At 37.0% G+C, this 144,179-nt stretch overlaps 2 protein-coding genes, 2 long non-coding RNA genes and 2 pseudogenes across 14 annotated transcripts in view; 4 read left to right on the forward strand and 2 right to left on the reverse strand.

Moving 5' to 3' along the window:
• The first annotated feature begins 10,766 nt into the window (after window positions 1-10,766).
• Window positions 10,767-18,455, forward strand: LOC148852590 (uncharacterized). Its single transcript, XR_016099989.1, has 3 exons — window positions 10,767-10,898; window positions 18,067-18,179; window positions 18,402-18,455. It is a non-coding gene; the product is annotated as an uncharacterized LOC148852590 (long non-coding RNA).
• Window positions 12,203-13,681, reverse strand: LOC148852591 (protein C2-DOMAIN ABA-RELATED 7 pseudogene; annotated as a pseudogene). The gene is made up of 2 exons (XR_016099080.1): window positions 13,571-13,681; window positions 12,203-12,682 (listed from the first exon to the last, which is right to left on the reverse strand). The product of XR_016099080.1 is annotated as a protein C2-DOMAIN ABA-RELATED 7 pseudogene (transcript).
• On the reverse strand, window positions 17,335-37,042 carry LOC148852592 (uncharacterized). 2 transcript variants are annotated; one of them, XR_016099988.1, is made up of 6 exons: window positions 36,805-37,042; window positions 36,646-36,716; window positions 26,504-26,668; window positions 19,190-19,298; window positions 18,995-19,116; window positions 17,335-17,426 (listed from the first exon to the last, which is right to left on the reverse strand). It is a non-coding gene; the product is annotated as an uncharacterized LOC148852592 (long non-coding RNA). The 2 variants fall into 2 exon arrangements; XR_016099987.1 differs by having other exon boundaries at window positions 19,190-19,326.
• A 16,331-nt stretch (window positions 37,043-53,373) lies between these two features.
• On the forward strand, window positions 53,374-94,788 carry LOC148852593 (uncharacterized). Of its 8 annotated transcripts, none has more exons than XR_016099669.1 (5): window positions 53,374-53,885; window positions 61,255-61,326; window positions 85,716-87,878; window positions 88,856-88,993; window positions 89,066-90,278. XR_016099669.1 is itself a non-coding variant. In XM_088946963.1 (5 exons), exons 2-4 carry the CDS (start codon window positions 61,300-61,302, stop codon window positions 87,869-87,871), a joined length of 2,289 nt encoding a protein of 762 aa, XP_088803089.1. In that variant the 5' UTR covers window positions 53,374-53,885; window positions 61,255-61,299; the 3' UTR covers window positions 87,872-87,878; window positions 94,772-94,788. The 8 variants fall into 8 exon arrangements, 7 of the variants coding, with proteins under 7 accessions (XP_088803089.1, XP_088803086.1, XP_088803087.1 ...); XM_088946963.1 differs by lacking the exons at window positions 88,856-88,993; window positions 89,066-90,278 and adding exons at window positions 62,663-62,768; window positions 94,772-94,788; XM_088946960.1 differs by adding an exon at window positions 62,663-62,768 and having other exon boundaries at window positions 88,856-90,278.
• LOC148852594 (putative serine/threonine-protein phosphatase 2A regulatory subunit B'' subunit TON2 pseudogene) lies at window positions 63,164-72,717 on the forward strand (annotated as a pseudogene).
• Window positions 94,789-129,347: 34,559 nt separating the features above from the next.
• A/N-INVF (Plant neutral invertase family protein) overlaps window positions 129,348-144,179 on the forward strand; it is a 16,278-nt gene continuing 1,446 nt past the window's right edge. Inside the window, exons 1-4 of one of the 2 annotated variants that reach the window (XM_088947227.1) lie at window positions 129,348-129,617; window positions 130,119-130,577; window positions 130,663-131,094; window positions 141,906-142,464. In XM_088947227.1, the coding sequence (XP_088803353.1) occupies window positions 130,191-130,577; window positions 130,663-131,094; window positions 141,906-142,464 (1,378 nt within the window). In that variant the 5' untranslated portion in view covers window positions 129,348-129,617; window positions 130,119-130,190. Of the gene's footprint in view, window positions 129,618-130,118; window positions 130,578-130,662; window positions 131,095-141,905; window positions 142,470-144,179 lie in introns of those variants that run through there. The other variant, XM_088947228.1, reaches the window with a different exon arrangement.

Here is a 144,179-nt window from a genome sequence, read left to right on the forward strand (position 1 = left end):
CGTCAAAACCCAATTCTCATATGAATTAATACAAGACTTGCATTCTGTTTTTTAAATTTTGCGTAAGTTTAACATGAGATTAAATCCAAACAAATGTGTGTTCGGCGTGACCTCAGGTAAATTCCTGGGATACATCGTTAACCGGCGTGGCATTGAAGACAACCCGGATAAGGTTAAGGCCATCTTAGACATGAGACCACCCTGTAAGTTGAAGGAGGTTCAGAGGCTGAATGGCCACATAGCCACCCTGAGCCGCTTCATGTCCAAATCGGTGGACTACTGTCTGTCGTTCTTTAAGGTAATCAAGAGCAAAGGGATCGAGTGGACCCAAGACTATCAGCTCGCGTTTGACGAGCTCAAGAATTACCTCTCTAGTGTGCTGACCTTAACCCGACCCGAGGAGGGCAACATTTTAGAACTGTACCTCTCGGCGAGCAACAAAGTGGTCAGTTCGGTACTAATAAAGAAAGTAGATCGGGTCCAATGACCCATCTATTACGTTAGTAAGGTATTGCAGGGAGCAAAAATGAGATACCCAGAGATGGAGAAGCTAGCATACGCATTGATAATTATAGCTCGGAAGCTCCGCTCGTACTTTCAAGCTCATACAGTTATCGTCCTTACCGACAAACCTCTGAGACAAGTCTTGCTTAAGTCCGAGGTCTCAGGCCGATTGACAAAGTGGGCCACTAAGCTCAGCGAGTACGAACTCCAGTACAAGCCTCGAACTGCCATTAAGGCCCAAGCCTTGGTAGATTTCATAGCCGAATGCACATTTAGCTCTGAAGTTCCCAGTCCGGTCGAGTGCGAGGCTCCCCCCTCGGGTGAGCCCGGAGCTCCCGGATTGGTCTAGTATGAACCCCATGTAATAGTAGCCAGTGTGGCACCTCTCTTGGCTCGGCCAACCATGAGCTGGGATGAGGAGCCTTGGATCCTTCACGTAGATGGCTCCTCGAACCAACAGGGCAGCGGTGCTGGAATAGTGTTGCACGGCCCAAGCGGCATAAAACTAGAGTACGCGCTACGCTTCAAGTTTGAGGCATCCAACAATGAAGCGGAATAGGAAGCGTTGATAGTTGGACTAACCCTAGCCAGAGAAGTAAAAGCCAAGCACATCGTTATTTGCAACGACTCCCAGCTTGTGATCAACCAAGTCACCGGCGAGTACAAAGCTCGCGAGCCAACCATGATCGCCTACTTAGCCAAAGTCAGAGAGGTCCTGCCCAACTTCCAGTCACACTTCATCAGACAGATCCCTAGGTCGGAGAACGCTAAGGCTGACGCCCTATCCAAGTTAGCCAGCACTAGCGACATCACCATGAGGATCGTGTACATAGAGGACCTGTCTCGGCCTAGCATTCTCAAGGGGCAGAGGAGGTCGCTTCCGTCGTTCAAGCAGAGCCGAGCTGGGTCGACCCGCTCGCGAGCTTCTTGCTGCACGGGAACCTCCCTGCAGAACGCAATGCAGCCAGAAGGGTGCAGCACCAGGCAACCAAATACGTCATGATAGACGAGCGGCTGTACAGGAGATCTTACACGCTCCCTTATCTGTGTTGCTTGCGACCTACTGAAGCCAAGCTCATACTCCGTGACATCCATGAGGGTCTATGCGGCGGACACTTGGGGGGCAGGGCCCTTGCCCAGAAAGCGCTTCGGCAAGGGTATTATTCGCCAACAATGAACGTAGACGCCATTGAACTCGTTCAAAAATGCGACAAATGTCAGCGACATGCCAATATTCACCACCAATCTGCTACCGACCTCAAGTATCTCACCAGCCCGTGCCCCGTCGTGCAGTGGGGAATCGACCTACTCGGGCCATTCCCGCCAGCTGGGAAGAAGAAAGTTCTTAGTAGTGGTGGTGGACTATTTTACCAAGTGGGTAGAAGTCGAGCCCCTCGTAACGATCACAACCCGAAATGTCCAAAACTTCTTTTGGAAGAGCACCGTATGCTATTTCGGACAACCTCGGGTATTGATTTCTGACAATGGCAAACAGTTCGAAGACATCAAATTTCAAGATTGGTGCAGAGACATGGGGATCCAACAGAACTTCACTTCAGTCGCACGCCCTCAAGCAAACAGTTAGGCAGAAGTCACGAACAGAGCCATCCTCCGCAGACTAAAAGCACGGCTGGATCGAGCTAAAGAATTGTGGGCAAACGAACTACCCAGTGTCTTATGGGCCTACCAAACCACAGAGAAGACTGCCACGGGAGAAACACCCTTCAATCTCACCTACGGTACTGAAACAGTGATTCCCGTAGAGATCGAAGTACCCACGTTGCGCCTGGAAGCATACAGCGATCAAACAAACGAAGATGAGCTACGCACCAACCTCAACCTACTCGACGAAGTGAGGGACCTCGCGTACATTAGGACCGTAGCCTACCAGCAGAGAGTAGCTCAGTACTATAACGCCAGGGTCAAGAGGCGAAACCTTCGTGTTGGCGACTTGGCCCTTCAAAAAGTTATGGTGCCTGAGCCCAGTGCTGGCAAGCTCGAGTCCAACTGGGAAGGTCCTTATCGACTGAAACAAGTGCTCGGGGAAGGAACATATGAACTCGAGACCCTCAAAGGGAAACAAGTACCTCGGGCATGGAATATTGTCAACTTGAGGCAATATTACCTGTAAAAATCCAAGAGCAGACTACGGTCCCTCCCAAAGCCTAAGGGCCAGAATACCGAGCTAACATGACCTCGGCACAAGAAGACCCCAGTCGCCACTTCAGCCTGGGAGAAATCCAAGAGCGGACTACGGTCCCTCCCAAAGCCTAAGGGCCAGAATACCGAGCTAACATGACCTCGGCACAAGAAGACCCCAGTTGCCACTTCAGCTTGGGAGAAATTCAGGAGTGGACTGTGGTCCCTCCCAAAGCCTAAGGGCCAGAACACCGAGCTGACAAAGACCTCGGCGTGAAACGACAATGGCAAAGGCATGAAAACATTAAAAGCGTAAGTAGTTCGGGTATAAACCCCGTGAAACATAGTTCATCCCGATATGTTGGTCGAACTGAGAAAAAGCCAATTGATGCTTAGTTTGGGCATACGTTGCAATCACTCCGTGATACAACACGCAGGCCTTAAACGTGACAAATCGGGATAACACCTACCAAAGAGCCCTACTTCAGGTATGTAACTTCAACAGTTCAAGTGATGAGATTGCTTTAGTAAAAGTAAAGTCCATCATACTCAGAAGGAAGAAACTTTCATTCATTCATTCAAAAAAAATGATGATGAAAAATGAATGACAAGTGCAATAACTGAGCTAAACAAGCTCAGGCAAAGTTCCATCACCATAGGGCACAACCGCCCAACTGAAAAACTTGTGAAAGACTGGGTTTATGGCACCCGGAAGCCATAGAAGCCCAGAGAAACACCACCTCAAGAACCTGCCTCCTCTTCCTCCGGAGAATCGGGCTCCTCTTCATCCGCCTGGTCCACTGTCTCAGGAGACAGACCATAGTAATGCCGTCGAGGTTGAGCCCAGAAAACATCTTCCGAACCAGCCACTGGCAGAGCTTAAACCCCGAGTGGTATGAACCCGAACCATACTCCGCTTCGAGGTCATGAAATTCCTGGGAGTCTTTAAAATCCTAGACCGCTTTCTCTCGTTCAGCCTCCACCATCTGATCGAAGTTTTGGGTCCGGTTCAGAAGAGTGGACTCCAATTCCCGCACCTGTTGCCTGAGAAGCTCCCTCTCCCCCGCCATCCTCGACGACTCCTCCCTATAGCGTGCACTCTCTTCAGTAAGCCGAGCGATTTGAACTTCCTAGTCATGGACAAGCAGCTCCTGAGGCTCGCTCCCCTTGCAGGTGTGCTGGAGCTCTCCCCGGACCCGGTCGAGCTCGCCTTGGAGCCTCTAGTTGGTGGCACGCTAGTCGAGAGCGTCGATGCGATGGATGTGCGTCTGGAGAGCCATGGCATGAATGGCAGAATTCACTTGTCGACAAGAAAGAAAGATTAGAAGACAGCGAGAAAGGGTAAAACAAGAGAAGAGGAAAGGTCACTTGCCACCATACAGTGAGTAGAGGCGAACGCAGATAAATCCCCGGGCACCATGTTCCCCCACTGAGCGATTTCCTCATTGGTAACCGCTTTCTGGTTTCTCCGACGGGCCACCAGATAGTCATTTACCCCTTCCCAATTCCCCACTGGGAATCGGGGGTAAGGACGGGGCTGAAGGGGGTTGCAGGATGCCTCCCCCGACTGAGGGAGTTCGCTCCCCCCAGGGTTAGCCCCACTAGTCCTCTCAGGGGGGGCATCGGAACCTCGGGCGAAGGAGAGAGAAGGACTAATTCGGCGGACCTAAACTTGGTGCTCCCCGAAGGCGGGGTTCGGTTAGGGCGCGTTCTCTTCGCTTGGCGTCTCTGGCTACTTGAGAGAAGGCGGCACGAATCAGCACTAGACATGATGGCTACCACAAGACCACAAGGTATTAGTTGGATAATAGACAATGCATCTGTACACAAGTTGCAAGGCACTATGCGACCTAAAAGACTGACCTACCCGGGCTCAAGCCTGCCTGCACGAGCTTCTCCTCGACTAAGTAGTCTAAGCAATGGAAGCCTACCGACGCCTAGGACATCATCGTTTTTCGAGTCTCAGGGTCCAGCTCGGCCCCGGCATCCTGGACAGCGCCCCTCCAAGCAGTAGGAAAGGGTCACCCCTCGAGGTTACAGACCATAAAATAGTCCCGCTTCCAAGCGAGAATCTTAATTGGCAGCTCGTATAAGAGCTTATAGCCGGGATGGGGGGAGAGGTAATAAAAACGCCTCTCCGGAGGAACCCCATGAGCAGCATTTTTTATACAGAGGATAGATGCAAAAATATCAAGATCTAAAGGGAGACAGTACTCGTAACACAAAGATATAGTCAATACCATGTTTCGAATGGCATTGGGATGAAGTTGGTCAATAGTGACGTTAAAGTGATTTAGCACCTCCACTATCAAGGGGTGCAGAAGGAGACGCAAACCGGCCTCAAGCTGTTCCTAAAAAATTACTATGGCATTGGGACCATGCTCCCAAGGGAAGTTGCCAATAGGAAGGCTATAAACCAGGTCCCCAGGGAGACAAAAATAGCGGATCAGAGACCTGAGTCTCTCCGCCGTCATTAAGGAAGGGCCAAAGGTATCAGGCTCCTTTTCCCTAGAAGTAGATGCAGTATCGCCAGAGGCTTCCCGAGCCTCCGGAATACGCTCCCAGGCTCCCCCCGAGCTCGAGGGAGTGTCGTCATCCTGGCTATCACCCCTGCGATAAGCATGACGTGGATACCCAGACATGGCCGACGGCGATTGGGACTCAACAGAGTAAGATGGAATGGAGCTAACTGAAGAACTCGAGAAAGCTAGGCGAAGTATGCGACCTCAAAATCCAAAGGACGGCGTGGAAGAAGGTAGGGCCTAAGGGGGACCCCTATTTATAGCCCTCGCCCTTTCAAACTAATGGCCCGGATCAAAGCAGATCCAACAGTCCGCGGATTTCCTGACTGCACGCCTCCTGAAAACCGACGGCGATTGGCGGCACATCTTCCACGATCGAGGTAGTCGCAGTCGCACAACGTTCGGAATTAAAGGCCACCTCAACACGTTTTTGAAATCCGAAAAGTCAGGGAAGACAGAAGATCTCTTGATTCCCGTGAACGCATTTAATGGGGGTAGTCAATCAAGTTTGAATTTTGGTCAAATCAGCCCATCATGCTTCATCAACTCCCCGTGCTAAGGTGATACTCTTAGCTTGAGGAGTGGGGGCAATTGATGAAGAGTGATTTGACCCGATCTATGAAAAAATGACATGTGGACACTGACCCGACGTAAGTGACAGCTTAGCATCATGGTCCGGTATAGCTAAGTAACAGGCCCCTAAAGCAGCTCGCCACGATGCGAGCTCCCGGTTCCCCGAGCTACCCCCAAAGGAATATTCCGAGGCAACTTCAGCTCGCAAGCTAAGAAAACCAACTCGCCCGAACTCCCGAGAAGGCAAGAAGTCCCGAAGAATAGTTTACTAATGGCACTCCTAAAACATTCCTAACTCACTACAAAGTAGCTCGCGAATGGATCACACGTGCATTCCGCGGGAAACTTCTATCTGACAAGTCGTACTAGTCAGACTGCACCATATCACCCACTGACGGCGTAGTCCCTATCCTTTCGGCAGTCTGCACCCACATCTCTCAGTAGGTGGAGGCGTGCTTGTCACCTTGGAGATGTGTCACTCACCCAGGTAAGGAGTACGCCCCAACGGCCACCTGCGTAGCCCTAGCAGATAACGGCTGTGGCAGGAGATCCGGTGGCGGTTACGCCCAGTCCCCCAAGGAGCGCCCCTATAAAATCCCTCAAAGCAGAGGAGAAACTCCTTCTGAAAGAATAGACTAAAAAATCTCTTGAGTACAAGAACACTGCATGACCTACATTCTTAGCCCTCGTTTTTCCTTTCATTTCCCCTACACAGTACTAACTTAAGCATCGGAGTATTCCCACCAGAAAAACCCCCGGGAATCCTTCCTTTCCTCTTCTCAGGTCTCACCCGTTGCCAGCAAGGAGCCAGTTAGCGTCACCTAGGAGTGCCCGGATCGCGCTACATCAGAAACAAAGCAAAAATTAAACTAGATAAAAATAAATTGCATAAAGGAAAAATCAGAACTAGAAATTAAAGAATGAAAATTAAATCTAAAACTAAAGTAAACTGGTTGGGATTCAAATCCAGAGGTGGCAGTAGTGCCTTAGGCAAATTGCAAGCAGGAACCCCCTCCTCTTGCCTAAGCGTTCTCCTCTTCCTCTACCCTTGAACTTCTCAAGATCAGCCTTCCGTCTTACCTGGGGGCAGAATCCAACCCCTTCTCAGGACCCCTTGGGTCCTTTTTATAGAGAATGGTGGATACAAGTAGGATTAGAGAGAAAGAGGGGGACAACAGCTGGGTTTTAGCAATGATCTAGGTGCCCTAAGATTTCTAATGAAGGGTTAGGATGGTTCTAAGGTGATCCTAAGGCTAAGAAGAGAATGAGAGGGTGCCCAATATTATGTAAGGTTGAGATTTGGGCGCCCAGAAATGGATGTTGGAGATTGAGGCGCCTAGGGTTGAAAGGTGGAGATTAAAAGGAGTGGGTGGTGCCCTAGAGTGGACAGCTGAGATAGAGAATGGAATAGAGGGCTGAGATCTAGTGGCTAGGGGCTGAATGGTGAGGATTAGAAGTTAGGTGGCACCCTAGGGTTAAAAAGCTGAAAGGAGTGTGCCCTAGAATGAATGGTGGAGATTAGAAGGGATGAAAGGTGGAGAATAAGCAGCTAGGGGCGGCTAGGGTTTGCCAACGATGAAAAGGAGTGGAAAGGCACCCTAGGGTTTGCTAAGGAGAGGGGAGTATGCTAATAAACTAGGAGGTGTGCCATTCCAGTTTTAGCAACCCTCTTATGCTTAGTTTTTTCACAAAAAACACCCCCTCTCTCAGCTGGCCTTCACACCAGCTTCCCTAGTTTTCCATAGGATTTGCATAGAGACCCTTAGAGGTCACAGAATTCAATTTAACTGGGAAAATGGGACAGTTTAACTATTCTAAGGCCTAAAATTCCCCTGAAATGATGCCTTTAAGGCATCAAACTACAGAGTTATCACACCCCCAACTTAACCATTGCTAGTCCCTTACCAATGCAGCCTTAAAATTACACTGAGTGACAACTTGTTCAATGGCAACATTGGAAGTTTGGTGAGCCCAACTTTGGATACAAAGGAGGTTGAAGACAAAGAAATTGCCATTGATGCAGGAGCAGGTAGAATCAAAGCTTTGGATTCTCTCGAGGCAAATGCATTTGGACGGGGTGAGGAATGCTTGGATCTTGGAGAGATCAAGTGATGATTGACTGATGATTTGTAGATATGACTTGAAGATGGTGTCGGAGAGTTCATTATGTCGAAGTTTGTCTACTCCCCCAGTGTTGTTGTCGAAATCCACATCAAAGTCTAATGACATAGAAAGATGCTAGCTCATTCAAGCCATGTTGAGAATGAAGAGTGCATTCTGAGCAAAACCAAGGAGATCTTTGGTGGTACCAGTGTGGGGAAGGCTCTTGGAAGCACTCCTAGAGCCAGTAATCGCAAAACCAAGGAGAAGTCAGGACTAGCTCCCACCATTGGTCAGAAAAATCTTTTGCCGTCCGATAAACACATGGAACGAACAATGGAGTGTTTGGATTCAAGGAAGACGTGGTTCACCGCGACATTATATCCATTACTGCTCAGAAAATAGCCATCGTCGACTAAAAAGCAAAATTCGATGATCTCTTTTACCTTTACTTTAGCAACAAAAGGATAAGATGATTGAGGAGGAAGGGGATGAGTATGTTTAGAATAGCATCAGTGAATGGATGCATTGCAAATTATAGGTAAGGATGGGGGCATTGTTGGTTTGGTTAGACAATGGACCCAAAAGCTCTGAATCTACTACTGGTTTTGTAGCCAAGAAGTGACGGGGCACCTAGTTTTCTTTCCCCTCTTTCTAGTGCCCACATCTCTCTCTCTCTCTCTCTCTCTCTCACATCCAGAGTCATTACCGTTGGGAGAACACGCGGTATCGGGTATTCGCCCTCACCCGCCTATTCCCAAAATGGTGGTACCAGTGTGGTTGTATAAAGCAAAATAGTCTCCAGTGAAGAACAGAGAAAGAACGGAGGTCTCCAGTGAAGAACCGTCTGTATTCTCAGAGAATGAACAGCAAAATAGTCTTCGATGAACAATGACAATTGTCTTTGGTGAAGAAAGTTCTGGATTCTCATAGTGAAAAATGGTTTGGGTTCTCAAAGAATGAATAGAATAATAGTCTTCGGTGAAGTACAGTCGTCGGAAAAATGGATGGCGGAATATATTGAGTAATATCGCCGTGTAACTGGTAGGGTTATTAAGGGCAAATTCAGAATTTTGCAAATTGATCTAATGATGCCTAAGGGTAAAAATGTAATTATACACATTTTCTGTCTTGATCATTGATGGAAAGGAGGTATCTGTCAATTTTTTTTAAAATAAAATGGAGGTTTTTGCTAAAATGAGACAATAGGGAAAGTTTTTATGATTGTCAGAAATTTCAAGGGAGATTTTTGTATTTTACCCTTAAATCTATAACGCTTACCAATAGCATATGCGATATCAGGCCTAGTACAAAGCATAGCATACATTGAACTTCCTATAGCAATATCATATTCAAGTTATGCAATTGATCTCTCAAAATTTTCCACTAATTTTATACTAAAATCACATGGTGTGCCATATTGCTTAAATCCTAAATACTTGAACTTATCAAGCATCTTTTCAATATAATGTGATTGACTTAATGCATAATCCCCATTCTATTTCTTAACTTTGATTCCTAAAATGGTATATACTTCTCCTAGATCTTTCATGTTGAAAGCAAAAGATAGATGCTTTTTAGTTTTAATGAAGGATAATTTGGCCTGACCAATTATGAGACGACACGTGGAGCGACAGAGTGATATGGAGACACTTCAACAATTTCGGACACCTTAGTAGTGCTAGTCACCTCAGGCACCTCAGGTCACTCTGTCAAGACTGGGGTGCCACCGACCTGCCGAAGTGCCACGTAGCCTCCTTCTAATAGCAAGCCAGTTATCTCCAATCTCCATGGAATTACAATGCATGTCAACAGATCTTATCTTCACCTTGCCCGATTTGGACAGACTTGGATAAACCTTATCAGCTCTCTCAAACCTCCATCGCTAACTTAATTTCTAATGTTTTATTATTCTTTTCATTTTATAGATTTGTGATTGGGACTTGGTTCTTAGGTTATCTCAGTATTTCCTTGACTTGTTGATTCTTACTAAATTGTTCATCAATTTTTTTAGTGTCATATTCACTCATATTCCATTTTCTAATAAAAAAATATGAGAACGAAATCTATTTACCCTTGATAGAGTTCATAATCTCAGTTCTTTGTCTAAGTTGATATAAGTAAATTTCTCTATTGCGATCTCTCTCTCAGTCGCACATTGGCAACATTTCATTCACAGGTATATCTCTCTCTCTTTCTCTCTATTTCATGTTCACACAATGTACCTAATTCTATTGGGCTTTGATTATTGTTGGAGAAATTGGGCGTTAAGATGATATAATTCTCATGAATATTCTAATCGGATTTTTCTATAGATTATTTCTTGTTTTTTTTTTCTTGTGTTGAACAGTCTAATCACATGCACATCCCGCAAGAATCCAGGTATTTCTCTCTAATGGCCCAATTTTACCATGATTTTCTATTATTTTAAATTTTCCCAAGGTATTTCTCTCTAATGGCCCAAAATTAGAAGAATCCAGGAACCTTGGAAATTAAAATAACAATGCTATAGCTTTATCTTTTTTAGCGTATATTTCTGGGGTTGATCTTGAATCACTAAAAGGGGTTCAACAGTATGTTCTTAATTAGTTTCATCATTCATGCTGCAAGAAATATATTTCAAGTTCATCTAAGATAGAAGGGTGACTTGAAATTCTCTTTTGCTTAATGATCAGCGGCTAGCTTTGAAAAAGGCTGATAGATGTGAGTATGGAGGTTTTAACCCCTCTTTCAGAGCAACTAACAAGCCATTGCATATTGCCATGGTCCTAGTAAATCTCAAGGAACTATCAACTGGGACTTACAAGCTTTTGGTAGAAGTTGCCAATTTGGATTTTTTCAGAAACTTGTTAATTGAATTACACATTTTAATTCTGCAATTCCTATCATTGCTTGTTTCATTTTAAACCCTTATTTCTCAGGAACACGCTTGGCCATTTTTGTCTGTGGGGATGAACCCTATGAGGAGTTGGACATTCTCAAAGATGTTGATGCTACAATGCTTCTACATAATCTACCATCTACGGAAGAAAGTGTCAATAGAGTACATGCAGCAAGGAGGTAATGTTGTTAGTTTCTCCATACTTTGGAATTAATGGTAAATATTATGATAAGTGTGTTAGATCTAATTAGATTGGGTTAAATTCTTTGCATATCTTGATTCATTTTGAATCTGATCATGATGGGGTTTTGCACATATTCAATGGTCTTGAATGCTTGTAGAGTGGAAAATGCAACAAGTAGGAATATAATTATATATATAGCCAGTTCAGACCTTTATTGATTTGCAATAATCAAAACTTATCCTGACCCAATTATATACGAGAACATAATGCAGCCCCAAACCCTATATAATTCGGTTGGTTAAGTTTGGGTCCGTCAGGTCTGCCCTACCCATTGACAGCCCTAGATCGACACCATCCTTCTGAATTAACGAATGATTTTGATTGCAAAATAATCATCCATTGTATGAAGAGACACGATCTTCTCATTAACTTGAACTTGCAATACAATGTGCATAACTTGAATCTGGATTTACTCCTTACAGCACTTGCTGCTGCATATTAGAAACATCTCTTGTACTTAGAAATATTCTCAATGCACGGCTGCAACGTGCTGTAAGGTTGGTTCCAAGCCATGCAGGTGAAATCTGTTCATACACACTTTCCATGCATGGGTATTTTGGGTATTATCAATTAGGGTTTCAAGAGGAAAACATTACTACTCACCAGGGACTAGCATGAGGAAGCAACCTTGGATTATCATGCTCATACCAGTAAAGATAATGGGATTTCGTGGGTGTTTCATTCATGGAAATAGGCACACATTGCCTAATCACATATACCTTGGTCTTCTCTACATGTTTCTCTGGTTTTGATTTTTCATTGTGTGTATTTAGATCTTTATACATGAGCATCTTTAGCATGTAGCAGAGGTAAAAGGCCATTACCCAAAGACTAATACGGAAATCTGTCTAGAATACATTGTTGAAAAATCAAACCAATCAGAGGGAGGCATATTTGCAGAGCTATTTTGGTTGTGGGATCTTGGAATTGCAAATGCCCTCCCACCCCACGATCTGACTGAAATACCTTTTGCAAGAGTTTCAAAATATCTCGAAGAGGGTGGAGTCCGAAATAACTTTGTTTAGGTAATAAAGCTCAGCAGATAATGGACTATTTCTATTAGAATGGTAAAATAAGAAAATATTAGAAGACCTTATGAAAGTTATGATCTGCAAGCAGCCCAGAAGAAACAGAATGTCTAATCTGCATGTTCAAATCATGAAAACTGCAAACAAGGAATGAGAATTGCACATCAAAGTAGTAATTATTATAAAGATGCAACCCAAGGAAACAGTTTCATTCTACATAATAAGCTATTTGATTATAACAATATATATATATATATATATATATATATGAGCTTATTTTTAAACGTGAATGTGACATACGCGTCTATGAAAAACAAACAAATGTAGGCAACTTTGTTGGTGCTGATAATGAAGTGACAACCACATATATGCTACAGAAGCCCAGAACAAGCCAATCATGCATGACTTCTATATACCTCTGGAACCAGGGATATCAATCCACTGCAGCTGAAGTTCCACTTCACCGCTTTCCACATTTTTCAGTCTCAGATACATATCCTGGACAATCTTGCCATATGAAACAACTTTCCTCAGCAAGGCAGTTTTGCCTATTAGGTTGTACTCTCTGTATTATGGTACCACTTGGAAGATTCACCAAATGCATCTTTACAACTTCTAGAAATGGTTTAATGTCAATATCTGCATCTCCCATTCTGTCATCTAGGCTGAATTTGTCCTTATCATATACTATCTGCAACAACAAAAGATGATGATTGTTATGATGACTAGCAAATTTTGTGTAGGATTTTCTGGATGCAAATAAAACTGTCTTTTAGCAATCAGCATCAAAAATATCTCTAGACATTTTCAATAAGCATGAAATTCTGCATTAAAATTTCTCTTGAAATAGCATTCCTTCATGTATAAAGTTAAGAGAATCCCAATGGCATGAAAGAAAACCCATCAGGAGCCAAAATCATCTAAAGTAAAACAGAAACACTATTCTTGACCCACAATAAAGCAAAGGAGAGGCGATATTCTGCTTTTGACTTTTTGTACAGATTATATATAATAGACTACACAGATAAACAACTATCTACATTATATGGACTGTACTGTGTTACACAGATACTGCAAGAAGATGATTGGATGCATTGTTGGATATGAAATTTACATTAAATTGAAGTGTTCAACATGATATAGCACCTTGGTACAGGTATCCAGGTGTTACAGGCACTGAATAAGTTTAATAGAAAGTTTTAGCTTCATAGCTTTTCTGTTCATGGAAGACTGCGGACACCTGCAGTTTAATATAACTATATATTCAAAACCTTGACCTCTAATATATCAACATCGGTTCTTTATTATTTTTTCTATATGCATTTACACCAAAAGGACATCCAATAAATTTAGGCTACATTTAATAATTTGATGTTTATACCACAAATAAATAAATTATATAATGTATGTCCATAAGTGACTATCATCATGTACAAATTAGCTCAACTTCTACTTGGTATAGATAGAATTGTTGTTGTATTTTATGCCCTTATATGTTTCCTCCCATATGGGAGAAGACAAGAATCCAAAAGTAGGGAAAAGTAATTATGATCTACCAATCAAAAAAATAAATACTTACAAGTTTGATTGGAAGCTTAGGATCTGCCACAAAAAGGGTTAAATCTTCATTCCACTCAGGATTGATATTCTTTTTCATTACATGAGTCTTCAATTTCTGCATTGGATTCATAACTTCAGCATTGACAAATATCACCGATTAAACAATTCAGTTTCAAGTAAGAACATGAATCTTAATATCAGATTATCAGTACAAGCTAACTGCATAGAAACCATGTCAAGATTAAATATTACCACCACTAAAGTTTGACTTACTAGTGAAGGATATAAAAATTCAAATCAAGCAGATGTCTTTTATAAAAGCAAATGAATAAAAAAATCATTAAGTATTGAATTTGGAAAGCAAAAAAAATTAAAATACCCTTGATATGCCATGCCCAGAGAGAGAGAGAGAGAGTGAGTAAGAACTAATTCCTTCCATTTTGAACCATATGGCATGTCTTGTGTCTATGCACCCATATGCATGAACTTGTTAAAATGAAAACCTGTGGTTTTTCTCAAATTTTGCTGCAAGTTTATTTGGATCATGTGGTTCCATTTCACTTTCAAGGTCAATGAATTCCAGTCATTTTGGTGGTCTCATTGGAAAATGCAAACCTGATCTCAACAGGACAACTTTAGAAAATATGGCTAAATCAGGATCTCTCCATGAGAAAGAAGAGCTTAAATATTGCAATGTGAACATTGAGGGATGACCTTCAGTTGTGGATGATCTTCTGAAATTTAGAGAGATGAATTTGAAACAAAAGGATCAAGGGGAAAAGAGTTAATTCAAATAACAAAGATGTATTTGTGAAGGGAACAAGCAGGCATGATGAGGCATGATTTGAAAAACTCTCAAAATGGCATTGTGAAGAGAACATTTCTTGTACAAATCAATTGTTTATCAAATTGAAATTAATATTTATTTGTGAGTCAAATGTTTTGAATGATGAATGGTTTTTTAAATTTTATTTGATATTTTCTTTTTACTTTTGTATTTCATTTCAATTTAAATGAATATAGAGAAAATAGGTTATTTGAAGCAAATTAGATAAAATAAAAAAGGGTATATGAAAAAAAAGGTATGGCTTTGACTGCCGCTAAAGATATACTTGACTACCGTTACAAAAAATATGCATGGACTTTAGCGGCAGTCATGTCAATAATAGTGACAGTCGCGACTGCCACTAAAAATACTTTTAGCGGCAGGTGTATACTTGTGCCATCAGCCATGAAAACTGCCGCTAGAACATTTAGTGACAAATCTTTTAGCGACAATTTGGTGGCTGTTGGTAAAATCTCTAGTGGCAATTTTGGGGACCTTTAGCGGCTGCCACTAAAAGTCATTTTTCTTGTAGTGAGCTTCTTTCCAAAAGGTAGCATCTCTAGAGGTTATGGCCTCATTATAGGTTTCATGATCACTTTCAATGTTTAATATGGTGTGTGTCTTCTTTAGCACCTTTTCTCTATTAGCCTCAACTAGGAATACAATTAATTAGACAAAAATAAAATCAGAACCTAGATGCTTCTATTCTCTTTGTATCTAACTTCTTCTAGGTTTCATTATAGGTGCTATAAGAACTCCATTTCCTTGTTCTGTTTCATTATTACAAATAGGTTTTGGAGTTTGAATTTCTCTTTTAGGTTTTCTATCATAATTCTCTGTGGATTTAGAACATAGTTTATTTAATTCCAAATCCAAATGCATATAGGCCTTGCTATATCCTACATATCTAACAAACATACTTTTCTTAACTCTAAGCCCTAATTTAGTTCTTTTACAGTCTAGAATTCTATAATAAGCTAAACACCATGGCACTTTTAGGTATGCTAAGTTATGTTTCCTCCCTTTCCATAATTCATATAGACATTTATTATTAATTTTAGAAACAATTATGTTTTGTAAATGACAGGTAAATTGGAGTGCTTCCCCCCATAGATTGAAGAATGCATTAGCATTGACTAAAAGCAGAACATTGATATATTATTCTAAATTCCACATAAAAGGAATCAAAATCATTCTTGAAATACTCAACACCCCTATTACTTCTGGGGGGCTTCATGCTTAGTTTTCATAAGGTTGGCATTAGTGTATCTTAAGAAATAATTAATAAGAGTTATGACATATTTTTATCTCTCATAATTAACACACTATCGGACTCACAAATGTCATAATGAATTAATTCTTGGGTTTGAGAATTTTTCTCAACAATTGGGAAATGTTTCTTAGCCATTTTAGATTTTATACTTCACATTTATCATTTATTTCATTGTATATTTTATAAGACCAAGTTTACTCATGTTCTTTATAGATTTAAAATTCGGGTTTGCTAATCTACCATGCCATATAAAAAATGAATCAATAATACAAATAGAATTCTTATCTTCATTAGTATTTCATTTGAATATCCCATTACAGTCATATCCCTGTCCAATGAACATCATATTCTTGAATAGGATCAATTTATTGGATTCAAATACTACCTTCCCCTCTTGCAGACAAGATTCATTGAGACCAAGTTCTTTCTTATATCAGGAACATGTATTCAAAAGAGTTAATGTCTTCCTAGATGTGAAGTTTTATTTTACACTACTTTTTCCAACAACTTCAGTACATATTTGGTTTCCAATTTATACCTCCTAGCATCAATTACTTATGTGTTTTGAACTATAACTTATCCTTGCAAACATGGACTATGGCACCTAAATCAAACCATCATTTACAAAACAATTCTACTATGTTTACTTCAGTAACCATGGCCACTAGTTGGTCTTCTACCATATTTTCGAACTTGTTTCCACCTTTTCAATGTCAACAGACTCAAGCATAGTCGCCATTGTTTTCATAAACATAGAAAACTCGCTTTTTCTTGTTGTTACTCTTCTTAAAGTTTATATCCTTCTTCTTCACTTGTAGTGTAGGGATAGTCTTTTTTGATTTATTTTCTATGAAGTTTATTTTGGAGTTTACCTTTCCAATCAAGGTTTTATTCATGTTTTCTTTAATACGAAGGTGTTGCTGAATTTGTTCCAAAGTAAACTCTTTTGTCTTGTATAGATGCTTCTTCCCATAATCCTTACAAGAGGATGAAAGTTTGGCAATATTGATTGTACACACTTGAAAAGACTCAGGAATGGTGATGTTAAGAGACCAAATTTTGTTAACTATCACTTGTTGGGCTTATGGTTGTTTATGGCAAAGTTGAAGTATTCTACGATGAGATACTTGTTTGTACTTCTTCTTACACCTTGTACTTGAATTCCAAAACCTTCCAGATTTCTGTAAGAGATGCAAGTTCCTTGTAAAATTGTAAAGCCGATCAAATCTAATAGATAATTGAACCTTCCTGTCATTTTACACTTTCTTTCTTTAGTTTTTCTATTTATCCACTGGTCTTAGGAAGAGGTTGCAGATTCAAATCTAATAGATAATTGAATTTTGATGTAGTAAAAAAGAAGATCTTCTTGTCTTGTCATCGACTAAAATTAGCTCCATCGAATTGATTAAGTTGGACAAGATCTTGGTTCATCATCTTGATTGAAGTTATACTTGCTTCTGCCTCTATTATAAACAAATAACATTCCAAAAGACTGAGTTGGTTGTTAGGTTGTAAACAAATTCATTACTAGGATATAATAGAGCCTTAGGAAAGAAACTACAACCAACAAAGTGAAGAGTGTACAAAGAAATATTCTGTGAGATAGGAAAAATTCAAACTAAGAGAGGCAAGATATTTATGTTGTGAGTTTGAATGAAAACTTGTGTCCAAAATCGATTTAACTTACACCCTTTTATAGATTCTTGAGGGCCACTAGGAAAAGGAGCACCTTTATTTGAAGAGGCTCTTTATATAGTCATGAATATAATTCAAATTCTGTTCACAATAATTAACAGTTGATGAGTGTTAACGTATGAATAGTATTTCTTGTTCAATTTATGATTAGCAAATTGTGGTTTGTGATCTTACATACATTTATTTCTACACATTTCATTGCATCAAGTGTCATCTTAATGTCTCATTGCACATCAACTATGACTTCAATGCACCACTATATTATTAAAAATATAGTTATCTTATGTAGAACCATACGAAGTGTGAGCATAATGTACCTTTAAAGTACCTCATTGCACCATGTATACACATGTGCACATTCCAAGTAGCAAGTCTCTATACTCTCATATTTCTAAGAAGTGTAAGTAAGCTTTTACTTAAAACCCAAAGCAAGTTTTGTAATTTTCCAATGTGGGACAAGACCTAAAAGAGAGAAAACAAGGCAAAACAACGGTTTTGGTGGAAACTTTGGAGATATTTGGCATTGATTCCGATTTCCCAAGAATGATGTCATGTCCAATCCACGTTAGCAATTTAGAAATCAGTGATTTTTTTTTTCTATTTGGTTAGCTGATTATGCAAATTTCTGGGAAATTGATAAAAAATCGATCCCTGAAATCGGACTTGAGTGAGGGATCACCACTTTTTGTGATTTCTCAATTTTTGATTCTAATTTTTTAAGGTGATGTGACATCCTATGTGGCAAAGGGTAGAGGTGATTTAATGCTTCTCACCCCTACTTCGCAAGCTCACAAGAACAGTCAAAGGTTGGAGAGTGGAGACGCCACTACCTAGGTATGTCTGCAAATCTTCAAATACACCACCCACCCATGCAAATAAATGCCGACAGGTGGTTATAATTGTTCTTCACATTTAATTTTTTTCATCTTTAAATGGGGTGAGCCATCCACTACTACGATGGATGGTCACCGGTGTATATATATATATATATATATATATATATATATATATATATATATATATATATATAGTTTTAACATATTCTATTATTTTCAGGTTTTGGTTTTTCTTTTTATATGTGATTACTTTGGACAATCTTCCACCACCTGTAAGTTCCAAATCTTTAATCCTTTGCAATTTTCTGTTCTTTTACTCTTCAAATCATTCAGCCCATCTATTTAGAATTGACTACATGGTAATTTCCCTTAGTTAACATGAGAGCCTTCATTATATAATGCCGATACAAGTTAAAGTCAAAGTAATTACTGTAAAAGGTAAATTAATTATTCATATATTACATGAGTTAAAATGAAAATAATGAGGTTTCACTAACAAATGAACAAAAAAAATTAGAATAACAAATCATTTAGCAAAAAATTGATCTATATTTCAATAATTTCAATCTAATTCTGAAATAAGGAATAGTGCAACTCGGTTGTAATTTACAGCATAGAACAAGGATATCAACTAGAGTTTAAATGAGGGTATTCTATTGTGATGTAGAATAGATAGCTAAGGAGCTAACTCATGCTTGGAATGAAGAACAAAAAACAGCCACTAAAAATACTTCTAGCGGCAGACCAAAATGTCTTTAGCGGCAATCGCGACTGCCAATAATTCAATAGTCTGAAACATTTAATCAAACTTACCGGTCATCACATACTCGGGGGCTGAATATCCAAAGGTTCCCATCACTCTAGTAGAAACACGAGTCTTACCACCCTTCAGACCATCTTTGGCAAGTCCAAAGTCTGAGATTTGCATTATATTCCTGGAACAGCATTTCATTAGAAGAGCAATAATTTTTTGGAAAAGAGTTTAGACTTGTACTTTTAGTCACTTACCGCATCTAACAGGATATTGGATGTTTTGAAGTCCGTATATATGACTGGCCTTTCAGCTTCTTCATGAAGAAAGGCAAGGCCTTTTGCAGCACCAAATGCAATTTTCATCCTGATGGACCAGGGAAGAGGGAAGGACCCTTCAACGTATAAAGTGGTTGTTACCAGAAGACATTAAACATCAATAATGTAAAAACCAAGTATTAAACAGCAAATTGTAATTAATAAAACTGTTTTAGGAGATGGTCATGATTGACATTAATATGAAAGAGAGACAACTTGGCCTCATTACTGTTAACAAAGGTCAGAGATGAACAGATCTTTGAAGAGAACAAGAAAGAGACATAAAAGGAAATGCTGCAATAGTTAACAAGTATTAGAAAAGCAATGTATTCGGATGTGCTACGTTTCCTCACTAGTAGTAGCTATGAGGAACTTCTCATTCTGATGAATTAGAAGATCAACAAATGATCTAGCAGATTTCCCTAGCAATGTCTGCGGTCAAGGAGAAGTGATGAATCTGGTTTCTTTTCTTCCAGAATAGAGGGGTCAAGGGTGCATTGGGGGAACTGTAATATACAGTTCAAGGCTCTCAAGTTTGTAAATCTACTAGATTACCTCTGTATAAAATATATTGATTTTATCAATATATTTTCAGAAGTTCAACTAAGTCCAAAGAAATGAACAGTAAGATTGACTTGATGCAAATTGAAGACTATAAGAACACAAGGGAAAGACTGATGAAGACAGATTCAAGCAGTGATAGAAGACTCAATATCTAGCATAAAACAGAAGATATAGCTCTCATAAGTGAATAGCATGCAAAATGATTAGAACATGAAACAAATAGACAAGCTTTGTATAAATAAAAATGCAGATATGTGAACATAAGTATATAACAATCACTCAAGTTGTTAAACTCAAGATTCATCAAAAAAATAATAATAATAACAATCACTCAAGCGTAGCAAAGTAGTTGGCTGGTCTATATGTATTGGGGAAAAATATGACGCTACTGAAGTTTGTAGTATAAGCACCAACAGTTCTAGTAAAATGGTTTTACCTTGTCATCAAACTACCCAAGATAAACTTCTATAGCAACTCAAATCACATCAAACAGGACCAAAGTTCAATATCAAAAACAAGTATCGATCAAATTTTCCCTTCTTATTTTCCTACAAAGATGACCATATCTAGAGGAAGAATTCTTCTACCCCAAGCAATGTGACATTACAATTTTAAGATTCCAGAAGCTTTCTTAAGCATGTAAATTCCACAATGGTCTCCAGAATACTCTATATCAAATTTTATTAGTTTTCCACATATTGTGATATGTTAACTCCCCAATGCCTTTTAGGTACCACACATGCACATTTCTAAGTTTTCTATGGAGTGTCAGTGCTCTCAATAATTACTTTTATTGGCAACAGCAGACAAAGTAAATCACATTAAAAATTTCAGAATACTCAATCTGTCCATCAAAAAAAGTCCAATATCAAAAAAATTAAATTGTCAAAAGATGAACGTGATCACATTAAAAAATTCGGGAGGATGCTCTCTCTGTTTGCCAGAAACCCAGAGTTTCTTCCACCTTGGCTTTTGATCTTGGATGAAACACCCAAATTTCCTTAGCTTACCCTTTCTCCTTTTGTTGCAATGGGGTCGTGGTAGATTTCAAAACTTTTCTGGCAATGATGTTACTCACCATTGCCAATGGATGCACCAGACCATAAACACATAATCAGTTTTGCCATGAAGCACTAGGTTATTGGACACTTTTCATTCAGAAGATTGTCACTGAGGTTTACATAATAACTTTCAACCTTTATAAATGATATTTAATCATTCTTTTTCTTTGGTATGTATATATCTACTGAACTGGGGATGCCAATAAGTGGGAAGGTTTGCTCCCAAGCTATGTTTACAAGGATAGATCAGCTACATGAGAAACATATTGCTACACCAACATATGTGAGAGGCAGCTTCACATCTAGATGATTTAAGGATACATAAGCAACCATTTCTTGAAACATGATTAGGATCTGAGTTCAAAATTTATGCCACTTTTTTCAAGTGCTTAACCCCAGAATTGATTACCATTCCACCTTTTCTTGATACCTGATTTGGGTATTAGTTTATCTGATTCAATCTGATATGTTTGCAGGCCTATTTCACTTCAAGATTTGTAAGTTAAATTATACTAGATGGTTCCTCTTACTGGTTCTGTTTTTTTTTTTTTTTGGATTATCTCTATTGAAGAGAGAAGGAGAAAGATAGTTTTAATGTGTGCACTTTATTCGTAAAAATAATGTTGAGAAAACAGTACAGGTGCACTAAGGAAGCTCAGAAAGACTAGTTATTGCTGACTAGAGGAATTCAAATTTTTTAATCATACTCTTGCAAGTAGGAATAGAGATGCAGTCTAACCAATCACCATTTTTTGTACACATGTCCATATCAAGGAATTTTTGTGTTGCTTTCTATGGGGTTGTTTTGGTTATAATACCAACTTATATGGACATGTAGAGAACACTGATGTGGGCCCCACTGCAGTGGCCCCCACTGTGTTCGTAGGACAGCATGTGTAGTTATTTGTTTCAGTTATAGTAGTGTCAGTTTGAGTCAGTTTGTTAATTCAGCTGTTATTTATTTCAGCTTTTATTTACTTTATTTATTATGTAAGTACTAAGGGCAGATGTGTCCTTTCCATTGTGTACTAAACATAACCTATAAATAATAAGAAAGTGGCGGCGACAGATCAGTTAGAATCTGTTCCTCCTTTCAACCACTTGTGTTCTCCTGTTTCTCTTCTATTCTCTCTTCTTTCTCTCACTTTTCTTCTATTTTGTAAACCTAAAACCTATTAGGATTCAAGACTGATTACAGTCTTGATCTTCTACTTGGTATCAGAGCCTATCTAGGGCTTCTCATGTGTGTCTAATCCAGCCGACCACATGAGGACTAGCTAGGGCTGGAAGCTTTGAAGAAGTATTCGGTAGCTGAATCTTGGAGATTACCAGGAGAGGTTCGTAGCAGTTGAAGACTTGTCGCGACTTGCAGAGAGTTGGTATTCAGGAAGAAGCAGCAAAGGTTAGGGTTCAGGTAACCCTAGAAGACAGTAAACCGAAGTACATAAGTAAGATTTTTTTATTATTGAGTTTCAGAGACTGCAATCAGTCGAGATAGGTTGGACCTGTCTAGAAGGAGGGGCCGAACTGTGTTCAAGTTTGTTTCTAGGGTTTGACTTGCCGAACTGTGTTTAAGTTTGTTTCTAGGGTTTGACTATTGGGTCGAACGCACCCCCCCTCTCAGAGGTGATTAGTTTTAGGGTTTCATATTGCCCTACGACAAGTCCCACTTGTGCGGACTGCTTGAAGAGTGCAGCTGCGCACTTATTTCAGACCTACAGTTGAAACCCTAATTTTGCTCTCGCAGCAATGGGCCCCACAGTAGTGATTTCAGAAAAATAGCATCTCAGATTGACAGGCTGCCTGGTACTGTGCATGCCGATTGATTTCATATCAAATTTGAGTTGATTTCTTGCATATACTGTGATAGGCGATTGATTTCAGATCAGATTTGGGTTGTTTTCAAATCAGATTTTGGATCAGATCAGATCAGATTTCATATCAGTTTTGTGTTGGTTTCAGATCAGATTTCAGACCTGCTTGTTTTACTATGTTTTCTGGTATAGTGGCTCTAACAGTTTGTAGCCATTGATTCTTGATCAAAGATGGAGTTTAAGGGTCAGGGAGAAAGTAGTTTTGGAAACAACAGTTTTGGTGGTGTATCTGAAACCGGGTTTCAGATTACAACTATGAGATTTGATGGGTCAAATTACTTGGAGTGGGCTCAATCAGCCATGATGGCTATTGGAGGAGGGGGAAAACTGGGTTACCTCTTGGGAGATGTGAAAGAACATTCCAAGGAGGACCCAACATACACTAAGTGGGTTCAAGAGAACTATTTGGTTATGGCATGGCTATGTAATTCTATGCAGCCACATATCAGCCGAAATTTCTTGTGGGTAAAGACAGCCAAAGAGAAATGGGATGTTGTGAAAGAAACCTATTCCCAACCCCTTAATGTTGCCAGAGCCTATGAACTGAAGTGTGAAGTGAACAGCCTTAAACAAGGAGAGAAGCCTGTTTCTGTCTACTTCTCTACCTTGAAATCCTTGTGGCATGAGATTGACCATCTAGAGACCCTTGAGTGGGAGAGTCCCAAAGATGCACAGACTCACAGAAAGCAAGTCGAGACGAATAGGGTATTTGAGTTTCTGGCTGGTTTGAATTCAGATTATGACATTGTGCGACAACAGATATTGACAAGAGATAGTATGGCCCTTTCTCAAGCATACTCCCTAGTGCATAGTGAAGAGACCAGGAGGAAAGTCATGATGCAGCCTCAGCCCTCTTTCCCAGCCTTGACAGCTATTAAACCTAAGCCAGGGGGTGACTCAGAAAGGGACCGGAAGAAGGAAGATAAATGGGATCTGATATGTGAACATTGCAAGAAACCCAAGCACACAAAAGATACTTGTTAGAAACTACATCCTCACTTGGTCACAGCAAAACTAAGAAATAAGAAGGGTAATGCTCATGTGGCCGTGAACACTGATTCAGCATCCTCATCAAGCACATCCCTAGAGACTTTAGTTGTTGTTCGAGCTGCCCTCATACAGTTGGAAAAGGAAGTTGAAAGTTCAGCTCAACCATCTCAGTCACCACCAGCTCCTGCTATATTTGCATTTGCACATTCAGGTACTCGAGCCTCAGCTTACCATGCTTCAGCTCCAGGTAATACTGACCACTACTGGGTAATAGATTCAGGTGCATCTGACCATATGACTATCTTGCCATCTTTGTTCACTTCTTATCACTTGTCCTCTGGTCGAGATAGAGTGTCCATTGTTGATGGCTCTCTTGTTCCCATTTTGGGCAAGAGGGACATCAAGCTATCGGATACTATCTCTTTATCTTCTGTCTTGCATGTTCCTAAGCTTGATACTAACCTGCTTTCAGTTAGTAGTATTACCAAACACATGAACTGTTCAGTAACCTTTTTCCCTAACCGATGTGTTTTTCAGGATTTGGAGACGATGAAGGTGATTGGGACTGGCCGTGAGACGAACGAAATCTATCTGCTTGGAGAGAGTTCTTGTCGGGAAGAGTCAGTGGATAAGAAGTCTTTTGTTTCCCAGTCTGTGAGTTCGGTTATGCTTTGGCATAACCGATTAGGTCATTTGTCTTTTAAGTCTTTGAAAAGTTTGTTTCCTGCTTTATTTGACTCTGTTGAGTTATCAAAGTTAAGGTGTGAGAGTTGTGAGTTTGCTAAACATTGTAGAACCTCTTATTCTTTAAGTAATAAAAGGAGTAATTCCTCTTTTGATATTGTGCATACTGATGTTTGGGGGCCATATCATATCTCTTCGATGGGTGGGTACAGATATTTTCTACTGTTTGTTGATGACCATACTCGCTTTTCTTAGGTCTATCTTATGCGTTCTCGGGATGAGGTTCCTGCTCTGACCCAAAACTTCCATCAGATGGTTCTCACTCAGTTTGGGACCAAAATCAAAGTCCTTATATCTGATAATGCAAAGGAATACTTAGCTCAGTCATTGACCTCCTGCCTTCTTAACCATGGAGTTATTCACCAGAGCACTTGCCCTTATACACCACAGCAGAACGGTGTTGCTGAAAAGAAGAATAGGCATATCTTGGAGGTAGCTAGAAGCATTATGTTTACCTTCAATGTACCTATTCGCTTCTGGGGTGATGCTATCCTCATGACAGTTTATCTCATTAATCGAGTTCCTTCCCGGGTTCTTGATATGAGAACCCCCTTTTCCCTTCTATACCCAGACGAGGAGTTGTTCATTGTTCCCCTTAAAACCTTTGGTTGTACATGTTTCGTTCAGCTTCTCGGGCCTCATCATTCCAAGTTTGAACCTAATGCCTCCAAATGCATTTTCCTTGGTTATGCACAAACTCAAAAGGGTTATTGTTGCTATGATCCGGTTTCAGGGAAACGGTTTGTCTCCATGGATGTCACCTTCTTTGAGGAGACACCCTATTATCCTAGGGTTTCTCCTTAGGGGGAGAGCAATGAGAGTGGGGCTGTTTTGAGTTTCTTTCCTCAGGGGGAGAGCAGTGAGAGTGGAAGTGGGGCTGGTAGAAGTGGGGCTATTTTGGGTGGAGCTGTTCCTTTACCTATTCCACTGGATGATGAAGGCTGTAGTGAGGGTGGTCAGAGGGAGCCGGAGTTGAGAGTCTATCACAGGCGATGCAGGCAGGTTGATCCTAGTCATCGGCAGTCCCGGCCAGCTCTAGTTCCTTCTGCGACTCCAGATCCAGAGCCTACTGAGATACCTCTCACTGTTACCACTTCCTCTCTTGTGGATGACCTTGATCTCCCTATTGCCATTCGCAAAGGGAAACGACATTGCACCACTTCTACAGCTCACAGCATCTCATAGTTCTTATCCTATGATCGTCTGTCTCCATCTTACCGGTCCTATCTCACTTCCATTGCTGATGTCCCTATTCCAAGAACAGTGCAAGAAGCCTTATCAGTTCCAGAATGGAAATATGCAATGCAAGTCGAAATGGATGCCCTGTTGAAGAATAATACTTGGGCACTGGTTGACCCACCAAAAGGAAAGAAACCGGTGGGATGCAGATGGGTGTTCACTGTGAAGCATAATGCTGATGGCTCTATTGAAAGGTACAAAGCTCGGCTGGTTGCAAAGGGGTTCACTCAGACTTATGGTATAGACTACTTGGAGACCTTTGCCCCAGTAGCCAAGATGACCACCATCCGAGTTTTGTTATCCGTTGCAACAAATCATTCTTGGCCCCTGTTTCAGATGGATATTAAAAATGCCTTTCTGAATGGAGACTTACAGGAAGAGGTTTACATACAGTTGCCTCTTGGATTCTATGATATAGGGACAGGTAAGAAGGTTTGCCAACTAAACAAGGCATTGTATGGTTTGAAGCAGTCACCTAGAGTCTGGTTTGATAGGTTCAGATTAGCCCTTGGAATGTTTGGTTATGTACAGGCCCAGTCAAATCATACACTATTCATTAAGAGGGTGGAGTCCTCTCTAACACTACTTGCAGTATATGTTGATGATATTGTGGTGACAGGAAATGACAATCATGAGATTGAGTCCCTCAAACAGCTCCTTCATCAAGAGTTTGAGGTGAAAGATCTTGGTGCACTACGGTACTTTTTTGTTTTCTATTCTATCATGTGATGAAATAAAGAAAAAAAAAAAAGACAAGTCTCCATTATCATATATAATCACACCGAAGCTGATGTAGCCAATGCAATGGTAACAACTTGTTCTCTCAGCTTTTGCTGCTTTTCAAGATTTCTTTTCTCTATGCTTCACTCTGTCGTAGTAGGCCTACGAGTTCATTCAGTTGCTCTTTCATCTCCTTAAGTTCAATTTCCTTCTCCCACAACTGGCACCTGATGACACACAAACCAAAACATAAGAATTTGAACAGGGAGTAGGAAATTGGCATCAAACATACAGAAAATAAATACCTTTTCACTGCTAATTTCAGTTACTGAAACTCATCTTTATTCATGCAAAATACCTAATATGGTATTTTGTATCAAGCACACTAATCAATGGACACTGCATATTAGGAAGACTATATGAGGCTTTGGGAGTCATTCAAGATATGGTGGTTAAAGGGTTAAACCCAGATGTGGTAAGTTACAGTACAGTTATAAATAGTTTTTGCATAAATCAGGATTTAGAAAAGGCATTCCAAATGAAGCAGGAGATGGTTAGGAAGGGTGTTTCGCCAGATATAATTACATACTCAGCACTAGTTCAAGGTCTCTGTGATCAAAGGAGACTGGCTGAAGCTTGTGATTTTTTTCCATGAGATGTTGTGCATAGGTCTGTCTCCTGATGAAGTTGCATATACAACTCTGATCAATGGTTACTACATAGAAGGTGATGTTAAAAAGGCTCTCCATCTACATGATAAAATGATTCAAAAGGGGTTGTTACCTATAATGTGCTTATAAATGGTTTAAGTAAGCAAGCTCGGAAAAAGGAAGCCAAGAAGTTTCTATTCAGGTTGAATTATGAAGAGTCAATTGCAAATGACATCACATATGATACTTTGATGGGGAATTGTAGTAATTCTGAATTTAAGAGTGTGCTGGCTCTCATAAAGGGATTTTGCATGAAGGGTTTGATGAATGAAGCAGATCAAGTGTTTAAATCTGTGTCTCAGAGAAACTGGAAGCCTAATGAGGCAGCCTATAATATCATTATACATGGTCATTGTAGGGGAGGCAATATTCGAAAGGCACTTGATCTATATAATGAAATGGTGACTTCTGGTTTTGTTCCTAATACTATAACTTCTATTGCTCTCATTAAGTCACTTTTCAATGAAGGAATGAGTAAGGAAATGAGTTAAAGTGTGATGCAAAATATTCTAAAGTTCTGTAGGCTTCCTGATGGTGAGATTGCAAAGGCTCTTGTCAAGATAAATCATAATGAAGGGAACATGGATGAAGTATTTGATGTACTTACTATAATGGCCAAGGATGGCCTCCTTCCTAACAGTGGGGGAATTTTCATTTCAAAGGAATAATTACTCTGGATGATTAATCACTGGTCGAGCCTTTTGAAACACTCTACTGAACGTCTTCCCTTCCTATGTGTGGAATAGGACTCACCAAATAGCAAGAACCCCTATGTCATTCCCTTTTGATCATTAAGGGTGCAACTCGACATAGCATGGGACCTAGAGGGCCTAGGCCATTCAATTGTTTGCAAATGCTCAACTTGAACCATGCTAGTTGCAGCCCTATTAATCATAGCAGCAAATGCTTTATTGGACCTCATGTGGCAGATACTTTGAGTCTTTTCCTCCTTGGCATCTAGAAATTGAAAAGGATATAAGGGGGACTAATTAATTGAATATCAAAGTGTTGACTTTCAACTTCCCTTATGTTGTGTTTGGATTGAAGGAAAAGGTAAGGAAACCTAATACAAACCTTAATTAAAGGTGAAACTAAGAAGCTATTATCACTGATCTCCTTCAATGGAGTTATTTCTATTCTAGTTCATTTTGTTTACAAGTATACTATTGGACTAAATTATTGAAATTTCTATGAACAGAGAGACATTGTAATTGCAATTTCAAGAGTTGAATCAATGGAATAGAATAAAAGTTTGTTTCAAAGTTACTAAGGGTAGGAGTGTGATCTTATTTTTTCTCTTCTATCTTTTTTCTCAGGAAGTCTGAACTATAAACTTTCGTCTTCCCATTTGACTATTACAGATCTGAACCTCTTTTTCATATATTGAATCCTTAGTTCCCATTCTTTACCTATCACATTTTACTTTAAATTTTTCTGATGGTAAAAGTAAAAATTGTCATTAAAAAGGAAAAAATATACAATCTGACTAGGTGTTAAGGCAACACCTTGGAACATCATGAACAACAGAACAGACAACAGATCAGACCATATTGTCCAAATTACAAATTTGAAATCCCAACACTTACCCAAGCCTGTCCCCAAGGTCTTTTTTCTTAATGTGTGTAAAAACAAGCAGCTCTATTTCCTCACCATATTCCTTAACAAAACTCTTCTTCTTCCTTCTCTTAAACCCTTAACTTTTTCCAGGAGAACTCCCTTCACCCTCCCCTCTTTACTCTTTTGACAACTCCCTTCACTCTTCGTCAGAAAAATCCTCTTCCCTCCCTTCTTCATCTCCCCACCTTCCCCTGTTTACTCTTTTGGCAATTCCCTTCACTCTTACTCAACAAAATCCTCTTCCCTCCCTACTCCTTCATTCCACGCCTCACCCCCTTCTTGCTTCTTTCAAAATGTTCGATTGCCTTTCTAACCACGCTCTCCCCAACCAGAAAAAACAAGCCAAGTGATTTTCCAACCTCCACCTGTCTCTCTACTGGTTGTTCAATATCCACCCTTCCGTCAATGGTACTTTCCTCCCTTACTCCCCCCCCCCCAATACCTCCTATTCTTCCACTTCCGCCCTTTCAACCCCAACACCTTCATTCATCAGTGTTATAATGCTTTTCTTTCTACTATACACCCTTTGTTGTTGCTCGACCCTTTCACCCACTTTAGAAAATTCTCTTCTTTTTTCTTCCCCAATCTTTATCTTCTCCAACATTGAAAATTGCATCCTCCCCTTCTTTATTTGAGGCTTCCAACACAATGAGAGAAGCAGAAGTAGTAGAACTTGCCTCAATGTTTAGACAAGTGACTACCTTGAGAGCTTTTGAACCAAGCAAGAATCTTTTCAAGTTCTCTACCATTGCTACCTTGTCCTCTTGATTAGCTAGCACTAACTCGAGCCCCTTCAGCAATTGTTCCCCCACTCAAGTCTAGTCTTCCAGCAACTAAATGAGATACCACAACCTGGTTCTCAAACATCAAGCTATTCTGCTTCCCTTTTTCTTTTCTTTTTTTTCTTTTGATGTAGTTTTTCTTATTATCAATAAGAAATCCTGTCAAAAGGTTGGTGATTCAACAAACAAGAGATTATAACGTCAAAGTAGTAGAGACATATTTTCATGAATATGAAATAAATTATATTGATATGTGATATGTCTGCCTTTTGAGTTTCCTGAAGTTGTTATGTAAAGTCTAACACTTCATATTAGTGCCAATGTCCTCGTCATATAGCCCTATGTCATCATATTATAAAAGATCATGACTATATTATGTGTGTGTGTGTGTAGTAGTAGTAGTAGTAGATTAAAACAAACACTAAATTTGTTTTGGTGCTTGTTTTGCTTCTGGTTTTCAGTTTCCTCGTTATTCTTTTAATCCTTCACTTTTTGGCATACATATAGTCTTTTCTTATTAAAAAATAAACAAATAAATGGAATAAAACAAAGCCCTAGGGAACAGTTTAGAAATTCCTTATGTGCAGTAATGGTCCATATACAACATTCCTTATGGTAATTTGGCCATATAATTGCTTGTTCATGCTTTTGAGGATCTAGGAGAGAATCTGTTGCAATAGAATGCCAGAAACCTCCGGAATCTTGGTAGCAAGGTATGTGGCACCCATTCACCCCCCTAATGGCTAGACTTATGTTACTCGGATGTGGCAAGGATATGGCTGGATACATAATCAAATATGGAATTTACAATAAAAGTTGAAGTATTTGACATGATATAGCACCTTTGTACAGGTATCCAAGTATAATACTACATCACTTGTGTTTTGGAGCAGCTACAGTAGTCCGAACCAGTGAAGAAGGAAGAAGAAGATGCGGAAGAAGACAAGAGAAAGAGAGAACGGGAGGGTTTAGTCGAACTGATTAGTCTACCCATTCAGTCGACCCCCTTGTGTTTATTAGGTTCTAATTACACTTACAAAGACTAAACTGCCCTCACTTAAGTGTGGGGCAGAGTACTCTAATAAAACAGCCACATAAGCAAAGTACTTAACTGACATAAGATTACTAAATTACCCTTATTCGGCTCACTCTAACACTCCCCCTCAAGCTGGAGAATATATGTCATATAATCCCAGCTTGTTACATAGATGATTCACTTTCCCTGAGTTTAGAGCTTTTGTAAACAAATCTGCCCATTGATCATTCGAGCCCACATGTTCTGTGTTTATCTCTCCAGCAAGGACCTTCTCCCTCACAAAGTGGCAATCAACCTCTATGTGCTTTGTTCTCTCATGAAATACAGGATTGGATGAGATATGGAGTGCAGCTTGGTTGTCACAATACAGTCTCATAGGTTTATCCATGTGAAACCCAATTTCTTGTAGAAGATTCCTCAACCACACTAACTCACAGGTAGTATGTGCCATGGCCCTATACTCAGCTTCAGCACTACTTCTGGCCACAACCGTCTGCTTTTTACTCTTCCACATCACAAGATTTCCTCCAAGAAATGTGCAATAGCCCGTAGTAGGTCTTCTATCATTCACTGAGCCTGTCCAGTCTGCATCTGTATACCCCACTACTTCAAGTTTTCCTCCTGATTTATACAATAGTCCACGGCCTGGAGCTCCTTTCAGATACCTCACAATTCTAAGAATTGCATCCCAGTGAGGTATACGAGGATCCTGCATGAATTGGCTCACCACACTGACTGCAAAGGATATATCGGGTCTCGGGATAGTTAGATAGTTCAGCTTCCCCACTAGTCATCTATACCTTCCAGGATCTTCAAATATTTCTCCTGTATCACTGCTCAACTTAACATTTGGTTCCATAGGGGTCTCAGCCGGTTTTGCACCTAACAGTCATGTTTCTTCCAATAGATCAAGAACATATTTTCTTTGGCACAGATTTACACCTTGTTTTGACCTGGCAACCTCTATTCCCAAGAAATATTTCAATGTTCCAAGATCTTTTGTTTGGAAATGGTTTTGCAAAAATACCTTTAATTTGCCGATCCCCAATTTATCACTGCCAGTAATGACAATATCATCCACATAGACCACTAATAGAATCTTCCCAGCTTCTGAGTCATAGCTGAACACTAAGTGATCTACCTGGCACTGCTTCATTCCAAAACTCTTCACCACTTCACTGAACTTCCCAAACCAACCACGCGGCGATTGTTTCAACCCATAAATTGCCTTTTTCAATCTGCATACCTTACCATCCTCCCCCTGAGCAACAAACCCAGGTGGTTGCTCCATATATACCTCCTCCACAAGATCACCATGGAGAAAGGCATTCTTGATATCAAGCTGAAACAGAGACCAATCATACATAACTGCTAGGGAAATTAGTACACGAACAGAACCAATCTTAGCCACCGGAGAGAATGTCTCCATGTAGTCTACTCCATACAACTGGGAGTAACCTTTAGCAACAAGTCTGGCCTTCAGACGCTCTACACTACCATCTGGCAAGTATTTCACAGTATACACCCATTTACATCCACAGCATGCTTACCAGGTGGGAGAGTAGTAAGTTCCCACGTTTGAGTATGTTGAAGAGCAGAAAGTTCCTCCTCCATTGCCTGCCGCCAATCAGGTGAACTGAGAGCTTCTTGGACATTGTTAGGTATGGAAATAGAGGATAAAAGGGAAACAAACTGGCGATGTGATGTAGAAAGACGAGATAATGAAACGAAATTGGAAATGAGATGGAGGGTAGAACTGCGTTTACCTTTCCGTAAGGCAATGGGTAGATCAAGGTTTGAGGGTTCAACAATAGGAGCCATGAGAGGATCTGTAGATGAGGTAGAAGCTGGAGGAGGGGCCGGTGCCGTTCGACGTGTATACACTTGCCGGATTGGTGGACGTTCGGTGGTGATCTGCATGGGATGAGGTGATGAGTCTACTCCAACAACAACATCTGGAACTGGATCACTGACAGGGAGAGGAAGAGGAAGTGCGGGTGGAGACGAGGGTGCTTCAGGACTTGAGAAGAAGGGGACTGACTCAAAAAAGGTGACATCAGGACAGACATAGCACTTCCGGGTAATGGGATTATAACACTTGTACCCTTTTTGAGTCCGTGAGTAGCCGAGGAAGACACATTTAATTGAGCGTGCATCTAGCTTGTCTATTCCAGGACTCAGATTATGGACAAAGCACACACAACCAAAGACACGAGGAATTAATGGGAATGGAGATAAAGTGGGAAACAAGATAGAGAAGGGGGACCGACCATGAAGAATGAAGGAGGGCATCCGATTAATGAGAAAACATGCAGTGAGTATAGCAACACTCCAAAAACGTTTAGGAACATTCATGTGGTGAAGAATAGACCGAGCAGTTTCAAGAAGCTGACGGTTCTTCCGTTCAGCTACCCCATTTTGTTGAGGGGTGTATGCACATGACGTCTGATGAATAATGCCATGCTGTTCTAAATACTGTTGAAATGAAGTAAGAAAGTATTCACGACCATTATCTGAACGGAGAATTTTGATTGGAACACCAAATTGTGTGCGTATTTCAGCATGGAATTTTTGAAAAATAGAAAACAATTCACTTCTTTCTTTCATTAAGTAAATCCATGTCATTCTTGAACAATCATCAATAAAGGAGACAAAATACTTGTACCCATTATAAGACTCTATTTTGATTGGACCCCAAACATCTGAATGAACCAAAGAAAAAGGACTCAACATACGACTCTCAACTCTTGGACTGAAGGACACACGACGATGTTTCCCAAACTGACATGACTCACATTGCAAAACTGACAAATGACTCAATGACGGGACCAAAATCTTGAGAGCCTTGAGAGATGGATGTCCCAGTCGGCAATGCCATTGTAGAGGAGTAAGCGAAGTCTGAAGAGCAATTGAAAATCCACCACCATCAAGATAGTACAGTCCACCAGCTTCATGCCCCCCACCAATCTTCTTCCCCGTCTTGAGATCCTGAAAAACACAGGTGAAAGGAAAGAAGGTAACGGAACAGTTAAGAGCTTTGGTTATTTTACTAACAGACATAAGATTGAATGGAAACTTAGGGACATATAAAACAGATGATAAGGGCACAGAAGCCATGTCAATATTACCAACACCACATATGGGAGATGAGAACCCATTGGCAAGTGTAACAGTTTGTGATGTGGAGGTTTCAGAGAGAGAAGAGAACACACCTGGAGTCCCGGTCATATGATCTAAGGCTCCAGAGTCAATAATCCAGGGAAAGGTTTTAGATGACATGCAAGCAATACCTGATTGGGCAAGTTTGGCAGTGGTATGCTGTGAAGTAGTTTGAAGGAACCGTTCATACTCATCACGCGGTACGCTCACCATTTCCCTCCCAGAGGTAGATGTAGATGTGGGATGAGTTCGGTCTGCTGGTTTACTGTCACTGATATCAACCTCACCCGCTACAGCATGATTAGCCCATTTAGAGGGAGGGCCATGTAGATCATAACAGAAATTCACTGTGTGTCCCTCTCTGCCACAATGAGTGCATTTCCTTGTAGAGTTATTCTTCCCTCTGCCACGACCTCCCCCTGAATCACGACCACCCCGACTAATCATGGAACTGCCACGACCTCCTCGGGGAGCATGACCTCCCCCTCTTGTACTATATCCAACCCCTCGAGCTGTCACAAGTGTTGATCTATCAGACTGTGTGGAGTTCTCTGTCTGTCCCAAAGAGATTCTACGAAGCCTTGAGAATACTTCCTCAAGTGTAGGAAGAGTAGAGCCCCCCAATATTTGGGCTCTAACTGGTTCATATTCCGACTTCAGCCCCACCAAAAATCTTGTAACATCTAGTTGCTCCCTTTGCTGTTGCTGAACTTTAATATCTGGAGTAAGGGGGTGATAGACATTGAGTTCATTCCTTATATTCTTCATGTTGGCATAGTACTCTTCTAGTGTTTTGGTTCCTTGTTGTAAATCAAAATACTCCTGATAAAGCTGATACACTCTTGTTGTGTTATCTTGTCCAGAATATAGCTTCTTAGCATGCTCCCATATATCCTTAGCCGTATCAAGAAACATGAAGTTGGCACTAATTTTAGGTTCCATACTATTCCACAGCCAAGTCATGATTTTAGCATCTTCTTGCTCCCAATCATCAAACCCTGGAGAGTCCTCCGATGGCTTTTCATCTCTTACATGCTTTACTTTCTTCTTTGTCTTGAGAAACACTTCCACTGATTTGGCCCATGGAACATAGTTCTCCCCATTCAGCTTAATTGAGGTCATTTGTACCCCTAGGTAGTCGGAGGAAATTACCACATTAGGTTTCTGATCATTGTAGCCATCTCCTATTGCTGCCATTGTACTCTTTCACAGTTGCCTCTAACCTTACTTCTCAGCTACAAGCTGATTGATGTTGTTCACAGTTTGATACTTCAGCACCTATTGCAGCCCCTAAACACAACAGTGGGAGCACACACTTGTTCTTCTTTACACTACTGCTGACTTCACACACCTACGACCCACATAAGCATCACAAGCACCACAACACAACAGTAGGCCCTCTTACAACCACTCAATAAAAAAAATTGCGTATCACAAGCACCACAACACAGTCAAACTGCTACACCCAGTTCAGATTTGTTTAACACACTTAAGAGGGCATTACACAACCACAAGGAGCTTGGCAAGGTCACTGCATTCCACCTTACACCACTCGGCCACCTACAGCAGCCCTAACACCACTCAACAACTCACAGCAGCCCTACACCATTCGGCTACTGCACACATAGCCCTTTTTAGGGCAACAATGAACCTAGTTCTCTAAATTCTAATCAGTACTAACTGATTCTTGAAGGGTTCCTACCCAGAAATACCAGCAACACAAGAGGACTAAATAACCAACCTTCCTTTGAGAGTATCAGCCAACCATTCACTGCTGAAATCACCTTCCTTGATGAAGAAAACTGTGCGCAGCAGAGAGCAACGAACTGTGATGTCTCAGACCTAGGGCGAACCAGCTCTCTCCATTAACCAACTAGAAACGAAGAGGAGGGTGTCACGAACACAGCTGAGATGCTTTGCAAGCGGAAGCAGGTCAGAAACCTTGCTCTGATACCATGTTTTGGAGCAGCTACAGTAGTCCGAACCAGTGAAGAAGGAAGAAGAAGATGAGGAAGAAGACAAGAGAAAGAGAGAACAAGAGGGTTTAGTCGAACTGATTAGTCTACCCATTCAGTCGACCCCCTTGTGTTTATTAGGTTCTAATTACACTTACAAAGACTAAACTGCCCTCACTTAAGTGTGGGGCAGAGTACTCTAATAAAACAGCCACATAAGCAAAGTACTTAATTGACATAAGATTACTAAATTACCCTTATTCGGCTCACTCTAACAACTTGAATGGCTTTCTGTAAAATTTCAGTCACTTTAGGAGGGTTACTTGTAGGAGGTCCTTGATTCTAAATTCAGTTGTTGCATTTATTGCTGAATCTTGGAGAAAACAAGATCTTACCAAGAGAAGAGAAGAAAAATTGGACTAAAATGGGTTGTATAGCTAGTTGATGTCATGTACCAACTAAGATCAACTAAAATGGGTTGTACTATTCACACAAAAACATGTGCCAATAGTATTTGAAAGTATTATCCATTTTAGGCCCAACTAAGATTAACCAACTTGCTCCCTAATAAACTAGGCAGATTGTTTTCATTATAGTAAAAGAAACAAACCGACAGAGCAACAAATTGATGTCTAATGCACTTTTTGGGAATTTAGGAGATCCCAAAGAGCTACAGGAAGACTGAGAAGAACATAAGTTGGTGCAGCAAGAAAGGATTTGATAATTAACAATTTGGCACAGGTTCTGTCTCATAAGGAGGGAGAGGCATAAATTGAACAGATTCAACTCAACTCAACTTAAAGCAATTCATTCAAGTTTTCTTTTAAGTTCAAAGTATAAACCTAATAATTCCTCGCCTCACGCTTTCCACAAAAAACCATACAATTAAGAGTAATATGAGAGAGAGAGAGAGAGAGAGAGAGAGTTGCACGAGAGAGTGGTCACCTAGTGATGTTGGTGTCCTAGGATGTTGTCCAATGGTGAGAGATCGACGTTGACCATGAGAAAGAGAGAGACTGAAAGAGAGTGAGTAGAGAATGAGAGAGAGAGAGACTAAAAGAGAGCGAGAAGAGAATGAGAAAAGGGGAGAGAGAGAGAGATTACCTATTGATGCCAATGTCCTTGGATGTCGTTCGGTGGTGAGAGGTCGATGTCGACAGCGAGAGAGATCGTGCAAGAGCGAAAGAGAGCAGGAAGAGAATGAGAAAAAGGGAAAAAGAAGAGGAGAAAAAAGCCCTTATTTCTAGCGGCAGCAGGTCTTTAGCCACCTTCTAAATTGCCACTAGTTTTCATTTTTCTTGTAGTGGGGATAGGAAACAACGAGAACTTTCAGGTATTCAATAGTTTATTTTGATTCTTAATAAAGTATTTGAAGCCTCACAATTCCCTTACTATTGTTACTTCAAGGTGACTAAACTATTCCACGATGTGAAGTGAAGGGAATCTTTCTTCACAATAACACAAAAACTAGGGCCTATTTGGTTGCATGCTTTAATGGGAAATGAGCCACCAAGCAGTTAGTTTGTTATAGCTAACTTATTCCTTTCCTTTGTTAGTTTTTACTATAGATGTATTGGTTTAGGTATCTATGTTAAACTTTAATATTTATTGATTTTACTTTATGGTTTATGTTGCACCACATACTTTGAACAAATTTTAAATTGAGACATTTATGTTAAAGTTGCGTTGATAGTTTGTTGTTGATTATTTCTTATTTGCATTATATCCATCCAACAATATTTTATAATAGATTATGTTTGTATGAATTTATGCATAGCCTTACAATGAGATAAACTCGGATGATCTTGAAAATGTACATGTATATTTCAATGCCGAAAAGATGTATTCAAGTGATGGTAGTTATGATAATTCATCCTTATCTGGTTAATAAATGATTATGTGTTGCATACTCCCTTTAGTACCAGAGTTATATAGTGCACGGATTACCAAACAATCATGCATGACATATTCTTTAAGTGGACATACATACATTTCGAATGAAGTCCTAAATGACCTAGAACATGCAGATAAATGTTAGAATTCATTTATGATGGAGAGACATGTTCAAAAACTTAGCAAATCTTATTACCTAGAAGGGATATCTAAAAGATACATGAAGCACTATAGTTGAAAAGTCTTTTACATTCTTCCTATTAACAATTGGTCAGAATGAGAGAAACCATATTATGGGTGAATGCTTCCAGCATAGCATTCTTCTTGGACAATTAACACACATTTCAAAAAGGTTATTATAGCGATCTATAAGTTAGGGAGAAAGCTTGTAACTCCACCACCATTCACTATAGTTTCGACATTCATTAGAACTTTAGAGAGATATTACCCAATGTTTAAGGTAATTGTTCCATTTGAGATTAATCGATTGGTTCATTATTCAATTTTCTTTCAAAGAGAACTATAATTATATTATGTTATGGTATTTGAGATTGCTTGGGGGTTCTGGATTGCATACAAATTTTAGCTAGTGTGTTAATTGTAGAGCAAATTCCTTATAAAGGTAGGAAAAAGGATTGCACTTCAAATGTATTAGCAATATGTGATTTTGACATTTTATTCACATTTATATATACAGGTTGGGAAAGCTTAATACATGACTTTAAGATCCTTGCAAAAGCCATTAATAGGCCAAACATATGGTTTTTTGTGGTTCCACCAGGTGATTATAATTAAATGCTTGACTCATTTTTCATTTATTCACTTATTTCATTATTCTCACAACTAGAATAAAACACAAGTAAATACTATCTTATTGATGCTAGTTTTGCTACTGCACTTGATTTCTTTACTCCTTATACTAGTCACAAGTACCATTTATCTGATTTTTAAGGGCACCATTATAGGTTTAGATCAAATGAGGATTTTTTTAACTATATACACTTATTATTACGCATTGTAATCAAGCATTTGCTTTGGGCAATGAAAGGTAAATTCCCCATTTTGAATAACATGTCATGCTATAACCTAGACATGCAATGGCTCATTATTACAACATAAGAAGCATGTATCGATGCACACATTAAAAATTGGCAGAGAGCAAGCATGTCATTGCATCATAAATGCAATAAGGAAGTTGTGAATCAACAATGTGTTACTTCTTCCAATTCTATCATAGAGCTAAACGCAACGAAAGATAATATTGCCAATGCTTTATGGGAGAGACACATGAGTCATAATCAATAGCTTTGCCAGTATTATTGGCAAGGACTTTTGGAAATTTTAAATTCCTTGTTAAACTTCATTTTGATACGACATTTTATTATTGCATTATTATGATATATAAGACAATGACTAAGTAGTTGTTATTTTCCATAAATTTTTATTATTTTCTGCAATTTTCCAATAAAAATCTACTATTTCTCTACAAAACTTTGGATTTTTTGCATTTCATTCTATTTTTTACAGTTTCCTACTATGGATTTATGCAATTTTCTATCAAAAATGCAACTTTCCTACCAAAATCTACTATTTTTCTACAAAGTTCTGGATTTTCTGCAATTTTCTTCTATTTAACCATATTTTTGCAATTTTCTGTGACATTTTGCAAGTTCTTGCAAAAAAACTGCAATTACATGCTATTTTCTGTTATTTTTTACCATTATCTGCAATTCTCCACAAAATTCGATTATTTTCTACAACTTTCTTGCAAAAAATCTACTAGTTTCCCATAAATTCTAGAGTATCTGCATTTTACCACTATATGAAATAAGCCTCTACAGATTTTGGCAATTTTTTTTGTAAAAGATATGCAAATTTCATACAAAAATATGTTCTTTTTCTACAAAATTTTAGATTTTAGGGAAATTTCTCTAATATTTTGTGATATTTTGCAAATTTATACAAAAATCTGTAATCGCATGCCATTTTTTTGCAAAAAAACTGCAATTGTATGATATTTTTCTATTATTTCTAGCAATTTTCCTACAAAAAGTCTGCTATTTTCCCAAAATTCTAGATGTTTTGCAATTTCCTACTATTTAATGACATTTCTGCAATTTTTTTGATATTTTGCAAAATTTTGCAAAAATCTACAATTGTATGCCATTTTTTTGTCATTTTTCTACCATAGATCTGCAATTATTTATATTTTTTGTTATTTTTTTCATTTTCTGCAAATTTCCATAAAACTATGTTATTCTCTACAATTTTCCTGCAAAAATAAACCTATTATCTCCCCGAAATTCTAGATTTTTCGCATTTTCATGCTATTTTCTACAAAATTCTAGATCTCCTACAATTTCCTGCTATTTAATGAAATTTCTGCAATTTTGTATAAGATTTTGCAAACTTCTGCACAAAATCTTCGATTGTATGCCAATTTTCTATTATTTTCTACATTTTTTTTGCAAAAATCTGTAATTATATTTGATTTTTCTGTTATTCCTTGCCATTTTTTGCAAATTTCCACAAAATTTTGTTATTTTCTGCAATTTTGCAACAAAAATCTACTATTTTCCCCAAATTCTAGATTTTCTGCATTCTTATGCTATTTTCTACAAAATTCTAAATACTTTGCAATTTCTTCTATTTAACGAAGCTTTGCAATTTTCTATGGTATTTTGCAATTTTTTGCAAAAAATTAAAATTGCATGTAGAATTTTCTGTTATTCTCTGCCATTTTCTACAACTCTCTTGAAAACTTTATTATTTTCACCATAAATTCTTGATTTTCTTCTATTTAACCAAATTTCTGCAATGTTTTGCAACATTGTACAATTTTTTGAAAAAAAATGTAGTATTCTATTATTTTCTCTAATTTTTCGTTAATTTCTACAAAGTTGTGTTATTCTCTGAAATTTCCCATAAAAATCTATTATTTTTGCAAAAAAATCTGCATTTTTCTATTATTTTCCTGTTATTTCCTGTATTTGTTGGGAAATTTCCTACAAAAACACTATTATACATAATCTTGACCATTAGATGTGGATCTACCATTTATACCATTAGGCATCTAAGTTATGGTAATGTAGCACATGGAATAATGATTTCAATTAAAAATAATCACTCATGATACTCAATACCAAACAACTAAAAAGGTGATTTCTCAATAATTGACTCACATGGAGGAAATGACACCAAATACCTTGAAAAGGGAGATTTTTGAAAAATCCTTGATTCTAATTGTGGCTACCAGATTTGGAGGAAAGATGATTGGAATAGATGGATTGCATCGCCACTTAAATTTTTGGGAATTGGGAATTTAGGAAAACCTGAGTTTTAAAAAAAAAACAAAAGTTTTCTTAGTGGCTCATTTCCCAATGGAATAGAGATTCTTAGGGTTTGGGGACTTGGGAAGGTGTTAGGCACCCCACACAGACCCTTAGAAACATGCTTCTACTCTACCAATGTTTTGGGGATATTTTATAATTTTTTGGATGTAAAAAGGAAGGCAATTATTTTATCTATTAAGAGAAAAGACTATAAATAAGTAAATAGAATAATTAAACAATTAATTACATTATTCTAAGCATAACTCTAATAAAAAACCTATGTGATGATTGATTCTACAAAGGTTAGTAAGACTAGGGAAGAAAACTAACTATTGCAAGATGAATAAGAGATTAAAATGTGACAAAAGATTTATGTTGAAATAGTAAATCGGTTAATAAAAGATGTGAGTTAAAAAAGGGCTAAATGAGAATATTCATAGGTGCAAAATAGATTGTAATGTTTAAACTACTCTATTAATGCAAAAATAAATAAAAGATTACTAATCTATACTATCTATAAAAGTACAAATAGATGTCGTTGGCTTATGGAATTTTCACTAAACTAAAATATGCCATCTCTAAGGTTTGAATAAGAGAATGAGCAGTGGTAAATATGTAAATTTGTTCTCATTTTAGGCTTATCAAGAAATGACTATTCTTTCTCATTTAATGCTTATTACAAAAAAAAAAAAAAAAATTGCAAAACTCCTTTCTTTTTGTTCATAATCGTAAAATAAGTCAATGGTAAAAATGTTATTTTACATTCTCATTTAATGATTGTTAGGGAAAATACACAAAAATCCCTCTTCTTGTTCAATAATTGAAAAAAAAACCATGATAATTGTTTAAACCTCCCTTGATGTTTTTGACCATTACCCAAACCTCCCCTAAAATTTGGTAATTGCAATCACCTCCCCTAAACTTCTTGACACAGTTGCAAGTAGACACCCTTTGTAAAATCCTCTAACAAGAGGCATGAAAAATGTCCAAATACCCATGTAGTTATTATTGAGGTTGGTTTATAATAAAAAAATAAAATAAATGTTATGAGCAACAAAAAAAGAGAATTTAATACATCAATTCCAAAAAATAGATTACAATGGATTGGGGTAGTGATCGATATGAAGAAAAAATTGGAAAATAAACATTTTGGTCAAAAGTAAATACATGGGTATTTTAGACATTTTATGCTTTTTGTTAAAAAGATTCTAATAGAGGGTCTACTTGCAACTATGTCAAAAAGTTCATGGGAGTTATTTGCATTTACTAAACTTTGGGGGGGTTTAACAATGATAAAAAATTTTACGGGAGGTTTTAGCAATTTACTCTTTCATTTAAATTAGAAAAAAAAAACATGAAAGTACATCTTATGTTCTCAATAGCCAATGTTGTGCCACATTAACCACCATGAAGAGATTTCCAAATTGCAAATGGATGAGCAATTTGTTCTTTAAACTATTTTCTTGCTTTTTTAAATATTTTCAGCCTATTTTCATTGGTTCAATTCTTGATCATTAAGGTAGAAGATGGCTTTATCTTTTTTATTCCAACCATATGGTGGGTTAATTTTTCATTTCCGTTACCCACAACATTAGATGGCAAGATATCTACAAGAGTAAATGATATTTTTTATAGCAGTTTAGCAGTTCATATAAGGTTTTCACCGGTTAAAGGAGGTAAAGTTGGATTTATCATATAGAAGTTAATTCTTACAAAGGTAATGAGAATTCAAATAAAATTCTGATGAAGGTAACTGATAAAAATTATTAATTTTATTAATGAACCATAATAAATAAGAATAATACGAATTTTATTAATGCTAAATAAGAATAATAAGAATTTTATTAATTCTCATTACCATTGCAAGAAATTTACTGGGACATATCTTTATATTAATGAACCATAATAAATGCCATAAATAAGAGTAATTTTTATAGATGTAGAAATATAAAAAGAAATTGCAAAAAAAAAAATTGAAAATGTAGTGTATATACTATCATTATCACGAAATTTGTCATGTGCAAAGCACGTACACAAATACTAGTGCAACTAAATATATATTGTTATGAGGAAAATTTACAAAGTGTTTTAATTGATCGAACTATTGAACTTGAGGGAAAATGATGAAATGTCAATATAGGTCATTGAATTACAAAATTAGAATGGGACCGAGTGCTTGTTCTAAGCTAATTCTTAAGGTATTATCCTATATGATGTATGTTAAAAAGGCAAAAAAAGACCAATTGAAATCCAAAAATAATAGAGATCCAAAGTGTGCAAAGAATGCCTTACGGAAACAAGAATATATAGTATTAAGTCATTACTAAGTCAACAAATCAAAGACATTGTGCATACATAATTAGCCTCTTGCATGTATTACATATTCATCTTTAAATGGATGTGATGTCAATCCTACTTGGCTACTAAAGACACAAATTAAAGAAAAAAAACAAAATCAATAAGAACCAATAGGCGTAAAACACATGTAATGTTCTAAGTGGCATTAATCAATTTCCATAATCTGACCCTATTCTATTAATAAAAAGGAAATCCCTAAATGAAAATGAAAATGACATATTCATAACTAACATCTAATGAACCTAAATACACTTCTCAAAAGAGATGCCATGTGATTAGTATAACATATTTATAAGTGAATATAGAAGATGACAATGCTACTTAAAGTATAAAAAAGTAAATAAATAAACTACAATTGAACAAAAAAATGAATTTAGAGGATATACGGTGAACATAAGTCTAACACATAAGATCTTAAGAATGGTGATTGAATTAAAAAAAAAAAAAACTAATATTCAACAAGTAAATAAGAGTAACAATTCTAAATTTCACTTCTAATTCTATCATCATGAGAGAAAACATATGGAGGAGATTAAATGGGATTGGAGCACAAGGACTACTTGAAGCATGATCACAAAATCGATTTGATAAAAGTGACAAACCTTCTTACACATTCCTTGGCTTCTCTTGAAGTCTTTAAATATTACTCCTAACTCGGTGGAAAGCCTCAAACATTACAAGAGGATGAAGAAGCTGGTTATATGGAGTGGTGTAAGATATATAATGGCTGAACTTCCACAATCTTTTGTTTATCTCTAGTAGTTTCCATGCTTCATTCCATGAATGTAGTGACAAATTGGGGTTTCTTTAGTTTTAGGATAATGTGAGCGGACTGAAAGTTTGCATGGAGATGGTTTTTTGACGTTTAAAGTATGTTGGGAATGGGTTTGAAGTGTGCAAATATAGGATTGAAACATTACAATTTTGTCGAGTATGCTTTCACAACATTATGCTTGATTTGTGTTTTTATATATACTACTTATAAAAGTGTGAATGAAGAGGTATTGGCTTTTGAAAATTTTCTTTACTGAAATACCCCTCCTCTTGAATTTAGTTCATCTCTATTGAAAGTGTAGAAAATGTAATTAAAAGAATACCATCAAATACATTCAATTACCTCTCATTAAGTCTCACATTTAAGTCATTAAATAAATCACATTCTCTTTCATTGAATCCAACATTTATAATTTTGTTTATCATCATTAAATTCCACTAATAAATCCATAACAATAATTATTAATAGAATGAAATTTTATATTTTTAATATAAACATAGAAATGAAATCATATTTTTCAACTAGGTGGTGGGTAAGTAGTTCAAGCATTTGGGTCAAATGGATAATTTCCCGATGTCATAAATAAATAATACAAATTTAGAAATATAAAAATATACTTTTGTTTATCATCATTAAATTCCACTAATCCATACACAATATTTATTAATAGAATGAAATTTTATATTTTTAAAATAAACATATAAATGAAATCATATTTTCCTTCTAAGTCATGGGTAACTACTTCAACCATTTGGGTCAAATGGATAATTTCATGATGTCATAAATAAACAATACAAATTTAGAAATATAATAAATACAAAAAATATAGAAAAAAATTGGACACATTTCTATTATTATATATTTGTCATATTAAATAATAACTATGATAAAATAGACATAATTATTTTATTAATGATGGACATCAAATATACAACTTAAAACCAATGGGAAATTAAACCATCTTCCTATCTAGGGGGTAGGTTTGTGGTTCAACCTTTCCGGTCAAATAGGTTAACCCATGATGTATAATTAATTTTTTTTAAATAGAATAGTACAAAAAATATGAAACAATTTTGGGTACACCTATAATATTATTTACTAATAATATAAACAAAAATAATTATTTTATCAATGATATAAATGAAATGCAAAATTTAAAACCAATTTGAAAATGAAACCATTTCCACATCTAGATGGTAGGTAGGTCAATAATCTATCATTCTGGGTCAAATGGGTCAATCTATGATGTCATAGCTAAGTAACGAATATTAATTAAATATATGCATACATACATACTCAAAGAAAAATATAACCTTTGTATAAAGCATTTTGATACAATTCTATTGTTATATATTCACTATTTTAAACAAAAATAAATGTGAAAATAAGAATTACTTTTACCGATGAAAAAAATGGAATACATGATTTAAAATCAACTGGAAAAGCAAAATGGTTTTTCCATCCAAGTGATGGGTTATTATTAAATAATAAAATACATAAAATTCTAGAAAATGTAGAAATTTGTCGATAATTTTTTGGTACATTTTATAATATTATATATTCATTATATAAAAAAGTGTGATTAATGAGAATTATTTTCATTAATGATAGAAATGGAATAAAAATTAGGATAAAAAATAAAGACTATTAATGTCTAACACATGACCCGACTAACCATATCAAATGGTTCAATAATTTAATTAGCTAGGTCATCGTAAGCAAGTGGCTTGGTAGGGATATAAACAGATCATATCATATCTGAATTTGGGGTATATTCAAATATGATCTGATCCAAAGATTCAATTGGATCTCATAAATATTGATTCAATCCAAATTCGATCAAGATGATAGATATTCAAATCAGATAAGGTCCTATTTAATTAAAAAAAAAGTAATAAATTATTAAAAGAAATAGAAAAATATAATAGTTGAAATAAAAAACAAAAAAATATAAGTATTTTTTTAACTATTTCCACCATATAAACAGTTTACAAAGATGCAATATAAATAATATATTTATAAATAAATAATAAATAGCATATATATTATATATAAATAATATATATACTATAATATAAATAATTGATTTGAGTACAATATTAAAAACCAATGTTCAAATAATATATTGGAATTGCATTTCCTCTTAGTAAAAAAGTAATTTTTATTATCTCATAAATTAAATAATAAAAAATAAATATATAGAACTTTTATAAATTTCATAAAAAATTGAACATACATTAATATTATATATTCTTTATATTAAACAAAAATATGTTTGAAAAAATGAGAATTATTGTTAGTAAAGATAGAAATGGCTAAAATACAAAGAAAAAAATTAATTAATGTCTTAATCATAGTCCATTTTCCTGGTTAAATAGGTTAATGGTTCAACCAGTAAGGTCTTTTGGTTATTGATTATCATCATCATCATCATCATTTGGTACTATCACGTGCAAAAATAAATGCGGAAATAAAAATTACTTTTATTGATGATGAAAATGTAAAACATGATTTAAAATCAACTGAAAAAAGAATGGTTTTTCCATCCAAATGGTGGGCTAGTGGTTCAACTATCCTTGTCAAATGGATCAACACATGATGTTATTTTTTTATGGAAAAAATTGTAGATAATTTCTTAAAATTGACTAATGTTACCCTTATTTTCATCAACGATAGAAATGAGAATTATTTTCATCAACGATAGAAATGAGATAAAAATTAGGATATAATAAGGGTAAATTTCTTAAACTAACCTTATGGTTTAGCTAATTGACTAAGTGTACCCTTACTGTTTGAAAATTGACTAATGTTACCCCTACTGCTTTTGACAATTGACTAACTCTACCCTTACTTTTAACATCCATTAATATTCTGTTAAAACTCTTATAAAACCCAATATTACCCCTACCTCGTCCCGTTACTCTAACCGGCAACCCCTTCCTCCTCAAAACCAAAGCTGATAGAGAGAAACAATGACCCATTTATTCTCTTTGGACTTGACAGTCCAGAGAACCGGGCATAGCAGACATGCAAAGCTCCTAACCTGACATCTAGTAGGCTCAATTGCATGAGGTACCTCTAGAGCTTCATATTGGCTACATATCCTAAATCAAAGCGGTTTTCTGGGTTATTCCCTTATGGATTCTATAAATCTCTCTTTTAAGCTTTTCAAAGATGTCAACTGACGAGAATACGTGGATCTGCCCATTGTTACCTATGAGCTTCCCTTCCTTTCTTTTGTTTGTTTATTTGGAATCCTCTGTTCTGAATTTTCCATGATTTGCAACATGATGTAGACGCTGATGTGCTGAAGAAGGTCATTTAGTGGAGGGCATTGTGGTGACAGTTAAGGGCGCCAGGTTCGTCAACCTATGCCATCCGCTCGATCTCCTACTCCTCTTGAACCAAAATCTGATGGGGTTCAAGGCACTACTGTACTTTGTGTTGGGTGTAAAGGTGAATAAAGAGTTGAAGGTAGAGAGGCATCGACACAGACACTCCTAAAAGGGAAGGGATGAACTAGAGGGGGTTTTCAGAATGAAGGACGAAGCCAAAATCGGTGAGGATGCACTTCAATGCGTTGGCGAAGGTGGAGGGAGAGAAGGTTGTACCAGAAAGGGTGGTGTTGGTTAATATTGTGATTATGGAAGATAGCATTGTGCCTCACGTCCTCATTGGTAACATGAAAATGTTGAAGACCCCTGTCTTACACCCTCCTCCGAATCCCTTTACCTTGTGAGATCTTTGCTTGAACTTTACATCTGAATCCTTTTACCTCGGAATACCTTAAAAGCTAGTTTCAACTTTCAGTTTTTAAGGAAAAATAAAAAATTGTAAATAGAGAAATGTTACAAAAAGAGTTCATCCCCGCTGTCCGTCCTTTGATCGAGAGAGATAACTAAAACTAAATGAAGCCGTTGCTAGGTTCATCATTCTCGTTGGGGAAAATGGCAGACCACGTTGCTTAGTTATCCATAAAGAGAGAAATTATGGAAGAAGAGTTGCTGCTGGTTTGCTCGGCGGGGGGTTTCCTGGGTCTTTGGGTGGAGCTCTTTCTAGGTTTTCTGTATGGAGATCTCCGATGACCTCCCTGATTCACAACAGCTTTAATCAAATGCCATCTCTGTGTTGGCCACCGCTGCTGATTTGAGTAGAAGGGTAACCAATCAATGGGTATCTTGGGTATAATATAAATTAAATCAAACACGTGAAGTCACATGTAAACAATATGTGATGGAGAATTAACGGGAAGGGAGCTATACATTAATTGTCAGAAATAGTAAGGGTACTTTAAGACAATATTGAAACAATAGGGGTATAGTTACTCAATTTCCTAAACCTTAGGGGTAGTTTAAGAAATTTACCCTAAAAATAAAGAGCATTTATGTCTAACACATGACCCCACTAACCATGTTAGCTGGTTCAAAGATTTAATTAGTTAGGTTATTGTAGGCAAGTGGTTTGGTAGGGATGCAAATAGATCTAATCAGATTTGAATCAGGGTATATTTATGAGATCTAATCGAATCTCATAAATATTGATTCAAATTTGAATTCGATCAATATATTGGATATCCAAATTTGATACGACCTGATTTAATTTAAAAAATAATAAATTATTAAAAGGAAAAGAAAGTATAATAGTTGAAATAAAGAAAAACAAAAAATATAAGTATTTTTTCAACTATTTTCATCATATAAGAAGTTTACAAAATGCAATATAAATAACATATTTATAAATAAATAATAAATAACATATATAATATATATAAATAATTGATTTGACCACAATATTAAAAACCAATATTCAAATAGTATATTGGAATTGCATTTCCTCTTGGAAAATAAGTAATTTATATTATCTCATGTGTTAAATAATAAAAAATAAAAATATAGAATTTTTTATAAATTTTATAGAAAATTTTGAACATACATTAATATTATATATTCTTCATGTTAAACAAACATATGTTTGAAAAATAAGAATTGTTGTTAGTAAAGATAGAAATGGCTAAAATACAAAAAAAAAATGAATTAATGTCTTAGTCATAGTCCATTTTCCCGGTTAAATAGGTAAATTGTTCATCCAGTAAGGTCATTTGGTTGTTGACTTTTATCATCAACATCATTTGATATTTCCACGTGCAATGCGCATACACTTTTACTAGTGGGACTAAAAGGACATAGAGGGTGGTTTTTTAGAGGTTTGAGGACGTGGGATATGGAGGGTGGCTATGGATGTGACTGAGACTCTCTTAAAGTTTTGTTTCTCTATGGTTTTCTCCCTTTAGGTTAGCATGTGTCCTTGTATGTGAAGAAAGGGGGTATCTATAGATTTTTGTGGAGGATTCTAGAAGGGAAATGGAGGGGTGAGATTTGAGAATATGGAAATTAATGGGTAAGTTTTAAAGGGTTTTTGGAGGGAGATTGGCTAAGGGAAAGGGTTGTTAAGATAATTTTGGAAGAGATCCTTTCAATTAATTAAGACAATAAGTGGAAAATTTCATCTATTTACCTAAATTGAACATTCCAATTTTTGGTGATTGGCTTGATTGATTTGAGGCTCCTTAGATAGTTAAATTTTAAATTTTAAGATGGTTTTAGAGGTTAGGAGAAAGATCTGATCGTGTGGGGTCCAAAGGTTCAAAGTTATAGCGAAGAAGATTCCGAATGAAGGATTCGGTTTGAGTTTGGTTTTGGGTCTTAAGATGGATGGGTTAACAATTTCTGAATTGAACGATCTTGGTATCGTTGGACTTGTAATTTCAAGCTCTATGCATCTACTCGTTGGATTTTTGATCTCCTATGGATATGGTTTAGGATCAAAATTGATCCCGATCAGATGGTCGAAATCAGTTTTGGCTTTGGGTCCTTAGATGAAGGGGTAAATGGTGTCAGATTTGGATGATCTTGGTGTTATTAGATTTGGAATTATGGGCTCTATGTGCCTATGGTGTTCGATTTCTAATTTTATGTGAGATAAGGTTTATGGTTAAAATTATTATGACCAAATGTTTAGAATTGGTTTTGATTTCAAGTCTTAAGATGAAAAGGTAAATGATATAAGATTTTAGTGATTTGGGCACCGTTGGAGTTGGATTTTGGGGCTCTATTTACCTGTGATATTGGATTTATGATTTGATGTGAGATAATGTTCAAAATCAAAATGATCCCAATCAAATGATCGAAATTGGTTCTGACTTCGGGTCTTAAGATGAAGAGGTAAACAATATTGGATTTCCATTATTTGGATGTCACCAAATTTGGATTTTTGGGCTCTATATATGTATGGTATCAGATAATTGAAGTCTAAACTTTTGTATAAATCCAAGAATGCCCTCGAATCGATTCAGATGTTAGTTGAAGGATGCTTACAACTCAAAGTATTGCATAAAGACTAAAGAGCTATACAATAATCACCGATTTTTGAAAAATCAAGTGTGAGGAATCATCATTAACCCCAACATCACCTTTAAAATCATTTTCCAAAGTGCATGTCTAAATGTGCTCTACTACTATTAATAAGATTAAATCACTTTTAAACCTATTAGAGATTAAAATGCAACGGCTTTATTGGAGCAGCTAATTTCTTATTTCAATTGATCAATTAATCTACCATACTTGAAAGACATAGGAAAGGCTTTGACCAATCAGATCCATTGAATTTTGGTGAAAATCCATTTAATTGATTGATTGTAAGTTTTTCTGATATACAAAAGATGGATCCTACCAACCGAGCCACCGTAAGTTGGTTCAAACCCTACTTAATTTGAGAATGATTGTCACCCTACCAGTTCTCACTACATTTCAAACTGTTATTTTAAAAGTTTTAAACGGATCGATTGAAGTAACGGTACAAATTGGGCTAATAACTGAGTAACTCTTAAATGATCCGATTCTTGCGTCAATAAAGAAATCAAGTATTCCATGACCTGGTTTTTGGGTCATTGATTTGATGCTCCAGGTTTGTTCACAGTCTAATGCATTACTTTCGACCTAAGATATATTCCTTCATAATTGATATTCCAACATGGTGGAATGAACTTGGCATTTACAATTGGAAATGGGTTTCTTGAGATGGTCACTTTTTTGAATTCAATATCCAATGGTGAATGGCTGAGGTTCTCTCTGACTTAGGGATCAGCTCAGCATTTCTGATTTCTCTATGTTTGGTTCACAAATGATGAACCTAACTATTCTTGTTGAGCCTTCAATCACATAAGACAAAACTAAAACATGGGTATGTGCCAATTGTGGGGCTGTGGCCTGTGGGGTTCTTTAATCTTTGTTTTTTGTCATCAAAGAATCTTGTCACAGCCTGCCAAAGGTTGCAGTGCCAACATTTTATCCACGTGGATTTTCTATATGGCCAAATCACAAGCACAAACTACCATTTCTAAGAGGCCATTTGATAACTGCTGAAGTAGTTGATCTGTACAGTTTTTTGCTTTGTTTTTTAGTGAATAAGTTATTCAGGAGGTAGTAATCTCCTTATTGGCTGAAATTGAAATAGGGTTGATTATAACATCTCCAATGTTATATTATTCAATTATTTTATCCAACCAAAAGACAAACCATAAGTCATTCAGTTCATCCATTTCATCAGCCATTATCAAACAGTCCTTAATGTCTATATCATCAACACCTCTAACCACCACCACCACCACCAATCACATTCCCAGCAGTGACAAACAGACTGTTACACCTACCACCACCTTCACTATTATTAAGGAAAAGAACCATTTGTGTTGTCATTAAAATTTTAATATCCTCTTAAAATAATTCCTATAATTACCATCAATAGAAATCTTCCTTATCAGATTACTGTCCAAATTTACCTAAAAACAAAACCTAATTCTGAGCAAGCCAAACAAAAGAGGGCCCATTCCTTCTGAATGCTCTGCCATAAGGGGCCGATTTTGTGAAAAAAGCCATTTCTTTCTTTTGGATAAACCCCAAAAGTCTTACCTTGTTACCTTGTTGAAGTTGCATCCAAACACAATAAATATATCAGATGGAAGCAGATAAAAGATATACATATAAATATAAATAAAATGAAGTATGGTTTCTTTTCTATTAAACTATTAACATGCTCATGCTTACCTTGCACCCTCTTCAAGAAAATAATTATTAAAACATTGGAGTAGAAGGGATCAATTGCTGGTTGGCTGTGCAAGAATATATTCTAGCAAATGATGTAGGGTTTACTCCAACCCCCTGGTTATTGTTCTGAATGGTCAAAATGACAAGACAAACTCATAAATGTCAGAAATATAAAAATAGTAAACTAATAAAATAACAGCAAATGAAGAGTGAAGCAATAATACAACATAATTATTAGGTACTTCATGTGTTACATTATGAAGGTAATACCTAACATATATTAATCAAAAGCCAAATATTCTTTTAAATCTAAACCATGACAATCACCTGTGAAACCTCATCAGAACTTAGATGGGGTGTTACTGTTGAGTAGATTCCAGTAGGGGAACAATGATGAAGGGCAAGGCAGAATAGGTGGGACCATATGAAATGCGCCCATTTGTGTAAGGGATCCTACATGTGTAGGGGCCAGATGGGTCCAAAGTGGGCAAACAGGTAATACCGTAATACCCATGTATGATTATACATCTTATCTTATTATCTAAGGTGGGTTGATCATAAGGGCCCACACGATGATATCAAAGCGATGAACTATAATGATAGGGTAGAACATGTAGTAGTATAGCAGTAGCGTGACCAGGCTCAATGCCATTTTTAGTTTTTCTATATATATATATATATATTTGAAAGGTAGGCTACTCAATGCCATTAGGGCAAGGTAAAATAGGTGGATTCAAATTCAATCCATGGTTCTTGTGTTTCTGGCATATGAATTATCCCCCACCCCACTTATCATGACTGCTATACTACTACCTGTCCTATCATTATAGTTCATCATCACTTTAATCCCATCATGTGGGTCCCTACGATCAACCCACATGTGTAGAGGTCAGGTAGGTCCAAAGTAGACAAACAGGTGGGACCCACATATGGCTAGTAGGATCGATCAGAGGGGCCCGCATGATGAGATTAAAGCGATGAAGTATAATGGATAGGACAGATAGTAGTATAGCAGTGATGACAAGGCGCAAACGCCATGCGTGGGTAGAGGCTGCCCTGTCCCGCTGTCCGGTGGAGCCAATAACTGCTGGGAAAGCAAAAACAAAACTGGAAGTTGAGTGAGAATTACAGGTCGAATCGTTTTCAGAGGGGGAGGGGGACCAACGGCTAAGGTAGGACTTGAAAACTAGTGGGGGGCATGGGGCTTGTGGGGGCCTTTTCCTTCTTTCTTTCTCCAGCTTTTTGTTGATTAGCGAGCTTCGTTTGTCGTGTGGCGCTTTAAAAACCACTCTTTCTTGATTTGCGTGGCCTTCAAAGAAATGCTGCAGAGCGCAACAACTCAGCACAAGCACGAAAAGAAGAGCAGCAGCGAGTGCGCCCACCACCGGCACTGCTACCAGAACCACCGCCGGCGCCGGCGCCGGAGTTACAGTGAGGGCATGGAGTTGGTGATCTTGTGAGGTCGAAAATGCAGTTGGGTGTGGGTCTCTCATGCCATGTTTGGTGTTTTTCGGTTCAGGATTCGGGCTTTCGAGGGTCTCTTCTTGTTGGGTGTCTTCTTCTGTGTCCGCATTGGTTGATTGGTGAGTTGGGGACTGGGGTATGGTCATTTGGAGTTGCATTGAGTGAAGGATGTTAGGGTTAGAGCTTCGGAGGAGTTTCGGCTTGTGTGCTCGTGGTGTCTCTGCTGGGTTTCGTTTGGATTCGGCGTCACGATGAAATTAGGTGAGTTTTGTTAAAGATTGCATTTTGGAGAAACCCAAAAAGGGTAACTGTGTGTTGCTGCTGATGTTCAACCGTAAAGAGCTTGTTGCGTTTTTGTTTGGCTGATTATGATTTGGATTTTATGAGTCTGTTATGGCCTAAATAGCTGTTATTTTGTCGGTAGTTTTCGCAGAGAAATTTCTAAACTACACAGAAATTTTAGGCTTTTTGATGGATAAATAATTAGGAAAGGGGAAAGTTAAGATGTTACTGGACCTGGCAAGGGTTAAACAGTTTGGAGAAGCTTTGATGTGGAGTTATTTACGAAAATTCTAGTATTGGGTTGGTTTTGCTGATTTTCAGTTGCATCAGCCACGTCACTGAAAGCAGCAAAATTTTGGGTCTGGTCTGGTTGCACAATGTACATGTGTGCCTACATTTTTTATTTCTAGATTGGTAAATACAGAATGATAGAGATTAGCTGTACAATGAAGAAAAGTCAATCTTCATTTCTCAAATTTCGGGTCTTTTTTTCTTTGGATAGAAAGGAATAACGAAATTTGCGCAGACAATGCAATTCCATCATGATTTTGTCTTCAATATCAATTTCGGTGGGCATTGACAGAAAGATAAGATGTTGGAGGATGAATGATGCAATATTGATAAACTATGTGACTTATGTTCTAGGTTTTATAGGCTCAGGTAATTGTGTAACTCCTAGTGAATCCTATGAAATGGGTAATGAGGGCGTGGGCTTGTATCTGGTATTTATAAGACCATTATTTGATTTGGAGGTGGGATACATAGGGGTCCTTTGTTGGTTGAAGGAAGTGTGGATTGGAATTTTCCTGATGGTCAATTTGTAGAAAGAACACTTCTTAGAGAGATTAAGATATTGTGCTTTTTCCAAAACCAGGTGGAAACTTCTTGGCTTGATGAAATTTAGTGCCTTGAAGGGTGGAGGCATTGGATGGTAATCCGATAAACGATCACCTCCAGAGCAGAGATGCTACAATTTGACTAGTGCATTACATGTAAAAACTGATGAGTCAGTCATCTTCTGATGATATGAATGATTGATGGCATTGGATGTGTGGAAGTTCTTCGTCTCATCATTCAAGAAATTATGGTTTGATTTCAAATATACAAGCAAACCATTTGTAGTATGTCTGGCAGTTGCAATTCCGGATAATTATATGGAGTGTCATCTTATTTGTCATTTGCTAGTTGATTTGAAAGAAATAAGTCAAAGGATATGTTATGGGCAGAACAATACTGGGAAATTATTTACCGATGGTATGTTGCTTGCCTTAATTGAGTTTTGGGACTAGGAGATTACGAAGAGTTGGAGAAGGCATATTTTGGGCATGGGTTTTGGGATATATGGAAAATAGTTGATAATAATGCCTTGTTACATGTTTATCTATCGGAAAAAAAAGCTGTGTTCAGGGTATTTTACCATTGCCTCAACAATATATGCTTGTAATCTCAAATTTAATAAGACTCTATTAACTATAACAAATATCACAGAAAATTCTAAGAATGGCATTAGCTGATTTGAAGAATTCCCCCTTTGCTATTTTCTTAGCAATGTGCGGAGATAAAACCAAGATTTTCTTAGCAGAATTCAAACTTAAACCAAGTAATGACAAGGAGGGCTAATATTTTGGTTCATCTACAAGTTTCCACTATGAAGGAGTTTAATGATTTACCCCTTTTCTGATCAATGACTTCAAATTTTATTGATGATCATAAAAATGCAGAAGGTACAAATGTTCATATATTCTTTTAGAGATAAATCATCTTATCTTCTACCCTTTCTCTCTCTCTCTCCCCCCTCTTTCTAGGTGCATATCCCAAGATCCCAAATAGCTGGGGCCAACATTGGGTAATGGCCTTATTATAAAATGTTAATAAAAAAATTGCTAAACATTACATACCCCACCACCTAAGGACACCCTTCTCTTCTGCTAGTAAAATGCCAATAACTTTCCCAGAGCATATTAGATTCACAAAATCTTGGCCACCTTGGTAGGTAACTTAAAATCTTATCCAACTAAATGCTAATAAAATGAATGGGTCCTTTCAACCTTGATGGTTATTCAATGGAGAAGCCCAGCCCCTTGGGAATGGGGGAACATTTAAAGTTCCTAGGAGAATTACAAGCTGTATTTTGAGCTCTAGTAGGATAAGGAATAGAAAAAATGAAACATAGAAGCTTAAATGGTTGAAAAGAAATTCTCAAATAGGAATTCAATGGGTACAAAGTTTGTCTAATAGCATGGTTGATGCATTAGCCAAATAAGGGGCTACTAGGGAAGAGTATATTGGGCAAAGTTGTAAAGTGAAATCAGTTTGTGAGAGTGGTAGACTTCCTACTACCTATCAAAAGAAAAAAAATGGCTCTCTACATGGCTTAAAAGTAGGCTACTACTCCTTGATGTTGGATACTAGAAGTGGAAAGTACTTCAGTTGTGGTGGCTGGTGATGGAATAGATGTCTAGATGAAGATACTATCTGAAAGGGGCATAATCTCTGTGACATTTTTTTTTTTTATTGATGGTCTTTAAGACACTCATAAGGGAAGTGATTCTCCACTTTTTAGCAGCCTGGGATAACAGCTTGTTCAGATGGTTTCGAAGATCAGCAAACTCCTTGGTCAACAGTGTAGTTAGAGGGGGAGTGGAGAGGGAAGCTTTCTTTTCTCATTGTGGCAAGACAAGGTGACTTTTATGTTATTTCTACTCTATATAAAAGGTTGTCAACTATAAGGGTAGGTTTCCTCCTCCCACTTTAAAGGGAAAAGGGTCTTTACTTTTATTTTGGATGGATAACAATGACTTTATTGATTGGTTATTAAAAAAATAATGTATTTACATGAGCATTGGGCACTCAATTTTGGGTGGCAAAACAACCAACCCTCCTACATTAGAACAATTTTTTTTGAAAAGTAAAATAAAATTTCATTAAAATAAAAAGAAAAATACATAAGGAAGGTGATAAGCAATCACCCGAGAGAATAACATTACTACTGACTCTGACCCTTCACCAGAAGCACAACTAGAAAAACACTGAAGACACCTCAAGGAACACAAGGCCCAGATGCCTTTACACCTAATACGACTGCATCACTATTTTCAACAAAAACTAGTAGAGACGGTGATCTAATCTTCCCCTTTGAACACCTTCTCTTGACAGCCGGCATCTTCATTCCATCTCCCACCTTTGTTTGCCTTTTCCTTTAGAGTTTCTTCTCTCTTCTTTCTCTCAAATTCTTTGAAAGTTTTCCCAGTAAAATCCTCGCCACCCCAGAAAAACAAACCCAAGCTTTTGCCAATTTCAACATCTCTTTTAGTTGCCTCTTCCATAAGCTACTACCTGACTTCATCACCTTCCTCTCCGAAATTTTATCATAGTCTTTGTCGGTGGGGTGAGACTTGTTCTCTATTTCCTCCCCCCTCTGTTGAATCTCAACGTGCTCTTCAAGGTTAGAATTAGTCTGGAAATCTATACCCTCAACGTCATTTCCTAATTTTTTTTTCTTTGAAAGGATGCAACCCCTCCTCTTATAAACCTTCTTGAAATTCTTGTTATGTCCAGCCCCAACCAAGCCACATACTTCAGTCGAGACGACACCATTAAGCAAAGTCATGGCCTCCCTCCTCCTACCTAAATCCACACCTATCTTTCCTACCACCACCTCCTCAACAACCCAATGGTTACACATTGTGTCCTCGGCTAAGGGCGTGGAGTGGTGACAGGCTTCATGCCCTTCAAGGCTATCACCATGAGCATCTTCTAAATAAAAGAGAACTAGGTTTCTTACCTCCACCTCCTTTTCCCTCAAAATGATCTTGTCTTCAACAACACGCTCATCCCCGCTCCTCAGGTTGTCATTCAACTTAGAACTCAAAGCTGGGGTTGACCTACTATCGAGAGTCTTCTGCACCACTCCGCCCCTGCTCCGAGCATCATCAGAATCATCTACCTCGCTAATGGTGGTATTCTTCCACATGGTCACCTCTCTTACCTCTTCTCTTCTTCTAGGCTTTTCTCCACCTAGATTGATCCGACTAATTGATGGAGACCCAGAGAGGTGGGCCCCGTTCTCCCCTCCAATCTCATCGCAGGGGTCCCGTCTTGTGCATGGTTGAGGCTTTTTGGCTCCCATGTCAGACCCTTTCCCATTTCCCTCTTGATTTGCGATGTGTCCCACCGCCCTCACGGGACTCACCCTTCTTGAATCTCCAGAGATTAATAACTCTCGCATGGCTCCAACCTCCACCTTTTCTTCTGATTGGACTCCACCACTTCCACCCTTTTTAAGAGCCTTCCCCAATTCTCCCCTCTTTACCTTTCCAAAGCTTCGAGACTCGAAGAGACATAATTCAGTCCAGCTGTCCTCATTTAAAAATTTTCTCCCCAATTTGCCCTCATCCTCAACCTCTTGCCGAGTTCGTGTGAAGGGCTGAAGCATCGATAGTGTGCATCCCCGTTAGTTTTGCTCCTCTCCTCTCCTCTCCTGTTGCAGATGAGACATCTCTCCTCCCTCTCTCTTTCCATCCGCTCGGTGGCGATTTCACAACCATCACCGCCGGTGACAAACAACCATCACCGCCGGCGAGATTAACCTCAAGTTTCTTCTTCAACCCTAATCGTTTTTGTGGGCTGGAGTCTTTGTCCATCAAGAACACCGGGGATCTCACTGACTCTAGTTTGCTAGTCATCTCCCGTGGCTGCCCAAAACTGGATAAATTCGAGGTTCAAGGCTGTAATAACATCATAGAGATAGGAATGAGGAACTTGGCTGGCATGCTCTGGAAAACGCTGGTTGGTGTGAACATCTCCTGCTGCAAAAACCTCGATGCTGCATCCTCACTACGAGCTTTGGTGCCAATCCGGGACAGGATCCAGCGGTTGCACATAGATTGTATATGGGACAGCCTACAACAGATCGAAATTCCAAGTGATAAGTCCGCCCCTCGACATGCTTTCGACCTCAATGAATCTGCGGAGGAAGCCAACACATCCAATTGCTATGTTGCTGGGTTCATGAATGATAGTCCCAAGAAGAAGAAATGTTGGTCTTGGCTGCAATACCTCTCTCTTTGGATCCCTGTTGGCGAGTTGCTGACTCCTTGACTTTAGCTGGATTAGACAGTTGCCCTACTCTGGAGGAAATCAGAATTAAGGTTAGTTTTCATGGAAGAAGAAGAGATGCAAAAAAAAACAATACTTGAGGTTGATCCCGTCGCCTGTGATGGTTGTTTGTTGCCAGCGGTGATGGTTGTAAAGTCGCCGCCAGGTGGATGGGGAGAGAGAGAGGGAGGAAAGATGTCTCGTCTGCGACAGGAGAGGAGAGGAGAGGAGGGCGGATGGTTGTGAACGCTCGTTTTGCTTAACTCCAACTAACGACAATGCACACTAATGGGGCTGAAGCATCCTCGCATGCTTCAGCCCTTCACACGATTCGGCGCGTCCTCCGAATGCGCGAATGGTGCCCTGACTAAGGGTGCCTGGATTGAAGCCGAACTCCCTCCTGCCTTACCTCTACTACCAGACTGTTCGACTTCCAATTCGATCCATCCGAAAATTGGAGCCCATTCCTCTCCTTCTCGTAGACAAAATTGTCCAACCAACTACTAGGGTAAGTTCCTTCAACCACAACTCTTAAATCAAAAAGCTCGCCACCAAAATGAAGTAACAGAGACACTGGAACAAGATGAACTTCTTTCACCTTGATTAAAATCCGTTCGCAAACTAGATTCTTCCACTCAATGGTTCTTGAGTTTACAAACCTGAAACTCCCACATGCGTTCCCAACGTCTCTAAATGTTTGGAAACACCAGGCATGTAAAGGAATGCCAAAGACATTAATCCAGACACAGCTCGACAGCCCCACATTCCTCATTGCTCCGACTAGAGGATTCCATCTTCCCAATCTCAAGTCTGGTAACCGAAAACGGTCTTGTTCAAGGTCGAGAATGTCAAGAGCTTCCTTCTCACTTCTGAATGTGAAAAGGAACAATCCCGTGTTGAGCTTCCTTACCTGAAAAGACCCACTTGGACTCCACTCATCCATTGCCCGCTTCTGCACTGCCTCCACATCTGGTTCAGAATTGACAAAACATCCCACCAAACATCTACCTAACAACTTAAGTCTGCCAACTGTTCCTCCAGTCTAGCTCACGAACACCTCCTTCATATCAGAAAATCAGATCCATACCTCCTCCGGCAGCATTTTAATCCAACGGACTACCTTTACTGTGACATTCTCAACCAGTGCCTCTTTGGAATGACCACTAAATGTTGTTGTTTCAAGTTCTCGTTTCTCACCTATCCTACCTAAGTAGTCTCTTCCCAAGGTTTGGTTTCTAATTGGGTATCATTCAAAATTCCTTTCAGCATCAATAGCTAAATGAATAGCCTCATTCAAATCCCATACATATTGGCCAGCAACTCTTTCTTGTATGATTCGTTTGAGACCCCCAATAAACTGAGTAGCCTTTATTGATGAAGTTTCAATCAGCTCATTACAAACTAAAAGCCTGAAAAAATCAGATGGATACTTCCTAACCCACATATACCTTGCACATAACTCTGGTATTGTTGTAACAAGTATTGGTCATAATCCTGTGGAAGGAATTGAACCCAAAGTAGCTGCATCATTCTTGGCCATGTCCTAATAGGTTGCTTTCCAGCTCTACATTAGAACATTACAACCAAATCCAATACAATCTTTCCCTAGTTACACCTTGTTTTGTCAAAGTATCAGCCATTCCATTGCCAGCTGTATAATCTCCCTCTTGTGATTCCTATACTGCTATCATTCTTTACTGTTTTTTATCATCCAGTCCATCATTAATTTTGAATCGTCTTCCACTACAATCTTTATTAAATTTAGCCTTTTGCATATGACACAGTAGACCCATTTAATCTCTAATCATGCCCCTGAGAGGGTCTTTACCTCTTCTACTCTTTTCTTTTTCCTATCATGAAAGGCTGCAACACAAGTGACAAGCTTGGAATTTTTCTTTTTCCTTTTTGCTTTTGAATTTTGACGAATAACTTGTGCGACAGTTTTATTGATACGCAAGGGAAGCAACAGTAGGGTACAGGAAAGAATGCTGTGCACATGTACCCACCAAAAGAGGAAAAAAAATGCTAGCTTGTCAGCTACCTTGCCCCATCATAACATCCCTTAACATGTAAACAAGACTTTCACCCCAGGGATCGACCGCCCATCCCTAAATATCCAACTAAATTTGGCTAACACCTTCCTTTTTTAAGAGTGCTACATTTGCAGGATATTGTAGATTTTGTTTTGCTAAAAATTTAATTCTGACAACATTTTTTAAGTGATAATTGTGTTGATTTCACAATGGATCAGGTTTTCGACAAAAAGATTTGGACTCAACCCCAGGTCCAAGTTTGGATGGAAGTTTCAGGAGGTCTAAATCGGGTTTGTGTTCATTATTAATCTTCACTCTATTTACTACCAATAAAAAAATCTTCATCTCTATTTAATAATGCCTTATTGCATGCCTTTTGTGTTATCTATATTTTGGTAATGTGTACCATATAAATATACCAGCCTTTGAACTTCTTACCATTGTTGTATCCATTTCTTCCAAGTATCTAGCAATTCCACTTTTTGAATCTTTGATGTGTTTGATATATTTTAGGTGTTACCTTCTGAAAATCCTATATGCCACACTTTGCTTCCAATATATCTTAACTGGAGTTAGGGCATGATTTAACAATATATTTGCTTGATCATATGACTTGAAGTTATGGTTCTGGTATGAGTCATAATGCAATTCACCTGACTCCTAAACTTTTAAATTCTCATGTTATTATTGTTATTTTTTGGTCAGCAACACAGAAAAATTCATTAATTAGAAAATCAAGTACAACAAGAAGTTGTGCGGACAAGCATTCCACATTGTCCACTAAATACATCACAGCCCCAAACAAACGCAAAACCAATCCCTTTAATTACACCACAGCCCAAAAGGTAACCTGACAGAAGCATCCTCCTAATTATAATATAACCCAAAATATAGATTGTTTTTGAACTCCTTGCTTAGATAGATCATCAGCCTTACTGTTAGCTGATATTCTAATCCATCTTATTTGAATCATCATGTCTTTAGAAGCCTGTTTGAAGCGCCTGAACTCATTCCTTAACTGCCAAATTATTCCCTCCCCTTTCTTCAGCCACTTTACTACAGTTTTTGAGTCCCCTTCAACAATCAATCTATCAATCCCCATTTCCTTGGCTTTTTCAACACCAAACACTGCTGCCTTCATTTCTGCGCTTGCTAAATCACCTTGCTGAATAGGACCTGAGAACATGGCAATCATATTTCCATTCTCTCCCCTTATTATCCTACCAATGCCCAATGGCCCTGGATTTCCAAAACAGCTGTCATCAAAATTTAGTTTCTTCCACCCAGCATCCAGAGAGGACTATAATGCAAACACAATTAATTTTCTAGATGCAATGCTTGCAATTGTTCCCCAAGACCTGAAAAAGTCTTCTGTCTTAAAATCAGCAAATAAATTTAGTGTTTTCACCCAATGTGCCACCCTTAGAGTTATCAGCTTCTACTTCGTCTGCAGATCTAGTTTCTTCTACACCCGAGTTGCCTTCCAATCTTGATCTTCCTATTGCATTGTGGAAATGTAAACGAAGTTGTACTTTGCACCCTATATCTAATTATGTTTTTGCTTCTCACCTTTTTGCTTCACATCACCAGTTTGTTTCTCTATTATTTTCTATGTCTACACCTAAGAATGTCCAGGAGGCTCTTACCTCACTAGGGTGGCGTAAAGCTATGGAAGAGGAACTCTCTGCCCTTCAACACAATTACACATGGGAGCTCACTGATCTTTCCTCAGGTAAGCATGTTGTTGGTTGTAAATGGGTGTATATTGTTAAATATTTACCAGATAGGAGAGTGGAACGGTTGAAAACTCGACTGGTTGCCAAAGGATATTCTCAATTATATGGTATATATTATGTGGAAACCTTTTCCCCTATCGCTAAGGTTGGCTCAGTCCGTGTTTTGATTTCATTAGCAATTATGTATGATTGGCCCCTGTTTTCAGCTTGACATTAAAAATGCCTCCTCCATGGAGATCTTCTAAAGGAGGTGTACATGTAGTAATCACCGGGGTTTGTTGCTTAGGGGGAGGATGGTAAGGTGTGTAAGCTCAAGAAGGCAACTTATGGGCTCAAACAGTCTCCTCGTGCTTGGTTTGGCATGTTTGGTGAAGTAGTGAAAGAGCTCTGAATGAGACAATGTCAAGTTGACCACTCAGTGATCAACTATGATTCTGAAGTCAGGAAGATCTTGCTAGTGATTTACGTGGATGACATAGTCATAACTAGCAGTGATAGACTAAAGGCCTTTCTACAAGATCATTTTCAAACAAAGGATCTTGGGAAGCTGAAGCATTTCTTGGGTATAGAAGTTGTTAGGTCGAAGCAAGGTATAAACTTGTGTCAGAGGAAATATGTTATTGATCTATTGGAAGAAACATGACTATTAGGTGATAAGCTAGTTGAAACTCCCATGGAACCAAATGTGAAGTTGGGTTGGGTGAACTATTTGATGATCTTGGAAGGTATAGAAGGCTAGTGGGAAAACTAAATTACTTAACTATTACTAGACTAGATATCTCCTTTGCTATTAGTATGGTAAACCAATTCATGCAAAGCCCCTGATTTCCTCACTGGGGTGCAGTCATTAGAATTGTGTGGTATTTGAAGGGGGCTATAGGCCGTGGATTATTGTACAAGCCAGGAGGAAGCCTCGAAATAATTGGCTATACAGATGCAGATCGGGCATGTTTAGTATATGATAGAAGATCCACTATAGATTACTACACCTTTCTTGGAGGAGATTTGGTGATGTGGAAGAGCAAGAAGCGAACTGTTGTAGCAAGGAGTAGTGCTGAAGCAGAATACAGGGCAATGGCACACACTACATGTGAACTAGTGTGGTTGAAAAATCTTTTGTAGGAAATCGGGTTCTCAATAAGCAAATCCATGAAACTATATTGTGACAACCAAGCTGCAATTCACATCTCATCCAATCTAGTTTTTCATGAGAGGACTAAACACATAGAAGTAGATTGCCATTTTGTAAGGGAAAAAGTCCTTACTAGCGTCATAAGTACAGAGCATGTGAGAACAGATGATTAGTGGGCAGACTTGTTTACAAAAGGGTTGAGTTTGTGAAGAATGAACTATATATGTAACAAGCTGGACTATATGACATACTTTCCAGCTTGAGGGGGAGTGTTAGAGTCGGCTAAGGGTATTTCTATATTTTCGTTAAGATGTGTTTTGTCTATTTGATATTGTGTTAAGTTACATGTCCCATACTTAAGTAGGGTATTTCTGTTTTCTCAGAATGACGGTTCTTCTCCTTCTCTTCTTCTTCTTCTTCTCTTCTTCACTTTTCTATATTTCTGAACCTGGTTTGACCAAACTATCAACACATTCATTGCTTGACAACCCACGGATACTTGAGATAACTCTAGTCCATAATTTTTCATTTTCTTTAAGCAACCTCCAAAGCCATTTACTTAACAAATCCATATTTTTCAATTTCACATTTCTTATTTCCAAACCCCCTTCACCCTTCAATTGTCCCACCTTCTCCCACCTAACCAAATGGTATTTTTTTTTCCTCGGCTCCCACAAAAGTCCCTCGTAATCTTCTTGGTTCTTTTTATCACAACTTGGGGCATCCTAAAAGCCGACATGTAATAAATTGGAAGATTATCCAAAGTGGACTTTATCAATGTGATTCTCCCTCCCAATGAAATATAATTCCTTTTCCCAAGGTTTAAAATATCGATGTCGATGGAAATGTCGCTTACCAAAATATAGGACATATGTCGGAAATGTCGAGGGGAAATATTGTAAAAATTAGAGACATTGTGGAAATATTATGAAATATGTGGAAATATAAAAAGATATTTTGTAAAATGATAAAAGAAGCATTAATACATATTTCTAGACTATTATCTTATTCCCAACCATTATATAAAGCTAAGAAACTAAGATCAATAACAAATTAGTAAATGACGAATTACTGATTTGTTATGCATTTTGATGTTTTTACAAGGTTATCTGATATTTTCTTTTCTTATTTTTAGTTGTGATTTATTATAAATTCTAATATATTTATTTCACACTAGTAAATAGAAATACATTTATTCTGATTTTTTAAATATTAAAGTTATAATACATTATGTTTTATTATAAATTTAATAAACTGATTCTCCTTTTTGTAGTACTAAGATTATGATAAATTCTGATTTCTTATAAAACTTAATGAATTTATTATGATTTTTAATACTAAATTTATAATTAATTATGATTTAGTATAAAATTTATTAAATTTATTCTGATTTTTTATATTAAATGTAGAATATGATTTATTATAAAATTTAATAAACATTTTCTGATTTTAATAAATATTTTAAAAAATACTAACTAGTTAATATTTTATCACTTGAAAAATATTTTATGTTTTATATTATAAAGTAATTAATTTATTCTTTTGTTTTTATATTTTGTTAATTCTTTTTATAAATATTTTATTTGAAATATTAAATAGAAATATTAATGAAATAATCTATATTAATATACTGTATTATATTAATATAATATACTAATATATTATATTTTTAATGTACATTAGTCGACATCTTGTCGATATAATAGGAAAAACTGTATTTTTTTTGGTTATTTGGACCGATTTGGTCGACATTTCCGAAATATAGGAAATGTCGACCGACATAATGTAATTTTTATATTACCATCCATTTTCATGTCGGTGAGCCTCGACATCGACATATGTCGGGCGACATTAGCGACATTTGGCAACATTTGAAACCATGCTTCCATAAAAAATAAAAAATTGAAACCATGCCTTTTCCAACTTGCCAACCTTTTTTCAAACCTTTCCACTGCTGGATTCCAAAAGCTAACCGATCTAGGGTTTCTACCAAGAGGCAATCGTAGATAACACCTAGGCCATTCTCCTTTTTCACAACTTAACAAATCAGCCAAATCTCTCAAGGTACCTTCTTCTAAATTGATACCAGTCACTAGACTCTTAGACCTGTTGATTTTCAAATTGGAAATCCTTTCAAAGAGGCTCATAACTAGCTTTAAATTTTCTACACCTTCTTGGCTCTCCCCATCATAGAAGACTAGAATATCATCTGCAAACTGCAGGTGTAATACCAAAACTCCGTCTCTCCCAACTATTAACCTTTGATCAAGTGCACCAAGTTAGCCTTTGAGATTAATTTACTTAAAACCTCAGCCACCAAGGTAAAGAGAAAGGGAGAGAGTGGATCTCCTTGACTAAGGCCTCTGATCCCGTCAATGAAATCAAATGTAGTACCATTCATTAGGACAAAAAAATGAATTGTTTGCAAACAACCTTTCATCCACTTACACCACAATTCCCCAAACCCACACCTTCTCATAATGTTAATCAAGAAATCCCAATCCACTAGATTATAGGCCTTCTCCAAGTCTAGTTTAATTGCTACCTCTTTCCCCTTTCGCCTTTTTTGAGCCTTCACACACTCACATGCAACTAGAATTTGATCAATAATTTCTCTATCTTGAAAAAAGGCTCCTTGGTATTGGGAAGTGATAGAGGGAAGCACCTTTTTAAGCCTTAGAGACAGAACCTTGGCAATTACCTTATAGATATTAGACGCTAGTCACTAAACTTATAGGTCAAAAATCTCTAGGCTAGGTGGCACCTTGCTTCTTTGGGATCAAAGCTAAGAAGGTTGAATTCATCCTTGGGCTAATTACTCCCCTTCTATGGAATTCCCTAAACACTTTCATCAAATCATTTTTTATTATCTCCCAACAATCTTTATAGAAAGCCATTGTGAATCCATTAGGCCCAGGAGCCTTCAATCTATCCATAGAGAATATGGCTGTTTTGACCTCAAGTTCCTCAAAGTTCTTCTCCAAAGACTGTACTTGATTCTCTTCCAAACACTCCCATTCTAGTCCATCCAAAGTCCACCTCTCAGTAAATGGCCTACAAAAAATTGATCTGAAGTGATCAACAAAGGCTTTAGCAATTTCTTCTTGATTTGTGATCTCAGTCCCTCCCACTACTAAAGAGGAAATTGAGCTCTTCCTTCTCCTGCCATTTGCTAAAGCATGAAAGAACTTTGTGTTGCCACCACCCTCCTTAATCCATCTCTCTCTTGATTTTTGTTTCCAATTAATCTCCTCTCTCAACAAGGTATCCTCTAACTCCTTTAAAGACCATCTTCTTTCTCTTTCATGCCCTTCTAACACACCTTACACTTCTTTCCTATCCAACTCAATTTGAGAAAACAAGTTACTTTTTTTTCTCCTCCAACCTTCCAAATTCCATTCTATTCCACCCTTTTATCTCCCCTTTTAGCTTTTGTAATTTTCTTAAGAACTTTTGTCCTTTCCAAACCTGAAAGGAGTAGGTCCCTCCTCACTAGACCTCTAAAACAAGCATATTATGGTCTGATGTGATTTTGGGAAGAGACTTCCCCCTCGAATCCATCCAATGTTCTTCCTAATTAGGAGACATTAAGAACCTATCCAGTTTGGAGCATATAGGATTAACCCGGAGATTGGACCAAGTGAAACAAGATTGACCTTGTGGGAACTCTCTTAACTCAAAAGTCTCAATAAAATTGTTAAAATTCCTCATACTTGAAGTAACCCTCTGTCTTCCTCCGCTTGATTCCCCCACAAATCTGATTGCATTAAAATTACCTCCTAAGCAGCATGGGCCATCCCACAATCCTCTAATGACTGCTAATTCTTCCCACATCATATTCTGATAGGCCCTCAGCTACCCACTCGGGCCCACAACAAGAGACCTAGGCCCAAGACACACAGCAAGTCAGGCCTAGCAGGCCCATGCGTCAGTCTAGAACACCACACGAATCAACGGGTGACACCACCCATTATGTTCGTATATAACCGATGCCTACGTATTGAAAAGTAATCATAGAATGTGAGAATGCTCAGAAGCGGTTACAATTGTAGTTGGCCATTTACTATATAGGCCAATGAACGAATGCTTGAAGAGTAGTGAATGAATCATTGAGATTACTCTTCCTCTCTCTCTCTCTCTCTTTCTTTTCTCTCCCATCTTCTACCTCTCATCCATTTCAGGAGGACAAGCTCCCTCGAACCAGCTCACCGGTCACAGAATAGCAGCAGGACTTATCAAATGGTATCAGAGACACCAGATCCATGGATGCACGGATGACAAGGCTTGAAGACTGTCTCAGTTGTCTTGAGGGAAGTTAGAGGATTCAGAAAGGAATTCTGGCCAAGCTGAAGATGATTTTAGACAAGCTTGGCACGATGGTCGGTTCTCTAGAAGAGCGTAGTCGCCGAGCTCCTTCCGTCAACACTCATTGAAGGGAAGGGAGACCCATCATATGGATGGCCGAACCATGTAGGGTGACTAGGCAAAATTTCAAAAAATTTCTTTCTCCCTCTCGGGAATCCTATTCCCTGATATAGAAAAATTGCATTTTTTAAGGTTCGTTCTTGAAACAAACTGGACCAAATCTGAAACCAAGAATAAGGGAGAGGAATACCTGATACAGAATCCATGCAAGAAGCTCCTCCCAACGTAGGTGTTCATGCCCAAAGAGGGTACCAAATCCCACTTCCACTGGAGATGACATAGCTTAGGATGAAGTAGGATCAGCAAAGAAATTCTTCAGCAAGAATCCCAATTCTTCAGAAAAATCACACAAGGGGTGTGAGTAGGACTTCAAGATTGATTCTTCTAGCAAGAATCAATATCAAGATCTGATCTTGATCACTCCAAGAACTGGAGATCGAACAGGGTAGGGCGGCAAGAACAGAAGAACAGAGAGCTGAATGCAGAAAACTGTGAAACTGTGTAACCTTTTTCTAGCTTGCCCTCCTCCTTTTATATAAACCTTAGATTAATCTCCTAATCTGATTAGGAGTTTCTTGATCCAAATTTTGGATCTAGACTCTTTAAGTGATAAGGCTTATCCCTTATCTTAACCGCAGATCAAGATTAGCTTCTCCTAATCCAAATCTTTATTTGGATGTGGATAAGGGTTATCCTCTTATCCTTATCCGTTGATTCATACCCAGATTCGCCCCTATTTAATTAATCAAATTAACCCAATTCGAAATGGGTTTTAGGCCCATTAAACTGTCATACTCACTTCCCTTTTAATTGCTGGCTAATTTGGCTCAGACAGTGAACCCCTGAGTCCATTAGTATGGGCTCTTAGCAGGCCCAACATTTATACTAAATGGTCCCTGAGTCCAACAACCTTATGAAGGCCCAGGGACTATGGTCTTAAGTGAGATTAGCCCATCAGGTAAAAGCCTTAAATGGTCTTACACTTAACCTCTCAACCCATAATAAGCAAACACTGTTCGACAAGAGAGGACCTCTCCCTGGGCTGCAAGATACAGTGTTGCACTCTCTATTCACATGGATCTCGGGAATTAAAACCTTTTGCAAACAATTTGTGAAACCATAATCTATATGTATATCTCTATATAAATATATTTTGCAAAACAAATCTCAAACACATTTGAAATCAATTGTCGATAGTTTAGGTTTCCATCAGAGAGAGTGCATTCCCCGATCATTCACTTTGTCCGACAAAGGGGCTACTTCAGTCACTATGATCACCCACTCAGATGAGTTGTCAGACTGCCCCAACATACCCAGGTTCCTCTAAGGATCTCATTGATTGGCGTATCAAAGACAAACCAATTTGACACCTAGAGCAGTACCATAATCGAGTCTAGGGGTTAGGTGTAACTTTCCAGTTTTGCCCATCTGTCTCCAAGGTCTAGGGCATCACTGGAATTTGGTTCGGTTCAGAGTTTCAAGTAAACCCACTCTACATGTGCTTCAGGTCTCACCCTGGTAGCTGAGACAAGCCACCCCAACCGACTTGGTAGCACATTAGTGTCAGCCTTGGCAGGATAAACCTCCCTAGATCTATCCAACGGTTGTGAAGATTATAAACTAACACGAGTCTCATAAGTGTCCAGTTTAAGGGTATTACACAGAAACACACCATAACGACATGAATCAATTATGCACTTTATTCATTTACAATAAATGTCAAAAAGTACATCAATCTGACTGTAGCTAAGGGTATACACTGTCTAACACTCATTTCAGAGAAAATGGAGGATCGAAGCTGATAGAGAGCATTGGACAGCGAATAACGACAACGAGATCATCATCAGAAGTTGAGACTTCAACCCTAGCAACGAGCTCAGCGATGTTTGGGGACAAAATAGGGGAGGTGGTTCAAAAGGGTAGTGTGAAGATTATACCCCCAACCAAGATCTACCAGCATCACAACCCTAGTCAATTCGTCACCCCACCCATCGTTATCCATGTAGCTCGACCCCTGGTCCTTGTTCTCTTCCCTCTTTCTCACTTAAATCAAGCCTGTCCATACCTAGCCTAGGTCCGTCTCAGTTGCTCAACCTCTGGTCTTCATTTTCGTTGGCGGCAACCATAGTTTTCAAGGCGTCAAGGCGAGGCTGGGCATTAGGGGGGTGCTTTGTCGCCTTGTCAACTAGGCAGACGCCTAGGCGTCGCCTAGGTGATGGATTTTTTTATATAGAAAACATAGATCCTAGGGTAGTTCCCTAGGTACCATAACCATATTTCCTTAATAATTATTCATAGTTTTCATAAGAAAAGTATAGAGTTCATGTTAAAGTATAGAAAATCAACATATTCATGAAAAAAGTAGTAGTAGTAGGTTCAGGTTTTAAAGTCTTTGAGGGTTCAATACATCATTTAGCAATGTTTGTATTGATTAAATCCTAACAAATAAGAAAATAATAAAAAGAAATTAGTATATAAACACACAAAATGAATATTTTAGTTTAATAGTGCCTATTTTATAATTATAATGTCAAAAAATAAAGAATAAAAAAATCTTTACAATACATAGTACAAAATTGCTTGGCGATTAGGCGAGGTGAGCCTTAAAGGGGGCCTTGGCGCCTAGGCGTCGCCTTGACAACTATGGCGACAACCATAACCTGACCCATCTCACCATGCCACCTGAAACCCGTCTCTGTCCACCCTCCAGTTTTACAGATCCCTTTTCTTTTCCCTTTCCATTTCAACGGGTGGGACCCTCCTCTGTATAGTGTCCCTTGGCATCCTTCAATCCCACTCACAGCCTGAATCATTATTTCCAATACAATTCAGGCAAACCTTATCAGATGCAAGGTAAGGAGATGGTTTAATGACCAACCAGTGATGATGAATGCTCCCTGGCTGCCTAGTGACAACCATGAGTTCTGGTTCATTGTTGGAGTTAAGCCCGGTGGTCACAGAACCTTCAACAACGAAGATCGCATTGGAAGCGTGCTTGCTTCCACCAAGATGTTACGATGTCAACAGGTTCTTTCGATCATTGACAGTGATGTCAAAATAGCTAAGGCAGACTTAATGATTTGGGTTTTGGTTCCATCCAACAGGACCTCTAGACACAGGTCCACAACGAAAGGGTGAAATGATAGGTACTGGTGAGAATCCAAGCATTATTAATGTAGTTGTTGTTCACCTTGTCCATTCTAGCATCTCTAGTGGTGCCATATCCTATATCTGGGTGGATGTGGTTGTTGTGAGTATGCTCGGGCAGTTTGGAGTTGGATTAATTAGTGCTTGTCTTGTTGCTACGAAGAAGAGATTTGTCATTGTCGTCATTGTCCCAGCCTCAGCTACGCCCTCACCAAAGAAGATGAATTATGAAGATTTTTGCCATATTGCTTCTGTATGTACGGAGCAAATAGGTCCAAGGTGTTGATGGGTTTTCAGCCCTTCAAATTTTATGAAGTTTGAGAAAGATGAGTCTGGAAGAATTTCCATCCTGCTGTTTTACCCTTATGTGATGCGCACAGTCTCCGTCACTCAGGCAAGACTTGATATGAGCGAGCTTGATGAGGATTCTGATGGTTTCCTTCAATCTCATGAAATGGAGGCCTACATTAGAGGTCTTATTCCTAATCTGGCACAACTATGAGATAGACCTGCAGCTTTTATTCAAATGAATTGCCGCATAGCTGCACACAAATTTTTCTTTTTTTGTGATCCTCAGAGGCAAGGTAAAGCATGCATAAAGAAGGTACTACTTAGTAACTGCCTCCAGGAACTCATGGAACTGCATCGGGAAAGTGAGGAAGAAGTCACTGATACTGAACAAGCTGAAAACTGGTTCTCATTGACATCCACACAACGAATATGTGATATGTTTCTTTCTCTAGATAAAGATATGAATGGGACATTGAGCAAACAGGAGCTTCGAGAATATGCAGATGGTACATTGACAGAAATATTCATTGAGCGGGCATTTGATAAACATGCTTAGCATGGCAAAAATGGTGGTGGTGGTGATAATGCATGGGAGATGGATTTTGAAAGTTTTCTTGACTTTGTTTTGGCCCTAGAAAACAAAGATACACCGGATGGATTGACATATTTATTTTGGTGTCTTGATCTCCATGGAAGAGGGTACCTTACAACAGCTGATATCCACAGTTTTCAGAGGTGTACACCAAAAATGGATCAAGGGAGGGAACTACGAGCTGCACATTGAGGACGTAAGAGATGAGATATTGAGATTCCTTAAATTGCATTTTCAGAGAGCACAACAGCGCATGGAGTTGACCTACAACTGCAATCACCGGGAGCTTGAATTGGCAGTTGGGGATTGGGTCTATTTGAAGCTCCAGGCTTACCGGAAAGCTTCAGTAGCCCGATGAGTTTGGCAGAAGCTAGCTCCTAAGTATTTTGGCCCATTCATGGTGATTGAATGAGTGGGACAGGTGGCTTACAAATTGGAGCTTCCTACTTCCTCGAAATTACACCCGATTTTCCATTTAGTATGCTGAAGCCTTGCCTAAGCCCTACAACTAAGGTCAGCCCGACCCCTCCGCAATTCACAGAAGACGGGGATATACTGATTGAACCACAACAAATCAGAAATGTAAGAGGGGTCAAGATAGGCAAGAAGTTACACACACAGGCCTTAGTCATCTGGAAAAACTTGCCACCGGAAAATGCCACTCGGGAGGACTATGACAAACTACAAGATCCATATCCCCACATCAACCTTGAGGACAAGGTGTTTCTTGAAAAAGGTGGGACTGATAGGCCCTCAACTACCCACTTGGGCCCACAACAGGAGACCCAGACCCAAGACACATAGCAAGTCAGGCTCAGCAGGCCCATGCGTCAGTCCAGAACACCACCCGAATCACACGGGTGGCACCACCCATTACGTTCGTATATAACCGACACCCACATATTGAAAAGTAATCATAGACTGTGAGAATGCTCAGAAGCGGTTACAGTTGTAGCTGGCCATTTACTATATAGGCTAATGAACGAATGCTTGAAGAGTAGTGAATGAATCATTGAGATTACTCTTCCCCTCTCTCTCTCTCTCTCTCTCTTTCTTCTCTCTCTCTCGTCTTCTACCTTTCGTCCATTTCAGGAGGGTGAGCTCCCTCGAACCAGCTCACCGGTCACAGAATAGCAGCGGGACTTATCATATTCCTTTCTCTATAAGAATTTGGTCCATAAACATTGGTAAGGACCCAATCAAATCCATCCTGATTGTTTTTTAGTTTTATTGAGACAGAAAGTCTTCCCACTAGCTCTTCACAACAACTGAACAGGTCTTCCTTCCAGGCTGTTATTATTCCTCTTGACGCACCCCAAGCTGGTGCAAAATTCCACTGCACACTCCTTTCTCCCCAAAAGCTCCTAATTCACTTCCTATCAACCTCCCGCACCTTAGATTCCTAAGTCAAAACTATTTCTGGCTTTTCTTTCTTCATCAACTCCCTAATCGGCCTTCTTTTTGTAGCACTTCCTAGACCCCTGACATTCCAGCTAATGATCTTCATTGTACTTACTGAAAAAACCCTGATGCCCCCTTTTTCCTAAAGACCTCCTTTTCTTCTTTCCCCCCTAGCACTGAATTCTTTGTCCCCTTCAACATCATTAATTAGTTTCTCCACTTCATTCAAAATTTCTTCCTTTTCCACCCTGTTTTCCTTATCATGTTTTTGGGTTGTTACCTCAGATTTCTCTAGCATAAGCCCCATTCTATTGGCTAGGTTCTTCACTTGATCCTCTTCTGTCTGTTGCTTTCCCCCAAAGACTCTCCTTCATGCCTGCAACTCTTTTGTTTTTCTCTCACCAAATCAACGTTATCCTTCTCCGCCCATTTTTTCTTTACCCTTCTCCCCCTCTCTATTTTCAACATCCCTCGCATCTTCCTCCAAAGAGACTGCTTTCCTCCCACTATCAGGCTTTGGATCTTCATTTGGAGGTTCCCCCACCACAACTTCATCATTGTTATTCTAGTCCATGGGCTTAATCACAACAAGATCAGGGGTTGGGCCATCTGCAATAGAACCAGAAAAGGAGTCAGTAGCAAAAGGAAAATCACAAGGGTTGCAGGGGTTACCATCTGCAGTAGGGACCACATCAGCACATTGATTCGAATCAATATTGTTCTCCAAAGCAACAGGCTTTTCTGTTTGATTTTGAGCCATGGCTACTGTGACCTGATCACATCCTGTACTTTTATCTCTTAAAGGTATCTCCTTCGAAGCTTTGTAGATCCCCTCTACAGACACTATTTGGTTGCCCTGATTTTGCTGCTCACAAGAGAGGGGTTTCCTCACTGAAAGGGTGCATGAAGATCCCTACTGATCCTGGACCTGATTTAGTATCGCCCTAGAGCTGGAGATTTATTGACCTCCTTCGGCCTCAAGAATTTTCTGCAAAAGTTCATTAATGGTCGACACTCCTGCATCCTTGGTATCACTAACCTTGTCTACTGCAAACAGCTCTTCAAGACTTAAGTCATCTTCTTTGTCCAATCACACCTGGACTGTCCCATCGATACTTCCAATGCTAGAATCAATGAATCACCGCCCGAGAAGCTCTCCTCTTCAGAAACTTCACCATTGATCCACCACCCATCATTGATTTCATCCCCTTGTACATCCTTTGATCTCACATACCTGGGGTTTGGCTTATCTTGCCCCTTAAAACTCGAACAGACCATCTGGTTTGACTCCAGTTCCAATTTTTTTTTTTTTCTTTTTAGACTCCCCCTTCAATACGTCCATGTAAGAAACTGGCCTCCTTTGAAATTCAAATATACGAGTTACCAATTAATGAGGGTAAGTTGGACCGCAAATTATCCCGCCCCGACAGTCTAATTTCCTTTGGGCTGTGTTTGGTTTGAAGGAAAAAGTAGAGAAAGGAAGGGAAAAGTAGGGAAACCTATATAAGATCTGTAAAGGTTTCCTTACCCCTCCTTTCCTTTCCCAACTTTTTCCTTCAAACCAAACATACTGTTGAGGGAAAATCGGACCTGACAGCCGAGGCTGCCTTTCTTACTGTGCCTCATGGTCTTTGCCTTGCTGCATCATCATCATCTTCTTCTTACCTCCCACTCTCCCAAATTGGCACTTCGACTTACGATGCAACCCAAACTTGTATCCACCTTCTGTCGGAGAAGAAATCAATCGATCTTGGTATTTTCTCTGGTTTGGAACCACTAATTCATACTCTTGCAACTCTGAGGTCAGATAGGTCCACTTCCTGTTGGACTCCACTGCACAGTGCTGCGATTTGGAGAAAGACCTCTACCCACAAATTGAAGGGCAGTCCCAGAAGTTTCAGACCAACGTTATCACCTTCAGCCTCCAGCTCATTGCAGGAAGGGTTCCAGTTCTCCACCACTGCTAACCCGCTGCCATGTCACCAAAGGGACGAAGGGTAGTCTTTTCCGTAACCGGCAGAGCTTCTACCAAATCCTGTAGCACTCCGTCCCAGCCCACTACTGTTTTGCTCAATCTGAGCACCTTCTTTTTTCTCCACACATCCACTCATCCAATCTACCATCAGCCACCATCTTTGAGCATATGGTATTTCTGCTCATGCCTCCCAGTTCTAGCGGCTATCCACAGGACTGATATTTTCGGTATGTCGTTCCATGTCTGGGTGTTCCACTGGTTTTTCTCTGCAAACAATGACCTTCCTTCGCCCAGAGCCTTTGTTCATAATCGTCCAAAGTCTGCACCACCTTCACCCAGCCATGTCTTCCTTTTCCAGCAGGAAAGCAAATGGCTTGCTTTTTACCTGAACCAAAAAACTCAACCAGTTGGATGAATTCTCCTTCATCATTTTCTTCTTTTCAACCAGAAACTTCTGCTGCAAATTTAGTTCAGCTTTCCACCCTGTCTCTGTAATGGCAAAATGGTTATCATCTATGAAGCCTTTGAGCCATCCTGCTGCCTCCCTATTTAGAAACCACTAGGGGTGCAAGTGGGTTGAGGTAACCCTAACCAACTTGATGGATTCGAGTTGGGTTGGCCTGATTTCTTGACTTCTTTTTGTTCAAATGTTTTTATTTCTTAGTCTCACAATTGGCAGGCCAAGGTGAACTAACTTTAGCTTTATTATATTTGTAGGGACAAGTTTATGGTGCTTTAAGAGTATTACATCCTAACACCCTTGGTTGTCTAGATGACACACCAAATAAATCAAGTTGAGTTATTGGGCCGATGTTGAGTTATTGGGCCAGCTTTGTTTATTTTTATTTACATAATTCAGTTAGGAAGTTATTGGGCACTAGGCCCAATAGTTTATGTTAAGTTGTTTCTTTTCAACTACTTACAAGTAGCCGACCTACTAAGGGTATTCTTGTACTTGTACATTCTTTTTATGAAGTATATAAATTAAAAGGAAGGGGGCATCCAGAACTAATTCTTTTTGGCTTCCTCTCATTCTCTTCTACTTCTTTTTTTTTTCTAGTTGAAACTTTTCAGCTCTTTGTTCTTTTTTCTTTCATAAAGTTTATATCAAAACAACTATCAAGCTTTTCTACTTGGTACCAGAGCGGATTGAAGACTACTTGAGCTGCTCCATCATGCAGCCCTAGATTGGCCAACTACATGGTGTGGTGAAAGGTTGATCGAAGACCTCAGGTAAGCCTAGTTTTTGGAGTTTTTGGTGGATCTGCAATTCCTTATAGCTGGTCTAGGGTTTTTCACCAAAATCAGGAAGAACTGGAGAAAGGGGAGAGAATCTTGTTTTAGTAGGACTCTTCATTTTTGACCTAGGAAGTGGTGCCCTAGTTTTTTACCTTGGAGTTTTCTGAAGGGGGTGGTTCAAGGGTTCAAGTCCCATCTTTTTTGGAGGCCTCTAGAGGGAGCGGCTGCTTCTTTCTTTTCTCCTGCTCCCACGAAAAAGAAATCTTTGGAGGGAGGAGCTTCTAGGGTACTAGAAGGGTGTTTGTGGTGCCTGAAGGAGATAAATGCCTATTTTTTCATCTCAAAGTGATTTTCTAACCCTTTTTGGGAATAATGGAGGGCCATGGAGTTGAAAACAAACTAGGGAGTGAGATGGGACAAGGGGGAAGAGGTGTTAGAGACCTTTTCAAGGTTGGGACCATCACTATAGTTAAGTTAGATAGTACAAACTACTTAGAATGATCACAATCTGCAAAGATGGCCATTGGTACTCGTGGGAAGTTGGGGTGTGTCACTGGTTAGGAAGTGAAACCCAAGACTAACTACTCCCGATGGGTATAGGAGAACTATATGGTAATGACTTGGCTATGCAATTCCATGCTACCCCATACAAGTAAAAACTTTTTATGGGCTAACATAGCTAAGGAGATTTGGGATGGAGTTGCAAAAACCTATTCACAGAGTGAGAATATTGCTAGAGTCTACCAGTTGAGAAACTAGGTAATTACTACCAGACAGGGAGATAAGTATGTTTTCTATTTATTTTTCGGCCCTCAAAACCTTATGGCAGGAGATAGACCATTTGGAGACTGTGGTTTGGGAAAGTAGCAAGGATGCAACAACCTACCATAAACTATTAGAGAAGAATAGGGTTTTTGAGTTTCTTGCTGGACTTAACCCCGAGTATGACGTTGCATGGCAGCATATTCTTTCCAGAGATAGTGTTACTCTCTCTCAGGCATATGCCTTTGTATTAGGAGAGGAGAGTAGGAGGAATATGATGATGAGGAACTCGGGTCTTGAGCAGTCTGCTATGGTTAGCACAGTGAAACCTAAGCAGAGTGGGGATAGAAATGGAAATGAACTTAGGAAGGAAGATAAGAAGGATCTGATATGTGACTACTATAAGAAGCCTAAGCATACTAGAAATACCTGCTGGAAGCTTCCCCCTCACCTTGTGCCGAGCCAATTTAGAAATAAGAAGGGAAATGTGAACATGGTAGTAACTGGTGACTTGTCTAGACCTCCTACTATAGCTTCCCTAGAGTTTGTTGTAGCAACTGCAGTGAGGGCTGAATTGGAGAGGTATGGGCAGTTATTTAATCAACGAGATATAGTCAGCCCTAACCCATTATCGGGTGGACAACAAGGTACAAGTGGATCAGGAGGTGACCATTCTACTTCTTTTGCACATACAGGTAATTTACATGCCACTGCAAACTATGTTTATACTACAGGTAAAGAGGGACCCCCTTGGGTTATAGATTCAAGAGCCTTAGAGCATATGACCAACATTTCCACCATTTTCTCCTCTTACCACCTATGCTTTGGCAGAGATAAAGTTTCTACAGCTGATGGATCACATGTTTTCCATTGCTGGGAAAGGGTTTGTCAAGATAACTGATCCCATTTTCTTACCCTCTTCTTCCATGTTCCTAGATTGAATACTAACCTTTTATCTATTAGTAGTTTGACAAAGAATTTGAATTGCTCAGTGACTCTCTCCTGGTCATTGTGTTTTGCAGGATCTGGATTCAAAGAGGACGATTGGGAGTGGTCGTGAGGTGAATGGAATCTACCTTCTTGATGCGCTTCCTAGTCATCAAACTCATCATGTTAGCAGGGAATTTTGAGTCAGAGTCTGTGGGTCAGATTATGCTTTGGCATAATCGGTTAGGGCATTTGTCTTTTACTTCTTTGCATTTCTTATTTCCAAAGTTATTTGAGTCTGTTAATTTGTCTAGTTTAGAGTGTGAAGGTTTTCAACTTGGAAAACATTGTAGACATTCCTTTAAGTCTAGTAATAAAAGATGTTCTGCTTTTGATGTTGTTCATACTGATGTGTGGGGACCATATCATGTTTCTTCTATGGGTGGCTATCGGTACCTTCTATTTGTGGATGATTTTTCTCGGTACTCTTGGATATACTTGATGAGATCTCGTGATGAGGTGATATCCTTGGTTTGATAGTTTCACCAGATGGTGCTAACGTAGTTTGGGGTACAAGTGAAAGTGTTCAGGTCGGACAATGCCAAGGAATATTTTGAAAAAAAAACTAGCATTGCTTCTATCAAAAGCATGGAGTAATCCATCAAAGCAGTTGTTCTTCACTCTACAACAGAATGGTGTAGTAGAAAGAATAGATACATTGTAGAAATTGCAAGAAGCATGATGATAACCTCTACTGTCCTAGTTCAGTTTTGGGGTGATGCAGTTTTCACAACAGTTTTCCTGATTAATCGTGTGCCTTCTCGTATTCTTGGATATAACACCCTATTCAGCCTTTTTTTTCTTCCGGGGGGGGGGGGGCGTTCTTCTCAAGGGGAGTGTTTTGGGGAAGAAAGTGAGCAATTTATACCACTTCCGGTTCTAGTCCTCTTGTCCACTCCAGTGTCCGACCCTCCTATTTCACCTACTTTACCACCTCCCTTGTGTCCTGTTTCTTAGTGCTTTACACGATAGCGTCTACGACTACACAGAGAGGTTGATTCCACAGTAGAAGAACCCACATCACTTCCTATCGACTCCTCAGAGACTCCAGGTTCGGCTGACACTGACCCAGGTATGCATCTTGCTTCCTTTGATGGTTTAGTTCCTATTTGATACCACTAACCCCATTGCAGATGACCTTGACCTTCCTATTGCACTTAGAAAAGAGAAGAAAAAGTGTACTACTCATTGCATCTCACATTATCTCTCATATAGTGGACTATCTCCTTACCAAGCCTTTCTTCCCTCGACTTCGTGTCTATTGAAGGGAAGGGAGATCCATCATATGGATGGCCGAACCATGCAGGGTGGTTGGGCGAAATTTCAAAAATTTCTTTTTCCCTTCTGGGAATCACATTCCCAGTTTTAGAAAAATTGCACTTTTCAATGATCGTTCTTGAAACAAACCGGACCAAATCTGAAACCAAAGAATAGGGAGAGGAATACCTGATACGGAATCCATGTAAGTAGCTCCCAACGTAGGTGTTCATGCCCAAAGAGGTACCAAAAGCTGCCTCCACTGAAGATGGCGTAGCTTAGGGTGAAGTAGGATCAGCAATGCAATCCTTTAGCAAGAATTGCAATCCTTTAGCAAGGATCACGTAGGGATGTGTGCACGAACTTAGAACTGATTTTTCTAGCAAAAATCAAGGTCAAGATCCAATCTTGAATGCTCCAAGAGCTGGAGATCGAACAAGGTAGGGGCAGCAAGAGCAGTGGGAGAAAAATTGCAGAAGAAAGATTTCATTCTTTCGGAAGAACTCGCCCTCCTTTTCTATCTTTCAAAGATCAACTTCCTAATCTAATAAGGAAAGGGTTCTTTGATCCAAATATTTATTTGGATCTGGACTCTTAAGTGGATAAGACTTATCTTATCCTCTTGCTGATCCTTATCCAGATATAAACCCAAATTCGCCCCTTTTAATTAATCTAATTAAACCCAGTTCAAAATGGGCTTTAGGCCCATTAAGCTTTCAGGCTCATTTCCCTTTAATTGCTGGCTAGCTTGGCTCTCTTTGTATGGCCTAGGACCCTAGCATTGATCTTCACAAAAGCCATATGGGTTCAACATAACTTTTGTTATAAGTCCTGGCCGAATAAACCCCTGAGCCCATCAGTATGGGCTCTTAATGGGCCCAACATTTACACTAAATGGTCCCTGAGTCCAACCACCTTATGAAGGCCCAGGGACTATGGACTTAAGTGAGATTAGCCCATTAAGTATAAAAACCCTAAATGGTCTTACACTTAACCTCTCAGCCCATAATGATCAAACACTGCCTGACAAGAGGGGACCTCTCCCTCAGTTGCAAGGTACAGTGTTGCACTCTCTGCACACATGGATCTCGGGAATTAAAACCTTTTTGCGAACATCTTGTGAAACAATAATATATATGTATATCTCTATATAAGTATATTTTGCAAAACAAATCTCAACAAGTTTGAAATCAACTGTCGGCAGTTTAGGTTTCCATAAGAAAGAGTGCATTCCCTAATCATTCTCTTTGAACAACAAAGGGGCTGATTCTGTCACTATGGTCACCTACTCAGGTGAATTCTCAAACTGCCCCAACATACCCAGGTTTTGACCCCTGCTAAGGATCTCACTGATTGACATATCAAAGACAGCCCAATCCAACACCTAGTGCAGTACCATAATCGAGTCCAGGGGTCAGGTGTAACTTTCCAGTTTTTCCCATCTGTCTCCAAGGTCTAAGGCATCACTGGAAATTTGGTCCGGTTCAGAGTTTCAAGCAAACCCACATTACATGTGCTTCGGGTCTTACCCTGGTAGCTGAGACAAGCCACCCCAACCGACTTGGTAGCACATTAGTGTCAGCTTTGGCAGGATAAACCTCCCTAGAAATATCCAACGGCTGTGAAGATTCTAAACTAGCACGAGTCTCATAAGTGTCTAGTTTATGGTTGATTCACAGAAACACACCATAATAGTATGAATCAATTATGTACTATTATTCATTTACAATAAATGCCAAAAGTACATCAATCTGATTGGAGCTAAGGGCATACACTGTCTAACATCTATACTCAAGGGTGTCAATGAGGCTCTCTCCAAACTTGAGTGGAAGATAGCTATGCAGGAGGAAATGGAAGCTTTGATTAAGAATCAGACGTGGGAGATTGTGGATCTACTAGAAGGCAAGGAGACAGTTGGATGTAGATGGGTTTATACAGTGAAGTACAAGGCGGATGTGAGTATAGAAAGGTATAAGGCAAGGCTGGTTGCGAAAGGGTACACTCAAACTTATGGCATAGATTACTTAGAGACCTTTGCACCAGTAGCAAAGATGAGCTCAGTTCGGATCCTTCTCTTTCTTACTGCTACATACTCTTGGCCCCTCATCCAACTTGATGTGAAAAATGCTTTTCTCAATGGAGACCTGCAAGAAGAGGTGTATGTGGATCTTCCTGTTGGTTTCTACAGTGATGTGGAAAAGGGAAAGATATGCAAATTGAAGAAGTCTCTATATGATTTAAAACAATCACCCAGGGCATGGTTTGACAGGTTTAGAAAAGCCTTGGTTGTATTTGGCTATACTTAGACTCAATCAGATCATACTCTGTTTGTAAAGCAGAGGGGGTCCCTGGTGTCAGTTCTGATAGTGTATGTGGATGGCATTGTAGTTATAGGAAATGATCTGAGTGAGATTGATAGCTTGAAGAAGAATCTGCACAAAGAGTTTGAAATTAAGGATCTTGTGGAGTTGAGGTATTTCTTGGGCATTGAGGTGGCAAGATCAAAGCATGGAATCTTCATCTCACAGAGGAAGTATGCTCTAGATCTTCTATAGGAGAGAGGGAAATTGGGGACAAAGGCAACTAGTACACCTATTGATCAGAATCACAGTATAAATGCTTTAGAAGGTTAACTGGTGAAGGATGTTGGAAGGTATCAAAGATTAGTGGGGCGGTTGCTATACTTATATATGACAAGACTAGGCATCTCTTATGCAGTGAGTGTGGTGAGTCAATACATGCATGCCCAACGAGTTCAGCTTTGGGAGGCTGTTGACAGGATACTTGCTTATCTGAAGGGATACCCAGGTAGAGGCATATTGTTTGCTGACCATGGACAGTCGAATATAGAGGCTTACACAGATGCTGACTGGGTAGGATGTCTAGATGATAGGAGATCTACATCAGGAGTTTGCACTCTTGTTGGAGGTAATCGAGTTTCATGGAAGAGTAAGAAACAAACAATTGTGCCAAGGTCAAGTGCAGAAGCTGAATACAGAGCCATGGCACATGGAGTTTCAAAGCTCCTTTGGATCCATTCCTTGTTAGGGGAGATTGGGATTGAGGCAGAAGAACCTATGATGCTATACTGTGATAATCAATCAGCAATTAACATTGCACACAACCCGGTTCAACATGATAGGATGAAGCACATTGAAGTGGACAGACATTTTATAAGAGAAAGGGTGACTTCGGGGGAAGTTTGCTTACCATATGTTGCATCTGATTTGCAGCTTGCTAGTGTTCTTACAAAAGGTATTGCAAGAAACAAGCTGGAGCATAATCTATGCAAGTTGGGAATGTGTGATATTTATTCCCAACCTGAGGGGGAGTGTTGAGTTATTGGGCCAGCTTTGTTTATTTTTATTTACATAATTCAGTTAGGAAGTTATTGGGCCTTAGGCCCATTAGTTTATATTAAGTTAAGTTGTTTCTTTCCAGCTACTTACAAGTAGCCGACCTACTAAGGGTATGCTTGTACTTGTACATTCTTTTTATGAAGTATATAAATTAAAAGGAAGGGGGCGGCCAGAACTAATTCTTTTTGGCTACCTCTCATTCTCTTCTACTATTTTATAATTGGCAATTAGGCAAGGCAAGACTCAAAGAGTGCCTTGTTGCCTAGGTGTCACCTTGACTCTAGGGTCTTCCCAAGTTGATCCATTGCTAACCCAGCTCCCATGTGGGCCCCATGTCATCATAATGATGCCAAATAAGCATGGGAGCAGCTTTGGTTCTCTTTTGATACACCTTAAGTTGGTCCCCAAATCCCCATCCCCATCTGTCATGTTGCACTACTTTCATTGGGTTCCTTGACCTTCCTGGTTAAATAACCCAGGTGCTGTTTCACAAGTCTTTCTATGTGGTCTTCTGGTCATTGGAAAGATTGGAAGATAAATTTTTGGTCTTTTTTCTGTTTGGTAATTGCAATACAAAAAGACTTGAAGACAAACACCTAGAAAGACCATAATGGCTGAAAATTGGGAAGCTTCAAATGAAGTTTGGTCTTTGTGTCTTTGATATCCTTCTAATCTGTTTTTAACAACTCAGTAGATCAAAATACTTACCAAACAGTCTTGGTCTTTTAAAGACCAGCTCCAAAATGCTCTTTACGTCTTTTGGTCTGCTGGGCTGTCAAAAGATCTACTTAGACTTGCCAAACAACATCCTAGATTCCTTTACCTCCCACAAATTGCCTAACAGCCTTGGGACCACTAAGATAATTTAGTCCATAAGAGGGGTAATAGAAATGGGAAAGTGAATACTCTCAAGGCTGCAACCAGCCATAGTTTCCGGTCCAGATACTGGAAGAGACCGACTCTCAGTAGTCATGATCAGTACCAGAGTATAACCAATAGCACCACAAAAATTCAGTCAGTCATCTTGCAGCCACTACACTGTTGTTCCAAAAACTAACAGGTGTTTACACACCAATAAAAGACATGGAGAAGGGCTTCCAACCTCTGTTTTAGGGAATATCAAAAGTATTTTTATGTGAAAAAAAGTCCTTTACTTACAAGTAACAATCAAACCCTCTAGAACAGCCATGCGATGTGGAATAGCTTGTACCCTTGCAGAAGTATACTTTTACACCACCTTAGTCATGTAAATCACCTTAAAGAATAGTAGTTTGGTCCTATGACCAGTGCACTTGGTGCACATTTAACCATAGTAGGTAGATACCCAGATCTGTTTTAGGGATATGAAAAGTACTTTTATGTAAAAAAGAGGCCTTCTTTACGTACAGGTAACAATCCAACAACTAGAACAGCAATGCAATGTGGGAATAGCATTGTGCCTTTGGAGCAGAACAGTTTTACACCACCTTAGTCATGCAAGTCACCCTTAAAGATAGTCTCTTGGTTCTACAACCAAGAAAAAATAAAACAAAATTGAGTTCCTTCTTTGCTGATCAGGTCTAAGATGATAAGGTGATCACCATCTCAGATTCCAGTTGAGTGGAGAGAAGAAATAAAGAAAAATGAGTGAGAGAAGGAAGAAAACTAATAGCTATAGTAGAATATGCTTTGATACCATGTAATCTGCCACAGAAGAGTTAGAAGAAAAGGGAATAAGGGAATCAAATTAGGGAGGCCCCAAAAAGGTGTGTGGTAGCACCCCACATCTTATTTATTTGAATAGGGTAAAGCCATAATGATAAGTATAAAGACAAAACCCCCCCTAAACCTAAGGGTAAGAATAAATCAACAAAACTAAACCCAAACAACCTAGTAAAAAATGCAAAGGCCATGATGCCCTTACATAGGCAACTGTACATTTTAACATTAAGCATAAAGAATAGCCTGAAACAATTGATTCTAGAATAACAGCTCATTTTCTGGTGCTTCTGCAATCTGTCTATTACTTTATAATTGATTAACTCTCCTAGTTTTTATGCACATTTGTTGTCATTCTCTTTTTCTTTTCATTCTATGGGAAATCCAGTTTGATGCTCCCTCATTTCATACATACAAAATATTGGCCTACCAGATAAAAGTTGTTCTTATAGATTCCATTTGATGAATTTCTTTGCCACCTGAAACAAGTAGGATAAGTAGACTTTGACTCACTGCAGTTGGTCATATCCTCGTTTCTTCTTTGGCCTTGAAAATACCATATTCTGTAATTCACAGGAAAGTTTTACACATGTGACCATGGCTACTAAATCCACTAGTTTATGTGTGTGATGGTGAATGAGACTCTCAATTAATAGTTATGAACTCTATGTTATTCAGGTGTTTCTCCTGATAGAAGGTCTGAGGTTTCAACTTCAAGCAAGTATTTTCCCACTTCCAGAAGAGTGTTCAGGGGTCTAAAAGACTATGCAAGGAAGCTTTCTGATGTTGATGCATTTACACAGGAAATTGAAGATTGGGTTCTGGAGAGGACATCTTCAGGCACTGAGGAGGGGAAACAATTGTTTAGGTCTCCCTTCCTTGTTGATGAGTTGCGGAAACTTGATTATGCATTAGAAGGGATCTTATTTCAGCAGCTCTTTCGTATGCCTTACTCACTGTATCCTTCTGATGATCTGAAAGAGGATGAGTATCTTGCTTTAGAAGACTTCCTTCATACTATTGTAGATGGTTTATGGCATACCTTTTGGCACAAACATGGGCCACTGCCATTCTTTGTGTCTTGTCCACGTCATCCTGGATCTAAGTTCTATACAGTTGAAAGGGCAATAATGAGAGGAAGGCTAGGAGGGCTCTGTGGAGCAGCATTGTTATCAAAAAATGAGAACAGTATGCAAGCTCAGTGGGATCAAGTGATGGAATTTGCACTGTTTAAACCAGATATTTCACAGGGAAATGAGTTGGGCTTTTCTGCCGCTATCATATGTGAAGCCCTGTTTTATGGTTTTCATATACTTCTTTCTAGAACTTTGAGCAAGTACAATGCTGTTAATGGTGATTCTATCTATTTGCTAGTTCTTGATTCCAAGTTTGGAGGGGTGGTGAAATTTGGTGGAGATCTAAGTAAGCTTGAAGTCAACTCAAGCAACCCATACAACTCTGTGGTAGAATGGATTAAAGTTCATGCAGAAGTTAGTGTTTCACCAGTGGATCGGATATGGAACAAGTTAGGAAATGCCAATTGGGGGGACTTGGGAACTTTGCAACTGCTTCTGGCTACCTTTCACTCCATAGTTCAGGTGAAGGGTCCACCAAGAAAGTCAATTTCCACATTGGCAGCAGATCATAGTCTTCGTCTCCAGAAGCGTAGGATAGAGTGCTGCCTTCTTGATAATGGAAATGGTTTGGTCTCCATGCAGCAGACTAGCCACAGTCAGGAGATTGTTGAACTTGACCATGATGAGGACCTGTCTTTTGGAAGGCAAGCATCACGCTTGAAGCTCAAGCAGGGTGAAATAATGTTGTTGGAAGATCAGCAAGGGCGGAAAGGGTTCAGGATTCAGGAGACTCTGGTAGAAGGAAACTGCATGTCATACAGTGCCATTTCTCTAGAACATCCTGGTGAGTTATTGACTGTACATGTGGGAGCACATCCATCTAGGCTTGAGCCATCTTGGGAGGATATGAGTCTGTGGTACCAGGTACAGAGGCAGACTAAAGTATTGAACATTCTGAAGCAGCAGGGTATCTCAAGCAAGTATTTGCCTGAAATTGTGGCCTCTGGTCGCATTTTACATTCTGGTCATTGTAAGAAGCAGAGTCCAGGTGATCGGTGTGATCACCCATGGTGTGGAACACCAATTCTTGTGACATCTCCAGTTGGAGAGCCACTGTCATCCATTGTTGCTCGGGATGGACCGTTTTCCTCTGAGGAGGCAGTCCGCTGCTGCCGGGACTGCCTGTCAGCTCTTAGAAGTGCTTCAAAAGCCAATGTTATGCATGGGGACCTCTGCCCTGAGAATATTGCACGTGTTGTTGATGCCCATGGTGCCAGAAACAGATCTCTGTTTGTGCTTATTTCCTGGGGGCGTGCAGTTCTGGAAGATAGAGATAGTCCAGCAATAAATTTGCAATTCTCCTCAACTCATGCACTTCAGCAGGGGAAGCTGTGTCCAGCATCAGATGCCGAGAGCCTTATTTATCTGCTATATTTTGTCTGTGGAGGAACAATGCAGCAGCAGGATTCCATTGAATCTGCACTTCAGTGGAGGGAGAGATGCTGGGCAAGGCGATTAATTCAACAGCAGCTCGGTGAGGTTTCAGCTCTATTAAAAGCATTTGCTGATTACGTGGATAGCCTCTGTGGAACTCCATACCCTGTGGACTACGACATCTGGTTGAAGCGACTGAACAGAGCAGTGGATGGTTCGACTGATAGGGGGAAATTGATTGAGGAAGTTGCTGCAACTATGAGATTAGAGGACATTCCAGAGTCTTCTGGAACTTCTGGAGGTTGTACATCATTTTCATGTTAAAAGAAAGGTTGGTGGTTTGTGTAATTTCATTTTTTCCTTTTTATTTTCTTGTTTCTTTTTGTGGGTACTTCCGTACTGGGTAGGGGGCTTCTAAGATCTGCATACACCACTTCTAAGCAATGTTATTTATGTAGAGCTTCCCTTTGATTGATTGCACTGCTGGGAAAATTCTCCACTCCAATTCTCTGAGGTTTGGATCAGATTATCTTTGATTGTGACTTCGTATGTTGAATCTCTTGGGGCATTATGTTCTGATTCGAACTAGGAACCCTTTTTTTTTGGTTCAGAATTCTCTCTTAGGGTGAGGCGCACATTCTTATTCATCGGAGAGATTGAAATAAGAGAACTTGAGAAGGTTAATGCTAATATTGCAACATGATAAATGCAGCGAGGAAGCACGGTAGGTTGCATAAAATGATATCTATATGTGGGTTGTGTTGGAATCTTTCTCAAGTCCAATGATGCTTCCTCTGGCTATTTTTTATTGGAACCATGTATGGCACAGATGATGGATTGAAGTTGAACTCATCCACAAATGAGACTGAAGACTGCATTTTTCATTTCTTTCTGTGTCAGGCACTCTTCTAAATGGGAACTGGGTGTTGAATTTCCATTTTCCATGCTCCATGCATTCTCTTTTGGAGATTCCACAATGTGTCCTTTCCCATGATTTTCTTTCTTGTTATCAGTTATCTCCAAACCATAATTTTCATAATCAAACATTTAGCCTCTATCATAGAATCTACCTTTCCTACAGAAGATTTGGTGTAGGGAAAGACTAAATTTTTCCACCCATTTCCAATTACTCATCAACTTCAGAAGAGGTGATCTACTACTTAACATGCCCGCCAAGACTAGGGTTGTCAACAGGTCGGGACAGGGTGTCACAGTCCTGTTTACCAGTTGCAATCTCCTTCTGAATCAGAATATCATGCAGTTAGTTTAACCATTGATTTTACAAGAGGATAATGCTGATCTTTGCAGAGTGCTCTCGAAGGAGGAAATCGAAATGGTGGTCCTTCAGATTTGGTGCATGTGTCTCTTCACCAACTTTATTTATTATATGCATAAATGTTCTTTCTCTGCTCTTAACAAAGCTTGTTGATGAAGGCAAACTGTCAGGTATCAAGATTACTTGGGTTGTCCTGCTGTCTTGCACATGCTCTTTGCAAATGATCTTGTTATCTTTGGTAGGGCAACTATAAGTGAGCTGGAAGTTATCCAAAAGGCGTTACTGATTTTGGAGCTTGTTTAGGTCATTTGTGAATTTCCAAAGGTCAGGAATGTTTGTAAGTAAAAATGTGACCAATCGTATGATAGGGCTACTCTTTTCAAGCATCATCCCTTCCCAAATTCACACTGTTGCTCAATTTTGCAAAGTTTCTTTGATGAGGGGACAAGGAAAGCAATTATGAATGTGCCAGTTGCAAAAAATGCAGTTATGGAGGATGGTTGGGTGTGAACTTTGATAAGAAGTGGACTTTTTTCTATGAAATTAGCTTAGACTTCTTTGTTTCCACCTATCTTTTGATGGGGATGCCACCTGAAAAAAAAAAAAAAAAATGGAAACAAAAACTCTACCCAAGAATTTAGATGTTTATGTGGAAGCTCTTGAAGACTTGAACTATGGACTCATGACTAGAGATAAGTGTGGAATCAGTCAATCATCTTTTTTCTTCATTGGTATTTCTCGAAATCAGTGTGGTTTGGGTCAAGATTTGGTTGGCATCCTTTATCCAGAGGAATTTCAAACTTTCAACAATATAAAGTTGGATTCAGACTTCTATCTCATGTGGGGTGCAATGATGTATAATCCTGGTGGAGATTTGTTTGGTTTAGTACTGCACTATGGAAAATTTGGATGGGTAGAAATAAGGTGATCTTCCAAAATCATGTTCCAGATCTACTTTTAAGTTGAGAGATTAACCAATTTGATAATAGTGGAAGTTTGTGACATGTGCTTTGGAGGGGGATTTTAAAATTTATTGTGATGGTTCCTTGCGATTTGGGTCGGCTTTTGCTGATGGGTTGATGATAAGCAAGGTTATTTGTGGAGGCTGGTGTAGAACCTACTTGCGTTCTTGATGTAGAGGCAATGGAAGTTGAAGCACTACATCATGCAACCTTTGTGCTCGAAAATTCTTGGATAATGAGTGATAACATCGCGGTGATTAATTTCTTGCAAAGGAAAAACTCGATGTACTCCCTGCTCAGTAGGCCTACTCTTTTCATTTTCTTGACGATTTGAATCTATTAAGGATGTGTTTGGTTTGAAGGAAAAAGTAGGGAAAGGAAAGGAAAGGTAGGGAAAACTCATACAAGGTTTGTAAAATAAAAGTTTCCCTACCTTTCCCTTCATTTCCCTACCTTGTCCTTTAAACCAAACATAGCCTAAGTTTCTTTTGTATTCCTAGAGATGTAAATGTGTTAGCTCACCATCTTGTCTCTAGTTCTAATGAGTCTAGGAGGCGGTTTTTTGTACCCCTGGAGACCCTTTCCCTTTTTTTTTTTTTTTTCGATGCGTAAAGATTTTACCTTTTTACAGCAAAAACAAAATATTAATTGGAATGAGTAAGAACCATCCTGATTAATAGTCATAATAATTAAGCCTGACCCGATAGACTCGGTTATATCGACAGCTATATTTATTTATTTAAATAATAACGTAAAACTTGATTTTTGATAATATAACCTTAATAAAAATGACAGTGAAACAGTAAATTATTTATGTAATTATATTAAGTGTTTTTAACTAATATTATTTTATATATCGCTTATCAAATTTACCCTTTTAGATATAAAATATGATAAAAGTTATAAGAAAAACTAAAAAACCCTTAATTGGTTCAGTTCGATTAATTCAATCGGCCCTAGCCCATGTCTTTACAAATTTTGTATAGATTTCCCTATTTTTCCTTTTCTTTCCCCATCTTTTCCTTCAAACCAAACATGGCCTTAGGTGCTACAACAATTAGATGAACCATGGTACATGGCCCTAAATCATTTACTTAAAATTTACATGCACAACTTTAAACTAAATACAACATTCCTCTATTCCTCTAACTAAACCCCATCCCTCCCTCAAGTCCAACTTATTTGGGTTTAAGAAAGTGATGCCATTCTCAAAATTGAATCTTCTCGCCCCCCACTACATCACTTCACCAAAAATCTTGGCAAAGATTATTAAGCATCTTAGATGTTGTTTTTGGCAAGATTCAAAGTATCGATATAAGCTGATAAGCTAGTATTGGTACTTTTTTTAAGTTTTATTTATTTATTTTTCAAGATCAGTTCAGAGGGTCAGTTTAAGGCCTGATTACTCTCTAAACCATGGTCTGACCCGATACAACCCCTGGAGGAACGTATAGAGAAGCCATCAGCATGATCGATACTTTAAACCTTGGTATGTGAAAGTAAATAGAGTTGCATGTGGCATATAGGGAGGGTTTGAAGGTCGATTTTATAAAGCACTATTCTCTCAAGATCTCTCTTCTCTCGCTCATGCATTTGGGGCCCAACAAGGAAGCAATGTGAACTCACATTCTTCTATGGGTATTTTTGCTTTGCTGAAAAAGATTATAGATTTGTTAAATATACATTCTTTCACAAACCACCTACAAAATAGTATGAATTACTCCTTGATGTAAATTCAGAATTAAAACATTTAAAAAAAAAACCAAACAAGTCATAGAGTGGATATTCAATAGAGCAGATAAAACTTTAGCGAACAAAATAAATATGGTGGGAAAAAGAGCATCTTTGGCACAACCCTCTTGGTGGACAAAAATACTTCTTGGATTTTTCAACAAGATATCTCGTTGGGAAGTGGATATTAAAATCACAAAAGTGGTATAGAAATCATAACTGTCAAAGTTTTGAATTTTGGGCTCGGTTTGGAAGGAGTATAAATATAAATACATACAAATTAAAATAATATAAAATGATCATAACTTTCAAAGTTTTGACTTTTGGGTTTGGTTTGGAAGAGTATAAATACAAATATGTACAGTACAAATACATACAAATTAAAACAATATAAAATGTAAGGTTTTGTACCCTACAAATTTGTATTTGTACTCCTTCCAAACTAAATCATAGGCATGAAATAGCCTGATTTGCTTTCCTCATGCCTCATGGTATGGGTAACTTGCAGCAATAATGATATTATTGCTAATGAGTTGCTCCAATGTAAATGCATTTTTGCAAAGGAAGGCTAAGTTTATAGAGAAGTGGTTTGTATTCTTCCCGATAGGGTGCAAAAATGCAAATAAATTTGTACTGATGCAAAACTATGGCAGTGCAAATGATTTGAGTGTTAAATTTTGACCTATTTTTGTTTCAAATTTTAGCTTATTTTGTTTGATTGTAGTACAAATAAATTAAGACATGAAGCAGAATATTCCTAAGAAATTCTTCGATTTCTTCCGGTTGCTTCTCACGTTCCGTGAATAGCCGGGAAATTGAGGAATATCCTGTCATAGAAATTGAATTACTTGTTGATAAGAAAAGAAATTTTAATTCATATCTGTCTCTTTTTGCCGTACTGCATGCTACATTTTAGAAAAAAAGACCCAGAAATGATACATTGAAAGAATCTTTTGGGTCTTCCAATATCAATAGGTTGATTGTTTCGCTCCTGTATCTCCAAAAGGGAAAAAGATCTTTGAGAATTGTTTCATGGATCTGAAAAAGAGTACTTGGGTTTTGGCAAACCTGAACCACCAGGTCATGATATCTCTACATATATAGAGTATACTCTTATAATTCATTGACTTCTAACTCCAATTTAAATTAATGGTTTTTAGATTTTCAAAATGTATTATTAAAAATACAATTGAAAGGTTGTGGGTTACTATTACGTTGAACCCTATAGGATTGGATTCAAAAATAAATAAAAAAATGCACGTTTTCAAGTAGGATCGGGTTGTATTGAGCTTCGGCTCCTAGGTTTTGTTCCCTCCTTTTTGGATTTTTAATAAATTTTTCTTTCTTTAATACACTTTTGTTAATTTTAAATTTTTTTATTTTAAAAATAATAAAACAGACTCAGATTAAATCTGAAATCCGATGGGATCCAAAATGGAATCCTAAAACACCTTGATACGATCAGTGGGTATTCGATTTAATTCCTTTTGAGGTGACATAGGGTTGTATTAAATTCAATCCGGTCTTATTAACATTTTGGTTCTAATAGAATTTTATCCATAAGATTTTTATCGGGTTGGGATTGGAATTGAATTTGAAATTACATATTTTTAATAAATGAAAGTAAAAAAGTTAATGGAATATTATAATTTGATTAAGTCTCCCATGATACTTGAATTGTATTTTAAAACATTTATGTGATATCTAAACCAAATTTATTAAGCGACAGACTGGTTAGCTCGTAAAGTTCTTAATGGCTTGGGGTGTAATAGAGTAGGGGTGTCAATTGGACTAGATTTGGTCCAATCTGGTCCAGTCCAATATTGATCCATTTACAAATGGACTGGATCAAATTCAGTTCAAACCTCATATAAACCGGATCTAGTCTGGTCCAATTGAAATGCAAATGGACCGGATTGGACCCAATCTAGTCCAAATTATATGTTTTCCTCAGAAAACATTTTCCCTAGAAAATATTTTGGTTGCAACTAAAATAATGAAGAAAAAACAAAATGTTTTCCTTATAAAATAATACTCAATAAAGAATAAATTATTTTCCTAATTTCTCAGAAAATAAACAAAATGTTGCCAATGCATATGTACAGTTACTAAACAGTTTTAAGACAATTAATCTGGCCATTCACAAGTCCATCAGTTTTGAGTGAAAGATATCACTACAAAGGCAAAAACATCCATTTGCAGCGAGGAAGGCCTGAATACCTTGTTAGACAGTTGTATGCCCTTAGCTCCAATCGGAATGATGTACATTATGAATTTATAGTAAATGAATAAAGTACATATTTGATTCATGTTCTTGTGGTGTGTTTTTGTGTAATACCCTTAAACTGGACACTTATGAGACACTTGTGTTAGTTTAGAATGTTCACAACCGTTGGATAAGTCTAGGGAGAGCTATCCTGCCAAGGCTGACACTGGTGTGCTGCGAAATGTTGGGGTGGCCTGCTGTCTCAGCCGCCAGGGTGAGACCCAAGGCACATGCAATGTAGGATTAATTGAATCTTTGAACCGGACCAGATTTCCAGTATTGCCCTGTTCCTTGGAGATAGATGGGCAAAACTGGAAAGTTACACCTGACCCCTAGACTCGATTATGATACTACACTAGGTGTCGGATTGGGCTGCCTTTGATATGCGAATCAGTGAGATCCTTAGCGGGGGTCAAAACCTGGGTATGTTGGGACAATCTGAAAATTCATCTGAGTGGGTGATCATAGTGACAAGATGAGCCCCTTTGTCGGATAAAGATAATGATCGGGGATGCACTCTCTCTAATGGAAACCAAAACTGTCGGCAGCTGATTTCAATCGTTGCAATTGAAATTATCTTTTGTCAGACATGTAGTCATCTGACTTTTCGATGAAATTATCTTAAATAACTTCTCCAAAGTGGTTCAATGAACCCTGAATCAAATTGTCAACCAATTACATTGGAATTATCATAAGAGCTATTTATTTTTTATTGATTCATGTTTTATAATATGTATTTATCATTAAATACTTTAATAATAGATATCATTGTAATGTCTTACTTTATTCATAGAATATGTCATAGATTTTGCCCAAGTTATACAATGGATATGATTTAGATTTTAAGTGGATCGGATTGTTTGAATACATATCTAATAATTCGACTACAAATGGTCTGACTTTCTGAGATTCAAATCCATTGTAGTCGTATCAAATTTTGAACTTGGACTCGGATAATGGGAAACCAAATGACAGTCCTGACGTGGCAGAATTTGGCATAGAATCGGTCAAAATTTTTGGATGAATTCAAATACAGACAACCGTCCCCAAATACCGGAGATAAAGAAAAGGTGAAGAGGAAGAAGCAGTAGCAGCGAAAGAAGCTCATTTTTTTTAATTGTACCTACCTGAATTTTCAAGGTTCTGTTTGTTTACAGTGAAAATTTGAACCGGACACAAATTTGGCACTCTATTCTATTTTGGTTTCCTTTCTTTGTAATTTGCATTCTTGCCTGATATAAAATTGTATTTTTTTCTATCTTTATACTCACTGGCGGTCCAAATTTTGTATCACGAAAATTGATGCAAAATTTAGGCCCCATTTGGTTCATGAGAATAGGGGTCTGAAATCGGAATTAAAATGGGTTTTTCCAATTTCAACTGTTTGATCGAGTGGAATTGGAATTGGAGTCCCATTCTCATTCCTAATGAAATGACATTCTCTCATCTGAGGGAATGGCCATTCCCTATCCTCCCTTGAGAATGAAATTCCATTCCTGCTGATTCTAAATTTTCAATTCTCGCTCCCATTCCTGTGTGTACCAAATAAACTATGGGAATAGACTATTCCGATTCTAACTGCGAACCAAATGGACCTTAACACTTTTTTCTTCCTACCCCAATTCTCTCTCACATAAAGCAGGGACCACGGCCATACTACTTCAACTTACTTTCTGTTATATTTTTCACAAATAAATAAAAAATTCGCACTCCCATGCATTTATACCACTGCAAATGAAATTTGCATGGTAAACAAACTGAGCCCTAGGGTGGGTATGGGTCAAGTCAAGGCTCAAAATATCGACATGTATCGACTTGTATCGGCCGATGCATATCATATCAGGAACTTTCCGATACATCCTTACAGAAGGTTTATTGGGGTTTTGACTGGTAAGGGATGTACGGACCTTAAACTGGCTGTCTGGCGCCCCTCTGAACCGAATTAAAAAAAAAAAAAAACTAAAAAAACAACCGATATTTCCCTCAATACGCTTCTACCAACATATTGAACGTATCGATATTTGCTGGAATCATGTATTTACATCACAAGCAACAACCTCTAAAGAGAGAAGATTACAGCATATGCTTTCAATGTTTGAAGAAGGAAAATAATGGTGGGTATGGGTCAGGCTGGAATCATGGATGTCACCTACCTACCCCCATTTGCATTTCCCACGCAGTGGGTAGAGCAAAAGAAGATAGATCAACCTTTCTCTTTCTTTTCTTACAAAAAATAAAATAATAATGGAAAGGTCTCTTTCCTTGCGCTTTACATTGTTTCTAGGTTTCAAGTTTCAAAATTCAACCAAAGAAAAAGAAAACGCATGTGCAGAATTGATTCCTTATCAACTGTCCACATTCCAAACCAACACCTACCCACCTTTGGCTTTGAGTCTCTCACATCTGCTTAATCCTTTATTAGCTGTTTCATAATGAGCTCTGTCTCTTTCCTACGAGGAATGAGGTGGAGAGCTCAGCTGTGATAGGGCTTCAAGCAACCCAAAATTAGGGCACGTTTGGGTACGCTGAAGCTTTGGTTGAACCCAAAATTAGGGCCTCTTTTCCGGGCCCCTTTGGGTTTTCAAGATTTTTCATCCAAAATTGGTTATATGCTATCCGGGTGGGGCCCATCTCAAAAAGATAAAAGTCATTGGGGGAAATAAGTTCCTAATTGGGAGGGCTGAAGTACAGCGGCTTCTGGCTTTCTAAGTGAGCCCTACACGGACAAGCCTACAAGCTATGTTTGGTACTTTGGTCAAAAGTTATTGGAAGGGTTGTCTGCTTCATCTCTTTGAACAGCTTATCCTTTAAAGCAGCTGAATCAGCTTAGCCAGCTAGCCTCCCAAATGGGCCTTTACTAGGGCTTTATCCAGATTACCCAAAATGACTCACCATATATATATATATATATAAATAAGGAAAAATTCTCAATCAGTATCCTGTACTTTGGCTCGAGTGATAATTTGGTCCCCAAACTTTAAAATGCAATAATCTAGTACTCCCAAATTTTCAAAATGTGACAATTCAGTACCTGTCATTAACTAGTCCGTTAATCAACTGTTAGGTGACATTTTAAAAGTCAAAAATGCCCTTCCAATGCCATTTAAGTCTCTTTAACAACCATCCAAACATTGACAAAAAAAACTGAATAATCCCGAATGCTAGCCTCTTTTATTCAAAAAGAGTTGATGACTGTTTAGAAGAATCTAGAATTTTGGACTGTTCATTTTATTGTCAATGTTTGGATGGTTGATAAAGAGAATTGGATGACATTTGAAGCGCATTTTGACTTTTCAAATGTCACTTAACGGCTGATTAACGGATTGGTTAACGATATGTACTGGATTGTCACATTTTGAAAGTTTAGGTACTTACAAGATTCAAAGTATCGACACGTATCGGCCCGTATCGGCTGATACGTATTGTTCCAGCACCCCACTGATACACCCTTACAGTGGGTGTATCAGTGGTCTGACCGGTTCAAGGTGTGGCAAAGACCTAAACCAGCTCCCCTGAACCAGTTGGAGGAAAAAAAACCACCAAAAGGAGTACCGGTTCACCCGATGCGCCCATACCGGCGTATCCAGCATATCGATATTTTGAACCTTGGGTACTTGATTGTCATATTTTGAAAGCTTGGGTACTAAATTGTCGCATTTTAAAGTCTGTGGACCAAATTGTCACTCGAGCCAAAGTACAGGATACTGATCGGGAATTTTCCCATAAAATAACCCTTCCAGTACAACTTTCCATTACTTTTTATAAGCATGAAACTCACATTCTTTTAGGTTGTGTTTGGTTTGGAAAAACAAAAAAGTAGGAAAAAAAAAAAGAAAACCTCAAACCTGTACAAACCAAATACAGCCCCAAGGTTCAAAATATCGATATGCCCAATACGTTGGTATGGGCGTATCAGGCGAATCAATACTCCTTTTGGTGGTTTTTTTTATTTTTTTTTTCACCAACTGATTCAGGGGAGCCGATTTAGGTCTTTGCCACACCTTGAACCGATCAAACCACTGATACACCCACTGTAGGGACATATTGGTAGTGTGCTGAAACGATACATATCGACTGATACAGGTCGATTTGTATCTATACTTTAAATCTTGTACAGCCCTATGGGCCATTTGGCTAAGGGTAGCAAACTCAAGCATAAACAGAGACAAGCCCACTCATGCAGGCCTAATTAGTTTAACAAGCCCATATTGATGCTTGGATACAGCTCGCAAGCCTGAAATTCGCTCAGCTGACAGCCTCGCACTAGTTGAACTGGTTTGGGTTTAACCAGTCTAGATTGTCCCAAGGGATGTGGGCCAGTAAGAAATCAACCGATTAATACGCGTGCCTGTATAATTGGGCCAGGCTCTGCGATCTATCTTGGGCCAACTGGTGTCAGATGGAATTAATGCCAATATTGTTTCTTCATTGGATTCCGATCTAATGATGCCAATGCATAAATGACTCACGATTCTACAAGGTCCCCAAGGGCCCCTCAAACTCACAGATCAAATTCTTAACTGGGGCCCACTGCAATACAGGTCCCCCAACCTAAGTGAACACGTGGCAAATTATGAGCGCCCATCTGAAATTCTTAGGGTTTAAGGACATGATCACCTACCTCAGTTAAGCCTGAACCTTATCTTCCATATTGGATGACACTACCCAATGCAACGTCTTCCCTGCTACCTAAATGGAAGAGGTTTATTTAGAAGCTTTTTCTTCACGTGGAGGTTGATATGCCAAATCTAGAGGCTGTACTCTGGAGATTGGACCACTTCTGTAGTTCAGGTCTACTGTACGACTTCTTGATTTTCCAATGTATGAGGGGTGCAAATTCTGGTTCAATTTTGTTTTGGGTTTTATGCAAATAAAAATAGTAGGGGGAAAAACTGAAACAAAAATCATTTAGAAAAGGTCAATTCCAATTTGGGAAGTCTGAATCCTCCTTCACAGCTATATATTTAGAGGACTGTCGGTGGTTGTGGGTCTCTTAAGAGAGAACAATCCGATGGTTGTGATCCTTGTGGATCAACTGTCATGGGTGACATAACTGTTGATGTAGGGTACCTCATAGCTTTTAATCTTAGTTCTTAACCTTTTGAACAAACAAATAGACAAACAAATCAAAGAGGGCAAGAGAGAGAAGAGGAGACTTATATGAAAGAGAGAGAGAGAGAGAGAGAGGATGCTTCCTTGACTTAGCAGTTTGCACAATTCATGTGGGGCTTTCCTCCAACAAGTGGATAAGATCTCCACTTCATCCCTCGCCAAGCCCACAAATCCATAATTTGCCAAGGCCGAGTTGGTCCCATGTGTGCCCATCTAACTTTTTTTTCAACTTTTGGTCTGTTCCAAGAACAAATTCTATGTTGGGTTTAGCATAAACTCTATTTTCTTGGGAAAGTTCAGCGGGTTTTATATAGTTATATTCAATATTGAGTGTCATTCTGACCTTTATTAAAATATTCAAGGGTCATTTATTAAAATATTTCATCAATTTGCCACAATCTATCGGTTTACTAAAACATTTCTTATAATTTGTAATCAATTTATTTAATCGGCCTTTTATTAAATGAAAGTGGAAAATGATAATTCTGACCTTAACATCTCTTCAAATAAATTTAATCTATAGCAATGAAAATGTTATTCTTTGTCCTTAATTAAATGCGGGCAATGACTCTATTCAGTAAAATTTGTTGTCTGCTTGAAAAAGACAAGCCATTGCTGACAAATAGACCTATCATGGGCCGGGCCAGGTCAGGCTTTTTATATGTATTAACAGAATATATTCAGGCTCGAGCTCGAGCCCGATTCGACCATCAGGCATAGGTCTTGAGCCCGAGCCCGGTCAAAGATTTGAAACAAGAAATTTCATCTTTTTTATTCAATAAAAAAGTGTTTTATTTACATTAAAAACCTTCAAGACTCAAAAATAATAAAAATCTCACTATCACTTAAAAAAATAGAGAAGAAGAATAAAGAAAAAATATTGCATATATATATATATTTTCTATTAAATAAAATATATCTTTATTATTTAATATATAGTATCAAGTCGGACTAGGGCCAAGCTTTTTAGAGAAAGCCCAAACCCAGCCCGAAAAAAAATTCAGGCCCGAGCCCGAGCACGTAAGCCTAAAATTATGACCAAGCCTGATTTATAATAGGTCGGGCCGGGCCAACTCGCCGGGCTACCTGACCCATGACTTATGAGTTTAATCACTTATCGGACTTTCGGAGTCCATTAACAGCTCTGGCAAGGAGGGTCCAAGCGAAGCAAACCCTAAGTTTGACTTGGAAGTTATATACATATATATTTGGATAACAAATTTTATTTTAATATGTAGAGAGAAATTTTATATATATTTTTATAATAGACTAAAATTAAATAAAAATTTTAATTTATAAAAAGTCATATTTTTATAATTAACACGGGTAAGCTTGTCCCTATCCTAACCCCAGATAAATATTATTGCATTTTGGGTATGGGCCGGGTTGGGCTAGGCATCCTTAAAAATTGTTAATACAGCATCAAAAGGGTAGAACATCCCCCATAACTTCTTAGGCTTCTAGTGGACATGTGCCCTTATTGATCCCCTTTTAATCACTTTAAGATAGTCCTTCACACCAAAAAAGAAAATACTAAGGGTCCCTTTAGTTCATGGTTGAAATCAGAATTTGAATATGGTCCATTCCCCACTTTCCCCACCTAAGGCTCCATTTGGTTTGTGGGATGGGGATAAGAAAAGAGAATATTCCAAAAATATTCTCTTTTCTCATATTTGTTTTGAACGAAAGAAGGGGATGGGAAATGGGATGAGAAAAAGGTGGGATCCCAAATTCCAAAATCATGGATTTGGGGTCGCACCAAAACAGTGTGACCCCGGTGGAAAAACTCAAGAAAATCTATCTCCTTCCTCACTCCCGCATGCCTTGTCCATTCGACTGGAGCTCGATATTCTTCTTCGTCTTCCTCCTCCCTCTTGCATGCCTCGTCCATTCGACTAGAACTTGGTATTCTTCTTTGTCTTCCTCCTCCCTCCCGTATGCCTCATCCTCTGTCGACGCTGGTTTCGTAGGCCATCGCTGCTTTGAGCTTCACTGGTTTCGCAGGCCGCCGTTGCTAAGAGTTGCAGCGGCAGCGATCAGGAAATAAAGAATGTGGTAGCTGAGTTGCCGTTGCCAGTAATCGAAGGAATAAGGTTGCCGCTGCAGTAGCAGTGAAAAGTGAGGAAGAAATAGGGATGGCGAATGTGGCAGGAAGTTGGATGAGGGAGGAGAAATAGAAAATAAAAGAAAGAATGGAGGGAGAGAGGGAAAGAGAATGAGAGATCGAAGAGGAAAGAGATCGCCGCCACCACTCCTCTGGTTTGAACGGTGAGGAGAATGAACATTAGATTGAGCTCCAATACTTTAGTCATTTGGTCCCTTTTACACTTTCCCATCCCATCCCATCCCAATGAAACCAAACAATGCAAAATTAATTTTTTATACTTTCCCATCCCATCCCATCCCAATGAAACCAAACAATGCAAAATTAATTTTTTATACTTTCCCATCCCATCCCATCTTTTCCCATCCCACCCAAATCTTCTCATAAACCAAATGGAGCCTAAGAATCAAAATCGGTTAGAATGGGATTATCATTCCTGAGGTGGAGGGAATCATTATTCCCTCAAATGGGGGAACGCTATTCCACCAAGAGTAGGAATCTCCAATTCTACTCAACCAAACAATGCTTATTTCAATTACGATTCCAGTCCCCTATTCCTAGGAACCAAACAGACAAGAAGTTATGTCGATGTTGTTTCTTTTAATTCTACTAGTAAGTTTGAACATGCTTTGCACGTGGTAATTCTAGATGATGATAATCATAGTAATAATATATCCAATTTTTTTTATAAATTTTATGTATTTTTATTTTTATTTTCATATATTTTTTTGTTTTTTTTATTATTAACCAAATGCTAATTGAAAATCCGAATATGATTACATAAACACCTCATCCAAATATGTAAAAATCGGATTGAGTTGTGATGTTTCAAGTATTATTGATAGGCCTACTTGCTTGGCTATATTCTTCTTTTTGTAATATTTAATACTTCTGGTGTATCTTTTTTTTTTTGTTCATTTATCAAAAAAAATGTAAGATTTAAATAGAGGGAATTGAATGTGATGAAAACCAATAGTTCAGTTTACAATTTAAATTTCGTAATTGAATAGGGACTAAATTCAAAGATGAGTATTTTTGTCAAAAGAAAGTTCGACAATCTTATTCATAGATGTGTTCAATTTTTCTATAATTTTTTATATTTTTGTATGTAAAAATAAGTCTAATATGCCACACTTACTTTTTGTTTAATATGATAAATATATGATATTATACATGTACCTAAAAGTATTTTTGCAAATTTTATGTATTTTTATATTTTATTAACTTCTATTATTTATTTATGACATTAAAGGTTAACATGTTTAACCCAAAATTAGAACTATTGATCTTTGTCATGCAGTAAAATAATTTCATTTTGGATCAATTCTAAATTATGTATTTTATTTTCATTACCAATAAAAATAATTCTTTTTTATTATACTTATTGTTTTAATTTGATTAATAAAAATATCATAAATGTCTTTAAGTTTTTCTACATTTTTTGTAAGTCTTTATATTTATTTCTTTTAAAAATTTTACGGAGAAGTACGGACAGACCCAATGCAAATTTCTGATTCCCACTGCACAGCTATAAACATTCAAAAGGTCGAAAAACCACACTCTATGCACCTATACCCGCCCATGAATTGGCATCAATTCCGAGCTGACACCTACTCCAAATGTACTTTGAACCTACAAATTCTGACCCTAGGCTGAATTGTCATTCTCCTAAAATTTTATTACCTAACTATAACTTCGTAGGTTGATTAATTTGATTTGGATGGTTGAGTTGCTTAGCCACCATTTGGGTTAAAAATGGTTTTGTATTTGAGTCAATTTAAAAATATATGAGTTTATATTGTTTAAAACATTGATACATATCTAATTTAATAAGAAAAAATGGGAGTTAATAATTTAAGTATAAAACTTAATGAGAGGGGATTAAATGAGGTGGGAATTAATAATTGAAGTTATATTTTCAATCTTACCATTAGAGACAGACTAAATACACAATTATGGGCATTTTAGTAGCCAATAAAACTAGCACTAAAGATGTAATAAGATGGCATTTATACCCTTTCTCAAACAAAGAAGTGGAAAATAATTTTAGTCAAAAAAAGATTTTACTTTACATTCACAGTACTATATATAACATAGATTTTTAAAGAGTGAAGAACCACTTGAAAGGACAATAGGAAAATAAACCAACCAAAACAAAGCACAATGCATGTTAACTGCTTTGCAACCAAAGTGGCCTTGAACCACTACATAAGTGACCTTAAGGGGTAGACCTTCACCACATAGTGCTGCATTTGGGTGAGCTAGGGTTGAACATTTATTAAAATTTAAAAGGGCCCACGTGAGGCCCAAGCTCGATGTTGCGTAAATTCTTCAACTCAGTACCTGATTTGCATTTTTGTCAATGTTTGACTCAAGCACCACTACTGTGTTTGGTTAAAAAATAAGGTTGCATTTGGTATTCTTTTTACTGTAAAAAGAGATAAATCCTTAAAATAAGGAATGGCAAATGCAAAAGTTCTTAAAAAGAACTTTCCTTGAGATCTACTTTTCTTATTTTCTATCAAACCTGACATGGCCTTCGTGGTACCTTTGTTGGTTAAAAAAATAATAAAAAATGGGCCCCACCAAAATGTTACTTCATCTAGCTTAAGATGGGACCATGGCAACAAATTAAAGGCTTTGATTTAATTGTTTCAAACTTTCAATGCAGTGTTGGAGCAAATGTGGGTTGAAGCGTGAATCCATGCACACACCTATCATACCCACAACAATACATTAATTAGGTAATTTGTCTGAGTTTCCTGTATGTAGAGATTTAGGCTATGTTTGGTGTGAAGGCCCCTACCTTCCCCGAACTTTTCCTTCAAACCAATCACAACCTTAAATCTTATTGTTTCTTTTGATTTTTGGGGAAGAATTACCCTCCGTTCTTATATATCTCTTTTTTCCTTTACCAAAAAAAAAAGGCTTTATTTTGTGATTTTGTTTTAACATTGCGCTAGCCACGTCATAGAAAAAATCATTTGCTTTTGGGGTTTTTAGACTGCACTCCACCTCAGAAATCCTAGTTCTACCGTACAGTTGGAGGTAGGTATCAGCTCGGAATTGATGCCAATTCACAAGCTGGTATGAATATTATAGGTAGAACTGTTTATAATTTTGAATTATTATAGGTATACAGTTAAAATCAGATTTCTGAGATGGAGTGCAATTTAAAAATCAAAAGTCATTTGATCCGCATCAACCTCTTTGAGTATGTATGTTATTGGAAATGCTTCAAAGCAACAGAATCAACTTACATGAATCTTCAGCTCAAACCCCCCAAATGGGCCCTAAACATTGCCATTCCCTCATCTCAATTGAATAAAAGACCATTAGAAAAAAGAGTTAATTTCACAACCAACGATTTTCTTCTAACTATCCTGCGAATTGTGGGCCATCTGCATTGAATGAAACTAGTAAAATTCAATGTGACACTCGAGTTTCTGATTAAAAAAAATTGATACGCATATCAAGACAACCATATAATTGTTTTTGTACCATTTTATTAAATTATTGCGAAATCAATGGAACTTTGTTGCTACGGCATTTGCATAAAAATTGTCTTATTCATTAAATCATCTGGCAACCATATAATGTCTTATTCATTAAAAATGTTAGTACAATCATCTTCCACCTACTCTGTATCTAAATCAGGTTCGAAATGTTTATAGGGTTTTGCACTTTTTAGACACATTCTATGTGGTCAAGGATGAAAAAATTATTCCCTCCAACTTCCAACTTAGGGTTACAAATGAATCGAATCAAATTCGATAACGGGTACATCCAAATCCGGTCCATTAAGAATGAGAGATTTGAGTTCGATCTAATATATATTTGAATCTAATTGGTTTATATATTTGATTGACAAAAATATGCCTGTTTGGTTCATGGGAATAAAGGACTGGAATCAACATCAGAATGGGTCATTCTGATTCCAACTGTTAGATTGGATGGAATTAGAATCCCATTCTTATTTCTGATGGAATGACATTTCTCTATTTGAGGGGATGATCATTTCCTCCCTCTCTCTTTGGAATGAAATCCCATTCAGGCTAATCTCGATTCTCATTCAGATTATTATCTAAACCAATGGAAATTGGCTATTCCCATTATGATTCTAAAGGATTTCAATTTTAATTTCGGCTATAAACCAAATGGACCCTAAATCAAATTTTATAACTTAAAAGTAGCTTAAAACTTAATTATGAAAAATGGAATCTTAATATTGAATCTTAACATATCATATCAAACAATATCTGAATTTGGTCTGATTAACAAACAGATCATATTTATCAGATAATGGCTAAAAAACTATCCAAATCTAACTTAAGCAAACCCGAATTAGATCATCAGACTCAATCCAATTCATTGCAGCCCTACTCCGGACCTATTAGACTTGAATCCCACATAGAATCATTTGGGTTATTAGGTCATGAGTTGAATGGTTTGAGCATACTGTCAATGGCTTGATTGGTACAAACAAAAATACAATAAATAAATAAATAAATTATTCTAGTTATCATTTAAAACTATTCTACATCAAAATCTATACTATATAAAAAAGTGTGGATTCATAATGGAAGTTTTTTTGAATTAATTATTTGTTTGAAAAAGGGTATGAAAGTCATTTAATTATACCTTTAATACTAGTATTAATAGCTACTAAAATGTCTATATTTGTCTGTTATTGTAAGGGTTGAACCTCATTTAATCCCCTCTCAATAAGTTTTATACTTAACGTATTAACTCCTATTTTCTCTTATTAAATCTCATATTTAAATTATTTTTCATTAATAAATGCTACCAATTAAATACATGCCAATATTTTTAATAATATAAGCCCATATATTTTAAAACTGACTCAAAAACAAAATAATTCTTTATCCAAGTGGTGGCTAATCAATTCAACCATCCGAATCAAATTGATCAACCTATGAAGTCATAATTAAGTAATAAAAATTTTAAAATAGAAATAAATATATAAAATTACAGAAATATAGAAAAAATAATCATATTTATGATATTTTTATTAATAAAATTAAAAAAATAAGTGTAATAAACAAGAATTATTTTATTGATAATGAAAATGAAATACATAATTTAGAATTGATAAAAAATAAAATTATTTTACTATCAAGCAAAGATCAATAATTCAACTTTTGGGTCAAATATGTTAACATTTAATGTCATAAATAAATAATAATAATTAATAAAATATAAAAATATAAAAATGAAAAAAAATACATAAATTTTGCAAAAAAAAAACATTCAAGAACATGTATAATATCATATAATTATCATCTTAACAAAAAGTAAGTGTGACATCAAAATTATTTTTAAATATAGAAATACAAAAAAAATATAAAAAGAAATTGAATACATCTATAATTTTATATTTAAACTACTATTAAAAATATGAATAAGATTGCAGAACATTTTTTTACTAAAATATTCATTAATTAATTTAGTCCCTATTTAATTGTGAGGTTTAAACTTTAAATTGAACTACTACTTTTCACCTCATTCAATTCTCTCTATTTAAATACTACAGTTATTTGATAAATGGACAAAAAAAAAGATACACCAAAATATAAAACATTACAAAGAAGAATCTAGCTAAGCAGGTAAGTCTGTCAATGATACTTGAAACTTAACAAATCGATTCGATTATCACATATTTAGATGATGTGTTTATGTAATCAAATTTGGAAATTTTCAATTTACATCCGATTTATGATAAAAAACTCGAAGCAGATGGCTTTGATTAATCAAGTAATTAATGGATCTAGAATGAATCCATTTGCCTTATAAATTTATATCGGGTCAACTAGGTTATTGTACTTTTATTGAGTTTATTTCTTGTACTCTAAGCAATTTTCAACATGGTTTTTGAACCACCATTGACTCGGACGGTCAGACCGTTTGGCTCGAGAACCGTCCAAGCAATCAGTTCCATTTTACTCCAAACCCAGTCCCTGGCCAAAAACCATTGACCCAGGCATTTTAACCATCGACCCGTTCAACCCATTCAACGGTTTTTGGCCATTTTTGTCAGAATGTGCCATCCATTCGAACCAGACAGTTGAACCATCAACCTAAAAACCGGTGGCCAGAACGGTTCCGATTTCGGATAGTTTTTTAAAATATTGTTTTTCAATGAAGATTAGCCATTGACTTTAAAAACATTTTTGAGAAACAGGCATCCCACGAACCGTTTTAACTGCTTGTTATTTAATTATTAATTTATTATTTGGTCATCCAATATGAACCAAGTCTCATACCATTGCTCCAAAACCCAACTTTTTAAACTTTGGCCGGATGGGAATCAGGCGAGTCAAACTTTTTAAATATGGGCCACATCATTAAGGGAGAATAATGCACCCGCGTTTTCCGCTTGAAGTGCTCACTGTTTAGCCACATAAGGCTAAGGGATCCTGAAATCATGACTTTTTGAACAAAGAAACAAATTGGTGGAGTCCACATAAGTAAGCCATTTTCTCTTTAAGGATTGGAGACCTCACCATGTCGCCATGACCTACCTCCTCTCTCTCTTGTATCTACCTTTAAATTTTTTATTTGGGTCATTTTCAGCCCAAAATAGTTTAAAGGGAAAGTATGGTTTTGGACCAACTTTTCAGCTCTAATTTGACAGTCAACTTTGAATATACATGATGAAGTCATTTTAAAATTTAAGTCCTACATAGGGAAAAATGATATATACTTCTTAAAAACTGTTCTGGCAGAATTTTTAAGTTATTAATGAATTTGGTAATGGTGGGTAGACCCTTATCCAACCTAATTGTTTTGTTTTTTCTTTCTTTCTACAAACGATGTTTTTAAGGTTATGTTTGGTTGCAATGTATATTTATTTGCACTGATGCAAAATCATGACAGTGTAAATGATTTTGGTGCAAATTATGATATATTTTTATTTCAAATCATACCTTATTTTGTTTGACTGCAATACAAATGAAATAAATCAAGACTTTAAGCAAAATAAATTAAAATTCAAAACAAATTCAAATCAAAATTTGCATTATTTTCATTTGCACTCCTATACATTTGTACTAATACAAATAAAATTGCACTGCAACCAAACACAACCTAAGTTACTAACCTTTACAATTTACTTTAAAATTATGCCCCCTTTGGGGTGTAACTGAATTGAACCTACTCATAAGCTATTCGAGTTTGAGTTGATAATATAATTAATTCAAGTCAAGCTCGAACAAGTAAAGTTGAGTTTGAGTTTCATAATTTCTAGCTCAAGTGGCTCATGAGACTAGTGGAATATAATAAAATTTATTTTTTTAATAATTTTATATATTAAAGTTTTATAATATAAATTAATAAATTTATAATCAAGTTTATTAATATATTTTTATTTATAATTTATAACATTAGGGTCTATTTAGTTCATAGTCAAAATTGGAATCGTAATCGCTTAATCCCATAGTCAGTTTGGTTCAGACAAGAATGGAAATGAGAATTGGAGTCAGCAGGAATGAGATTTCATTCCCAAGGGAGGGGCAGGGGATGGCCATTTTCTCAAATGGGGAAATGTCATTCCATCAGGAATGGAAATAAGATTCCAATTCCACCTAACCAAACAGTTGAAATCGGAATAGTCCATTCCAATTTCGATTCCAATCCCCTATTCTTGCAAACCCAACAGGGCCTTAATTTAGTTATAACCAAATCAAGTTTGGATTGAATTGATACTCGCATACATCAAGTATACATTTGAGTTAAATTTGAGTAAATCGAGCATAGACTTGAGTTGAATTCAAGTAAGAAACTCGAAACTTGAGAGCTCGAATAGCCCAACACATTCCACTTGCTTGATTACACCCTTATCCTCTTCCAATGCCAAACCTCTGCCATTTCAGTCTTGTTAAGTAACTAAGGGCCAATTTGGGAGGACTGAATTTGATTGAGCTGCTTTCATTAGGTTATGTTTGGTTTGAAGGAAAAGGTAGGGAAAGGAAAGGAAAGGTAGAGAAATCTATACTAAATGTTCTCCTATCTTTCCTTTATTTTCCCTACTTTTTCCTTCAAACCTAAAAAAATAAAAATAAAAAAAAGAACTTCAATGGAATACCCTATTATTTCTGACCGAAAGACAGCTATTTTGGGCTAACGAGTGTTTTTACCAAATATAGCTATTATCTAAGTGGGACATCTTATGAAGCCAAAAGCTGCTACCTGAACGCTCTCCCAAACGGGCCATATTCACCAGCTCATCCACGTTTTATTGCAATAGAAATTTATCAATAATTTATAAAAAATTGTCAAAACTGTAATAAATTAACAGAAATTAATCAAGAAAATAATAAAAAATATCAATGTTACCAGAAAATATGATAATTTCTATAAATTACTAAAAGTAATAGCAAAGTATCAATATTTAAGAAAATTTGTCATAATAACCACAAAAATATAAAAAATGAATTAAAATTATTTCCAAAGAACCTAGCCTACTTAGAAATCAATTTCAGGGCTCTATTCATGACTACATTGAGCACAAGAATTAGGTTACCAGCTCCCTTACAAGAACTATTTCACCCAGCATACTGTCCCCTTACAAGGTGCATCCAATTTTGCTACTAATTTATGCTCTGGATGAATTTTTGCTTTTGAGCTTTGCGCTGCAAACAAACAAATTGAAAGCACAAATCCTGCTTACCCAAACACAATTCTAATGCTTGTGGTCAAAATGTCAAATAAAACACATAAAACAAAAAAAAAAAAAAGAAATCAAATTTGAGAGTACAAAGAACAATCATGAAGGTGTTTGGTACCGTGGCCGGTTGAACGGACAACTTTTGTATTTGATTTCAGTATTAGAAATGAAAAGTGGTTAAATTTTGCATATAACCATTATTTTTAAAACCAACTCAGAACTGAAACCATTTTGGCCACTGGTCTCTGGGTCAGTAGTTCAACCATCCAACCTGAATGAACAGTCTATTGCAATTTAAAAAAATAAAAATAAAAATTAATTAAAATACAATAACAGACCAAAAAGCATTGCCTAGGATGAAAGCATGGGTATATGATTCAGTCACATAAGTCAGCGGGTCACTGATTAAGTCAACCGTTTTGGCCAAAGAACAATTCAGGGGTGAAACAAAATTGATTGTCTGGATGGATTTTAGCCAAACGGTCCAACCATCTAGGTCAATGATGGTTCAAAAATGCTTTTTATTATTTAACATGCATAGGCACAATTAGGCTCCATTTGGTTTGTAGGGTAGAAGGGGAAAATATGGAATATTCTGAAATATTCTTTCCTTTCCATGTTTAGTTTGTGGGATTATAGATTGCAATCCTTGGGATGTAGAATCCCACCATTTTTGGTGAGAAACAAGTGGGAGTGGAAGGAGAAACTTGTTTAACAATAAAAAACCCATCCCTTGTAGTATTCCTAAGAGTTAACATTAGACCTAGTACCTATTAATAAATTAATAATTATTTAAAAATATATTATTAAATAAATTAATTAAAAATAATTTATAAATAAATTAAAATAATTAATTAATAAAAAATATTTTAATAATTAAGTAATATTTTAGAACAAAACATTAAGTCATTAATTAAGTGATAAGTATTAACAAAATAAAATATTAATAACAAAAAGTAAAATATTATAATAATTAATAATTAATTATTTAAATAATTAGTAAAAAAATGAAATAATTGTTCTATTATTAGTAATTTGATTAAAACAAATTAATAATTAATTAATCAATGAAAAATTATTTATAATTAATATTAAAATATTAAATTGATTAAATAAGGCATAGGTATTACTAAAATAAAATATTAATAATTAAATATCAACTAATAAAGATTAAAATATTAATTAATGAATGAATGAATAAATAATAAAATTGTTAAATAATTAAAAAGTTAATAATGCAAATAAATATATTAAATTAAATAATTAAATAATTAATCAAATTCTCAATATCTAATTAATTAATTAATGTTACTAGGGTTGATTTTCCCAATATTTTCTCTTTTGCAACCAAACAATGGAATGTGAAAAATTTTCACCCATTTTTTCTTTTTCATCCCATCCCATCCCATCCCATCCTTTTCCATCCCACTAAAATCTTCCCTCTAACCAAACACAGCCTTAGGCACCACATAGGATACCAAAAGTTAAAACGGAGAAGTATGGACAGACCCAATACAGATTTCTGATTCCCACTGTATAGTTATAAACATTCAAAACGTCAAAAAAAAAAAAAAAAATACACCCTATGTCAAGCTGGCACCTGCCCCAAATGTCTTTTGAACCTATAAATTCTGACACTGGGATTATCGGTCATTCTCCAAAGTTAAAATGTCCCATTGGAATAAGAAACATTTTTACATAATCAATGGTGAAAGAAAGATATGATACAACCAATTCTACTTAAATCAATACAATCAAATAAGATTTTGATTAGATAAAGTCAAACCCTTGCATGGCACTGATGTGGTATCATTTCTTCACAAACAACCACCTACCAAACATATTCCGGTTTTATGGGGATTGGGACCCATGAGTAATTGAATCTAAAACCCAGAAGAATAATCAATGCATATTCACCTGATTTCTTTGCCCACGTATCCAAAGATTAATTCAATAATTCTATAAAAAAAATGCCAAATTGGAGCTCCAGCCGTGATGGGACGATTTCCAAAGTTGGGATTTCTGTTGCTTCCATAATTTATTCTAAATCTCAAAGAAAAAAAGTCGTACTTATTAGAAATTGAGCTTAATTAAAATAATGGTATTAATTTATGGGTGTGCATTTCAACAAGTTTATATAATAAATGAAAATTGCTAGTTGGGTATTTTTAATACATTGATTAGCATCATATGAGCCTAATGGAGCTTTAATTAAGGTTAATATATACGTAGATCTGACGTGGTATCCCACATCCACCCTATCATAATGGTTGTCAGTCAAGAAATTATGGAATCTTGGCCAAAGATTAAATATATACCCTTGGATGCTTGTAAGTACGGAAGGCCAGGTGTGCTGTTTAATATTCAAACCAAAACCCAACAGCCTTAGAATATTCCTGTACACGACTTTCATACGTGGCAATCTAGAAGGCAGCTGGAAACGGGCCCATATGTTTTGCCATGTCATCATGATCTCTTCTTACAAGTTTCAGCCCGTCTACTCCTTTACAGTGTCATGATACAGCAAATAATATTATCAGGCTTTGGAATCCGGAAAGCTTATTGGGTCGGTTTTATTAATTAATGCTATGTTTGGTTTGAAAGAAAAACTGAAAAAGTAGGAAAAGCTTATTGGGTCAGTTTTCCACTTTTTGTAATTAAAAATTGGCACAAGTGCCCCAGTTTGTTTTAGAAAAAGGATTAACTAATTAGAAACTCAAATGAGACAAAACTCCCCACATGATTCAAGTTGGTAGACTAAATCTAATATAATGTCTTATTAGGTTTAATTAGGTTGCCTTGCTCCATTTCAAACATATAAGACCTGTAAAGACTTTTTTTATGTGATACAAAATTAAGCACAAAAAATGAGGAATGGTACATACATTATCCAAGGATGGGGTGAAATATATTGGACAAATTTAGTTCATAAATTAATTAATTATGAATTTATTTTATATATTTCAACCATATAGTCAAAGGAATTATTGTTTATGAATTTACCAAAAAAATAAATCATTTTTGTATTAATAAGTCATTGTTTACTCATTTATTTAGCAAATAAAAATAAAATAGTTGTAAGCTTTTGGTATATGCACATAATTTGTTACTAGTCATGAGATAAATAACCTTGCTAACAACAGAGAAGCAAAGATATTAAAAAAAAAAAAAAGCTAAAATTCTTTTTGTTTGTTATTTGGGTCCATAGGTTTGGATCCATCAGTATTCTGTACTTGATTGTCGACATGGCAACTAGGTGGCAAAACTCAAAATATCCTTGTTATTTCCATTTAATCCTCTTTGTATGGAGAAGTTTTCATCCATATACTCCTTGATCATAGGTAGAAAAAAGGCTCAACTTTCAGTTTTATAGGTGGTGTTTGGATGATTTATAACATATAAAAAGTGAGATCCTTGCGGTTAGTATTACTACTCATGATCAAGGTTTAAAGTATTGATATGATATGTTTTGTGTCGTATTGTTTAGCATTAATGGTCATTGAAATGATTAATACTAAGGTGGCGTTTGATAAATCTGAAATCTGAAAATTTAATAAGATATTGGAAGTGTCTAAATTTTGAAAAGAGACATAGATGCTTTGGCTTTTTAGAGGCTCTAATAAATAAGGTTACTTATCTTTTACCAAACCTTCAACATCTGAAATTCCTTGATTTTACTATTTTACCCCTAAAATAAACTATTTGGTAATTTTGGGTTCAATTTGTACTATTTCATAAAAAGAAATTTATTAAATTTAAAATAATATTGAAAAATATGAATAAATTATAAAAACATAGAGAAAAAATTATTAAAATGAATAAAATTCAAAATACATATAAATTTATAAATTAAAAATAAATTATTAAAAGTTAAAATGGTGATGAAAATAGTAATAAAGTCCATGAAACAATGAAAAAATATTTAATAATTAGCAAATTAATATCTTAAAACTATTAAAATATTTAATAATTAATACAAATAAAATTGTAAAAAATAAAAAGATTATTAAAATAAGAATAAAATTGGAAAGTACGTATAGGAAGATAGGGGATAGGGTGTTAACCGTCGTTGTTGAGAGTTGCAGCAACAATGGTGGGAAGATGGGGGAGAGAGACCACAAGCAACTCATCATGGAAGAAATAAAGTATGAACCAACAAGCCATAAACATGGCATTCTGCACGAAGCTTTCATTCATCACAGAAGAAGACTGTCCCTTCAACGAAGCTACCGTTGAAGGGATAGTGTCATAACCAATCTATGGTGCTTTCGCCATCACATCGCCGATAGCAGCATCAACATTCTTGAACTTCCCAACCAAAATTTCGGGAGTGCAAATCAGAATCATCAAACAACAAAGTTACATAGAATGTCGGGGATGGATATGCAAGTTCCCTCTGTGGGTGTCGTGTGGATCTACGAATTCCCTTTGGACAGATCTGTGGATCTATGAAGTAGAGGATGTAAAGAACGTCAAAGAAGAAGAAGAGAGAGAGAGAGAGAGAGAGAGAGAGAGAGAGAGAGAGAGGGAGAAGGCCGGAGGGAGAAGCTTGTGCCACTGGTCGGAATGCTACCTAAAACCACAACAGAAATGGAGAAAAAAAAACAAATAAGCAGAAAATGTTGGAATGCTAAAAACCCTAGAAAAAAAAACAAAAACAAGACCTGTTGAGTCGAAGAACATGCCTACGAGCAGAACTTCCCAATGGCAAATCTCCTTTCTCGAACCAGGGGAGGAGCCGTATGACCTGAATTTTTGGCTTATATGAAGGGCATTATGAGTCATTTCAATTTTGTTTTTTTTTCCCATGTCTGAAATGTCTCGTAGCCCATTAAGCACTTGGGGGGCTCTTTTCTATTTAGATTTGAAATTGGATTTTAGATCTACTAATCAGACCCAACCCAAACATAGGTGGCATCTGAAAAGCAATACTTTCAGACTTCATAGATATGAAAAGTGCTATCAAACGCTAGTGATGGGGTTTTAACATCTTAATACACCTATTTGTGAAATGTTAAACCAAAAAATAGAAAAAAAAAGAAAAAAAAAACAAAAGAGTTTCACATTTTGAAAACTTATAATATGCAATTTTTAGGTATTGTATGGATATTTTGAAACTTGGCCATGGTAGGCATGTAGTTGATGTAGAAAAGAAAATTGCTGAAGTGGCCAATAATTCAGAGAAAGCCTCAACGCAAATCAACATTCTAGATCAACTATGTCCAAGTCATAAACGATGAAGCCCTTGTCAAGACTTGAGATTACAGATAAGAATCTCTCATCATGAGCTATTATTATATTCATAAACTGATAAACATTCTGCACATGAAAACTTCATGGTTCCTTCCTATTTTCAACCAACTACTTCATATTTTTAAAATACAAGATTATCACTTCTAGGAACGCCCACAGGAAGAGAAACCATGGTTTTATTTGACAGTTATGACCGTTAATAATGGAGTTATAATGGTTATGAGCCTATGTTTCCTCAAACATTATAACCATTATTCCATTATTTTGGCTACAATTTTTGTATTGTTTTTACATAAATTTTCTGAATTTTTTGTCTTAAAACCCATTAGAACATTATATGTGAATAATAAATTATTGCAAAATTTGGAAACTTTGCACCCCTTATAACCATTGTTACAGTTGCAACTGTAAATGGCAGTTGAGAATCTGTTATAAACCTTGGGATGAACCCCAAAAGAAATATCACAGGAAGTTGTATGATTACTTCTAATATTAAACAAACTGATGAAATTAGCTACTTGACTTCTCTAGTCTTTCCCTAAACTTGTTTAACTAAACTTTCCATTTAATTCCCAACTGCTTCTAATTAATTACACAACTTTTGGATAGGCTTAAGAAAGAATACTTAATTATATATTTATATATATGCAAAGCTTTGATATTTAACTAAATGTAAGATGTTTAGTAAGTGGATATGCATATATATAGACTTGGACCTTCCTTAGAACACATATTGGGAAAATTCCCCAAAGCTATAGGATTTGCAGTGCATGAATCAGCTGCTTTGACATTCCGGTTCAACCATCAAAGAAAGGTTGAAGGACTTCGACAGAACTCCACTGAAGAACCCAGGTAAGCTACTCATCCTCTTCAATATAATCAGCTATTTGTATTTGTATACATTTTGAATTTTGAATTGGTAGCAGAAAAGAGAACACTTTCATATTAATGAATGAATAAGAGTAATCAATTTTATTTATTAGCTTCCAGAACCCAGATAGATTAACAGGAAAGGAATTGAAACTCCCTTGAATCCAAGGCTCAAATACATGGCCATTGAAATGAGGTAGAACTCTTTTGTGGCTTCATGGGTAACAGATGATCTGCTACAGGAGAGTCTGCTGGTTGAAGAGGTTGAGTTTTGTTTGAATTTTTCAAGGAAACTAGGTCTAACCATTGAAGCATTCTTTGTTCATCAGGGTATTGCACAATCTAGCTAGGTTTCCAATTAGACTTTCTAGGGTTACTCCAAGCACTAGAAGAGAGAAACTTTAGATCAGGATAAGGAAGCTTCTCTTACCTTTGCATACTAACTTGGATTCTTTTACTTTTCCAAGGTCTAAAGAGAATGCATGAATTGACAAAGAACTTTCTTAATCTTTATATGAATGGATGTAGATTCAGAAATAGAAAAGCATGCCTCATGCTATGAGCTTCAAAACCCATGAAAGACTAATGGCTGACCCATAAAGGGAAAGGAAAAAAGAAAGCATCAAAGTTCAATATAGACAACAAATCAGGAATCTTTTGCAAAGGAAATAAGGATAAGATCAAAGCAAAAAGAAATAAATATCAAATCCACTTTTTCTTTTTATCCAAACAATGGAAAGAAATTTGACTCTTGTTACCACAAATTTGGAGCGTTATTTGGCTGCAAATCGACGGTCTTGACATTAGAAGAGGATGATGTGAAAAGACACGTTAAAAAACTCTTTTTAGGCTTCTAAACTGGATACTACATGTGAAATGTTTTAATATAAAAACTAAAGGAAGCTTTCTCTCTCCAAAACTCAATTTGGTTTTCATGCCAAATGGAAATTTTTTAATAACTTGCTTTCATGTGTAATATCTCTTCCCTAATAAGGCCAAAGATGCATGTCTACTCTGATAATGTTGTTGATACTACAACTGTTTCCTATTTTGACAGGAGTGTTTAGAACATTTTTCCCTCCTTTCTTCATTTTTGTTAACAAGCTTCAAAACTATTTTATCTCCCTTTTTCATCATCTTGTATTGTTATAGCTTGTCGTTTCACCTTGGGCCTATAGTCTGGGACCCCTATCTGTTGCCACTTGTCAAGTTTTCGTATTTACACACTAAACCTACTTTATGATCACAAATTAATTTTAGATCAAAGGTATGAATTAAAAAGAGATGATAGGATAATGATTAGCTATGCTTTTGATGTTGAATTTTGGACTATGCAAAACAAAATGAACAAACAAATGTTTTGAACCTTTGTTAAAAGTTGCTTCACCAACAATCTATAGACCAAACACTTTCAAGCACAAAAGCATAAAGTCTAAATGTTCATTTGTGAGGGCTTTCTCACGGTGGCTTTTGGCTTTTGGTTTTGTGAGATGAGAAGTGTTTTCAAATCACCGTTGTCAAATGGTCAGACCGTTTGGCCTAGGAATTGTTTAGACAATCGGTTCTATTTTATGTCAAACTCAGTCCCTAGCCAAAAATCGTTAAATTCTTTAAACTTCTTTAGTTTAACGAAATCTTAACGTTCACCATTGACTTGAAAATCAGTGGTCAGAACAGTTCCAATTCTAGGTTCGTTTTTAAAACATTGATAATGTTTGGTGAAAAACCAACTAAACCCTATATTAAGAAATAGATTCCCCTTCAAACTTCTTTAGTAAGTTCTTAAAGCAACTCTACCAAAACTTCAACCCTTCTAAAATAAGATTTAATATCCGCAACCCACAAGAAAGCTACCCTTACCTACCATCGAGATACTACAGCCGGTGACAACATACATATACGAGAGATGTTCTCATTGTACGGTTGTTATAGGTAGGTATGGCTAGCAAATCAAGATTATCCCTCTTCACTGTGAAAAAGGGTATATCCAATTTTGGGAAAAAGGGAAAGTGGTTCCGTACCCAATTCTAATTTTTTATAAGTTGTGAGTCCTTTTTAAATGCTTTTGTCTGAGTTCTCTAAGATAGAGATAAAGCGTAATAGACAAATTTATCCATTCTAGTAATGACTTTATATTATATAACTTATCTAGAAATAAAAAACAAGGGTGATCGAGAAAAAATTCACTTACCCAGACGATAACTTCCTATAAAACAAACAATGCCTAAATTTATCAGACACTTAAAAGCATGGTTTTTAAAACCGATCCGGTGACCGAACTGGTTAGGGGTCCGGTTACCAAACGTTCAGTCCATTCTAATAGAAAATTTAAAAAATATAAAAAAAAAATAAAAAACAGTTAAAACCGTTTGAATGGTTACCACCCAGTTCAGCGGTTTATTGACTAAAATCAACAATTTTGGGAGGAAATCTGGTTTTTGGGGAAAACGGTCTGACCGGTTCCCAATTTTTCTTATCCGGTCTGATTTTGAAAACCATGCTTAAAAGTCACTTAGGATCTGCTACCCATACGTTGTTCCTACATCCTTATCCCCACCACTGCCATGTATTGGGAACATCTCCCTTACAATACACAGCTGTGATATCTTGTGGTAAAGATTTGAGCCCCTTCAAATAGGGGTGTTCATGAAAAACCGAAAAATGGAAAAACCAAACTGAACCACAAAATGTGGTTAGTCGAACCGATTGGTTCGGTTTTGGTTTAGAATTTTTGAAAAACAAAATGATCAGTTTGATTTTTGGTTAATTTACAAAAAAAAATCGACAATTAACTGAATTGACCGGTATATATATTTATATGTATATTTTATATATTTTTTTAATATATGTTACATATTTTCTATATATTATATATAAATATATTCATTATATATATAAATATATACTTATATTATATTTATAATAATCTATTTATAAATATATTATATATATTACATATTTTTTAAATATTTATAATATATTATATAGTATTATAAATATTATACATATATTTATATGTATTTATATAATATTATATACTTATATTATATATATATCTAAAGTATAATATATGTATAAATATATTATACATATATTTATATAATATATTATAAATATAAAAAATCAAAAAATTAAAAAACCAAACTAGTCAAAAACCAAAATCGACAGACCGATTAACTAGTAGTACCGATTCGATTTCAATTTAGAGAAATAAAAAAATAAATACCACCAATTCAATTTATAAAAATTGTCTATAATTCGATTAACCAAACGGTGAACACCCTACCTTCAAAGGAGGCACGGAGCCGAGTTTTTTCAGCTCAGCCCATGCATGAAAACGCCAAAACGGCCCCTCATACGCGCGGCTAAGAAACTTCATGGAGTCAAAGTGATCATAATCGACCGATATCTTGATCTCAATTGGTGCGTTCTCCACCCGCATGTCGGCCACGTGTGGGATTGCTAGTCAACAAACTATTCTGCTCATCAAGTCTGAAGTGTGAATGTCCCGTGCGTTCTCGACTCATGAGAACTCACGTGTCGTGGGGTTAGTGCAGAAAAAAAAGCAGGTGCCTGGCTGTTCTGTACGCGTGCGGTCGTACGGTCCGTTAAAGCCGTTCGTCCTGCACCACTGCACGTGCAACTCGTGATATATACAGTACCCTCACTCAACCCTCTCTCAGTCTCTCTCTCTCTCTCTCACTCTATCGTCTATCTCTGCAGCCCTACCTTGTCTGATTCTCTCTCTCAATCGAGTTTCGAGATGGTTCGGATTCGGATTTCAGAGTATCTTAAGACGTAAGTCATACCAATTCCCCCACGTGACCTGTCACTTTGCATTTCTCGAGGCGATTTGCGTAAACTCTTAGGGGCTTTTATTGTTCAGTCCACCCTTAAGGACCAACCTATTACTTTTGGTACCACCGACCAGAATTTCATGATTTTGGTTGGAAAAAATAAAGACCACCTCACCACCTATTAATTACCTACCTTCTTTAATCAAATCAAATCATAATTCAGTTCAGTTAAAATACAAAACCCTCTCTTCAAGTTTCTGACAATCATAAAAAGTTCTCCAATAGTTTTATATTAATAAATATTTCCCTTAAACTTTTAAGAAACTCGATAAAAACCTTCAGATAAAAAACGTTAGATTAAGGCATCAGTTTTTTCTAATACCAGTTATACCCTTATATATTATTTTATATACAAAATTATTGAAATAATTCTGTTTTAATTCGACAAAAAAGATTGGAAGATGACTATTAAAGGAGATTTTCGTCAAGTTAAAACATGGTTATTTCAGTAATTTTGTATGTAAAATAATTTATAAAAGGGTAGAATTGGTATTTGAAAAAAAAACTGGTGCACTAACGTAACATTTTGCGTCTGGAAAGATGATTGTTGGAAATTTGACGGGTGTTTTTTGTATTTTACCCTTTCTTTTTATTCTCATGTGGAATGTGGGGCATGTTCCACAATTTTCATGGGTTTTCATTGATTTTTCTAAATGTTTTTTTTTTATTTTTTAAATATATTACAAATTAGAAAATTAAACATAAGGCCATTTAAGGGCCCATTTGGGTTGATTGAGTCCAAGGTGATACATTCCAATATGTAGAAGGGATGTATAGATACTTTGTATTTTGTATGATACCCTTAATACAGGGCATATCATATCTTTTGGGTTTTCAATGTACCTATTTAAAGGTAATATTAAGAAACTGTTTTTAAATGACTAAAAATATAAAAATAAAAAATACCTATTTAAAGGTATTTTGTATACGTATTTTCAATTTTATTCTTATTTTAATAAATTATTTTTTTATTTTTATAATGTATTCATATTTTCAATGTTATTTTGAATTTAATAAATTATATTTTATAAAATAGTATAAATTGAACTTAAAATTATCAAATAGTTTGTTTTAGAGGTAATATAGTAAAAACCAAAGAATTTCAGATGAAGATTTGATCCAATACAAACAGCCTTCTTTATTTAGAGCTTCTAAAAAGTTAAAAAACATCTATGTCTCTTTTCAAATTTCAAACACTTTTAATATCTATATATACCATTTGGCATCAAATGACACATATCGGTTATTGAGTTTATCGATACACAATATATAAACAACTAAGAACAACTGTCCTTTTAAACAATTTAACACATCAGAGTATTGATGGTTCTAATTAACTGCTTAAGCGTATACATACTTTAAAGGACATTTAACACACCAAAGACAAACACACGCAGGGAGTAACATTGGAGACATTCGTGATTCAAGGTATGAGGTCGAATTAGCTTAATTTGGGGGCTGTTTTATGGGCTGTGGGACCAAATTTTCTCTACCCCGGTTAGAAATGGAAATAAGAGATTGAGTGGTGGTTGATGGTTTTTAAAATCGAGGCGAACAGTCTGACCATGTGATCTGAATAGATGGTCAAAAAATGTTGTCCGGGTTAATGGTTCAACAGTTCAACTGCTCGGGTCAACGATTCATTGACCAAATCAATGGTTTTTTGCTCAGAAGCAGTTTTGGTGTGAAATGGAATCAATCAGGTGACCAATTCGGTTCGGTTTTAAAAATCATGATTGTGGATGATATGCATCATGGTTTTGAAAATCGGGTTGGACTGGACAATCAGACCAATTCACCCAGGAACCGTCTAGGCAACCGGTTCCGTTTCACCCTAAAATCGTTCCTAGGCCAAAAACCATTGACTTGGTCTGTGACTCATTGACCTACGTAGTCAAACCATTGGCCCATCAACCCAGACAATAGTTTAATTTAGCTGTTTTTTATTTTAATTATTTTTTATTTTTTAATTTTTTTTTTAAATCAAAATGGGCCATTCATTCAAATTGAATGGTCAGACCGTTTGACCTAGGAACTAGTGGCCAAAATGGCTTCTTGGCTGGTCCATTTTTTAAAACCTTCATATGCACTTTATGACAGACGTGGAACAAAATGATTGGTCCTGCCACAACACAGCTATCAAGTTTAGCTAATCCATTCTGCTCTTTGATGGTTCAAAGAACCAATTAAGCATCTAAAAACACTTTTTTTTTTGTTTTTCATTTTCTAGTTTCAATGGTTCAAGGATGGATATATTAGGAGGGTTTCTGATAATTAAACCCCGAGAAACCTCTTAAATCTTTTTATATAGTTAGGGAGTGTTTGACAATGTGGGGGTGTGTTTATAACAAGAATGTTTTTGCTTTCATTTATTTTTTCGGAATTGCCATATCAGCAAAACAATAACAACATGTTTTTGAATTCTATTTTGTTTTGAAAAAGAAAACAAGTTGATTTTGTTTCAAAAGCAATACATGTTTCTACAACAAAAAAAAAAAACATTGGTTTTTAAAACATAAATAAATTTTCTAGTATAGAAATTATATGATTTATGGAACATGATATCAAATAATCAAATGAAATATGTTTTCAAACCTAAATTCAAGAACGTGTTTTTGGTTTCAATTGTAAAAACAAAAAACACATACCAAAAACATGTTTCTTATATAATTGTTTTAAGAAACTATCTATTTTCAAACTAGATAGTTTTGAATTGTTTTTGGAGAACCAGTACCAAGTAAAACAATTCATGTCGTAAAATGCCCCCTTGGTTTTGTTGTTGAACACTCCTTACTTCAACAAAATTGTATTGTTTTTGCTAATGTGATAGTTGTTTCTATTTTTAAAACCGAAACCTGCAACTATTTTATAGAACACCTTGCTGAGTATTTTTTTTTCAATGACACTAAACTGTATTCTTTTTTGGTATTTGAAAACCAATAAATTTTAATACAATATGATATATTTATAATTTATCCTATATATCACCTATATATGTATTTATATGGGTTGGATTATAATACAGGAAAGATATGATATCGAAAAATCTAATATCAACTAGTATCATAAAAGGGGTGACGAATCAGGTGGTATTCAATGTCTTAAACAGCACGGTGCAATCAAACTTTTCGAAGAATTTTTAATAGGTGTATGGAAGTGCGGGCGTTTTTAGAGACCGATTTAAAAAAAAAATGCTCAGACTTCCAAGACCTATTTTTTACAAAGAAAAAAGAAACACGTAGACAATAAGCAATACTATGCTGTTTGGTAAAGTAATTTTCATCACCATTTTTCATGTATATACTGACAAATAAGCACCACATAGGATATACATCAGTCAACCGTTGGGAACAACGGTTCACCTTACCAAACATCCCATTATGTTTAATGCGCATGTTATGTTACCAGTTGTGTTTTATCAAAGAAAGGATTCTAAGAGAATCTTTCCCTCCTTCTCTTTTGATGGCAAATAAAAAGCCACGTCACAGTGACATCATTGATTAATTGGCAGTTTTTTCACCGTTGGATGCCCCATTTTCCTCAATTCCCATGACCCACCTTACATTAGTACAAAGTATCATAAAACCATCCAACAATTTGGAAGCATTGCTTGACAGGCCATTTTCTTCTGAGACATCATTGACAAAATACATCCTGTTACAAAGTGTTGTCACAGAGTTTGTCCCAAATAAGCCAAATTTGTAGGATGGGGTGTCGGATGGACCACTGTAAAGTGAACCCCCAATTGAATGGATAGAGAAAGATATATAGCCAGATTTGGTGGTACAACCATTTCTATGCTATATAACTGCAACTTATGATGAAAGTAGTGAAGTACTGGTAGGATATCTAGGTTACTGAAATTTAGGGTTAAGAAATGGGGTTGATCAAGAAACTAGGGTTTTGGGCCCTTTTGGTTGGCTAATTAAAAAAAAAAAATCAATTCATGTCTGCTTCAACCCCGTGATTCCTAAAACTTGATGATTTGTCTTATTACATTTTTAGGGCGTGTTTGGATGCAGGTGTTTGTGGACTCTCAGCTGGTTGCCCATGTTGCATTTTCTTGATTATCAATCAATGGTTAAAGTAACAATACTCTTGATATGCAAAATTAATAATATATTGAGAGTTAATCGATCATTAAGGTCATGTTTGGTTTGAAGGAAAAGGTAGGGAAAGGAAGGAAATGTAGGAAAACCTTTACAAATCTTGTATAGGTTTCTCTATATTTTCCTTCCTTTCTCTACTTTTTCCTTTAAACCAAAGACAACCTAATAGTTTTTAATTTCTTTTATTTCTCTTTTTGTAACATTTAAATTGAAACAATTAAAATCACCTTATTCTCGAATATGAGTGACCCTGAAACCAATATGTAGTTACATTTTGAATACTTGCTATAAATAAAAAATGGATACCTTACCCATTGATTTTTCAAATTCCAACGCTACTGGTGTGCTTTTCTGGTGGGGATGATATATATATATATAATTGATTTTGAAAAAAAGAAAAATTTAAAAATACATAAATAAAGTGTATTGGTTAAAGTACTAATACATTTATACTAATACACGATGGTGTATCAATACCTTTAAATATGATTTTGATTTGCTTTTGTATCATATTTAGCTTGTGTTGTTTGTTTTTGGGAAGTCAGATATGTAGTAAAATGAAGTAATCCCCACTTTAAATGAAAGAAAATGGAGGGAGGAGAAAGGTTATTAGTGTGGGTTGGGAGTGAGGAATCAAGATAATGTGGTTCTCACTTGATATGGGAGAGAATTGAGGTAGGAGAAGCTGATGTAAAATTTGCACTAGTTTTTGGGTGTAAAATTTGCACTCCTAATAAGTACAAATTTTGTATCAGATAAAAGTGCAAGTCATAGTTAGAAACAAACGGATGCTAAAACTTAACCAGATACAAAATTTGTGTCCAATTCAGATTTGCACTACAAATAAACGAAGCCTAAGTTCTAAGTTACTATTCAACTAAGTATGAGGGGTTCGACTATGATATGGAAAAGATATGATATCTGAAAAACTTTTGACCAATCAATTGGAATAAACATGGTACCCAATCAGGTCTTACTTATCAAAATTCATGGGTGGGTTTTGATTGGTCAAACTCTTTCCGTACCATGTCTTTCCCGTATCATAGATTTTCTGTTTCTAGAGACTTTAAACTTTCAAATTCTCAAAATTACAATTATTTCTTAATATAGTAAATCAACATTTACAACTATGCAAGGGAAAACCTACCTCCGACTACAATTGTGATCTTCTATACAATAATCACTTGTTAAGTAAAGAAAAAGGGAAAAAGTGAGAAATACTACTAGGGAGGGGTCAATGATATACTGCTTTTTATTGTTATTTCTTTTCTTGATATGCAATCTCATGAAAACTAGGTTAGGGGGGATTAAGAAGTGAGCACATAGCAGGGTGCACATGAAGTCAAACTGACCTTACCATAGAGGATTTGCAGTTATGCAGATTCACCTCTGTATTTGGAGGGATGACAACTGATCTACAAAAGATAGTTAATTAGGATTGAAATTTGGGTAGGCTTAGGTTAAGTATTTGTTAAAATTTGGGCAATGCTATGTCACATACTCAACTTGCACTCCTAGTTACTAGTAATTTGAAGCGTGCTATTTTTGAAACCAAAGGCTACGTTTGATTGCAGTGCAATTTTATTTGTACTAGTACAAATATTGCATGGAAGTGTAAGTGAAAAAAAATGTAAATTCTTGTTTAATTTTGTTTTAGGTTATACTTTATTCTGCCTTGTGTCTTAATTTACTTCATTTGCACTACAATTAAATAAAATAAGCTAAATTTTGAAACAAAAGTAAGTCAGAATTTCATATCAATGCAAATTTATTTGCATTGCAACCAAACACAGCCAAAAAGTAATAAATTTATTTCTTATAACCTTTGACCTTTTTGGTTATTAATATTATAGTAGTTGTCACATTGAGACGTTTTGTTGGCTAAAAGTTAGTTGAGACTAGGGAAGTTATATAAAACCTCCCCCGACAATGTGTACAAGGAGTGCAATTTGGGCAGGCTCCAATAGGAAATTTTGTTAAAATTTGAATGGGTTCAGCCCGAATGCCCGAGGTTCTATAATCTAATATCTTTGCAAAGTAACATATCTGACCTACAAATAATTATTAAATGACAAAAATGACCTTGACCCACTTGACATGGTATAATGAAATCAAAGTCGTTGATCCATTTTTTGATGATCAGTTTATTCAAAGTTATACATTATAATGCATAAGAGAAAGCAATGAATCACATTGATTTATCTGTCCATTGATATCAAAATTTAAACATTGAATGAAGCATGCCTTCTTGGCATATACTTAGTTGCAAAGATTTACATTGGTCAGAACCAACCATTTAGGGCACCAAGACCTAGCATTGATCTGCTGCCCTCATGCCCCATAAATTTGTTAGATCAAATAGGTAGCCCCCCCCCCCCCCCCCCCCCATCTAGAGTTTGGTGGTGTCTAGTCATCTCCCAATCAGCCATTGCTCATGGATGGATATTTTGAGTATATTAAAAAATACATGCATGAAAGGTACATAATAGATGATGGAAAGAGTAATAAATTCTCATTTTCTTTTTCTCCATTTGACCAACTAACTGTTACTAGTATTAAAGATTTTTATGAGAAGTTTCTGACATTACCATTAAATTGAAGGAAGATTTTAGACAACTTTCTTGGTTAACTTATCCAGATTATATTATTTCTTAATACTCTTGATAGTGAAATAGATACAAGGAGAGATTTGAAGAATAAGAAATGTGAACTAGTACAGATCCAACCTTGCTGGATGGTTAGGGTTCCTTTCTGATATCTCCATTTCAGTCCTTATCAATAGACATTACCCACTAATAAGAAAAAGTAAACGATTAAAACAAATAGCCGGTTCTCCTCTGAAACCATAATCAGACCAGATGGTCGATCTGGAAAACTTGATCATCATCATCATTAAGCCTTTTTTCCGAACATATGGGGTGGGTTATATGAATCTCCTTTCACCATTCTGTTTTGTTTATTACCATGTCCTGATATCTATTGTCAAATTATATGAGCACTTAAATCAGGAGTGTTCAATTTGGCTGTCAATCAATGAGAGCCCGTTTGGGAAGGGCCATAGGCTTTTTGTACATTGATTGAGTGGCTTTCGAGAAGCTACCAAAACTGGCTTCACCAGAAAGTCAATTTTCTAGTGAAACTACAATATATTTTTTTTTTTTGTTTTTTGAAGTTTTCACCAAATGCAATTTTATGGGTGGATTCGAGCCGAGCCAAGCCGAATATTTGGTTATTCGAGCTCATCTGCAAACCAAGTTTTTTTTTCTAAAAAAATATAAAGTATATATATATAAATATTTTTTTTTTATTTTACATACAAAAAATTAAGAGTTATAAAAACCATTTATTATTATACATATAAAAATATTTTTATTTTATATACAAAAAAATAAGAATTATAAAAATTATTTACCATTATACATAAAAAATAAAATATTATTATGTAATAAAAAATATTTATTATATATATTTATATATGTATATATATGTATGTATATATGTAATAAAAAATTATTTATTTATTATATTAGGCTCATGGCCACCCTATTCATGGGCCTCATGGCTTTCTGTCTGGGTTTATTTTACAACCTGAAAGCCATTATAAGAAAACGCTCCCAAACAAGTATTAAATTGAAGGGCTGTTCACTTCAAGCTCTTTGAATAGCTTATCTGAAGTGTTCCAAAGCAGTTAAACCAGCCTAACAAATCTTCAGCTCAGTCCTCCAAATGGGTTTTGGAGTTTTTTTTTTTTTTTCCCCTTCTCTTTTATTCTCATTTCTCAACAACTGCAAATTTAGGCCTTTGGGACTTCTCACCAAACATTATTTATATCATTATATGCTGTTGAGGTGGGACCCATTATAAGCGTAGAGCCTAATATACCTTACTTGTCCCAATCAAATAGTTGAAATTTAATAGCTTTAGACTGGGGACAACCTCAGCTACCCATACAAACTCCTTCACGGCTCTTATCGTAATCAACGCAAAATTGAAGGGCTGACGTGGCAATTTGCATATGAGATTATTTTCACGACTCTTATTGTACGTAATCAACGGTCAAAAATAAAGGGCTGTCGTGGCAAATTGCGCGCAGATGAGATTATACTCTTATTATGGATGCTATTGCTAACGACTCTCCATGCGTCAATTTTGTACAAAAAGTAGCTTAATTGACGGGTCCAATCCCACGTCTTGCATTCTTTTAGGGCAATATAGAGTTATATAGTTTTTGGTTTTGAAAATGACATGAAAAGATGGAATGGTCCGATCATGTTGTCTCCCTGCTTTGGGATGTTAGTTGGATCATCATCGGGTTAAGCAGTAAACCCGAATCGATCCGATTTATCGGCTTCATTCGGGTTTCAAATCAGTTTTGTGTTAAAAATGGCTGATGTCAAGCCAGATCTGTTAATATAGTAGAATTGAATAGTTCACTTTTGCCAGGACAGTGCCGTAATGCAGTGCTAAACCAAACAATCGAGGCCTTCGGTTCATTTTAATTCAAGGTTGGGCCACATCTATAAATCAAAGGCCTTGATTTTATTGTTTCAGCACAGCCCTAATACAGTACTAGTTGAAGGCTGATATGATTTATGGTTTTGGTAAACCAAACCAAATCATAAAATATAAATTGTAAATCCAAATAATATATATAATAAGCTCTTATTTTATAATGCTAATATGAAAACGCATGTACATGAAAAAGTTAAAAAAGTATTTAAAAGGGTAAAGGTGTTATGTAGGCTTTCTAATTGAGTTAAGAATTAAGATCATAGTGTATTAAAGTTTGTTCTGGTTCAGTTTTATAGTCTAGTAATTTTTTTGGGAAGATCTTCTGGTAGCTCTAACAATCAAAAGATGCATTGATTTTTTGTATGAAGATCTGAATAGCCCGAAGTTAATTCGGCAGATACATGTCTTTTTTTTATATCTTTTCATGTTTTTCTGCATATGAATAAAATCTGAAAGACGCGAAAAACTTCATTTAGAGCTTTTTGAAATTAACCCAAAATACGTTTTTTACATCTTTTCATCACTCCGATTTTTAGTGACTAAATTTTTCATAAACCAAACGAAACGGAAAAAAATCAATCTGCCCAACTTATAAATGTAAATAGCCAAATAATTTGAAATGTTTTTTAAGTTTCACTGATCAGACCATGAACACCCTTGCTGAGATGGAAAATGATCAAATTCTCCGTAACTATACTGTCCATGGGTTGAATCAACTTTGGGTTCATGTCAGAAAAAATATCAAACCGACGCGTTGACAATCCCTACTGGGTCCTACTAGTGAGATCATCCTCAGGTTTTGACCGTCAAATTGGATTCTACACAAACAATTATAACCCTTTATTCAGTACTTCCTATTGGATAGATACAATAAGAGTTGTTAACAACAACCATGCTTACTAATCAAATAATGGAATTAAGAAGAGGATATAAATTTATTACATTTTTTAAATGGATAAAGTAATTAATCTTAATTAAGAAACTATTAAACACTCTAATCTTGTTTAACAGCCAGCGAAAAGCATTAAGTAATTAACTATCATGTCGTTCCTGTATTTACTTGGGCAACCAGTAATTCCCTCTTGCTTAACCGGCTTTTCCCGGTGACCTTTCTGACAAGGATCCATAGGGTAATAGAGGAGCTCCCGGCGGAGATGCTCTCTCTCCCTCCTATATATGTCAGTGCCCGCAGCCATGCTAACTTTTTCTCTTCCTTTTCTTCTTTCTCTCATTGTCTCTCCTTCATCTATTCTCCGGCGAGTTCTCGCCGGAGTCCGACCGTTAAATTTTCCGGAGAGGTGACTCGTTTTCCCGCCATTTGAGCTCTCCAAGGTCGGCTCCTTCGCCCAGATCTCTCAACGTTCTCCTTTCCTTTTTGTCCTTCATTTTCGCTGAAGATCTGATTTTCTCGACAAATACTTCGTTGATTTGGTCGGAATGTTTGCCAATATGCGGAAATTTCAGATTTTTTGCTTCTTTTTGGATTTTGTTTATTCATTGTCAATTGTCATTGAGGTGTAGGGTGCAATTCATTAATCCTTTCGGTGGATCTTGATCTGGAATTCATTAATTTTGTTTTGTTAGCTTGCTCTCTTCCATGTCTATTTGGATTAGCCTTATTTAATCTGCATTTATTATCTCCTGGTTAGATAATGCGGTCTATCTTGTCAAATTCCGAGTCTCTCTCTGTCTGAAAATGTCTTCTTGAGATAATCGAAACTTTTTTCTTTTTTGGCAATAGTGTTGATAAATTAGACAGTTATATATTCTGATTTTGATCTCTTGCTATTTTCGTTTGTTATTATTGACATTTGGGTTGTTTCAACTTTTAAGCAATTCGGTTTCTTTAGTTGGAGATCGTTCTGCGGGTTATAAGTCTCTGTTGCATCGGAAGAGGAGAGACGAATGGAGGGAGCTCGAGATACGGGTCTCAAGAATGTAGCTTCCACCTCCTCGCTTACGGGGATGGACGACTTTGATTTATCAAAGCTTCTTGATAAACCGAGGCTGAACATCGAGCGACAAAGGTCCTTCGATGAGAGGTCTCTCGGCGAGTTATCGATTGGTTTCGCTGCCCGAGCAAGCGCGGAGAACTTAGAGGCCATGAACTCGCCGGGGGGAAGGTCCTACCTAGATACGCCGGCGTCCTCTTCTCGCAATTCATTTGATCCTCATCCAATGGTTGCCGAAGCCTGGGATGCTCTGAGACGGTCGTTAGTGTACTTCCGGGGTCATCCTGTTGGGACTGTTGCCGCTCTGGACCATACGGAGGAAGCTTTGAACTATGATCAGGTTCCTGTGTAATCATTGTGCATTAAGGCAGTTTCTGTTTGAAGAAATTTGAATGTGATTTCATTGTCTTTAATCTCATGTGCAGGTTTTTGTGAGAGATTTTGTGCCCAGTGCTATGGCTTTTCTAATGAATGGCGAGCCTGAAATAGTAAAAAATTTTCTTTTGAAGACTCTCCATCTTCAAGGGTGGGAAAAGAGAATAGACAGATTCAAGCTAGGGGAAGGAGCAATGCCGGCTAGTTTTAAAGTGCTTCATGACCCTGCTCGGAAAACTGATACTTTAATAGCAGATTTTGGTGAGAGTGCAATTGGAAGAGTTGCCCCTGTTGACTCTGGGTTCTGGTGGATTATTTTGCTCCGTGCCTATACGAAGTCTACTGGTGATTTGTCTCTGGCAGAAACGCCCGAGTGTCAAAAGGGGATGAGACTTATACTGGCCCTGTGTCTGTCAGAAGGTTTTGACACGTTTCCTACACTGCTATGTGCGGATGGCTGTTCAATGATTGATCGAAGAATGGTAAGATTGTTCTTGTATTCTGGCCTTGTTTTCTATTAGAATGACCTGCCATAAGCGGAGATTGGGCTTTCCTAATTATTTCATCTTCTTGTTTTGCTTATCTTTTCTTCTGTCTCTTCCCTGTCCAAAATACAGGACAGTACATCTAGAAGATGCTTTCTTGATTGCTATTCTCCTAGACAATATGAAAACTTTCAAATCAATGCTTATTTCTAATTTTCATTGTGCATGGTAGAAAGCATGCTTTCTTGTTAGTTCACTATACACCTAAATAATGAAAGACTTTCTTTTATACAACTAAGTATGGACAGAGAAGAAATTAAAAAGTTCTGACATCACAAGGCATGCCTATTTGTGTCGCCATCCCACGATATGCTAAAAGTGAGTAAGGATGTTGGAGTTGAAAATATGAAGTGGATCCATCTGCTGGATCCTTTTAATTTAAATAAACAATAATATTTGGTAAAGAAATAGGTGTTTGCAAGAACACCTTAATCAAAGTACAAGATTCGATAAACCCTTGGGCCAATATTAGAAATCCTCTCATCATCATCATCCAAACCTTATCCCAACTATATGGAGTTGGCTACATGAATCCTGCTTTGACAATCCATTCTGTTTAATACCATATCCATTGTTAAATTATTGGCACTTAAATCATTTCTTACTACTTTTACCAATGTCCTATTTTGCTCTAACCCTAGCCCTTTAAGTGCCTTCAACTTGCAAAAAATCAATTCTTCTTAATTCTTAAGGGTGCTGTTGATAGTCTTCTATGCACGTGACCAAACCACTTTAGTCTACTTTCTCTCATTTTATCACTCATTAGAGCTACTCCTAGGTTCCTTTGGAAGTTCGGATGAGTTCATTTCTCATCCTATCCTTTCTAGTTTTTCCCACTTGTCCATCTCAGCATATGTATTTCTACCACACTCATTTTTTTTGGTCATTTTGTTTCTTGATTGTCCAACACTCTACTCCATGCAGCATAATTGGCCAATACATCTGTTTCATGGAATTTTCCTTTTAATCTAAGTGGTATTTGCCTATCACATTAGAAATCCTCTTTAGGTCCTTTTTTCCTATAAAGTTGCTTCTGTTTCTTTTTATTCACTCTTCAGAAAATCATCTCTCTAGTTGTATGTTTCAGAGATTAAAAAACAAAGTTGGCACAAGATGCACGGTTATTTTGCTACATGCATTTGATCAGTAAATGTTATAATTGGATGGAATATATATTTCTAGAAAAACCTGGCTGTCTTTTTGGTTCTTCGGATTGATTTTCCTTATTCATCTTCAGAGTTGAAGGGAAATTAAACAGGAAGATATGAACATGTTTCTACTATACTATTAAAATATCATATTTTTTTACTAGGAAAAAATGCCCGAATGTTTTTGAATGTCCACATGTTCAATAAAAAATGCATCTATGTTATTTCTCTTCTTGGTGTCCATGGATGAATTTATTTATCCACAAGAAATAATGAAATTTAATATGAAAGAGCCATCCATTCTTTAACTCATTATGTCTTTGTTTAAAAATATACTTCTGTGTTTCTTTTCCTTTTCCTTTGTTTTTTGAGTGATAGTTGCTATTACAATCATTGTTCAGAAATGACATGTTAGCATTTCAGTTCAACCATTTTATTTTATTTTTTGATTGATAACAGTAAAGTTTTATAAAAATTGAATAAAAGAATAATAAATGTGCAAGATGTGCTAAACACCCTTTATATCTCTTAGGCCAGCTTCTGTTACCTAACCCCTTTTTGGCCATTGTTTAAGTTCGACTTTCTAGCCTGAAAGTAATGATGATTGAGATGTAATTAATTACAGTGAAAAATACTCATCCCCTAGAGACAGGGATGAATAGCAAATAAGAGCAGTGTACAGATGACCAGAAATTCATAAGATGAAAAATACTTTGTCATAATTCTATTCCTGGGCCTGAGCCTCCCATATAATCTAGGCATCTTTTATCACACTTTTTTAATCCTATGATTATGTCATTTTCCAGAAATTACGTGCTAGCATTTGAGATAATTCTTACCTAATTAAGATTTAGTCATATTTTATCATATGATCATTTACAAGTTGAACTCAAGCTTGAAAACCTGAATTCAGTATTTTTACCTAATTTCCATGAATCTCCCATCTTCCTTTGCTTTTCCCTTATAATTTTTCCCATGTCAAGTAGACACTACACTGGAGGTTCTTTGGAAATGTCTTGAAACATAACTGGATTGTCAAATCCATCTTATTTCAATGGTTGCCTAGGATGTAGTTATCAAAGGAGAGGGGAAATGGATGTGCCATCTCTAGCAGCTTTCCTGGTAGGTGTTCAATAGTAAGCTTGACCAGAACATAAGACCTCATGTTTGCAATGTAGTGCACCAGTAACTTGTTTCTTTCTGTGCCTAGGAAGGGAAAGATATTGGCATTTTATGAAGGAAGGGGAAACAGTAGTTATATTTTTTATGTAACTAAAATTTCTTCCAGAATTATGCTCTCTAGGGAATCTCTCTTGTTCCAGTTTGCTTGTAATTGACCACTTCCTAAGTTCCTTACAAATAGTCTATATGTTAAAACCTAATGAAAGGAATAGTTCTAAAGCTAAGCAATTCAAGACCAATGACCCAGGCAGTGATTGCAGAGGGAAATAAGCAGTTTAAGCAGGAAGTGGGGAATAAGCAATTTCTGTGATTGCAGAAGGAAAGGGAATATGATCTTGTTGAAAAGACAACCAATGACCCAGGCAGTGATTAGGTGCCCATTTAGTTTGAATTGTAGTTAATTGGCATGGTGATGGCAACACACCCACATTCTTGTCAAGAAAAACTATAGTCCATCCTAAGCACCAAAAGCTAAACTTAACAGTGATTGGGAGCCATATTTTCCTAAAAGTACAAAAGCATTAAGGTCACATCGAATAAATGCTTCATGTACATGGTCTATGAGATGTCCTTTTGGATGTTTTCAAATCTAGCTTGTCGACATGCCTGCCAGAGCACCATCATTCTACTGCCACCATCTATAATAACTGCATATTATTTCTGAACTCTAGCATGGAAGATGTTGGTATGCTGTCAATCATCCTTTTCCTTTTCTATGGTAACCGCTAAGATTTGTTTTGTTTTGTTTGTTTTCGTTTTGTTTTGTTTTTGTTTTTTTGTTTTTTTGTTTTGTTTTTTTGTTTTTTTTGTTTTTGTTTTTGTTTTTTTTTTTTTTTTTTTTTTTTTTTTTTTTTTTTTTTTTTTTGCTTCAGAACTGCTAAGATTTGTTAAAAAAAAATAAACAGTTAGTTAATAGTCCAACATGCAGAAACTGCAATTAACAGTAACAAATAATGGAGTTTGATCAAGGAAGTAGTTCTTTTCTTCCTCTTAAGTTCAATGGAGTTTTCCTTTTTTCAAGGAAATACTTCTGAAAGATGTTAACTTGCAAATACAAATAATGCAACTCAATTTCTAATATCCCTGGTTACTGGAAACTAACCTTTAAAAGGTTGGTTCCAAAAGTGATATTGTATGGTCTATTGTTCTATGCGCAGTTTTTTGGTGCATATAGGAGAGAAATAATTGTATATTTGAAGTAAAGGAAAAAGAATTCCCAAGCTGTTTGCTGGTTCTAGCAGTCTTCTTATGGATTGGACCTTATCTCTAAAAGACAGGATGAATTTTGTTTTTGAATGGTTGCCTGCTTTGGATGTAGGGAATGTATATTGTTAAGAAATATCAAATCATTTGTAAAGGGCCTTTTTATAGATCCTCACACTTTTTGTTGGCCTGGATCAATCTTAGTTCATTGTTCATAACTTGAGCATGCCTATCTCCATTATAATAGCTATCAAATCGGATTGTCATGGTTCCAAAGAAATCCTCAGATTTGTAGTTCTCAAAAGGTGACATCTTCCATCCTATTGCTTAATGCACAGTAAGGCTATTAATTCTCTTGATTTGCAGGAGATAGGCATTTGGGATATCTCTGCTATCCTTCCGCATGCTATCCAAATGGTTCTATTCCTCTTTATAAGAGATTTTGAAATTTCAAGGTGGGACTTGGCACCCCCCCCCCTCCTAGAAATGATCTCTAAAAGGGATGAAGGAAAGATACACCCCCTATATACAGGTGCATTACTGAAAAAAAAAATATAAATAAAACATTGCAGGCCTGAGGCAACCACTTAAACACAAATGGATAAAAAAAGCTAGTTCAGAATAAAACTCCTCCCCATTAATTATCTGTTCCTTGTAGCCTAGTAGGCTATTAATTCTCTTGATTTGCAGGAGATAGGCATTTGGGATATCTCTGTTATCCTTCCGCATGCTATCCAAATAGTTCTATTCCTCTTTATAAGAGATTTTGAAATTTCAAGGTGGGACTTGGCACCCCCCCTCGTAGAAATGATCTCTAAAAGGGATGAAGGAAAGATACACCCCCTATATACAGGTGCATTACTGAAAAAAAAAATATAAATAAAACATTGCAGGCCTGAGGCAACCACTTAAACACAAATGGATAAAAAAACCTAGTTCAGAATAATACTCCTCCCCATTAATTATCTGTTCCTTGTAGCCTAGTAGGTTATTCATCAAAGAAAAAGAAGTCCCTTACCTAGATCCCATGCTTTGAAAAGTCAACAATGACACCATTGGCTGATGTATGGACAGAGAAAGTAGGAACCCAATGGAAGGAGCTGTTTGATCACTTGTCTTGTAGAGACTGTAACCAGTCCTACTCTACATGTGAATTCAGTAAGAAAAAATTCAGAGAATAGAAGAGAAAGAAGAGAGAGAAATCAAAGAGAAGAGAATTCAGATAAAGGTGTGGGTTAGTAACGCATTGCTGCCCCACTCAGCAATTTATATTAATAGTTTAAAACATATTAAACTTGCAATATTGCCTCTATTGTTAACATAAATAAATAGCAGTTGAAAACTAACCGAAATAACTAACTTACTGACACTAATAACATGCTAACAACAACATAAATAACATATTATTGCTCTACAACTCTACACTCCCCCTCATGTTGGGAGTAGATATCAATCATTCTCAACTTGCATAAATTTGTTTCCAACTTGGTCTTTGGGGCTGCCTTAGTGAAGAGATCAGCAAGCTACATGTTAGAGGCAATGTATGAAAGACACACTTCTTGAGAAGCAACTCTCTCTGATAGGGTTGATCCACTTCAATATGCTTAATTATGTCATGTTGAACCAGATTATGAGCAATATTAATAGCAGCCTGATTATCACAATATAGCATCAAGGGCTTCTCATAAGCAATGCCCGGTTCCTCAAATAGGGATCTCAACCATAGTACTTCAGGCACACACCATTTGCCATAGATGTATTCAGCTTCAACATTGAAATGAACAACAACATTTTGTTTCTTGTTTCTCCAAGAGACAAGATTTCCTCCTACAAAAGCACAATGTCTAGAGGTGGATCTCCTGTCATCAACACATTCTGCCCAATCAACATTTGTGTGAAATTCTATTTTCATGTGCCCATTATTTTTGAAGAGTATGCCTCTGCTTGGACATCTCTTTAAATAAGCAAGAATCCTCTCAACTGCAAGAAAGTGAGTAGTTTTGGGGGAATGCATATACTGGCTAACAACACTAACTGTACAAGAAATGTTCGGTCATGTGAGGCAAAGATAAAGGAGTTTCCCAATTAATCGTTGAAACATAACCTTGTCTTCAAGGGGTTCTCCAACTTTTGCACTTATCTTATGATTTTGTTCAATAGGTGTGTTAGCAAGTTTAACACATAGCTTCCCAGTTTCTTTCAAAAGATCGAGAACATACTTCCTTTGGGAGACAAAAATCCCATGTTTAGACCGTGCTACCTCAATTCCCAAGAAATACCATAATTCTCCAAATCTTTGATCTCAAATTCTTGGTGAAGCAATTGCTTAAGAGAGTCAATCGGGTAGGACTCCCTGTCACCACAATATATCATCCACATATATAGCAAGTAAAGTCAAGGAAGAATCCATTCTTTTAGGCTATGTTTGGTTTGAAGGGAAAGGTAGGGAAACCTATACAAGGTTTGTAAAGGTTTCCCTACCTTTTTCCTCCTTTCCCTACTTTTTCCTTCAAACCAAACATAACTTTAATGAAAATGGTGTGATCTGATTGGGCTTGTACATAGCCAAATTTTTCAAGGGCCTGCCTAAATCTATCAAACCATGCTCTTGGAGATTGTTCTAGTCCATACAAGGCTTTATTCAGCCGATAGACCTTTTTCCCCACTTTTGTATTATAGAATCTAGGAAGTAACTCCATATACACATCCTCTTGTATATCACCATTAAGGAAGGCATTCTTTACATCCATCTGAAACAATGGCCATGAGAAATTTGCTGCAATGGATACTAAAACTTTGATAGTATTCATCTTGGCTACTAGTGCAAAAGTCTCCAAATAGCCTATGCCATATATCTGTGTAAACCCCTTTGCTATTAATCTAGCCTTATATCTTTCAATGGAGCCATCAGCATTATGTTTCACTGTAAACACCCAATCGGTTTCTTCCCTTTAGGCTGATCAACTAGCTCTCATGTATTGTTCTTTAGAAGAGCGTCCATCTTTACTTTCATTGCATCCTTCCACTTAGGTACTTACAAGGCTTCCTGCACTGTTCTAGAAATGTAAATAGCACCAATAGATACCAAAAAAGACTTATAGGATGGAGACAATTGATCATAAGACAAATTAGGAAATACAATGAGCTATAGATGAGGTATAACGACGCTTCCCTTTATAGATTGCAATTGGAAGATTAAGATCATCGAAAGGAGGAGAAGGCTCAACAATGGGAGGTATATCATCTGTAGTGGGAGATAAAGAATTATGGTACCTAGATCTAGAGCCGCAAAGGAAATTGGAGTTGGCCTAGACTACTAATGAGGAGTCCAAACTCGGTTGTCTGGTTTAGAAGGATCTAGAAAAACACTATCAAGTGTTTCTAAGAGCAAGGCTACTAGATACCTTTATGTATGTATATATGTATTTATTTAACAACCAACTTATAAATCTTAGTTTTATTCATTATGTCTTTTGCTGAAACTCCTTTTTTGAACTTGTCTTTCAATTTTTCTTTTTATTTTAAATATTCCATATTTACTTGACTTTATTTATACTAATTGAAAGAAATACCTTGTTTAGATGATTAATATGTTTCAATTTATTTTTCAGAAGAAACTAATTTATAAATTCCTTTTGAATAAACAATTCTTCTTAAAGTTATTTAATTGTTTCTAATTAGTTAGTAAAGCCTTGCTTTTAATATAATAAAAGGCAGCCTAGTGCATGAGGCTCCTGCCAATGGTGGGGTCTGGGGAGGGATAGATGTACACAGCCTTACCCCTGCACATTCAGAGAGGTGGTTTCGATGATTTGAACCCTGGTCACCTAGGTCACAATGGAGCAACCCAACTGTTTCCTAAATAAAATGATATTTTTTTATTTAATGTAGATATTTTCTTGTATTTTTTTTCATATAACATAATTTGTAAATGATGAAGAATGCCTTGCTTTAAGGAGGATGAAGAATCAACACCAGAAAATGGCCCAAATGTTGTATGAAATTTGTCCATACAATGCCTATATAGGGGTGTTTTGGTTTATTGTAATTGGATTAGGGAATCAAAAGGAAATCCTAGTGATTTTTTCATAGGAAATGGTTACTTTCATTGAATTTGGATAATCTTTGAAGGAAACACAAGTCCAATCCCTTACACTAGGGTTTCTGACCCCCAAAGGATATACTATTACAATTCAACTCAGAATAATTCACCCTTGTTTAGCTAGATGTTCAGCCAGACTATTCGCTGACCTTGTAACCCAGCTAAACAGCATACCAATCTCTCTTGAAAGGCTTGTAATTTCCCTCAAGCTTTGCCTGGGAGTCTAAATCCCCATAGTACCTATTTGCAGCCACCCTATCACCAATTTTGAGTCCCCTTCCACTTCAATCTGTTGAAGAGCCAATTGCTTTACCAATCTCAACCTTTGACAGAGAGCTAATGCTTCAGCCCTTGGGGAGTCACCCACTCCTATTGGCCTAGAATACAATGCCACAATTGTTCCTTCTCCATCTCTTATCGCACCACCTATGCCCAAAGGACCAAGATTTCCAGAGGAGATTTCATCAAATTTAGTTTAAATCTTTGGTTTACTGGAGGAAACAAACTTTCCTAAATCACAGACTTTGAGGATGAAGGATTCGTAACTGCAAACTAATTCCTTATAATATCACCAAAGGAGAATTCACACAAATCCAAAGTCTTTACCTAGTGAGCAACCTTGAAAGTAATGCTGTCAATTAAATTCTACCAAGATTTAAGATGTTCTTGGAAGATTCTATTGTTCATTTCCTCCCAAAACACCCAGACTGTTGCTGCTCTTGTAGCTTTCCACATTACTCTTCCCCTTTTCTTCGGTTGTCTCAAGAAATTTGCATTAAAAAGACTTGCAACACAAGATGGGGGTGTCCAGCTGCAGTTAAGAAGAGAAGAAAACCATTTCCAAATGTGAGAAACAAATGAACAAGAAATTATTAGGTGGTTTGCAATATCATCACTGTCAAGGCAAAGTTAATAGACATGAGGAGAGAGGCACCAATTTGGCCTCCTTTTTTGCAACAAACCACAAAAGTTAATCTTCTTGAGAATTTCTTCCCAGCAAAAAGCTCTAATTCTAGGTAGTATTGGACTACACCATACTTTTTTAGCTTGAAAGGACACTACTTCAGTAGAAGAAAGGAGGGAATTAAAGAACGAGGCACATGAGAAGTGACCTGAAGGAGAAGTTGACCACACTTGACTGTCAATAGGAATGGCAATTTCCCCCCAAAAAATGGGGCCCCAATCTGCTCCGCCTTGAATGGGGTTTCCCTGATCTTAAATGGGGACAAGGTGAGGATGGGGAAAACTTTTTTTTGTCCTTGGACTCAATGGAGTGGTAAATTATTAAAATATCCCTAGGTTTAATATTAATTTCTAAAGTACCCCCGAGTATATAAGGTGACTTAGGGTTCCCATAATCTCATTTCCCCAAATTCCCAAAACCCTAGGACCCCATAATCCCATTTCTAAAATGTCTAGGATTGGGGATGGGGATGGGAGTTCCTTTTCTTGCAATCAAGGATCGGGGTGGCGGGGTAGGGGATTTTGGCTATGGGATGGAGAATAGAGATAGGGAGGGAGTTCCCTATACCATACCCGCCTAGTTTCCATTCCTACTTGTCAGACAAGGATCCAAGAAACAGAGCTCTAAAGGCCAAGCAATTCATCAAGAGCCTCCATTTCACAGTGGACTAAAGAAACCAGTTTTTTGCTTTTGTAAGTAGATGGAATAGATTAGAAGGGAACCTATCCTTAAGAGAGCCTTTTCCTAACCAAATGTCCTTCCAAAAAAGAACTTCACTATCAGAACCAACTAAACAATCCAAGTTTTTTTTTTTGAATTTTAGGGAGTATTCTAACTAATATATTTTATTTTTTTATTTTTTTCAATTTTGATGCTTCTTATATGAGGTGTATGCCTCATAAAAATTAGGTATTTGCCTCTTGGCCTATTGAAAAGGCACCTGAAGCTAGGTACTTTTTAGAGCTGTAAAGTGGACCGGGCCACCCGCAGTCCAGCACAGCCTTGTCACTGTAGTAAGTGGGCTGTGCCAGGCCTCCTTACTATTTTATTCCAATTTTATTGAAATTTTGTTTTTTCAATTTCATTTTATTGTTTCATATATATGCAATTGTATACATCGAAGTTCAGATGGAATAAAATTTTAAGATCTTTTTTTTTTTCAATTTCTTGTCTATCTTGTTAATTTATTTTAACTTTTCATTTTTTTTTGAATTTTTCTAAAGAAGAATTGTGCCACCCGTGGTCCGCTGGGCCCAAGCATCGGGCCATGCTGGACTTCCCTCTTGAGGGATTCCGGGCCAGGCAGGCACAGCCTGCTTGCTAAGGTCTGCATCCTGGCATGGCACTGCTTACTACAATGTGGCTGCCTGCAAAAGTGGGCCATGCCGGGCCACATGACACCTATAGGTATTTTTATTCCACCATGGTTGGAATAGGATTCATGCAGCTAATCCCAGATAGTTGGGAAAAGGCTTGGTTGAGTTGAGTTAGTTGAGTTCCTGCTTTCAGTTAGTTTTACCAGTGCTTAGATCTGGACAAAGAGGTGTTTCTGCATTTACATGCTTCCAGGAATCTATGCAAAGGACATCATAAGAACGGAAAGAGGACAGATAAAAATCAGAGACCAAAAGGAAAAAAAAAATTCCAAGAATTCAATTCATTTTTATTTTCTCTTTGATAGGTAAATTGTTATATTTTCCTTTTCTCATTAGCAGTTACCATTCATGCTCATGGCATGAGGATTCTAATATTTTCGTTAGAATGAGATTTTTATGCATCAAGCAATTAGCTACTATATTTACCTTACTATATCCTGTGTCCACATAGTGTTCTCTTACAATTATGCAAACATCAGTTGTTTGATTATACACAAGTATACCTATGTCTACATGCTACATACTGGACCTCTGTAAATTTCATTTTTTTTTTTTTTTTTACATTTTTCTGAATAGTTGGATAAGTATGTTACCACTTGACTGAGTTATAGGTTATCTTTTATTTATTTTTTACAGGTATTTGTTAGATTTACTCAGAAAATCATGATGGTATATTAGTTCATGCTGTTTCTTTTATGTGGAACATGTAACTAGCAGCTAGGTGCTTACCTTTGAACACTAGAAATCGATAATCTTTCTTTCTTGTTTTACAGGGTGTCTATGGTTATCCTATTGAAATTCAAGCTCTATTCTTTATGGCATTAAGATGTTCTTTAATGATGCTCAAGCATGATGCTGAAGGGAAAGAATTCATTGAGAGAATTGTGAAACGTTTGCACGCCTTAAGCTTTCACATGCGGAATTACTTTTGGCTCGACTTCCAGCAACTTAATGACATATATCGTTATAAAACAGAGGAGTATTCTCATACTGCAGTAAATAAGTTTAATGTTATTCCTGATTCAATTCCAGATTGGATTTTTGATTTTATGCCAACTCGTGGTGGCTACTTCGTTGGAAATGTCAGTCCTGCAAGGATGGACTTTCGATGGTTTGCTTTAGGAAATTGTGTTGCTATTCTATCCTCTCTTGCAACTCCTGAACAGTCCATGGCTATAATGGATCTTATTGAATCTCGCTGGCAAGAGCTGATTGGAGAAATGCCTCTGAAAATAAGCTATCCTACTCTAGAAAGCCATGAATGGCGAATTGTAACCGGTTGTGACCCCAAGAATACGAGATGGAGTTATCACAATGGTGGATCTTGGCCAGGTTAGTCCATCTTGTTTCATAGTGCTTTCCGATAATTATGCTAATAAATCCCATCTTTGTCTAGTGTAAATCAATATTGCTTTTATGCAATAAGCAAAATACTTGTTCTTTTCTTGTGGTAAGCTCTGGATGTTAGTGTTGGTAATCCTGTTTGTGTGATATGGTAGGAAAGAAGTATCCCTCAGTATGATTTCTGAACCATGGCAGCCTGGGATGTGGCTTGTAGTTTCCATGATTCGGATCTAGTAGGGGTTGCTTTCTACATGTATAGGATCATAAGCATAGTATGAAGGATGAAATGTTTACATGGATAGATATAAAGGAGCTTCCCCTTAATTCAAAATTCTTGTTTATTATTGAAAGGATCACATGCCAAATGAGAATCCCTGAAGATTGTGGAGACACTAAGAAAGAATCATCTTTTTGAGTAGAGATTAGTAGCACATCATGCATCTAGGTTTTTGTTATGTTTAGTCTTATATCCTACGACAGAAACTTGCATGATGAATCTTACCATCCCTTGGAAATTAAAATTATTTGATTGCCCTTAATTTTGAGTTTATACGACTTTCTATAACTAGGTTAAATCTACTTAGTGGGAGATCTTTCAAAGCTTTTCAGTGACTGACATAACAAGAGCATGGAATGAAGTTGTACACTCCACTAAAGGGAAAGATAAAAAAAAGTGGACTGGAAGCCTCCAGATGGCAATAAAATCAAGCTGAACTTCAAACGGAGCTCTTTAGGAAACCCGGGACTGGCAGGCATAGGGGGTGTATTTAGAGATTGTTCACGGAAAGTATTGGCAATGTACTCGGGTCCTCTAGAGCTAGGAGACTCAATAAAGGCTGGGCTGCTAGCGCTGTTACAAGGTCTAAACCTCGCTAAGCAAGCAAACTTTCAAAATTTGGAGGTAGAAGGGGATTCAAAACGGTTATCTCTCGGACTACTACAAGGTGTAGTGGTCCCTGGATATATAGATACACACTGAGAGAGAGAGAAAGTCTGGCAAGGAAACTCAATGCTGCATTCACTTGGATCAGGACTGCAAATGGAATGGCTGATTCATTAGCTAAGCAGGGGGTCCATAGGCAGTAGCTGTTTTGGACACAATTGTAGTTTTTTTTGGCTTTGTTGAAGTGTTGGTTGTATTGTAATTTGGCACCTGTTTTTCACTGATTAATAAAATTAATTCTTCCTTGCTGATAAAAAAAAATCTACTTAGTGGGAGCTGTACCCAGAGAGTATTGCTTTTCTGAAACTATTTTAATACCTATGGTTGTGAAGTAATAGCTATGGTTATATCACCAGGCAGAACGAACCGGTTATTAATACTAATGGTTGAATTGCATGCATCCCTTGATCATTCATCTAGATCAAGAAGGTGATGCCAATTATATTGCCAGCTGAGTCAGACAAAAACATGCTGTAATAGGGTTAATAAACCAATTTGGGGTCCAGCAATTAACCCAGAAATGGTAGGTCTGCTTAATCCTGTCAGCCTTGCTTTCAAACTGCTTTCTTTCTTTGACTGGGAAAATCTTCTTTGTGGGATCTGGGCCCTCAGGTTAAGCAGGACTGCTGTGTTAATTTTGAAATACGTTCTGGTCAACAGTTGAGGAGGGTGTCACTCAAAGAATTAGAGCAGGATGGTTAAATGGAGGAGTGCATCTGGACTTTTATATGATAGGTGAACACCACTTGTATTAAAAGGA

The sequence above is a fragment of the Nelumbo lutea genome, chromosome 5, assembly GCF_056320005.1.
Source record: "Nelumbo lutea isolate HS-2025 chromosome 5, American lotus-T2T, whole genome shotgun sequence".
Classification (NCBI taxonomy): domain Eukaryota; kingdom Viridiplantae; phylum Streptophyta; class Magnoliopsida; order Proteales; family Nelumbonaceae; genus Nelumbo; species Nelumbo lutea.

What these genes read in the sequence shown, in the direction of transcription:
- LOC148852593 (XM_088946963.1), top strand. Translation starts at nt 61,300, where the DNA reads ATGGAAGTTTCAGGAGGTCTAAATCGG. An exon ending in TTTCAGGAGGTCTAAATCGG is followed by an intron (nt 61,327 to 62,662) that starts GTTTGTGTTCAT and finishes TCTACACCTAAG; the next exon opens with AATGTCCAGGAGGCTCTTAC. An exon ending in GCTCACTGATCTTTCCTCAG is followed by an intron (nt 62,769 to 85,715) that starts GTAAGCATGTTG and finishes TATGTTATTCAG; the next exon opens with GTGTTTCTCCTGATAGAAGG.